A 126,688-nucleotide genomic window follows, 5' to 3' on the forward strand; every position below is an offset into this window, starting at 1 on the left:
CTTAGCTTTCATGGTAGCGAGTAGGTAATGAGATCCACTACATACTAAAATGGTCATGTATGTAATCAAACGAACCATCCATGGAATGGAAACGTCGGCCTTAATTAGTAGCTTTTTCAAGGGCTTCTTTTCCGAGGGCTTCTCATAGTCTGCTTCCTCAAGTTCACTCTGCTGCTTTTCCAAGGGCTTCTTGCGGTTTGCTTCATCGAGTTGACTTTGTTGTCCATCAGATTTCACCTACAAATCTCACCAAAACAAAAGTGTAAATACTTTCATGTTCGCCCACCCAATATAAAAAGAAATGTTCAAATGTGTTTTACCTCCTTGATGGAATCCATAGCGCCAATGTTTTCTTATAAATATCTGCTTGCAGTTTAAATACCGATTTTAATCTTTCTGACAGAATAAATTCTGAGGACCATCAAGGCCTTGAGCTACAACAAACTCAATGTCTTCCACTGGCACATAACTTCAATGTCATTCAACGAAAATCTCCACCTGCAAATTATTTCTCTCTCTCGTCGGACGCAACTATTTTGGCAAAATGATCATTGAGGAGGGCATTTCAAATTTCTAGACACGTTTACCAACTAAGGTGAGTGTTTCAAATTAATGCAGGTGTTTCAAATTGACACGGGCATTTTCAAATTAGTTGCGTTCATATCTTTTCCGTCAACCACAAAATGACAACATACCTCCACGTCAGCCAGATGGTGCGTCTGAGAACATGTCTCATGGCATCATGGAAGGGCATGCGATTTTGGAACTACATCATGGCATGGCATGCCATTTTGGAGCCAGAATAGCTATAGCCTAAATAGAGTGGGGTGGCATTAACCTCCCAAAACATTGTTCCAAGTTTTGTCTCTGGAATTCGGCCTCTGTGTCATCTGCAAATTTCGTGGGTTTGCCATATTTGGTGATTTTTCAACAAGTTCTCCAATTTTGGCTATAATCTAAATTTACATGATGGAATATATTGATGCTTGTGCCAAAAAATTAACAGTCATTGTTTTGGACTGCTATTGTTAGCCATGAATTTGGCAGTGGAAACAAATTTTAGTGTTCCATCTGATTTGGTGGATTTTCTAAAGGTGGTGGAGACTTATTTCACTTGGAAGTTTTCCATAATTTAGAACTAAATTTGATAGGATTCCACATTTAGCAGATCTTAGCTAAATTTGGTAGAGTTCATTTTTTTTTGTGCAATTTGATGACCCTTCTCCATTGAAGATTTCAATTTTGAACCTGAACTTCAGAAGGTCATATCTTGAGCATACGGTGGAGTTTTTCAGCGCAATTTTTTTTATTTGCGGCAAAATTTACTAGGCTGCAAAATTTACTAGGCTCTACAATGGTGGAATCATATTTTTCTCAAGTGATCCATATTTTCTAGAGAATCAAGTTTTTCATCAGATCTGAAGGACAATCCTTGTTTTTTCAACTTCAAACGGACATAACTTTCACATATGACCTCGGATCGAGGTGATTCTTTTTTTAAAAGTTGATATTTTTCCAAGAACTATCCATTTGTGTTGTTTTGATGTTGTAATTCTGACATTCTATTGTATCTTCAGTATTTGAGTCCACATTTGGACGTTGTAAAACACTGGAAAAACTCTTGCAATTCTTCCATTTGCCAAACTCGGTCCAAGAAAATGGATGCGATTAAAAATACCAAGGTTAAAGTTGGGAGACCACCAAAGAAGAAAAGAATGGCAAGAAAAACAAAAGAAGAGATACAAGCAGGAACCCAATCCACCCTAGACGACAAACTACGCCCTAGAAGAGCGTCTGGCTCTTCGAGCCAAACATGAACATTATTTCTTGGAATTTTAGGGGCTTGAATGCCCCAAACAAGAGATGCCTCATTAAGTCTCAAATTGATAACTATAGAGCAAACATTATCCTACTCCAAAAAAACAAATTCTCACAATTGTCTCAAGACCAACCTTTTAAGAATTGGAAAAATTGGAAATTCACTACATCTCAGTCAATAGGAGCATCGGGAGGCCTTGCAATCTTATGGAAAGATATAAGTGTTCACATTACACCATTGCTTACTCAAGCCAACTTTATTCAAGTTGAAGTCACAACTTCAAATTCTTCATTTCACTTGTTGTCAGAGTATGGACCGAATTCAACCATGGGGAAGAAATACTTATGGGACTCAATCTCATCAACACTAGTAAATTATCCCGACAAACCAGTTATAATTGTTGGTGGCTTTAATGAAATATTATCACTAAAAGATAAATCAGGTGTTATTGTTCCTTCTCTTCAAACTATGCAAGATTTCAACGATTTTGTTTCCAACAATACACTCAAAGATTGCATTCCTTCTAATGCAAATGTTACATGGTCTAATAAGAGAAAGGGTTTTTTTAATATAGTTGATAAACTGGTCAGGTTTTTGGTAAACACAAATTGGATTTCAATCTATGGACCCCCCCAGCTCAAATCTTGCCTCTCTCTAGATCAGACCACTTTGTAGTTCAGATTACTACTTCTCTTGCTCCCCAAGCCCAAAAAATAATTGGTTTGTTCAAAGTGGAGAAATTGTGATTTCGGGATGTCATATTCCTTCCACTGCTTAGAGAATGGTGGATTACAGCACCATTTTTTCATGGATTCAGAATGTATCAGTTTAACAGAAAATTGCAATGGCTAAAATCAAAGATCAAAGTCTAGAATCACACGGTTTTCAAGAACATTTTCTGACAAAAAGAAGTGGAAAAAAAAATTGCAGATCTAAATGAAGAGATCATTCAAAAGGGAATTTCCAATGACTCTTTCCAGGCCTAGAAGCAACTAAATGCCCAACTTGAAGAAAATATCTTAAAGGAAGAGTTTTATTGGAGGTAAAATTCTTGGGAATTGTGGCTACAAGAAGGGGATCAAAATACAAAAAAAACACCATGCTTTAGCCAAGATGAGGAGAGAAAACAATCTTATCTCACACATCAAAGATTCCTCCGGTAAGGTTATTATAGCAAGAGAATATATTCAAGAAGGTGTACACTTTTTCTCCACCTTATTTGCAGATGTTGCCATAAGAAATGATGAATGGACAAACAAATCTACCCAAGTCATCTAATACATTCCGGAGTTAGTAAGCAATCAAGACAATGAGGATCTTATGAAGCCTTTCACTAAAGAAGAAATTAGGCGTCTGTTTTTTTCATTTTAGTCGAACAAGGCTACAGGACCCGATGGATATATTGCCTTGTTTTTTTCAAAAGTGTTGGACTTTTATAGGGGAAGATGTTTGGAGAGTAGTGGAAGAGTCTAGGAAAAATAGCAACATGCTTAAACAGTTCAATACCATCAACATTATTTAGATCTATCGCTTTGTGCAACATTATTTACAAAATCATTGCCAAATCGATTTATATAAGACTAGCAAACCCGATCCCAAATATCATTTCTCAATAGCAAGGGGGGTTTGTCCCTAGTAAGGAAACCTCAGAAGGTGCATTGGTGGGACACAAAAAAAATCATTTTGTAATAGAACATAGTAAGGAAGCCATGGTGGTTAAGTTGGATATGATGAAAGCATATGATAAAGTCAATTGGGAATATCTATATCTAGTCCTCATCAAATTTGGCTTTGGTACAAATTGGTGCAAGTGGATTCTCTCTTGTATATCAGGAGCTAAGTTTTTAGTATTAATAAATGGCAGTCCTGCAGGTTTTTCCTCTTCATCACAAGGTGTCAATCAGGGCGACTCCTTATCCTCTTTTTTATTCATCATTATGGTTGAGTCACTAAGAAGAATGATTTCAAATCAATATTCAAATGGCTCTTGGATGGGTATAACCATTCCCCACACAAGTATTTTTACTACCCACATCTTGTTTGTGGATGACATGCTTTTGTTTGGAGAACCTTCTATAAGAGAAATAAAATTTATCAAGAAGGTATTAAATATATATTGTCATGTTTCTGGACAAAAGGTAAATGCTTTAAAGTCAAAAGTATTATCTATAAACTGCTCCCCAACTTTGTCTTCTTGACTTTCATTTGCACTTGGTTTCAAACAAGAGTCACTTCCTTGCAAATACCTTGGCATTCCCCTATTTACAGGATACAATAAAATAAGTTTCTAGTTGGGCATTATCTCTTTTATTCAAAGCATAATTACATCTTGGAAAAATTCATGGCTCTCACTAGCAGGGAGGATCCTTTTGATTCGAGTAGTCTTGGCAACAATCCCCAATTACATCATGGCAGTTCTTCCAATTCCAAAATCAGTCAAAATGGAAATTGAAACCATTCCAAAAAAAATTCTATAGAAAGGTAATAATAATCCACAAAATAAAATTCATCTTCTATCCTGGGAGAAAGTACATACTACAAAATGTTTGGGAGGAACAGGGATTCACGATATTGACATGAGAAACCAAGCTTTGGGGGCCAAACTAGTTCAAAAATTTCACAAGAACAATAATTCTTTATGTGCATCCATACTTAAGGAGAAATATCTAGATTTGGAGGAATAAGATAGAATATTCACAACATTGGATCCTCCAAAGGGATCTCAGATGTGGAATTTTATACTAAATTGCAGGCAGTTGTTCCTCCCCAGTCTATCGTGGCTAGTTTACAATGGTAACAAAACATGCTTTTGGGTAGACTCATGGAATGGTTTTTCCCCCCTCGATAGTATAGCTAGTCTCAAGGATATCAAATAATTTTTACAAAGGGAATGGGGAAACAAAGATAAAGATTATTTTGTAATTCTACAAGAAGGTAAGATACACAAAGCAATCTGGAAAGACTTCTTTATTTTTCCTGTGCCCCTAAATCAACAACTATTACTATTCTCGGAAGTTAATGGGAGACAGATCTATTTAAAGAATGAGGAAGACAAACTCATTTGGTTGTCATCCAAATCAGGTTCATACATAGTAAATCATGGATAAAAATTTGTTGATCACAAGGAGAATATTTCACCCCTGAGAAGATTCTCTTTTTGTTGGGTAGGTGAAGGACTTCAAAAAAGCAGGCTCCTTTACGCAGTTTTCCCTAAGGGGAAGAATATTGACTAGTGAGAGGCTCGTCTCTCTAGGCATAGCTCAACCTTTTAATTGTGTCTTCTAAAAAGATAAAACTAAGACCATAGATTGCCTTCTTGTGAACTGCCCTTTTGCAATTCAATGTTGGGAATGGCTTAAATCTAAGCTAAAATGGTCCGCACCTCTCCACTTTGATTTGAAGTCATTATTAGACTCTTGGCCGTTCCTTTTTGATGTCTCCTTCTTTGCATGCATATGGAACAACCCTACTCATCTTAGTGTGTAATTTATGGTGGGAGAGAAATAGGAGAATTTTTAGAAATGAAACTAGTGATCTCAAATAGGTTATTGCTAAAATGGAATCATCCATATCTGAAGCAGTAAGAGCACATGTCTCAAAACATAAAGATTTGACCTCCCCATTCTCTTCATGGGACAACAGCATTCTGAATGAATGGAACAATTTGACTCTTCCTTTCAAAGGAAGCCTGATGGTAAACACTATTAAGGCCATCAACAGAAAAGAAATTCAATGGAAAGTTCCTACTCGGGATGTTTTTAAACTCAACTTTGATGGAGCATCCAAAGGAAATCCAGGGATTTCCAAAATTGGATATGTAATAAGAGACCATAAGGGGATAGTTATCAGACGTGGTTTGGAGAGGATTCCTAATAACACCAACAATGTTGTAGAGGCTCAAGCCCTTATCCATGGTATCAGACTAGCTCATTCTCTTAAGATCAAGAAATTATTGGTAGAAGGGGATTCAATGAATACAATCCTAGCCTGTAGAAACTCAAAAGTTATGAATTGGAAAATTCATTATATACTACAAGAGGTTAAAATGCATCTTCTACAACTAGAAGACTACACACTTAGCCACTGCTACAGAGAAGAGAACAGTGTAGCAAATCATCTAGCAAACAAGGATGTAGATTACCTCATGGAGAAAAAAGTCTCTCCCACTCTGATTTGTTGTTGGGCAGGGAATTACTTTTACAAGTCAAATATGATTTAGATTCGCTTTTCCAGTAATTTATGTTTATGTTTATTTCTAGAGTGTAGTAATTTAAATTTGAAGACAACTTTAAGTATGATGACTTAAGACCTCCCTCATATGTTGGAATTTGTATGCAAATATGGTAGTCATCTAGGATGATAAAGTGTTGAAATCAATCATTTGAGCACAGAATATGTTGGCAAGAGACACTGTTTTGGAAGAGATAAGTACTTGAGGATTGTTTGGGTGTTGTCATTGATGGAAACTCAGATCATAAGCTTCATCCAGACTATGAAGAATCGTTCTATCAAAAATTTGAAGTCTACTTTGCTTAAGTCTGGAAGGTGGAACACAATGTTTGTTAGAGTATGAGTATATTGACTAGAACTCAATTTTGGGTTCACATTTTTATTTGCGGTGGAAGAGGTAGTCAAATGGATGATTGGGATAGCTTAGTCTGAAATCCTAGCCTTTGGTATTGATTCTCGTTCCTGATTGAAGATTCAGTGTCCGGCATTTCAAGAAGAATGACATTATTTGTGTAATTTGTGGTGAAGCATTTTATGTGGAATCTTCGGGATGATTTTTTTTATTGGTTCCTTGTTCGATGTTGTCAAGAAGACATATGTGAAGCATATATTCAATTTTTTTTGGTCTACATGTGCATTTGTAATCGGATTGATCCAACTTCTTGTTACATGTTTCATGTTTTGTAAATGTTTTGGAGTTGACATGTTGGTGACCTAAATAAAGTGATGCGGATATATAAGACCGATCTATTTGATCATTTTGGTGATTGATGTTGATGTGAGAAGATTGTATGAGAATTTGTGCATAGTTTCACATGCGCTATCTTTGGATTTATGCTCCAATATATGACTGAACAATAGAGCAGAGTAGTGTGCCAAAATAGTGGAAGTGCGATACATTGTGCTTAACCAGAATTGTACTTTGGCATTTGTAGATGCTATACACCAATTCAGACATTCATGTTATTATTTGTAATCATTTTTAGGACAGTGAGTCCTCCAAGGGTTGTATCCCTCTCTTGTAACTGAGTAGTGAGCTCTAAGCAATGTGTCTGAATGCATGTGCATTCCCCTTGTAATATTATTATACTCCTAATAATCATATTTTAATAGTGTGGTTCTCAATCCCACCGTGGTTTTTCCCTTTCCGAGTTTTCATGTAAAAAAAATTATGTTATGGTTGTGTGCTTGTTTGTATTGAGTTTTTGCACTTTACTTTTATTCATTTGCATCAAGTGGTTTAAGAATCAGTTTAAGAAAGTCAAAAAATTGCAGAACACTGATTCACCCCCCTCTCAGTGTTCATTGATTCCAACAATTGGTATCAGAGCCTAGTTCCTCCGAGGAAGCCTAATAGCTTGAGGAAGATCTGGCATAGTGAATCAATAGACTTTGGTTTACAGAAACAACTTACTATGGAACTTGAAGATCTAGATACTGGAAGAAAAGAAGTAAATAGCTAGAGAAGAAAGATAAGTGATGTTGAAGACTTCATTGAGTCGTTGAAGGAAAAAGTGAACACATTGAGAGAAAACATAAAGGAGCTTATGAAAAAACTCAAGGAGAAAGAAGAGCAAAGCATTGATAACCAAGCCTTAAAAGATAAGAAAGATGAATGTGAAAAACTTGCTAGAGATAATGCAATCTTGACAAATGAAATGCAATCCATTGTGATGAAGCAGATTAAGGAGATTGAAGACATAAAAAATGAAAAAAGTTTGACTCAATTATTAAAGGATAGATCTGATGAATGTTCTAGAATAAATTGTGAAAATGACCAGCTAAAGCTTGAATTGATACATTCCAAGAATAATGAGAAAGAGCTTGAAAGGTAGATCATAATTCTAAGAGATGAACTCACCACTACTAATGAGTACAAAGAAAAATTCAATATTATCTCAGCTAAGCTAGATGAGATGTTACAAAGTCAGAAGAGTAAAGGTGATATGGGAGGACTTGGATATGAGAAAGGAGAAAGCTTTGGATCTGGTCAAAGCAATGCTAAACCTTGTCATCAAAAGACCAAGAGATCTCTGGTAGGACAACCTAATGTTTATAAATTCAATGGTAAATGTTTTGTGTGCAATAAATTTGGTCATACGGCAAGTCAATGCAAAAATAGGGCAAATCAAAATAGTTCATCATTCTTTAGACAATGTTTCAATTGCAATAAATATGGTCATAATTCAAATGAATGCATAAGTATGGTAAATAGGAGAAATATGGCATGCTATGCTTGTGGAATATTTGGACACACTGCAAATCAATGCAAGTTGAGAGGAAATCAAGGTAATTCTAGGCCTAATCAGAGAAATAATATTGTTTTCTATGCTTGCAACAAATCCGATCACATTGCAAAATTCTACAGAAGCGAGAATATGAACAAGAATACTTTGGTAGACAAGAACAAGTCAGCTAATAAGGGCAAAGCGAAGGTTGAAGAGATCAGAGATCGGTACAAGAAGAAATGGGTCAAGAAGGGTGATTAAGATGCAGTGAATGAGTTCGCACCTGATTCTAGTGCTAAAACCTCATCTGATAACTAAGGTACTTAGCCTTAGGGGGAATATTTTCATGTAGATCCTAAAAAAACCCTATCTGAGATCTGTAACTAGTTGTGGTAAGTTGTAGATGATTGTGAATGATTGTGCAGTCGATCCTGAAGGATCTCCAAAAGACTCCATGCTGATTTGAGACTCTAAAATAATATTCATGAGACATAGAGCATCTAGAAGAGTTAGGGTTGAGCATTTATTACAACTAAAAGTTAGGTATGTGGTGGATAATAAGGTGATATAACTCTCATTTATCACATTGTGTCCGAAGCAAAAGAGTAGGAGAGATTGGTGAAGAAGATTGTGCAGTAAACCCTGAGCTTTGAAGAGATTCGGTGAAGATTTCTTGCATTTGATTGGAGACTAAAAGGTATTTTTAGAGATCAAAAACTTTCTCTGATTATAACCTAAAATTTGTCAATGGCATCTTCTCGTATAGCGACTCCGTTGGTTGTTGACATAACTGATAGGGCAAGACCAAAGTTTAAGAAACACCCATATAAATTGATGGAAGATGATCCGAAAGGAGCATTTTCATCTATTTTGTATGGTGTTTTGCATGTTGAAGATATTAGGGCTTACATCCATTACAACTTTGAAGATCTTGAGAACACTGAAATGATGAAACTCTATGCCAGGCACATGATAGATTGCATGGGTAACCTAAAACCCAAATTCAAATCTCTACAGGACAAGGGTTTCATTTAGTTCGTAAACTTTCCATTTTTTTATGAACCTGAGTGGGCTAGATACATTTTGAGCAGAGTTCATGACGAATTCATATAGCTTGACAAGTCGCACAAGATCACAAAGCAATAAATCAAATCCATAACATGCTTGAATGCAACCAGTGAAGTTATTGGCCTAAGGAATGTAAAGAGCCAAATCGTGATGGAGGAAACCAATTCCAAACATGATGGGAGATCAATGACAATTAGTGACATTATTGAATATGATGTTAGATTTGCATCCATGGTGACGGGCTAAAAAGTCTACCAATCTAGCAGAAACAACTCTATATCCGATATGGTCATTTACGTTGCCTATCAAATTCTCAAATAAGACAAGTTGTATGATATGTGTGGGGTGTTCCAGAGTGAGCTCTTGAACAATCCGAAGAAGATAAAGAAGGACAAAAAAACATGTATTTAAATTTAGTACCCTAATTATTTGCTTACACTTCTATTTCACGAATGAGGTCCCCGGTGTAGGAAAAGTTCAGTGGGCCTATGACAGGTCGGTGGCAGTGCAAATAAAGGAAACTCTAGAAGGTTTAGGAGATGCATAAGCTCAGAAAGCTATTCTATGGGGATACTTCAAAACCTTCCAAAGCATGATGCAGAGCAGGGAAAGGATCCCTAAGGAAATTATTGAAAAGTATGAAGACTTGATATGCTTCATGATGGACACAAATAAATGCATAATGGAGGTTGTTGAACGCAGGACAGCATGGATCATGCCCATGGGGTATGAGGTTGATGGTGATACTCTTAATGTGTGTGCTCAACACCTCTTGAGCAAGTCAGTGGATAAAATAGAGGAAATATTTGGGACATATAAGGAGAAAAGATTGAGCTTGAACTCCCAATTCACCAAGCCTGGGATGCAGAGAAGAGTGAGGAAGGAAGTGGAGCAGCTAACAGAGGATATGGGAATTACAGAGGAGGTGGTCTAAAGACCCCAAGAGAGGAACATCCTAAAAGAAGAAGATATGGTTAAACCCAAGAGGACCAAACCGGAAACTCCTTCGCCAAATCCAAGGCAAACAAGGATTTCAACACCTTCCTCCGGTGCACAAAATAATGTCCCCCCACCTAAGCCTCAATCCAAACCATCTAGTGGAGCTGAGAAGAGGAAGAAAGGGAAACCAAGAAGAGTTTATGTGGCAGCCACTGTGGAAGAGGAGATTGAATCAAATGAAGCATTGAGAGAAGTCAAGAAGAGTGCTACTGTTGCCAGGGTTGTTAACATGCAACCTTTCGAAGAAGCTCAACGTAGCAAGAAGCCAAGAGTGGAAGCTGAACAATCTGGCGAACTCTTAAGCAAGTGAAGTAAGCAATAGCAGAACAAGGTAATCTTAAATTATTTTCCCAATTTTATGATAGATTGGATAAGAAAGGGAAGAGATCATTAGAAGAGGCTACAATTGTATATTTGAATAATTATAGAAGAGCACATATAGAGATTGCATCTGAAGTTCCTAAAATGTTGTATGATATTTTGGATTTGAAAAAAGAAATTGCTAGAATAGAAGAGGAGAGAATAAGGTAATATGAGCTAGCACAACTATGTCTAGTAATTTCCAAGACTGAAGTTGATAGAATTCTTAAAGAAAATAAAGAAAGATTTAGAAGAAAAACTAGAGTAAATAAAACAATGATTGGTAAGAATGAGGATGTACACAAGGAGACATGGGAAATCTTGAGGGAAATTCATTAAAAGTATGAGTATGATGTAGTTCCTGAGAGATCTTAGGAAAGTGTTCAAAATTTTGTTCCAAAAGTCGTTGGGATGCCATCCATAGGAGATGAACTGGAGATTGTAAAACTAGATGAACAGATAATTGATCAAGTTTTTTGTTGCAAATGATATTGATGACAATCAGAAGATTGCAGAATCAAGTGAAGTAGATAAAGATCCTCTGGTGATGATTATTGAATCAGAGAAGAAAGCTGAGGAGGTTGGTAATGTGAAGGGAGATGATACAAAGAAGGAGAAGGATGAAGGCAAGGTTGAACAGGTTCTGTTGGCAAGAGACAATGTGGAATCTGAGATGGGCAAGAAAATAATAAGCGACACAAGTCTCATCCAAGGACTTATCAATCTTAATTCCTTATCTCCTATGCAAGCACTCAAGTTTGCGACAATCGCCCAAGCTAAAGCTAGAGAAGACTTATTGAAGTCCCACACTGAGGACAAAGAGCTTATATCCTTAGCTACAAGTGTTCTTGAGAAAATTTAGCCTTCCATCAAGAAAGACACACTTGACTCACCCTCTGGCAAGCTCAGAAGTATTCTTAAGTCGGTGGACTCCCATTTTGAATCCCTAGAGAAAGATGCAGATGTAAAAGTACTGAAGCATTTCAATGCCATCAGGTTAAGGATGGTTTTGAGGATGGTTGAAGGTGATAGGATTAGTCTGATTACCAGTGTGAAGGGAATTCAGGAGGCATTAGATGAAGGTGGAAAAATCTACAAGTCATGTCTTCTATTGTCGAAGTTCACTATAGAGCTTGATAAGAAGATCGAGGAGTGTGAAGGACAACTAGCCGGTATATCTCAATCCTATGCCCCTCGGGTCGTCTTTGGTAGTCATTACGAAGCTTAGGTGATGGTTCTACAACATAAAATCAAGAGCCTAAATTAAGATAAAAATAGTTGGTAGAGTGGGAGAACTAAGGAACCTAATCACTCCATGGTTGGATACTCTACTTAGCATTCAACAGGATGCCTTGAATGCACCGAACAAGAGTGTTCCTTTAGATCTCAAAGGAGAAAAAATGCATGCATATCTCTTTAGTGCTCTCATCAACACCTTGGAGAACCTGAAGAAAGGTTGGGATGATCACTTGAAGTCCTTGAAGACTATTTTTGTAGAAATCTTCAAATTTTTGTAAGTTATTGTGTATACCCTTGTACATACAATTTTGAGCGGATACCTACCTTTGTCATTGATGTCAAAAGGGGAGAGAGAAGTGAAAAATGTTGTATATTCTCGAGGGAAGCCTATTGGTATCTTGAAATTTTGAAATTTGGCAGTGTATGACATTTTTGGCTTAATAGTGTTGAAATTTTATGGTGTATGACATTTTTTACTTAACAGTATCATTTTTCACCAAGTTTTGCCATCAATGCCAAAGGGGGAAATTGTTGGCAAGAGACATTGTTCTAGAAGAGATAAGTGCTTGAGGATTGTTTGGGTGTTGTCACTGATGGCAACTCATATCATAAGCTTCATCCGGAATATGCCAAATCATTCTACTGGAATTTTGAAGTCTACTTTGCTTAAGTTTGGAAGGTGGAACACATCATTTGTCAGAGTATGAGTATATTGAGTAGAACTCAATTTTGGGTGCACATTTTTGTTTACGGTGGAAGAGGTAGTTGAATGGATGATTGGGATAGCTTATATCAAAATCCTAGCCTTCGATATTGATTCTTCATCCTGATTGAAGATCCGGTATCCAACATTTCAAGAAGAACAGGGTTATTTGTGTAATTTGAGGTGTAGCGTGTTATGCGAAATCTTTGGGATGATTTTGTTGATTAGTTTCAAGTTCGAGGTTGTCGAGCCAACATATGTGAAGCATATATTCAATTTTTTTGGTCTGCATGTGCATTTGCATTCAGATTGAGATGACTTCTTGTTACATGTTTCATGTTTTGTAAATGTTCTGGAGCCGACATGTTGGTAACCTAAATCAAGTGATGCGGATATATAAGACCAATCTATTTGATCATTTTGGTGATCGATGTTGATGTGTGAAGATTGTATGAGCATTTGTGTGCTATCTTTGAATTTATGTTCTAGTATATGATACAATAGCATAGCAAAGCAATGTACTAGAACAGTGGAAGTGTGATACTTTGTGCTTAACTGGAAATTAACTTTGGCATTTGTAGATGCTATACACCAGTTCAGACATTCATATTATTATTTGTAATCATTTGTAGGACAATGAGTCCTCTGGGGGTTGTAGCCCTCTCTTGTAACTGAGAAGTGAGCTCTTGGCAGTGTGCCTGAATGCATGTGCATTCCCCTTGTCATATTATTATACTCCTAATCACAGTATTTTAATATTGTGGGTCTCAATCCCACCGTGGTTTTTTCCTTTCCGGGTTTCCACATAAAAATTCCGGTGTTATGGTTGTGTGCTTGTTTGTATTGAATTTTTTCACTTTACTTTTATTTATTTGCATCAATCGGTTTAAGAATCAATTCAAGAAAGTTAAAAATTGTAGAACATTGAATCACCCCACTCCCCTCTCAATGTTCATTGATTCCAACAAAATATAGGTTAATAGATTTCCTTTCGAGGAACTAACTTAATCCTTGTTTGTCATATCGAACTCATTTGCATTCGGGTAATATTTTTTAATTTGATACTCGATTTTCTGGGGTACATTCAATTTTCCTCCTTGCAAGCGAATGTGACCATAGTTGCGGAATTGAATTCTATTTAATTATTAAAAGGTTATTGATAGTTGATGGTATTTGATACATATTGTAGCATCTTAAAATTGTGACACTTGCAATTTTCACCGCATTTGGGTCTTCACGATGGCGACACAACACTGAACCTGAATGGAGACCCCGAAACTTGTTCATGACATCAAAAACTGCATTTTTCAGCACCCTGGCCTGATCCTCCTTGCACCCTGTTGTCCCTGGAGGTGGTACCATGGCGCCCAACGCCCTGGTCCTTCAGGAATAGGGCACCCAGCACCCTGGTCCCCCAGGACCATGGCGCTCAGTGCCCTGGTCCCCTAGCCCTATTTTGGGCCCGGTCTCTTATGGGGCATCGGGTCTTTATGTTTGCAAATTGGAAAATAATCTTTCCTAGTCGGCCTAAGGCCGGAAAAATCAGTCTATCAACCCTAATTGACAAGTATATAAACTACATTTCCTCTCCCATTTTGGTAAGATGGGAAAAAGGCAGAAGCGATACTCAAACATTCAAGCATTCAAGCATTCCTTCAAGCAATTGAGCGTTCTAAGTCTCCATTCAAGGCTAAGTGTTGCATTCAAGACAAGGATTCAACCATTGAAGAGGAGATCACATACCACATACAACATACAACATACAACAACATCTACACCTTCGCATGTAAGAATACAAACATTCTTACAACAAGGTACTAGTACTTGTTTTACATTACAATCATTTACATTTACAACATTCTCATTTCTTGGTTAATTCCAAAATCGGGGTTTGACCTAAGGGCAAACCCCTAATCCCTAACCCCCCAATCGTTCTCGCTTTTCTGTGTGTAGGTTGCAGGTACGCGGCTGTAATTGAAGATCTGGAATCCTTGTGCAGAGACGAACAGATCCCCCTTCGTTTCGTGGATTTTTCGGAGAACCTTGTGCACCCCGGGCGCCATCGTCCCGTCAACTTTCACTCAAATTTGCAGGACAGCGCCGTCTTAACATTTTACTGCTAATTCCAGGTCCACAGCTTCATCCTATATTCCTATCTCTGTTTATAAGTGAATCTTTCTTACTTTCTATGCATTCCTAGCTTAATCCTTCTATCTACATTCTTTACAAAAGAGGGTAGCCTTGCTGTCTTAACCTTTGAAACTCATTTAGAATCCAATCTTGCATTGTGTGGGATTGGATCTTGTGGGTTTCAACCCCTCTTTTGAATGTAAAGTCTCCCCTAAGTGAAAACGGTCAACCCTAGTGACCTCCTTCCCCTCTCTTCGGAGTGGTGGGGGAAACACTTAGGGTTCGCTCGCGATTTTCCGCTTTACATTTTGGTGAACCCGACGTGAACATCCTTTCTAATTATTCATGGTTAGATCTGAAAATTGGATGCCTTGATTATATTTCCATGTTTGATCTTTTGCAAATTTTAGAGGTTAATTGCATAAAAACCCTAAATTTTCTTTTTAGTAATTGAGCTTGCGAAATGTTTAATGATTAATGCTTGTTTCAGATCTACCCTTCTATTACAAATTATCAAATCATATATGTGCTTTAATTCTGAAAATTAAGTGGTTAAGTGTCAAAACCCTAACTTTTAAAACCTCCTTGATTCAACCTTTGGGTGATAATTTCACTGATCAAAACATTTCCAAATCGACTGTAACTTTGGATTCTGCAACAAAAATCATAATATCTTTCATCCCTAAAAATTTGGAAAAAAGTTGCGAGGACCGTGTGCACCCCGAGTGCCATTGTCCCCGACATTTTTTCCAAAATTTTGGGAGCTAGATCTTACTGTATTTTTCTACTAAAATCCAGAATTTTGGCTGATTTTATCAATTACAACACTGTCAAAATTAAAGTCAAAGTTGGTCTAGTGATTGCTTGGATTAAGGCTTCTAATCATTCAAAAATTGTTGAAATTGAAATTTGTGTCAAAATTGTGTTTCTTACTGTCCTAAATCTGAAAAGTGTGTTGGCATTCATTCAAAATTTCAGTGCTTTATTCAAATTTTTGCAGTTTGTGACTTTTGAAATTAAGTGTTTGATTGCAACAACTTTGATTTCCACTTTCAAAATTGAATTTTGCATGAAATTGAGTCAATTTTTAAATTTCAAAGCTTGCATTACTTTTAGTATTCCCTCTAAAATCATAAAATTCAAAATTTCAGTTTCCCTCTCTTTTTCAAAATTCAAATTTTGCATTTTTCAACAATCTTGGTAGGGTTCAATTCTAAGATTGCAACTTTAATTTGGCATATCTACAGATCGTAAAATCACTCAATTTTTTCAGATTAGCTCTAAAATCATCATAACTTTCATCCCTGAAAATTTCGAAAAAAGTTGCGAGGACCGTGTGCACCCCGTTCGCCACGGTCCCTGACATTTTTTCTGAAATTTCGGGAGATTGTCGTGATTGCATTTAACAGCTTAAATTTAGGAGATTGGCTGAGTTTATTAAAATTTGCTACCTCTAAATTCAAAATATTCTCTCTCTAGTGCATGAGTTTCACAACAATAAGCCCTACTTACACTATTCCCGTTAGACGAAGCCTCAGAATTAAGTCTTTCTGAGGTTTAATTACCGAGGAGATGGAACCTAATTTGAATGGCCTCTTTAACGAGGACACGGGTAATTCCTCTAATCCTCCTAATGATGAAGAAGCTCTCCATGAGGTTTTTGTAGAACAACTTTCGAAATTGGATAACCAATTTGATGATTTTCAACAATGGATGTCTCAAGAGTATCCCGATAGTCAAGCTCTTTCATTAATTGAGGGTCTAAAACGTATGGTTCAAAGTGATAAGAATGGAATTGATATTTTGCGTGGTATTGCACACATTGTGGATTCGAATGTGATGCCTATGAAGAGTTGTGCTGAAACTTTAGGTTATACACAACCTCCTACTCAAGTCAATCATTCTATTCCTTTGACAACTTCTATTGCTAGTATGCCTACCTTTACATCAAACATAATGACTACTTCTATACAAGGCATTCCCCCTATGATCACCAATCATGGGGGCAATCCTTCCTCTTCAATCAACCCTCTGCCTTCATTCAATCCGACTTCTTCATTCATTCCTTCAATGAGTGTTCCTATTACATCTCCACAAATGAACCTGGCGCAAGGGGGCAATTCGTTTAATCATTCCATTCCTCCTTGTAGTGTTCCTCCTTTCCAATCATCTCCTATGATTAACTATCATAGTGTCCCACCACCTTACTCTCAATCAATACCTTCTTTCAATAACATAATACCTCCATCACAATCCAACACGTCTAATATGAACTCTTCGACTGAAGCGACCATTAACAATCTTGCACAAACTGTCTCTTCTTTACATCAACAAATTGCCTCTATGAATCAATCTAAGTTTAGTGTGCCCACATTTGATGTTGCGAGCCCACTTTCTCTTGACATTGTTTGAGCTATCCCTCCTAAACATGTTGAAATCCCGCATTTGGAGCTTTATAATGGTAAAGGTGATCCTCTAACACATGTTAAGACTTTTCAAACAATATGTACCGATTTTGCTTATGACCAAAGTTTGCTTGCAAAACTGTTTACTAGGACATTAAGAGATAAAGCCCTACAATGGTATTGCTCGTTGCCTTCTTATTCTATTACTTCTTTCGAACAACTTGCAAATGCTTTCATTCAACAATTTCAAAACAATATAAGTCCTAAAGTTACATTGATTGATTTAATGCATTGTAAACAAGGTGTTAAAGAAAAAGTGACTGATTTCATTGGTAGATATAAGCATTTGTGTGCTCAAATATCTTTTCCAGTGCCTGACAATGATATTCAAAGAATCTTTATTTCTAATTTACAAAAAGATATTAGAGAAAAACTTCTATTTTCTGAGTTTACTTCTTTCCAACAGTTGTGTGCAACTCTTCACAATTATCAACTGACTGTGAGTCAAATGGAACAAGCAAATCCTATGGCTCCGAGTGATAAGGGTGATAGTAGTCAACAACCATTTGGGAAGTTTAAACCGAACAGAGAGTCCATTAAATTCAATGAAAACATCATCAACAACAATGTGAATGCAGCATCAGGTGTGCCTCCTATTTCTAAATTTTTCAAGAAAGAAAGAAAGTTTACTCCTTTGAATGAATCATTGCATAGTATTATGAATAAGTTATTGGAACAAAATGTGCTTACTCTCCCTCCTATAAAGCAAATCGATCCTACAAAGATTAATTCACCCTATTTTGATAACAAATCTTTTTGTCAATTTCATCGTCAACCTGGGCATGATACTGAAAAATGTTTTGCTTTAAAGGGTGAAATTCAAGATTTGATTGATAATAATACTATCTCTATTTCAGGAGTGAATGATAAAGGCAATACATCTGTAGCTCCTCCTAACCAAAATCTTAAGATTTTTACTGATCCATTACCTTCTCATACCTCTAATGCAATTGAGGCTAATGATTTCTCTTTCTCATCTGATGGTCTTGTGTCTATGACTCCGAATGTGATTAACTTTGTAGAGCAGCAAGAAAACCCTAAAGAACCTTCCATCACATTTGATTCTAGTGAAACTATCAGGGCACCTGATGGTCCTTTATACATAGTTGCAAAAGTCAAGAATACACCTTGTTGTGGAGTGCTTATTGATCCTTCTTGCATGGTTAATGTTATTACTGAGGAATTTCTTTTTACTTTGCAATTGAATCAAGTGACCTATGACAAAACATATGTGATTGTGAAATTATTTGATGCATTTTCTTCTCCTGCAATTGGTTCTATTACATTACCTATTGAGGTCCATAACAAATCCCTTGATGTGAACTTTGCTATTATTCCTTCATCTGAACAATTTCATGTGAAGCTAGGCTATCCTTGGCTATCTTCCATGAAAGCTATTGCTTCTCCTATTCATAAGTGTTTGAAATTTCCTCATAATGGTGAAGTTGTTACTGTCAATCATAGTCTCTTTAAACCAACCGAAAGAACTTCTAGCGTTCCTATTGATTATTTTTGGCCTAAACAATTCCAATCTCTTCCTCCGCGAAGTGATCATCTTTTCAAATATTATCAATAGTGGAAAACAGATATGATCCTATCTTTAAGTGAACCGAGAACACCCAAACTTGATATTCCTATCGTTCTTGAGAAGGAAGTTCTTCCTTTGAAAGATAAAACTAATGTCTTTCCTCAAGAAGATTCCCAACCCATTCCTATGGATGTGACTATGTCTATGTCTAATAAAATTTCTAAAAGTAGACCTATACCTCCTCGTCATGATGGACTTGGTCTCCTTCCTAAACCAAACATTCCTCCTTTATATGGAGTAGTTCCTCCTCCTTCCTCTTATAGAGAGAAGAGACCTTCCTCTTCTCCTATTATCCAGCCTAAGAAACCACAACCTAAACACCCAAGTGATAAGGATGAGAACATTCCTCCTCCTCAATCTTCTCCACTTCCTACTAAGACTAGACAAAATTGTTCTGCGCGTGAACGTTGATGAAAGCATCGTCTTAGAGCTCAGGCAGCTGCTTCTCAAACTTTGCAATCCTCAAAAACACCTTCAACAAGCATTATTCTATCTTCTCCAAAATCTCCTAAACATAAGATGCATGATGGTTTTGATCCTGTGCGAGTTAAAGATCCTATTTTTATAAATCTTGATGATGATATAGATGAAAATGTTATTCATGATGAAAATGTTACTTCTCTTGCTTCTGATAGTGAATATGAATTTGTTGATGTTGATAACCATCTATCTAACGAATTTTCTAATGCACTTATCCTAGCTCCTAGACAAGAACAACGTGGCTTGGAACATGAACATAGCCCTTGTTTGGATCTTAGGATAGCTCCATCTGCTGTGTTGGATGTTTCTCCTCTAGCGTGTTCCCTGCCTTCATGAAATATTGATCAGCAAGATCGAGGGGTAGATGACATGCTAGACTAGTTTCATTAGCATAGCAGACTCTCTCCTCCTCTCTTTTGTTACTTCTTCTATGTGTTATTCTCATTCTTCTATTTGTTGTCCTTAGTGTTGTCTACTTGAGGACGATGCAAAGCATTGAGATCTCTTTTGGTCTCTCTCATGTTGACTCAAAAGACACATGTGTTCCCTTCTTCTAGGTGACCTTCCTTGATTGGGGAATGAAGAACAATTATGCATACATACATATGATATACATGAATTATCATACAGCATACTGACCAAAGCGAAGTCACCTCGTGATTCATGTTTTGTGCCTATTATCCTTGGGTTTATCTCACACTTGGGGGCTAAATCTTTGTGATAACGTGCTCCTTTCCCTTCTCATTTCTTATGTGTATCACTACCTTAAAGCAATCACCCCCGTTGAGGCATGTGCGATCGCTTTAACGTAGGGGGGCATACACCCCGTCTATCCCTTCAGGATACTTGAAAATTTCTTGGTGAACTTAGCTTTGCCTTGAAAATTTTTGGTATTTTTCTTACATGAATCATAGTGAGGGAACCTTACTACTGACAGTCATGGTTCTCCCTCGTGATCTTCCCTTTTACTTTGTCAATCGAAGTCGTAAGATCCTTAGTCCACTGGGGGCTTGGTGTGTCTTGCCTCCTTGACGTGGTGAAAGTCTTTCAATGTTGTTTCCTTGTACTTTACTAGAAGTATGAGCGTACGCTTATACTCCCGCTAAAGTAGGGGCTAAATGTAGCGTCTTAAAATTGTGACACTTGCAATTTCAACCGCATTTGGGTCTTCACGATGGCGACGCAACACTGAACCTGAATGGAGACCCCGAAACTTGTTCATGACATCAAAAACTGCATTTTTCAGCACCCTGGCCTGATCCTCCTTGCACCCTGTTGTCCCTGGAGGTGGGACCATGGCGCCCAGCACCCTGGTCCTTCAGGACTAGGGCGCCCAGTGCCCTGGTCCCTGGCCCTATTTTGGGCCTGGTCTCTTATGGGGCATTGGGTCTTTATGTTTGCAAATTGGAAAATAATCTTTCCTGGTCGGCCTAAGGTCGAAAAAATCAGTCTATCAACCCTAATTGACAAGTATATAAACTACATTTCCTCTCCCATTTTGGTAAGATGGGAAAAAGGCGGAAGCGATACTCAAACATTCAAGCATTCAAGCATTCCTTCAAGCAATTGAGCATTCTAAGTCTCCATTCAAGGCTAAGTGTTGCATTCAAGACAAGGATTCAACCATTGAAGAGGAGATCACATACCACATACAACGTACAACATACAACAACATCCACACCTTCATATGTAAGAATACAAACATTCTTACAACAAGGTACTAGTACTTGTTTTACATTACAATCATTTACATTTACAACATTCTCATTTCTTGGTTAATTCCAAAACCGGGGTTTGACCTAAGGGAAAACCCCTAATCCCTAACCCCCCAATCGTTCTTGATTTTTTGTGTGTAGGTTGCAAGTACGCGGCTGTAATTGAAGATCTGGAATCGTTGTGCAAAGATGAATAAATCCCCCTTCGTTTCGCGGATTTTTCGGAGGACCGTGTGCACGCCGGGCGCCATCGTCCTGTCAACTTTCGCTCAAATTTGCAGGACAGCACCATCTCGACATTTTACTGCTAATTCCAGGTTTGCAGCTTCATCCTATATTCCTATCTCTGTTTATAAGTGAATCTTTCTTACTTTCTATGCATTCCTAGCTTAATCCTTCTATCTACATTCTTTACAAAAGAGGGTAGCCTTGCTATCTTAACCTTTGAAACTTATTTAGAATCCAATCTTGCATTGTGTGGGATTGGATCTTGTGGGTTTCAACCCCTCTTTTGAATGTAAAGTCTCCCCTAAGTGAAAACAGTCAACCCTAGTGACCTCCTTCCCCTCTCTTCGGAGTGGTGGGGGAAACACTTAGGGTTCGCTCGTGATTTTCCGCTTTACACATGTCATGTGACATAAAACTCAACATACTTCCATTTCCCCTTAGCGCAGATTCAAAGAATTCACTGACATATGACTGATGTCCAAGTGTGCAACCACCGCAGCTCTCGTACGAGTGATTTAATTCACCATTTGTGAATCCTTATTTCTTCTGCATGAAATCATGTTTATGATTTCCTTTAGCTTCATTGTGAGGACACTTGGAGGCTTAAGTATTGCTCTAACTCATCTTCCAGAATACTCTTTGCCCATCCCATGTGTGATCAAGTCCTTTTCTCCTAGAGGCTTCTTTCTCTTTTTCCTTATGTCTAAGTTTTGCTTCTTCACTAAGCCACTCATTCCCTTCTATGTTTTTCTTCATGGCTTTCAAATTTTTATTGTAGGCAAACCTTGTTGTTTTATGGTCTCAAGGGAAGTTAATTTTGTTCTCCTTGCATTCAGCCTTTGTGGTGTCATGTGCAAACATGGAGAATGCCTTGAAGGTGGTAATTGGGAATGATTGTCTTTTTCAGAACCAGTTCTCTCCACCATCTGTCGTGGTCTCAAGATTTGTTACAATGATTATGAACCTATCAAGCTCAATGGATTTCACAAAAAAATTCATTGGCTCATCTGTGCATCTAGCTCTATACTCTTGGTAGGAGGTGAACGCTCAACTGCTCAACTTCAATTTCCTTGCAGGGGACCCATAGCTAGTGGGTTTTCTAAACAAAATGGACGTGCTTCAAGATTTGCTTCGCAAGTCTATTCTATATTCATTCATAAATGGTCTACAGTATAACTCCCCAGAATCGTTCTACTCATGGATATATGCATATAGAGCTCATATTCATCAGCCCTTGTTCACATGGGCACTGCTTAAATTTGGAGCAGTGTGGGAACTTTTTGCCCATGCTCTAGTAGACCCACATGGATACCCTTCATCATTTCCAAACCTGGCAGATATCACTTTTCTACAAGAATCTACTACTGGTCTCTAGAAATTAGAAGTGATTATAGACTTGTGGCGGCTCAATTTTGATTATCAAAGCTTTGCTCGACTATTAACCTCAGATGCGAAAATTATATGTGTTTTTTGCAGACATATCCGATTTTTTGCGCTTCCGTATGTTAAGGTTGAATCTACCTTGAGTCTTTATCTTTGAAGGTGGGAAATACATGTGGGCTCTCCCTTCTAAATTATCAAGCAGCTGCATAGAAGTTCTCTCCTTCGTCCAATCGTTACAGCTCAAAATGGAGAGAAAAGGGTTTCAGTCACTTCTAACTCTAGCTCTGCTTTTGGGCTCTTTTTTTGTCCTATGCATCCCAAGAACAAAAATGGTTGGTATCTTGGTCTCTACTATCACAATTTCATATAAACTATTCTTTTTTGTAATAGCACCTTCTACAACATGTAATTTTTGTTTGATGTTATGGAGTTGTAATTTAATAAGTGTTTACATCAGTCATGTTTAGGTTTGTATCTGGAAGAATACAATTCCCTATGTGGAATTTATCTTGAGACTTTTTTATTTTGAGGGTGACATCTCCCTTCAAAATGGGAATATTATACTTTTATTTACTATTTCCTCTATATTTTAATATATATATATATATATATATTATAGGCCTTGGTCTTTTGTCTGAAAAAAAAAATTGCATTTGTGGGCATAAATAGAACTATTGAAGAACTATATTATTTGATTATGATGAACTTATAAGGCACTAAGAGGGGGGGTGAATCAATGATAGTAAAAACAATACAAATCTGAATATCAATTTCACCAACTTAAAACTCAATAGACATCTAATAAATAACACCAAGTATGCAATCACCACATAAAGCATAAACCACATGACACAAGAGTTTATACATGGAAAACCCAAATGGGAAAAACAATGGTTGGAGTTAATACCCACAAGATCCACTAACTGCAGTATAGAAATCTGACCAGTCAAGGTCTACAACACCCGGTTAGGGGCACACCCTATTAGAAGTGTCTTAGTCTGGTTAAGACCCTTACAAAAAGGCATGTGAGGACTAGCCCTATTAGGAGCTACCCAAGTAACTAGGATTTGCAAGCACAAGCTAATGAGTCATCTGGTTAGAGGAATTAATGATCGGAACTGTTAGGATCTGACTGCACCCTGTTAGGAGTGACCTTGTAAGAGGATTTTCTTGCTACAACTGTTAGGAAGACAACAAGTACAAATGATCTTAGTATAACATCTTCTGTGTCTGATAAGGTCCGCTTTATAACATTACAACATCACAGAGACTTTATCTCTCAACTCCTCTGACCTTTGCACTATCAGAAATATAAAATTCGCTCATCACATATCACACTATCAAGATCATGTATATATATCCTTTCATACCTCATCACACAATAAAAAATATCATAAGGTCGGCTAGAACCTTATTACAATTCCCTAGGTTCAATGCATCTAGACAATCTTGCATTATACGCTTTAGTTATGTTAGCCACCGACATAACAAATCCAATTTTCTGTTGATTTACCGATTTGAGTGATTTTCATCACTACTGGTTAATTGTGTTTCTTGGTCTCTTCCTTGTTGATCAAATCCCATTCATCTAATCAAATATTCTCGTGTGGTCATGAATTTACCTTCATCTGATAGTCATCAACATTTTTGCAAAACCGCATTCCTTCATCCTTCATGGATTTCATGTACCAGTTGTTGGTGTGAGACTCTGTCAGTCATTTTACTGGTTGAAGCCCTAATTACCGGCTCTGATAAAATTGTCTCTGCATTACCGGTTAAGTCTAGTCGGTTGATCTGTATGACTTAGATGACTTAAGAAACATAGTTTTCATCAATGACAATATACAAATAAGTCATCATACATAAATCTAATCTCTATGCACAACAGACATATATCAGTTGCATCAAGCAAACACACATTACATTATCGGTTGACCAAATGATCAAATGCCAACAATCTCCCCCTTTGGCATTGATGGCAACACTTAGGAAAATTTTGTCAACTAAGTGTGCAAAACAAAAATGACTTCATGACATACACTCCCCCTTAGCAATTGCATGCCATTACAAAAATGAAATCATTACTCCCCCTTAACAGGACATACAAAATTTTGACTCTTAAACTAATTCTACTCCCCCTTTGACAACAATGCCAAATAGAAAAGTAAATTACATACATTACATCAAAATTTGTCAACAAAAACTGCATATATAGATAGATATAAGAATTTTGAAGTCTTTACAATGCAATTCGCAAGAAAATATCACTGAAATGAACCTTTAACTGCTTAAGGTCATTGTCCCATCTTTCTAACAGTGTCTCAGTGATTTCAACATGTGTCAAAATCTGTGTAGCGAATTCTTCCATAGCATCAACAGTGCTCATCTTCGGGGTAGCCAAAATTGCTTCAAACTCCTTGTATTCTCTCTGTAACATTTCAACCTTCATAATTAATTGATTCTTCAGCTCCTTCAAGGATCTTATCCGCTTCACCTGTTCAAAATCATAAATTTCTAATATGTGTTGTAAGGCATCAACTGATTCACCAAAAGTTATTGTGGATTCTTGTACCGGTATGTAAGCATCACTTATCCTTTGTAGTTCCTTCTATGTATCTTCTCTCTTCTTCATTAAGTCAAAACAAAATAATGATACTTTAGATAATAGTGGCCAAAATTTTACCTCCGGTTTCTATTCCGGTTTTCAAAAGATCTTTGTTCACCGTTAGAGCCACTTTGCCTTTATCTATCTCAACCATTAACTGTTCTCCCCTTTTCTTCTTGTAATCTCTTTCTGGTAAATCATGAGCTGCCTCTTCAAGTGATTGTAGTTGTTCATCGGCATCTACAACTAACTTTCCAAGCTTTGCAATAGGGATGGATAGATTGTATGTATCAATCTGCAGTAGGACACTTGATAAAATTTTAACAGTAGTTTGAATGGTCTCTGCTTCTCATGTATGCTCTTTCAACCTCTTCTTTTGTGCTCAGGATTTTGTAGCAGTAGCAATCTCCATTAATTCAAAGGAAATCGGATTGTCCATATCTATAGGACCTTTAATACTCACGGAGTCATCATCATCATCATCATCAATCAAGGTTTTCTTCTTCTCCTTTGTTTTATTTTCTTCATCTTGTTTCTCTTCTGACTTCTTCTCAGGTTTATTTTTCCTTGTCTCTGGTTGTTCCTTCTGTGTTGTTGTAGTGACCAGTGGCAGTTGACTTTCAACATGATGTTCCTTTATCGGTGGTGGTTGCATTTTCACACTTTGTTCAGTAGTCGGTGCCTCCTCTACCTTATCAACTGAATCCTTCTGATTATCCTCAGTAGCAACATTTACATTTGCATTTTCACTTACATTGACTCATGCAATCTGAGTCTCTGTAGACTATGCATTCACTAGTTGTTCACTTGAGCTCTTATCAGTTTCCTTCTCACCTTCATTATTTACATCTTGTTGTTTCTCTAGGGGATCATCGTACATCAATATCTACTACATTTACATTATCTCTAGTATTGTCAACACTATTTGTGTCATCATTAACTGCATTATTGGTGTCATCATCATCTAGTATATCTATATGCCCAGTATCAATAGGGTTCAGCTCAAAATCTGTAGGCTTAACACCCTCATGAAAATATTCTCCCTTTAACTTAACAGGTGTATCATCCTCATCTTCTTCATCTTTGTCTTCTTCTTCAGGGATGAGACCTAAAGATTTCTTTATCAAAATTCCAGCCTCCTTTTGGACTGGTTCAGTATCACCTATCAAAATTCTAGTTAATATCTTCTTTGATCTGAACAAGGATCTTGAATTTACCTTTATTTGTTCAATTTCCTCTTTAGTTGCTTCTGGTTGCAATTGTTTAAGTGTATAATCAATAAACTATTTATCAAGGCTAATTGCCCCTTGCCACCTAGCATCAATCAAATTATATAAAAAATCTGGAATTTGCCCTTTTATTTCAATGAGGGCTCTACTAAACTTGTTCATACTGAAGATGACTGCATCTTCAATCTCCCTTCATTGACTTTCAAACAAATGAGTAAGCAATATGTTTAAACCTTTGTAAATACCATACTCCTTAATAATTCTAATCATTCTAGTGAAAGAATCTTCTAATGTCAATATTTTTGTAGTTGCTTTACCTTTTCAAGTAGTCTTCTGCTTCTTAGCACTTGCCCTTAGTGCTCTCTTATCTTCTTCTGATTTTGTTTCCTCAATATCTGTCACCAGTTTGTGACCTTTCTCCTTCTTTCTTTTTCCAGTTTTGGCAAGCACAACAGGAAGTTCAACAGTTTTACATTTCCTTCAGAATTGTATTTTAGAGGGTTTCCCTCTTTGAGATTTAGTAGGCTTCACCTTAGTTTATTTTGATTTCTTCTTCTCAGCTGTTTTGGCTTCTCTAGTCTTACCGATGGGGGTACCGGTTGGTACACTCGAAGTTCCACCTTGTCGAGCCTCATATTTGGCTCTTGTTGCAGCTATCTATTCTTTTGTAAATCTGGCCTGCTCAACAAAGGTATGTACCTCTTTTCTAACTTTCTTTGCAATCACCATTTTTTGTACTTCAGAATGCACTTTCAGTAGTTTCTCCTTGTAGGTTCCAAACCTCTTAGCAGTAGCATCTATCGATTGGCCTAACAAATGATCAGCATAAGCAAAAATTATATCTTTCTCTACTTCATATCCCATGGCCATTACCCATGTGGTTCTTGGAATCACATCTTCCATTAGGCATGTATCTGTATCAACCATGAAACAGGTGGAATCCCCATACCGATTGACTACCTTTGTCAGTATGCGTTCCCTAGCATGTATTTCCTTTTGAAATTTCTTAAAATATCGCCATGAAATATCATCGAACTTATTTTTTATCATCCTAATGCTATTATTCATCTGCAATAGGGCAGGTGTCCCGGTTATCCATTGTACATCACCAATATCGAGGAAAACATTTTGGAAATAAAAGAATAAGCCCGTGATAAGATGACCAAATTTAAATCTCATTCTTTTGTCCTTCTTCGTAGCGTCAAGATTCGCCATTAATTTACTTCTCATTGCTTCACAGAGATCATAATCAACATCCTCCTTAATCATCCAGTAGGCAGTGTGAATAGCTGTTGTCGGTATACTGTTCATTCTGCTTGAATATAAAATTCTATAGCCAATCACCATAGATGCAAATTTAACAACAAGATCATTAATATCATTCATGATCATGGCTCTTTTATCTCATCTAGATCCAGTTAACTTCACAACATCATCCTTGGGTATAGACCTAAGCAATGGCACTTCACCGGTTGAGCAGAAGTCAGTTACAGCATGGATTGCCTACTTAATGATTTTGTGAGGTTTGTCCAACCACATGAACTGATCATGAATATGGCTCAAAACAAATCTCACCAACTCGTCATCAAAATTGTCAATGAAATTGATCACATAATGAAAACCTTTATCGGCTACACTTCTGAACTGTTCTTTCAATCTTCCCTGTTCATTACACAGAAATCTTTATTGCTCATAAATAACTACAACTCCCAAGTCTTCAAGTTAGCAGTGATAAAAGGATCTTACATCCTCTACATGCAAAACACCATTTGGTACACCGGATAGGGCACCGACAGGGTCAGTTTCCTCCGACTTGTATGGATGTTGTTTGTATTCAGGTCTTTCCCTCTCGATCACATCAACTAGATACAAAGTATACATACTACAATATGCAAATCACCAAGCAAAAAGTAGAATTTCTCAGATAAATACCTATTATGCTTCGGTACTAGGGTTTTCGACCATCAAAAACTTTCAATACTCGATCACCGAATCAAACTTCACTTTGATCGTCTCAGATTGTTGTTAAATGATCTGAATGCTACTTGCACAAACTTATCTCTACTCTGCTCGCTTCGCCAAGAGTTTTCAACATGCAAAGTGACAAATGAAATTCAAAAAGTTCTATTTATTTGCACTTTAACTACTACAATAAATGCATTTACCAACAAAACCCTAAAACACCTTAGCAAACTCTAAAGCATATTACCAGTAGCAAAAACTCAATGATATTTACCGGTTATGATCCACAAACACATCAAAACATCAAACTGCATCAGAATATGCAGATTTAACTTACAATACATCATCCAAGGGTTCAACTCAAGATTTGACAATAAGCCCACCCCAAGTTGTAGAAACAACTTAGTTTGTCGGAGATCGATTCTCCATATTAGGTGAAGAATCGGATTCCTCATATGGTTTGTCATCACTCTTCTTCTTCCAGGTTTTATTCATCTCAGCTCTGGTTTTTTCAATATCAACCTTCTGCTTTCCTTTCCGGTCTGCAGGATGATTAACCGATTGGTTCTTCTTTGTTCTGCAAAACTCGGCAATGTGTCCCTATTTGTTGTAATGATAGCATGACATTCCAGATGCTCTCCAAGGTCCGGCATTACCTCTCCCTATTCTTCTTTTGCAGTTCATTGCCACATGTCTAAAATTGTTGCAGATTGAACAAGTCACATTGACTCTATTTTCCATCTCATAAGGACTAGACCGGTTAACATAGGGTCTTTGCTAATTTGTGTTCCTCCGGTTAGTGAAATTCCTTCTCCAGTCACAAATAGGTCTTGGGTTCATGTGAGGTGCAGGATTGTTTGCTTTATATATGCATTCAACTGGTCTATGCCCATACATGTTGCATGTATAACAATATCCTTCAAATCTCCTAGGTCTATAACCAATATTAGTATCACTTCTGCTTCTACAAACATTAGCAGTATGTCCTGGTTTATGACAATTAAAGCAAACAGGTTTGTAAGATTTCTTACCAGTAGGCTTCTGAGCCTTAGGAGCAGTTTTACCTACATGCATGTCGCTCTTGGTACCGGAAGGTTCTCCCTTCTAAGATGTATTGTATCCTAACCCACATGTATCACCTTTCATCCTCTGAGATTGGATCTATTCATCCAACATAGTACAAATCTTGTTGAATTTTGCAAGCTTCTCATTAGCTTTTGTAAGCTCTTCAGTAAGATATTCATTTTGCTTCATAAGAGTCTCTCTAAGAGACATTGCCATATCAAGATTTGCTTTGATTTCTTATTTCTCTTCTTTCTCCTCTTGCCAGTGTTCATACAAATTTTCATTCTCTTGCTTGATCTTAAAGATCTCATGGTCTTTCTCTTTGATCTAGTCTTCAGTTTCCCTCCTAGCTTCAAGTTCTTGACTCATACGGATTGTAAGCGCTTCAAGTTCTCTCCTTAGGTTAAGTTTCTCACCATTCAGTTTCTCCACTTCCTCAACCAGTGCATCAATGTTCGCATCTGAAGAGATGTTGTCAGAGATCTCCAATAATTGCTCGGTCAGTTCTTTCCTTTTTGCTTGTGAAGCCTTGTATTTGCCTCTTAGGGTTTCTACCTCATCCTTCGTTTCAGCAAGTTCTCTAGCCATCTCTCTATAGCTCATTCCTTCACCCATTTTTGTCTTAGGATTAGAGATCCCTTCCAAGCGGTTAAGCCTTAAGGAAGTTAGGCTCTGATACCAATTGATGAAATTATAAAGCACTGAGAGTGGGGGGTGAATCGGTGATAGTTAAAACAATACAATTCTAAAGATCAATTTCACCAACTTAAAACTCAATAGACGTGTAAGAAATAACACCAAGTATGCAATCACCACATAAAGCATATACCACATGACAGAAGAGTTTATATGTGGAAAACCCAAATGGGAAAAACCACGGTGGGAGTTAGTACCCACAAGATCCACTAACTGCATTATAGAGATCTAACCAGTTAAGGTCTACAACACCCGGTTAGGGACACACCCTGTTAGAAGTGTTACAAAAAGTCATGGGAGGACTAGCCCTGTTAGGAGCTACCCAAGTAACTGGGATTTAAAAACACAAGCTAATGTGTCACCTGGTTAGAGGATTTAATGATCAAAACTGTTAGGATCTGACTACACCCTGTTATGAGTGACCTTGTAAGAGAATTTTCTTGCGGCAACTGTTAGGAAGACAACAAGTACAAATGATCTCAGTATAACACCTTTTGTGTCTGATAAGATCCACTTTAGAACATTACAACATCACAGAGACTTCATCTCTCAACTCCTCTGATCTTCGCACTATCAGAAATACAAAATTCGCTCATCACATATCACACTATCAAGCTCATGTATATATCCTTTCATACCTCATCACACAATAAAAATTATCATAAGGTCTGCTAGAACCTTATTACAATTCCCTAGGTTCAATGCATCTAGACAATCTTGCATTGTACACTTTAGTTATGTCGGCCACCGACATAACAAATCCAATTTTGTGTCGTATTACCGATCTGAGTGATTTTCATCACTACTGGTTAACTGTGTTTCTTGGTCTCTGCCTTGTTGATCAAATCTCATTCATCTGATCAAATATGCTCGTGTGGTCATGAATTTACCTTCATCTGATATTCAATGTTGTTGCAAAATCGCATTCCTTCATCCTTCATGGATTTCATGTATCGCTTGTCAGTGTGAGACTCTATCAATCATTTTACCGGTTGAAGTCCTAATTAGAGGTTTTGATAAAATTGTCTTTGCTTTACCGGTTAAGTCTAGCCGGTTGATCTATAGGACTTAGATGACTTAAGAAACATAGTTGACATCAATGACAACATACAAAATAGTCATCATACATAAATCTAATCTCTGTGCACAACAGACATATATTGGTTGCATCAAGCAAACACACATTACATTACCGGTTGACCAAACGATCAAATGCCAACATATTGGATATTTAATTAGTCGATGAGAATTGAGGTGGAAATCAAATAATCCTAAACATTCAATGTGGCACTAAAAATAAGTGATTTATTAATTCTTCTATTTAAAATGAAAACATTCATTTTTAAAAAAATTACAATATAGAGAATTTAACTTAATATATCCCCTTAAGTACCCTTAGTCTTCTTAATCCATCCCCTTATTTTTTCTTAAAATGTTCAAATGACTTTAAAATAGATTTGTGTACCACTTTTTTTCCTTGTATTTTTTTAAATATAAAAGCAGACACCTATACGAGTTTCAAAATAAGTAATCCTAGTTTTGTGATCTTTATATTTACCATTCATGTATATTTTTTTAAAATTTTGGTTTAATTCTTTTGTTTTACATTTTATCTTACACTTTCCTTCACTTGGGAGAATGTTTGATCCCTAACATCTCTTGTTTGTTGTCTTATCTTAATTGTAATCTCTATGTTTCTATTACATTTGATCTTATCTTTTTTCATCACTTTTCATTTTGGTTCTCATCCCCTTTGATCCTTTTTATCATTTATCATTTGATTTATGTCCTTAACTTTTTTTAATTTTGTGATCCCTTGTATGTTATCCTTTGATTCTTTGTCTCTTGAATCTTGGGTCCCTGTTCTATTTTTTTTATTATCCTATATTACTTTATCTTATGCACTTATATTGATTATCTTGAGCACTATATTGTGTAATGTATTTATATTATTTCTATGTGACTATCTTGATAATAAAGTTTTTACGATCCATGATAAATTTTACTAGTTTAGAGCATGCCCATGATTTAATATTTATCTAAATTATTACATTATCATTTTTTATATAAGTTTAACATGACAACCTTAATATTGTTATATATTTTGTCTACATGGTCCTATCTTACCATATCTACATCAAAGAGGATACAAGTTTTGTTCCTGGATTTTTTTAATTGGTGAATAGAGGGGTGGGTGGTCCCTAACCCTTTTTATTGAATAAAACAAAACAAAAAACATATGAAATATATAGAACTCGTATAAAAGTTATCAATAGAAATCTCCAATTTAAGATTCATAATAAACATCTCCCTTAGAAAAATAGATCTTTTGTAGCATGACTAAGATTTTCCACAACAAAAATAAAATTTGCACCATCCTTCACTCATCTAATAACCATAAAAAAATCCAAATAAAATATATAAACTTATCTTCCAAAACAAAATCTTGTTCTTTCCTAATCTTTAAAATCTCAATATCTCAAAATTCAACCCACTGACTTCAAATATTGCTAAAGATAGAGGACAAATGGTTTTGATCCAATCTTTTACTAGAAAGAATATCTTCAACTCTATTGCATTCCCTACGTGAAATAAGAGAAAATTATGGAACTAAATAACTAATTCTTATAAGAATGCAAGTCAATTTCTAATCTACATTTACCCTTAAACTATTGCATTCATTATTACCATTGAAATTCCTTCAACAATTACATTCTTAAATCTATTTTAAAATACTAGTTTCACCTCTTCAACAAGCGTAATAGCTTATATTTCATTATTTGTTGCATTTAGTAGGAAAATAGATCCCCATAGAAATTTGGTGACACAAAATGCTTAGGTTATTTGTAAGTTAAAGTTAATCTTTACCAGCCTAAGCCTTGGCACTACCCATCTAGAATTTTGTTGAATCTTCTTATATCTTTCTTTTGACTATGACTTTAAGATAATCTTAGACTAATTCTTAAGTATTGTCATTTTATTTGGACTTAAAATTTTACTTATTCTTTCTTGATCCTACATTGTTGTATGTTACTGTGAGATGTTGTTTGTCTTCCACATATGCACATAAAATATGAATTTTAAACATTGATATAAATTTTAAAACTTAATTAAACATTAATGTAAATTTCTATATTTAAATTTATGGATTTCAATATAAAAGAAAAATGAAATAAAATAAATTCATATGTAAATCAATATTTAAATTTCTAAATTAATAAAATGTTGATGTATTTATTTGAAATAAAGTTGATACAATTCATCAAAGGATAAAATTTAATTAAAATGATACATGACTCATTAAAATATAAATATCATTAATTAGTTAACTAATCTAATCTAATAATTTTTTTCTTTAATGCAAAATCTAATATCAAATCACTTAAATTCATAACTAAAATATAAGCTCCATATAATTATGAAAAACAAATAAGACTCGTGAACATATCAAATAGATCAAATATGATTGCATTCATTATAATTATGCTTAGTCCAAGACTTTGTGGCTTTAGTGCATGTATTTTGCAAGAACATAGGCACAAGCCTATGCCTTCGATTCAAATAGATAATAGTTTAACCATGTTTTGTTTGGATAGGGCATACTAATTGGATCAAGTTAAGACTAGTTCTAAGGGAAAGTCAAGCAACACCTAGTATCACCATGGTATACTCTTAGTTCATGACATTTAGGTATAGATCATTTAGACGCATGAATTATAAGATACACAATAAGAACATATTTTTTTTAAAAAATCAATGTACATGTCAAATCATGAATTAATCTACAACTCCATAAAAATTCTCCAAAAAACACATAAGAATACTATATTGTATAAAAAAAATTACAAGATTTGAAACAAACAAATCCAATATTATATAATATAATTACATAAATAAGGAAATTCAAATGCAATCTCAGAGGGCCTTTCCATTATGTTGGTCTAATACTTTATTGCCTAAAACAGGGAGCTTTGCATGGCTTTTACTTCATAAAAGAGTTCTAACAAGTGACGGATTAGCTAAACTTCAAATTGCAGAGCCTTTCAAATGTGTCTTATGTGATGAAGATTTTGAAACAATTGATCATCTTTTCATTCAATGTGAATTTGCTCAACATTGTTGGAAACACATGACGTCCAAATTAGGTTATTTTTCACCTCTCCCTAATAATGTTTGGGACTTGTTCCAATCTTGGCTAGTATTATACAAATCCTCTTTCTTTGCAAGCATTTGGCACATCATTCCTGCTACGGTTCTTTGGTCTATTTGGTGGGACCGTAAGAAGAGAATTTTTAGGAAAGTCACTAACTCCATCCAGCATACTCAAAAGATTATTGAGAGCTCCATGTCAAAAACAGTAAATGCTTATGTTCAGAGGCATAAGAATTGCAGCTCTTTATTTACAGGATGGGATGACTCTATTTTGAAAGCATGGAAAAACATAGTTATGTCATTCAAAGGCAACATCCATCATTATGGTAAGGTAAAAATAGACAAAAATAATGTTAAATTGTTACCCCCGTCTCATGGCTTCAATAAATTAAACTTTGACGGTGCTTCAAGAGGTAATCCGGGCGACTTTGGTGCGGGTATTTGCATTAGGGATCATGCAGGGAAGCTAAAAATAGTGAAGTCCATCTCTTTACCCCCAGACACAAATAACATGGCAGAATCATTAGCTCTCTTCCATAGCCTTCTTCAAGTCACACGTTTGGGTATAAATAATATTCATGTAGAAGGGGACTCACTTCTAATCATTAATGCCTACAAGGAATGAAAGTGTCACAATTGGCATATAAAACATATACTGCAAAAAGTTTGGAATATATTGGATAAATTTGAATTATTCCAACTATCCTATACTTATAGAGAGGGTAATTGCATAGCAGATAAGCTAGCGAATTTGGGATGTCAAAAAGTGGAAATTGAAATATTAAAAGGTGATCCCGCCATAAACAGCTACCTCGATATTGCCAATTTAGCAACCTGTGAAAGCAAGTGTGACAAAAAACCTCATTCAAGCTAAAAGTCGTTGGTTTTTAATTATGTTGCCTTATGTGTTGAATTTCATTCAAAATGGTTGGTTTAAATGGGGATATCGGTCATGTTGCTTAATAAAGCCTAAAATGTCATACTTTTCTAACTATTATCTGATCCTCCATGCTTTGCTTGGCCCACAATGTTTGGCACATGCGATGAATCCAAAAACTCCATCAAGGGTTGTGGAAAATTAATATATATTTCAAGTCATCTTTGTGGGATGTGCAAAGTTGATTTTCATTCCTTATAACCTCAGTTTGCTCACTGGGACGTGTGAAGTTCCTTATTTCCTTAATAGATATTGTTGACTCTACTCCTGCAAACCAAGTGCATAATGCTCCTTAGGTGCCCGCACTAAATTATCAAATGCCCCAATCAGTTCAAATTAGAATCAATGTTAGTTTATCCTCCCAACAAGAGTTTGCACATGACAATCTCCAAGAGCAACAAGGAGAGAATGAAGTTCAGGTGGATGTCATGGAAGAATAGTATGCTAGTAGTTAGATTTTGCCCCCATTTTATATTTATGGGTTCTATGTCTGTTGTTTTATAATAGACAAGCTTAATTTCAAGGCATGCAATGCCTTCTATGATGTGACAAATATTTCATCTGGTTGTCAAAAGCCTTCTTTGTATTCTGTAAAATCCTTTTATATTAATATATATACCAAGCTTATGGCTTTTTGTATGTGTGTGTGTGTGTGTGCGCGCACCCATGTGTGTTTGTTACGGATATCTCATTCTTGACAACCTAACATTGAATTTTGAATTTCCAAAAAAATCAAATCCATTTTTGTTTACAAAACATATAAACAATAAATATTCTAATCAAACTCTTGAGGTAATTTGGATCATCTCATTGCTTTGGATCATCTCATTGCCAAACTAGATGAGAAGGTATTTTAAATAATCTCACTAGATCAAAAAGTCACAAAAAAGGGAGGTTTTTTCTACATTCTATATGTGAAATTAAAAAAAGTGTACTTGTTCACATCATGTTTGGACCATAATTTATCATCATGTAGAAGTCCTTGGTTATTGTCTAATCAATGTTGACTAGTATAAATACAAACTCAAACAATTGTACACTATACACCCCTTAGGCAAGTACTTCTTGGACAAACGTGGTTAAAATTTTGGACTTGTTTCCTCCAAAACATCTTAGGATAATTGGGTATATTCATTTCTAAGAAAACTTTTTAGATATCCTATGTTAAGAATACATGCATCAAAACTCCAATGTAATAACTTAGAATACAAAGTACATGCTTCAAGAAAATTGTGCAATAGTGCATTTGGAACATTAAGGAACAAGTATGTTTGAAACAAATCTTCATGTTTTGATGTCAGGACACACCATTTCACATGCATATCAATGGCCCAAGGACAGCATTGACCAATAACTATAGAGCTAATATTCATTTTGACTTAGTATATTCCTCCAAAAATAATTTACAATTGAAAAGAAGCTTTGTCCAACTTCTAAAAGAAACTTTTTGCTTTAATTTCCCAACTTTTTATATATAGAAAAGAAAGGGTTTGAAATATTGTATCATATGAAAAAAGAAGTTAAGAATTTGGTATTTAAATATAATTGTCAAGATTTGTATATAAATAAAAATATTACTCTACTTAATTTTTATTGGCAATCAATGTATAGCTTACGGTAGCGAAGTTTTAAATTAGTCATTGGTGATAGTGTTTTAACATATAAATGTTTAGCAACCCTCCACAAAACCAAATATGATTTTTTTTTGTTTTTTATTAGGTAAGCAAGAATTTTGAAAGACTTACTCAAGAGGAAATGGGAAACTAGGGTCCCAACCCTTTACAAAGTAATTGTAAGACAAGGTAAAACAAGCCTACGATGGCCAAATACAACAAAGAAACAACACAACCAAAGGAGAAGAATAGCTACAAAAACATATATAAGCAAAAGAAGAGTTGAGACCACTAGGGTCCCATTTAAACAATACTAAGCCTAGAATGAGTAGGCCTATCACCCATCACAACTCGTGTTTGGGGTAGTGATTTAGGCAAACCTTTCTTCCTCTCCCTTACAATAATCCAAGAGACATTAGCACCCACATGCATAGTACACTGTGAACCATGGGGATATTTCCCGACGAGAAGCTCGTCAACACAAGAAGAATGAGGAGAAAGGTGACCATGCACCTCATTAGTTTGTTGTTGGTCCAAAGCCAAAGTCAAGTTAGTCTGCAAGGAGAAGGTAGGAGAGTCCACTATAGAATTTGAGGGCGTCAAGAGTCGCTCCGGAAGCAATTGACACGTCATCAACCTAGGAGTCATTTGATGAAGAAAGGGGAGCATGGATAGTTAAGTGGTCTTTACTAACATCCTTCCATCATGTAGCAAAGCCCTTGTGATACAAGAGAGGATAATCTATACATAAGTGACCGATGGATAAGCACTAATGACATATGAAGGGGAGGCCTTCATAATCAACAAGTTAAGTCCAAAACTTGTCCCTCTATTAAAACCAAGCCTCGAGATGTCAATATCCACCAGAATGCAAGCAAATGTGGAGTTTCCTATGTATGAAGTGGAATCATAATCTTTCAAGAAGTGACTAACAAAGTTACAAATGGTCTCATAACATGAAACCTCCCAAAACTGTAGAGGGAAATTCAAAAGTCTAACTCACATTGGATGCACATTTAGTGGCTCCATAAGAGGGTTAAAGGAGGTTGACCAAGGCTCCAAAAGGAAAGTGTTCTCCCCAAGCCTACAACAAACCCAACACCAAATTTCTTTCCTAAGAAGAGGCAAAGGAGGCAATGTAAACACATTTAGCACAAGGAAAGAGCTCAATCTCACCCACCACAAGAGGCATCCAAGAATCCAACACTAATTCATGAAGATTCAGAAGAAGTGGCCAAAGAATAACGAATTTGCATACCAAACCCCTATATTAGTAGAAGTCCTCATTTTTCGCATTTGGGCCACAAACCACCAAGGAGAATTTGGCACAAAAAAGAGGATGAGATTCCACCTTGAGAGGATGAGCAACAATAATACCAACCATATGAGCAAAGCCCCAACCACCAACAACAATAGCAAGCCTCCAAGGGGCAACCCTCACCCACAACCACAAGGGCATGAAGCCCAATAGTAGTTAGAGTAGGAGTGATGCCAAAAAGCCTAAGTGATATGAAAGTCCCAAAATCAGCAACTTGCGTTGGAGGGGAAAAACCTCCCAACAACGTGCCAAGGGAAACAAGGAAAACAAACGAGAGAAAACAATTTGAATCGCCTACAACGACGGTCAAGGAAGCAGATGGCAAACCAGAGAGGAGTTCCATGTCCACTATAACTAATTTTTATATTTTGGTGTGTTAACATCAAGGTAACAAATCTCATTATTAACATGGTAAAAAGCAACCTTGCAAATTTGAACCTTGGTTCTTAGCACTACAAACAAGAAGCCCCACCATTTCACCAAAGGGTCTCCCTTGGAGTTTCAATGTCATCTTTATTCTAAAGACAAATTGAAAAGCACTAAATCAAGGCTACATTTATCATGTTTTTATATATTTTTAACATACATATGTATAATAAATAACACCCCATCATGTTTTTATATATTTTTAACATACATATTTATATTGAATAATACCTTATAGAAATCATTGACAAGATATTGACCGGTCCAATTACATAACTATAGCCCTCCTATCAAATTATCTTCCAATCAGGGTTTCTTCATTTCTATCTGCAATCGAGTATTAATTATAACCACCTTCTAAATATATGCTTAAATATGTTTAAAAGTCTGTTAATACCTACAAAAATAGAATGGAACACAACGTATAGACTAAGCACAGAGGAAGAGAACGACTCATACTTAGCAAAAACTCAAAAACAAAAAACTGATTTCACATTCACAGAAGAATATATTTATTACACTGCAAATCCATTCAATATGCATCAAAATAAATGTAAAACGAGTAGGAAAGCATCATTGTAATAGCATGCACATCATTATCATCATTAAAATCTCTCTTTACATATTTTTACTTTATACTATAAAAATAACTAGTCACCTAAAAACTTGACAAAGTGAATGAGTACAACTCAGAGTCAATACCCTGAAAAGAAGCAGGGAAATAAAACATGCAAAAGATCTTCAATCCAGAGAAAAAATGTAGCTAACATGCCATTACAAATTCAAAATATATAACATGCATTACACAGGAAAACATCAATGCAAAAGAATGCAAATCATCTAGATTCTACATAATTATATTTCTCTGTCATGCATGCTATTTTATTAATTTACTTTACAAATTCAAAATATATAACATGCATTACACAGGAAAACATCAATGCAAAAGAATGCACATCATCTAGATTCTACATAATTATATTTCTGTCATGCATGCTATTTTATTAATTTACTTTGATATATATGAAGCATAGTTCAGATATGTCGACAAACTCATGATTAAGGATAGAAAAACTCGGTACTAGAAAAAGAAGTGACTGCTTTTCTTTTAGAGTAGAGTCAAACTCAGAAATACTTGGCTATTTATTTGTATTTTGGCTGATAAAGACAGACAATCTGCAGTTTCAATAAGCTAAAAAATTAGAGAAGATCGAGTACTTCAAAGATGGTACCAATATAAAGTGATAAGCTCTCATCACATCATTAGATGTATTCCAGCCTCTGCTTAACCACAGTTGCCTTTTGACACATGCACATTTGGGATATTACTTTCCATAAGGCAGGGCATTCAGCATCATTATATCCAACTTTTGGAGTAACAGCCCAAGAATTTCCTGCTCACAACAATCATTGCAACAAAATATATTTCTAATATAAATACAAAATATAATCGTTGGCAGCAACTTGACAAGCATCTGCACTATAAACCTTAGAAGGATTGAAAAAAAAAATATGTAACATGTTTACCAATTCAGCTCCGCCTAATTTTTTATAGATTCACTGTGTTGTCCTTTTTCATATCGTTCATTGCTGGAATCTGTAACTTCTGCCTTTACACTGCCATTTGCTTCCGGAAACCCAAGCTCTGATATATCTTGCTTGGCCATCAAATTTCTGAAAAAAGCAGACAAAGAAGCAAAATGTTATACTTGGAAATAATGTAACTTCAGAAACAAAACATAAAGCTTTTCAGGAGCCTCCCATATAATTATTTACTCTATCCAATCAATTTCGCTATGTCACAAGAACAAAATGAACACCGTATTGAAAAAGTACGCACAATCCAAAATTTAAAAATGCATATTGGTCTTGATTTGACTGGATGCAACACAGTTATACTCAAGGTGTGGTGTGCATGATGTAACTGAGAGAACGCATACTGACTTATTCCCTTCAGTGTGTCATTTCCTATATGATGTGTCACTTGGTGGGACAATGCAGAAAGGGGTTGACAATGATCAAACCCCAAGATCCCCTTTAGGTCGCCTCCACAAACCATATCCCCTCACACATATCCCTTCTTCCACTTCCCTCCTATTCTACAATCGTATAAAAAATCTTTCTAGACAATCAATGGGCAAACCAAAAGAAAAAACATTTTTTAAAACTAATCGGAATTTTTGGGAATATTAGGCACCCCAAAAATGCAGAAATATTCAAAAGAGAACAGAAAGTTCTATTAATTTTTTTTCATGCCAAATAAGGACCTTAGACATAAAATAGAACAAAATGAGAGTGTACACCATGAACTATGGATTTTGTTCATTAACTGAGGTAGTTGTCTTGCTGACTATACTGCATAGCATAGATGAACTACTCACCACTCAGCAAAACTCGCCAAGGCCTGAAAAAAAAAACTTGGGAAAAACTCGGTGAAAAACTTGGCAACTTAAAAACACACTTAAATTTAATTAAAAATGCAGTTTTTTTGCAAAATTTAATGAGAAGATGCATCTAATGAGTCAATAAATGAGAACACAAAAGAAACAAGCTGATTCTAGATATATTTAAATGCAAAGTGTCTACAAAATCGCATCCTCGTGAGGAAAATGCTGATGGCTGGAAGCCTGGAAGCAAAATAGTAAATAGTTTTTGTAAAACCAAAAGTAAATACATCATTACAATTACAACTTCCTCTTCCCAGCTCTAGCAAAAACTAGGGGAGAGGTAGAACTAGAGGGTCTAGTCCTAGAAGTCTGCAGTGGACGTGACTGTGCCTCCTCGCTCGGTATGGCTGGCTCGTCCTCCATCCTGGATGAAGCTATGTCTCCACCTGCTTCTGGCACTGGCAATGACTCCTCATCCTCATCCTCTTCCTCCTCAATGTCATCCAGTGTGAAACCAAATCCACCCCCCTCCTCCTCCATAGTCTGCCTCTCCAAATCAGTGATGTCATCCTCGGAAAACAATGGAGGCTGCTCATGTGATGTCCAATCACTGTAAGGATCTATATCATCCAACTCAATTGGACCACCTTCTACTTCCTCTACCTTCCTTACGCGCAATCGAAGATTATATTGCACGAAAACAAATTCATTGAGGCGTTTCTGCGCTAACTTGCTCCTCTTCTTCGTGTGGATTGCTTCAAACAAGTTCCAATTGCATTCACAATTGGATGAACTACAAGGCTGACATAAGATTTTGAGGGCAAATTTTTTGAGATGTGGTGTGTTTCCACCCCAATTTTGCCACCAAGCATCTGCATAATAAAAAAATTTGAAAAGTTAGAAAGCAAAGAGAAAAGAGAAAACATAATTTATCAATTTATCAATCACTTTAGATCTCAAAATCCAAATGGCAAATGTTATACCTAGAGATTTGTTGATGTGTCTTTTATACATGATCAAACACAGAATAAAATACCCAAAGGTACCTTATCCTCTCTTGAACAAAGCTTCCCCGAATGCTGAAGATTTTGCCTAAGGATCAATCGAGGCAACTCCAAGGTTCTAATATGTAGGTTCTCTACATGTGGATAAGCACCAGTGTTTGTTGTTTCGTCAAGGGGCCTTACATACTTTCTATGAAAGCTGGTTCTCGCAACTACTTAACCAATGAGGAACTGGGTTTTACTAATACTAACCAAGGTTTCAAAAAAGGACAAAAGATAAGGGATTAGTGGGGGCTATGCTAAACTAAACCTATGAATGACTAAATGGAGGGTGATCTTAGTGAAACTCTACCAATCTCAGTATCGCCATAGAACAACAACTCTACTGGAATCGATGCGATCTTCTTAGGGAATTCAAAGATTTTCAAATCATTAATGAGCATAGATACTATCAATAGGATACATATCAGTATTCAAGTAATGATTGAACCCTAAACAATTTCAATATCTCTAATTGACCACACAGGGCACACTTACAATCAGTAAGAGGCTAGTGGTTTGGATTATGAGCTTCACTAAAAGATCAGGCACAGCATTTATCATTCAATCTAACTCTAACATCTAAATACTATCTTCAATAAGAGTGATTCAAGAAGATAAACAACCATGTAAGAAGCCACAAAGATTGCAATAAAACACCACAACTTCAATATTTCATTGATCTCATAGCAAAATATAACAACAATTGTTTAACTTTCTCTCTTCACCAAATTTGTATAACTACTCTTCTTCTCTGCAGCTAATAAACTTATTCCTCTTAACCCTACAAAATGAAATGAGTGAGAGCTTATATAGCACTCTCAAATACAATGAATGGCCCAGATTTAAAGAAGATCAAAGGCTGAGATTTTGACACCTAAACCCTAATTAGGGTTTGTTACAAGAATAACCCTATTTGGATAAGCATTATCATAACATAGCCAATAGAAATTGGCACAAATAACAAGAAAGCATTGAACCGCCACATCATTTCATAACTTTTCATCTAGAATTTTGTTCCTTTTTGGCAAATTCAATGAACCTGGACGTAATCCCCTCAATCTCTACATTGGGAATCTAAGGCATGTTCTTCATTTGCTCTTCCAAGTGAAGGACCTCATCAAAGGCCGCAAGAAGAGTCATCTCCCATCCGTGCTCCAACTCTTCTGTTTTCTAAATCAGGAACATAGTAGTATACATCTGATCTTGCTGCTCTTCTGTGATTATGCAAGCTTCTCTACAAAAGATGACCTTGATCCTGTCCTCCAATTCTTGGACGTCCACATCTGTTTCAATCTCTATCCTTCTATCAAGGATTGTACGCAGTACATCAAACACCTTATCCTGAATAGGATGGATAGTGTCCTCAACTCGGCTGCACCTACTACTGATGTCCTTGAATAGAACTTCCTTCATTTGGAGCAAAGTTGACCATTGTAGGAGATTATGGGTTCCTCCATCAATTATCTTTTCATGTGCTAAAACCTGTCTTGATGTCCTCCTTACCACTTGCAATACTGGGATGATAATGTCTCTAGTGTGAGTGAATGCATCGACAATTACCACTAGATTATGAATGATCTCAAGGCCCTGGATAGCCCTGTGGACTGTTTTCATCATTCTTATAAAATTCTTGGCTACCATGTAGGATCTATCAATCCATGTATCCATGAGTCGGGCTGAGTTCTTCATCTTTTCTGCATGATTTATTAACTCAAGAGGGAGTGCCTACAAGGGTGAGACTACTGGATCCTGTCGCTTTAATGGCTGATTAAGGTGGCTAAAATAATTCCTCCAAGCATTAATCTCCTTTTCCAACCTTTTATTCTTTTCTATTTCTTCTTTTAGTTTATCATTGACTACCTTCATTGAATCAGTCGCATCTTCCATGGCTTGCTCGAAGGTAAGTGGGCCAAGATCAAATGTCTCTAAATCATATTCTTCTACCATGATCTCATCATCGTACTTGTCCACTGCTGGTGTAGCTATCTATATCTTTCTGGACCTTGTATCATCTTCGATTACCTTAGACATCTTTGTAGCTTTCTTCTTTTCAATTTCCTCTTGAGAATTGCCTAGAAGGCTCTCCAAATCAAATACTTGCTCCTCATCTTCAACCACAACTACCCTCGTAAGTCTTTCTCTAAGCCAATTTGGAATGGAAGACTTTCCTTCTCTTACTTGCACTTCCTCAAGCAATGGCCTCTCGCCTCTAAAAGGAGATGTCACTTCATCATCATTTCTTTCTCCTTGTTGCTCATTAACATCAACTTGGAGAGGAAGAGACTGACTTGATGAGTGCTGAGGTGTCCTTCCTTTGTCTTGTTTGTCATCTTGTATCGTGGACTCCATGGACTCATCTATCTCATAAACCTTCTCTCTTTGATCCTCTCTTTGACTTACCTCTTTTTCATGTCTAGAAGAAGCACTCAAGGGATGATCAAGATTTACTCTTTGTTTCTTCTTGGATGATTCTCTCTTTTCAGGTCCTTCCTTTCTCTTCAACCCCTTAGAATGAGAAGTGTTCTCGCTTGCACTCCCCTCTCCTTCTTCCGTTCTTGTTTCTAAGTTGAATGTCATAGTTATGTTTTGTTCCTTCAACTTTTGATGTTGAACATCCACCCATCTACGAGTACAAATCAAGACTGGATCCATCAATGCTCTCAAGTTGGCGGCCTCTTACTCATCCCAATCAATCTTCACTTCTTTGTCTTCTTTCTCATAGGAAGATTGAAGATATCGGCCATTGTCTTGTGCTTGATCTGCTACTCTATAAACTTTGCATTTCCTGATAAGATCTAAGGGCAATCGAGAGTGCGTCTTCCTTTTTACCTCTACATCATCCTGAACATTCATCCAAAAGTCTTCTACTTGAAATACATGCTTGTACTTCTTCCCAACTGTTTCTTCCATATGACCATTAGGATCAAAATTTTCTCTCGAGGCAAAAGATGCGAATGAGTAGAGAGATAGCTCCTTTTCAGCATCTTCAATTGCTTGAGAATTAGGACACACTTCAATTGAAATTCCAAGTGAAATAGGTATAGGGATACGATTCCCATGCTTATGTCTTGATGCCCTAGCACAAGCTGCCAACTGCCTAGTCACTTCAAGTAGTACTATTCTATCCGTAGGATACCTTGGCAACATATAAGGAGGTGAAGGACATCCATGAATTCTGATGTAGGTAAATTTAGGAAATTGAATGAACCATGCACCATGTTTCTTCACGAGCTCTTGTGTTTTTGGAGACAATTTTTGGTGAATTCCTCCTTGTAGTGTCCTGATGATATGCATTGTGAAAGTATCGTTGACTAGCTTGTAGTAATTCTTAGGCGGATGATGCCATTGAGCATAAGAATCACATACTTTGATCTCTCTGGGCCCTCTCCCAACAACTCCTCTGTGTGGTAGTCTTGCATACTCTAAACATTTGGCTAAAGAATATATAACATAAGAACTCATGTGGAATGACTTAGTAGGGACTAGCCTCCTCAACTGCACATCTAGGTTGTTACTGATAATCCTGGACCAATTGAACATTCCTTTCCCTTGAGCGATCACTTGTATAAAGAAGAACATCCACCTGTCGAAAAAGAAGGCTTGAGAGGCACCTACAATTCAATTAAGCATGGTTATCAAGTCTCTGAATTCTTCTTGGAAATCAATTCTGTGGGGTGTATTGGGTATCTTATTCAGGCAGGGCCTAATCTTGAGCAATCAATTCTTATTGATGAAATTTAGACAAGTATCAGGATCATCTTCGTAGATAGACTTGGCACCTTCTAGGCTCTTGTAAATCATATCCCTCTATTTTGGAAGATGAAAAGCTTCACTTATAGCTCCTTATGAGAGATATGAGAGGATAGTCCCATCTTTGGCTACAATTGTCCTTGAACGCGAATCATAGTGCCTGGCACATTCGATCATTAGCTCATGACATCTGACTGCGGGAGGGAAGCTTGCGGCCTTGATGATCCCACTCTCAATTATCTTCTTGGCTATGGGTGATGGCTTGCCGATGTAGGGTGCTTCTCGAAACTTCTTCACATTGAAGTTTCCTAAGTTGGTGTCTCCAATATTGCTCCATTTGGATACAATCCTCGTCTCCAAGTCATCACTCTTTTGATCTTCTTTAATGAGGGCTTGCCGAGTAGAGGATCCACTTGCCTTGGGGGCTGCCATTTGTTACCTATAAAAAGGGTTTAAGTTAGGTTTTAGGTATAGTCACAAAGATAGGCGATTGAAGACCTTAAAAAGAACAATTGAACTTCAATTTGAACTTAAATGAATATGCATTGAAATTTAAAAATTGAAATTACAAATGAATCAATCTAAATCATGAAGACTTAACTTCTCAAAAATAATTGATATTGAACTGAATCAGATCTTCATTAAAACTCCTTCAACTAAATCAGATCTTCATTAAAACTCCTTCAACTAAATTAGATTGAACATACCTTAATCTTGATTTTAGTTATCAACCTGAAAAAGATGGGTAAAAGGGTAAATTGCTGTTGGATTCGCCTTCTTTCTAGGTGATGCTTTCAAAAGATAGCCTCCTTAATGATTTAGACCTGCAATCTAAATATGTGAGAATCTCCTTAGAAGGATCGGTATTCCCTTAATTCACCTTCTTAAATCTAAATTTCATTCATTGCTCCTTGAATTCACACTTTGGAGAATTAAATCCAGGTTTGGAGATTGATAGATTCACCTTGACCAGCCTTCTTAAGTCATGAAATTCGCCTACTATCTGCTGGAATTTGCTTCTCCAAGTCTGCTCTTTAAATTCGCTAAGGAAGAATGTTTGATTAAGATTAATGATTTTAAAATCCACTTTCCTTTATAGGCGCTTTCACCCTTCCTCTAAAAGGCCGACTTTGCTATACAAAAACTTACTTTTTACACCTTCTTGAGCTGGCCGACTTTGCATTAAAATTTTTTTTAAATGATTTGGCACCAAAGGGTTGAATATTTAAAATTTTGAATCTTAGCAGGTCTTTAAATTAGGCGAATTTTCCCTAGTTGCTCAAAATAAGGCTTGATGAGCGATTTGGGTGAGGAATAAAGTGTTTTGAAGAAATTTGCTCTTGTACCTTTGAAAGGGACGAGCAAACTAGGGGTATTAGGCTTGGACAAGCATTAAAACACTTTATATCACCTTTATCCATGTTGTTCCACCCTTGAAGCTAGCTAGGAAGACATCTTGGAGATCTCTATGCACAAATCTTAATGTTCAAAGGTAACTATGAGCAAACTTGTTTGTGTATCCCTGGAAGAACAGGCCCTATTGGGAAATTTCGCTTTGGACCCTTTGGAAGGGTTAGGAGCGAAAAAAGTTTTTTGCACGCAAACCTTCACCATTTCTTTCAACTCTACTTCTAGGCTTGGTTTTTGGGTCCTCTCCCCATCTCAATCTAGCTCATCTACCCTCAAAGTGATGTCTATTTCAAAGGGTTATGGCAAGAAATTAGGCTATCTCAAAGATTTCACTCTAGACCCTTTGGAAGGGTCAGGAGCGATTTTTGCTCTGTAGACTCAAATCTTCCACTTTCTCATCCTTCAATTGCTTCCAAGGCATGATAACGTCTTAACTAAGGCTCCAAGGCACAAAATTGGTCCAAATTTGAAGCAAGAGGGAGGATTCTATGAAAATTCGCTCTGGACCCTTTGGAAGGGTCGGGAGTGAATTTGCCATTTTGGTCAATTTACCTCACATTTCCATCACTTCCTAGCCTTGAACTTAACCTTTCAAACGTCCTCCCATCATGATTATGCAACTAGTCTCCATCCTAGCTCGAAACAAGGTGAAAATAAGGAGTCTTGAGGATTTTGCTCTAGACCCTTTGGAAGGTCAGGAGCGAAAAAGTTATCGAGTCCCAATTTTATCATTTCCTTTGCTCTAAATCACTTCTCAAGGCAAGAACACATCAATTTTCTCTCAACCACGTCATAGGAACAAAGATCTTGGTCTTCAAACAAGGAGTAAAGAGAGGTTTAAGAAATTTCGCTCTGGACCCTTTGGAAGGGTCAGGAGCGAAATTCTTCCTTAGGCTCATTTTAAACTTCCTTTTCTCTTAAATCACCTCAAACTTGTCTTATCAAACCTCCTCTTACCAAGATCAAGTCAATTTGCCATCAAAACAAGGTTGTCTTAGTGCACTAGGTGAAATTGAGAGTCTAGCTAAGGATTTGGCTCTGGACCCTTTGGAAGGGTCAGGAGTGAAATTTGCATTTTTAGGCTTAATTCTCATTCAACTTGCCTAGGACTTGTCTATTTCCCCCTTATCTTATCATATTCAAGCCAACTTGCTATCAAAGTGATGAGGAAAAAAGGTTTTCTAAGAATTTCGCTCTGGACCCTTTGGAAGGGTCAGGAGCAAGATTGATGTTTTAGGCTCAAATTGACTTCACTGACTTCATTTCCAACCTTTCCCTATAAAAACAAGTGTTTTGGCTTTCAAAAATGCATGGGTAAAGGATTAGTTCATAGGTTTGAGCAAGGTAGAATGCTTTATGAAGAAATTCGCTTTGGACCCTTTGGAAGGGTCAGGAGCGAATTTGCTCTTTTTGGCTCAATTTTTATCCCTTTTAACTCATCTTGCTTTAGACTTGTCTTCTTGAATCCTCTCCTTGCCATATATGTCCACTATTTGATGTCCTTAGTGAAGAAATAGGTCCTTTGGGAAATTTCGCTTTGGACCCTTTGGAAGGGTCAAGAGCGAATTTGAGGAATTAGTCATAGATATCACCCAAACACTCAAACTTCACCCTCATTCATGTTGTTCTCACCTCAAGACATGCTAACAAACCATCTTAAAGGAATACCTAGCTCAGAATGTTGGATTACAAGTACATCTTAACAATTTCACTCAGGTACCTTTGGAGGGGCAGGACCTATCTAGGAATTTCGCTCTGGACCCTTTGGAAGGGTCAAGAGCGAAATTTCTCTTTTTGCACAAATTCCTTATCCAAAATGGTTGCAACTAATTCTAATGGCATGGATTAATCCTTCTTCATTCAATTGAAGCCTAGGAGCAAAAATTATAGCCCAAGTTAGGACCAAGGGAGGTTCTTAGGAGAATTCGCCTTGGACCCTTTGGAAGGGTCAGGAGTGAAATTCTTCTTTGAGCTCACATCCTTACTCTCTCTCAAACTTTCAAGCCAATTCCTTATAATTACATCCTTCCAAGCTTTCCCATGCTAGCATTCGTCTTTCATGCCTCCACTTCGATCACTTGCTTCATCATATCAACTCAGACTCTACAGAAGACAAGACTTTGGCCCAACAAACTCACAACCTTGACTCATCTTGACTCAAACTCCTCAAGACTTCCTTGCAAAATATACATTCTCCAACTTTCTAAGGCAAGATCCTGCTAAAATTACATCAGGGCTTAAGGCAGATAAAAAATGACTTCCCCAAGCTTAGGTCAAACTTGGCCCTAAAAGGAACCCTAGGCAAGCTCTACGAAGGAAACCCTAACATACCAAACCTAGGCCACCACTAACTCACTCAAAACATCTAACAAGCAGAGAAAAGCTAAGCAAAAAGAAAGCAAGACCCAAAAAAGAGAGGGGGTCCCCATTTTGATGGAGCGATGTGTGAAATGGTCACAACAAGATTGAGTGGTTCTTCCTCTCCTAGCCAGCTTTGAAGAGAATAGCTTCCCTTGCTTCCTCATAATTTTAGAGTTCACTCACAATGAGGTCTCTCTCCTCAACATCGGGTACCATCCTCTGAATGCATGTAGTGAGGCCCTCCATGACCTCTCCATTAGGATCTAAGTAAGAACCCCCGAACTTAAAACGAGGGTTAAGGAAGTACCCTACTGCATGAATGGTTTGGTGGAGCTGATTGTTCCACCTCTTATCAATAATTTCCCAAATGGGATCAAATTTGAGTCTATCCCCCTTGTAGTAATTTTTGATAGACTCGTTGGCCCTATCCATGGCCTCATAAATATACCCCATTGGGGTTTTATCCCCATCCACCAAGCAGAGAACTCTAACCAAGGGCTCTGACACCTACAATTGAAAAATACAAATTACAAAAAGATAAATTAATGAAGCTACAAATTAGTAATGAGAGACTTGAATCGAGAATAATTAAAAAATTAAAGTTTTGAAGTTACCTTCACAATCTCTGCAGCCCTTTGTGCAAATTGGTTGTCGAAGACTATGCATGCGACAGCCTCTCCTTCATCCTTCTTTGATTAAGGTGAGTTTAGCCATGCTTCACTCACAAACATTTGTTTCAAAGAATTCAATGCAGCAAGAATGCTTTGCAACATCAAAAAAATCGTTGCAAACCTTGTGACACCAGCTCTCACCAAATCTTTCCCTTGGGTGTTCTCTCTCATCAAATGTAGAACCCAAGGGTGATTGTAAATATATTTCATGATCCTCCTTGCATCTTCCACAACTGGAGTCACCCACTCAAGTTTCCCTATGTCCTCCAAAAGAAGGTCAAGGACATGTCCTACACAAGGTGTCCAAAAAAGAGTGGGGTGCCTGTCTTGGAGGATTCTACCTGCAAAGGAAGAAGTTATTCTTAAGAAAGATGCAACCAAGAAAAAGAAAGCCACAACAAATAAAAATATTGCTAAAGGTGATAATTCAAAAGGATTCTACCTGTTGCCACTGTTGGTGTTGAAAATAAGCCACACCCGGACCGACGATGGATTGATCCAAGAGGGGCCAGTAGCTCAGTGGTAGAGCACTCCAGCAGCGCATGGAAGGTCCTGGGTTCGAGTCCTAGCTGGTCCATGTCTCAACATGGTATCAGAGCCAAGTCCAGGCTAGGAGCCCCAAGCACACGAGAGGTGTGGCTTAAGGGGGGGTGTTGGTGTTGGTGTTGGAAATAAGCCACACTCGGACCGACGATGGATTGGTCCAAGAGGGGCTAGTAGCTCAGTGGTAGAGCACTCCAGCAGCGCATGGAAGGTCCTAGGTTCGAGTCCTAGCTGGTCCATGTCTCAACAGCAACATATGTTGCTGCATTATCTGTGATGATTTGCACCACATTCTCTACTCCCACCTCCATGACAATGTGCTCCAACATTCCAGCCAATGTCTCTGCATTTTTCACCTTACTAGAGGCATCAACTGATTTCAAGAACACTACATTGTCCTTGCAAGCAACCAAAAAATTAATGATGGTGCGGTTCTTGCCATTTGTCCACCCATCAGAAAGAATGGTGCAGCCATATTTCGTCCATTCATTTTTTTGGTTCTCCACCACTTCTTTTGCCCTAGCAATTGCATTTGTGAGCAACCTACATGAACAAAGTGAAATTACGTCTTAGTACACAATTTTGATTTAATAAACAAGAAATCTAAAAAACAATTAAAAATGAAATCAAGTGGACTATTTAGTAATTTACTAAACTCCCACTTGTGAGAAGGGGCCTTGTACCCCTTTCCTGCAACTGTCATTGTGGTCACCAAATTCAGCCAATAAGGATTGCCTGCCACATTGAATGGAATGTTGTTGAAGTACCAAAAACCAGCTGCTGCAATGTCGGTTTTCTCATGTGCCTCCCTATTCCATCCAGTGGCCTCTAATGATGGTTGTGCTCCAGGTGTGTTCCTGGGCACAAAATAATCACCTATGGACCCTGATTGTGATGCACCAATGCCACTGCCAACCCCAGGCACTCTACTAGAGGAAGCAAAAGTAATGGGCAAGGTGGTGGTGGGTTTGCGGATACGTGGGCCACACAGAGAGCCCGCTATGTCCTCAAGTGCTTCTTGTTCTTCTTCAATGTCAATAGAAGCACCTTGAGATTCAGCTATGGCTGATCTCATGGCTAGCTTTGCCCTCTCCCTTTGCAATTTTTTTCTTCGCCAACTGCAAGTAGGACATTTATTTATCTTTTTATTTCAGGATTCGTCCCTTGGCATTCTCTAGCATCATGTCTGTCTATGCCTGCAAAGTAGTATTTGAGGCAGTCGATGCCTCCATGAAGTATTTTTTCACACTTTATGCAAATAACTGTCCCAGGATCCGGTCCCTCATAGGCATACCTCCAAGCCCTATCTCTAGCACCTTTAGGACGGGTGCCTATATATCCAGATGGCCATGGTTCTAGTGGCCAATCAGAACTTGCCAAACCTACACATACAAAGTGAAAAAAGAAAGTTAGTTAAACAATTTAGCAAACTATCTAAATTAGTTGAAAAAAATATAGACATCATTCAAAGTTTTTAAAAAATAAAACTATTAGGGTTTGAAGTTTTTTTTAAAACAAGAGATTCTTCAAAAAAATAGTGCAAAAATCAAAAAAAATTGTCAAAACTAGTGTTAAATCTTGTTCAAATAAATTAAAAAGATTTTAGACTACTTAGGAATGATTTCTAATTCATCTAGATGCAACAAAAAATAAACAAAATGTTTTAAAAAAGCATAGAAAAATTTAAAAAACCAACCTGGGAATCTGATTTTTCTTGAAAAACCACCTCAAATCCCTTTCAAATCCACTTGGAATTGGCAAGAATAGCTGGAAATCACCTTGCAAGAGTGTTGGAGTCACTCTTCCCCCTTCTCAGCAAAAAAACCCAAGCTAAAATGACGAAATAAAATGTGTTTTTGTCGTTTTTGTCTATTATGTTGTTGCAGCCGAGTTTTTGACAAAAACTCGGCAAGTTAAAGTCCTTTTTACTCGCAGAACCTGAAAACTCGCCGAGTACTCAGCGAGTGGGCCATCTATGCTGCATAGTATATTACTACATAATTTGACTTTTAAGTTTGAACCTAGAAGTAGAAATCAATTATAAAGTCTACTAAATACCTAATACATACTACATAGTTAACCTACAAGTACAAACCATCAAAATAGAGAGGGAACCAACGAGGAAATGCTAGGATCCACGGGCTGCAAAATGTGAACTGGATGCTACAGTGTTCATGCTTTGTAAGTTAATTTAACTGTTATTGAGTTCTTGTTAATCATATATATACTTCAAGGTCATTAGGTCCTCTTCATCAAAAAGTGGCATCGTCATTATTGTGGATCAATGTTGTCAAGGTGAATCGGCTGATCTTCCTCAATTAGAATTTAGAATTAGAATTGCAAGGTTTTCTAACCCCAAATTTTCTTGACCTTAAGGAGGAAGTTGTGGTGAACAAACACAAAGTCATTTATTTGTTGCTGAGTCAGACAGTTTCATTTCTTAGAATGTATGTGTTCAAACACACTTCAAGTATGCTCACAAATAGATGAATTGTGTTGCTGGCTCAAAATGCACATATCCATCCGTCTAATGTTTTTGGCTTGCCAAAAAATCCCACCATTGCACTAAAAGAAACAAATTTTATCAAGATCCTATCAAGTATGATTTAGTCAACTGTTAATATCCATTGTGTATGTATGTACAATATAGATAGAATATAAATTGTTCAAAAAAATTGCAATTACCTAGTTTGAAGGTGGTCTGTCCTACAACAATAACACTAGAGAAAAAAGCCCTTGCTTGCTTGTATATGGGCAACTCTACCATAGCTAATCGCAGATCCTCTATACTAGGGAACAATCTCTCCATGTATTTAACGAGGCCCTTTGTGACCTTTGCATTTACTTGGAATGAATCACTATAGAAAAACCTAGGATTCAGATAGCATTCAAGAGCATTGAGACAGGAATGCATCTATTGATCCCATCTTGCAATCATGGCTTTCATAGCAATGATCTATCATGTGATTCACCCATACATTGTTAATGCATAGTAGCTTCGGTAAGATAAATGATTGAATGAGAGATAAATGAAGTCTCTCATTCAATCATTTATCATATCGATAATTATGATGAATAACTTCAAGCCCTCATTTGATAAACCATTCATCATTTGTATATGATCAATCAAATTAGTTCAATCAAAATGCTTAACTGTCAATTATCATTCTATAGCATAGAATCCCGATTTAATATCGGTTACACTATTTGTGTTCACCAATTATTAAATCGGGTTAACCATTGCAATCCAAGTTAATTTGGTTAACTCATTTAATGATAAAACAAACAATTATTGGGTAGACCAAAAATCGATTAGTATCGATGTTAACTTATGTTTGCACCGATTGATATCGGGTGGTAGAATAAATATACACCGATTGTTATCGGGTGTTAATATAAGCATACACCGTTTGGTAAATAAACGCCATGTATTATTATTATAGCGAAGGGGCACGATCAAGTAATGTCTTGATCAGCCATGTCTAAAAGACATGGCCGGTCAAGGCATTTCTTGACCATACCCAGTCTGCTATATATATATCAAATGGCATTTGTGAGAAAGGACATCGAAATTCATAAATGCTCCTCTCACCTGCCATACGAAAGAAGATAGTCAGATTTATATTTTAAATCAGTAATACATAGAACAAGATAATATCAAATAGAATATAACTTGCATATTGAATGTAAATTGAACATCATTTACATACATGACACTAGTGTAGCTTTTGATGGCACATCCTGTCCATGAAATTTTGGCCATAAGTCCATAGATTTATGTACTTTGCATGAATTACCTTCTTTTATACATGATGATCAATATAGTGATGATCATTCATTTTCATCTCATGTTGCATCTATCAATACTTATCTCTCACTACATGATGATAGTCTATGCTTTGATGATTAGTTATTAGTTTCTCATGTGGGTTTCACTGATACTTCCTTGCCTTCGTCTACAATGCATGACATATAAGCCTTAGTGAGGAGCTTTACATGATGGTTCTACTGACCAGTCCTTAAATGTGAATTCATTATTGTTAATTATATGCACATAGATGATGGCATTCTATTGATGAGTGAGTTTAGTTGTACCTAAGTGGTAGCACTTAACAATGATTTGATTCATCTTGCTTGCTTTACACTTCTTTTTCTAGCTCAGCTACTGCTTTATCACATACTTTTCTAGCCCAAATTCAAAATATAGACTAAAATTAAAATCTCAAAATCTATCTTTTGACCCCAGTTCAGTTATTAATATGGCTTATGTGTCTACAACACCTACCTTTCACGTGACCCTTGATTCACATGATTCTAATCTTATAGATTGCACTCATCAAAACTTAGTAAGAGGATAAGATGTCAACTTACCACTACTTATCTTGCCTACAAATGCACTTAATTTACCTCCTACACCTCAAGCTACATCTAAAACAAATAAGTATAACATCATCCAACAGATGCAAAGTACTCAAGCTAAAATATCTATTTGGAATTTACTGTGTACAACACTTTTATAAAGAGAGAAAAGACAAATTGCATCCACCACTAATCCACGAATAGTGATATCTTTGATAACATGTATTGACCATATGGATAATCATGATATATCATTTGATAATAAAGAAATTCAAACGAACAAAGTATTACCTTCACATATCATGGTGGAATGTGGTCAAGAAACCACTAAATGATCCTTTGTCGTACAACAAATGTGCTCAAATAGAACATATAATAATTGCATTACACAAAATGAACCCTTAGCAAATGCTCCTAGCATCTCACACCATAATAATTATGGTTTATTAGATTTTATGCCTAGTGGTGTTTGTGAGTGTCATGTGGATCCTAAAGCTTATGGGTACTTCATCTTTATATACAGATCCCTATATCTATGGTGAAAACCTGAAAACCTAAGGCATATTGCAATGAATTTGCTATAGTGACAGAGAAATAGAACGCAACATGATGGAGAATATTGTAGAATATTGAGGATATAACCAAGCAACTTTGAGGGGGCAACCTCCGTGATCTTTTAATAAGAATATGATTTGTATTATGATGATATGGGAGAGCCTTCAACCCTCTATAATTACAGACATAATCAGGGAGGGGCACAACCCTTCATCCTAATTAATTCAACCTAAAGAAACAACTACTAATAAATGAAAATATAATTTTAAGTGTGCCAGAAGTGGGCGCGCACATATCCCAATACAAGCAATGGGCTTAGGATGTAGCATGCTCCTCCCCTTCAAACTAGTGTTGTCCTTAATGTTAACTTCCTAGGGTGCTGCTACAAGAATGCTTTAGCCTCCCATGTGGCATCCTCATTGGGTAAATTCTTCCACTTGATCAAATACTCTATAATCACCCTCATTTGTAGTTGCTATGTGTGTTTAAGACTCAAAAGGATTGCTGCAGGTTCCAAAATTATTCTTCCCTCCTCCTCAAGCTTGTGTAACTTTGTCTAGGAGGAACTTTGTTGTCCAATGACTTTCTTTGAGCCAGAAACATGGAAGACCGAATGTATTTTCATAAATGGACGTAACTCCAATTTGTAAGCCACACTTCAATCTTTTGCAAGATTTGATGAGGCCATAATACTCAAGAGAAAACTTGTTAAACTTATTTTATTATTTCAAGGGCAATTGCTTATATGATTGTGATTGCATAAAAAACCCAATCTCCAATGTCAAAAGGTCTTCCACTTCAATGTTGGTCTACTTACTACTTCATGTGGTTTTGTTCTAATGCTAAGTTCTATAAGAGACAATAGAGAACCTTTGCTAGTGTTGAATGTGTTCTTCAAATGCTTTAACCTTAAGATTTACCTTGAAGGATAAGGTGATGCATGGTGGATGTTACCCATATAATGCCAAGAATGGAGATATTTTCAATAAGGTAAGGACAGCAATGCTATACCACCATTCAACGGCAACTAGTGAACCCATATTAGAAGATTAATTGATGTAAATAACCCTCCAAGCATTTGTTGACCACCTTAGTTTTCCCATTAGATGATGATGACAAGATGAACTATTTGCCAATTGAGTACCCAAACATGAGAAGAACTCAACCAAAAAAGTACTAGTAAATATCAAATCATAATGACATAATATGATTTTTGGGAACTCACATAGCTTTTGACTCTTCTCCATAAAAGCTACAATCACATTTTTTACCACAAAAGGATGTGAAAAGGCATAAAAAGGGGCAAATGGGTGTACTTAGTATGTGGATCAAGAACAACCATGACGATATTTTTCCCAATAGAATTAGGCAATCCAATAATAAATACATGGAGACCTCCTTCAACCATTGACTAGGAATAGATGGAGGCTCCAAAAGACTTGATATCTTAAATATCTCACCCATGTTTTGTTGGCAAACCATTCATTTTGCCACAAATTTTCTATATCTCCTTTGAGACCTTTAAAAAGAATCCATCTTGATTTCATGAAGTTTTTAAGAAGGTTGAATGTGCAGCTACTAGTGAAGCATGTAATTCTATGATGCTTGAGGATTGAGTTCTTGTAAAGGTATAAATGTTCCTTATACCATATAGATAGTCCACTTTCCATACAGAATTTTCTAATATGATCAGATCCCGTTGGAGCTTCTAAATGAAAATCTATGTATCTGTATCATTTCTTCATTATGATTGTACCTCATCCATCCAATCAACCTACAAAATGGACATGACACATAATTATGCCTTTGTGGACTCATCCCTCCTCAATAGTGCATCAACCACAACATTCTCCTTCCCTTTCTTGTAGATGACCTCAAAGTCATAGCCCAACATCTTCATTACCCTATTTTGTTGTTCCTCCAATGACAATGGTGTTGAGCAAAAGTTGTCATTGATGTCAAAGGTGCTGGTCAGTTTTGTCATCGATGTCAAGGTATCCAGAAGAGTGCAAAAGTGCAATTACTGTCATGCCTATGTTTGATCATTTGAGTTCTAGAAGGGCAGTGACAGGTTATGTCAATGTGATCTGTTGCAGTATGTTTGTGATATCATCTTTTCATCTATACAGTTGTTTAAGGTGATCCAGAAAGGTTTGTGGAATGCTACTGAGGTCAGTCTCTCAGACTTGGTATTTACACTGGCAATTTGTTATGCTCTGCATTCTACGCAGTTAAGACTTGTGGTATGCAGTTTGGAAGGGAATCAAAGCTGAATATGAAGTTTCATATTCTAGAGTTTCAATGGTTGAGCTTCAGCAGACAGAAAGTTAGAAATGACAAAATGGTCATTGCTAGTTGGCCGACTAGGTTGATGTTCCGAATTGATGCGGCAGAGGATTGTAACATGCACCAATCAAAGACAGCGTGTAGATGTACATTGGGGCCAGTGGAACATGTATTGGGTAACGCATAGTGTGTCCCTTCCTGTAGAGTAATGTGTGGGCTTTTGGACCTAGCCTATTACACATTTGATTAAGGAATTTGTTTGTGGCTGACTTGCGGATCTAGTAATTATGTTCTAGGTAGACATTCTGTAATGTCCCCATTTTGATATAGGATTTGATAATAAATTAAACCATAAAATAATAAAAATATAATATAATATAATTAAAATATAATTAAGTTAATGAATGGTCAAAATGCATGGAATGAAGAGTTGTGACACTCCCAAAAATGGGATATAAGAGAAAGAAGAGATCATTTGAAATGGGATAAGGAGGGAAGAAATGAAGGAAGCATGCAAATCAAGGAAGGATTAATGGAAGAAGAAAGGAATGGGAAGTAGATAAGGAAATGACTCTTCCAAAGGGCAAGAATTATTAAGGGCTGTACTATTTCAAAAGGAGGAAATTGTGATAGGTTGTGTCTCTTGCCAAAGGGTAGGCATGATGAAGAGATGTGACCTCTCCCTCACATAGGAAGATATAAAGGGAACAAGGTTCATTTGAGGAAGAGAGTGAAGGGATTGAGACTGATAATATATGAGATATTAATACTCCGCAAGATTGACTGATTAAGACAGTATGGTATTGTTGTGACATATTCACACATCGCCCCATTGCAAATGGGGACCCTTGCTTTTTGCTCTCTAGGGTTTGTTTTCTGGGTCTTTTAGGGTTTAGTCTGTTAGCTTTTCAATGGTGAGTGCTGTCAGGAGGATCGCTGGATAGCAGGCTCTGCTTGAGCTTGGATGAGTCAGTTGATGCTCCAAGTTAAGGGCGTTTTTCAAGGTCTTCCTTAGGCTTGGTTTTGCTGGTGGTGTCCCGTTTGAGTTCGAGGAAGTCAGTGAGTGGTTGAGCAAATTTGGCTAAGGAATGGAAGGAATAAATCAAAGATATAGCCTAGGACAAAGTCAAGCCAGTTTGAAGGTGAATTGAGCCTAGAAAGGTGAATTTCGCTCCTGACCCTTCCAAAGGGTCCAGAGTGAAATTCATGTAAAACCCTATTTTCCACAAAAACTGGAGCTATATGTCAACCTAAAGGAGAAATTTGCATGATCATGAGGAAAGGAGGCCTAATAAAGTTTGTCCAAGGTCTGAGGAGGAGAAAATATGTGAGAAACTGGCTCAAAAGGTGAATTTCACTCCTAACCCTTCCAAAGGGTCCAGAGCGAAATTCATATTTCCTCTATTGTGCTTCTTAGCTTGACCAAGTTAGGAGCTTCTAAAGCATGGTTTGGTAGGTTTTGGTGCATATTTGCCTTGAAGAGGAATTTTTGGACCTCAAGATGATGAAAGCTAGCCTCAAATAAGGAGTTTGCTCCTGACCCTTCCAAAGGGTCCAGAGCGAAATCTTCCCCTTTTGCCTTCCTTTGACCTTAAAACCTAGTCTGACCTTGCCTGGACCCAGTTGGGTGATGGAATATTTTGATAATGAAACAAGGAAGTTGATTTGATCTAATTTGGAGGAGAATGAGACAAACCAAGGTGAGAAACTAGCCAAGAATAGGGATTTCGCTCCTGACCCTTCCAAAGGGTCCAGAGCGAAAATCCCCTTAAGCATCAAATTCTCACTTGTCGAGGCCAGGATTATAGCTTCCTTAGGCATAGTAAGGGCAAATTGATATGTTCTAGCCCTAGGGAGTGATTGATGATGGATGAAATGAAGGATTTTAGTCAAGAGGATGAATTTCGCTCCTGACCCTTCCAAAGGGTCCAGAGCGAAAATCTTCTTAAAGCTCATTTCCTCCTAAGTTTGACTAATTTTGATTTGTAGGAAATCTTGAAAGGAAGGTTGGACATCTTGTTGCCTTTGAAATGTTTGAAAGCATTGAAATGTGAAGGATTTTGGACCAAAAAGGAAATTTCGCTCCTGACCCTTCCAAAGGGTCCAGAGCGAAATTGCTAAAAACCCTTATTTTTGCATTGAAGGAGGTCAAGTCCTTGTTTTTTTATGGCGTGGATGGAAGTGAAGTAGCTTGTCTTTGTCTCTTGAAGTTGTTTTGAATGGGAGAAATGAAGAATCTAGCCTAAGTCAAGATTTTCGCTCCTGACCCTTCCAAAGGGTCCAGAGCGAAAATCTTCCTAAGATGCATTTCTTTCCTTGTTTGGCTAAAATTTGATGTCCAAGGCATGATGAGAAGGAGAATGAACATGATCTAGCCTTTGAGAGTGTTTGGTAGCTATGAAAATGAAAGATTTTAGCCAGGAAAGGAAATTTCACTCCTGACCCTTCCAAAGGGTCCAGAGCGAAATTCCTTACAAGCCTACCTTTTTGACCTTTCTTGGGCTTAAAACCTTGTTCCTAAGGTGATGAAGGATGAGATTCTACCTTGCAAAGAAGTTTCAAGTTGAAAGAATGATGATTTTTGGTCAAGAATGAGATTTTCGCTCCTGACCCTTCCAAAGGGTCCAGAGCGAATTTTCTCAAAACCTCTCTTTGTTATAAATTTTGTGCTAGATCAAGCGTGGGCTAAGGTAAAATCAAGGAGAAGTTGCCCCTAAGAGTGACTTTAAGTTGCTAGAAACCATTTAAGATGAAGGAATTGAGCCTAAAAAGTGATTTTCGCTCCTGACCCTTCCAAAGGGTCCAGAGTGAAAAACACTAAAACCATCTTTTCTTCCAAAATTTGAGCAAAGTCAAACTTGGACAAGGGTGAGAGAAGTCATTTGGATTGCCTTAGAGTGGATTTGGGTCGCCAAGAATGCAAATTTTGAAGCCAAAATATGAATTTCGCTCCTGACCCTTCCAAAGGGTCCAGAGCGAAATTCCTAAGATCACCCTTTTTTCCTTGCAAATCAAGTCAAGATTTTGATTTTATGACCTAGAGAGGAGTGAGGCAAGGTGTTCTAAGTCTTGGAGGTAATTTGAAGTTGAAAGGATAGAGAAATAGCCCTAAAACAAGATTTTCGCTCCTAACCCTTCCAAAGGGTCCAGAGCGAAAATCCCAAAATCTACCTATTCTTTTCAAATTTATGCTAAACCATGCCTAGACCAAGGTGAAAGATGCCCTTAAGATTGCCCTTGAGTTGATTGTTGTCTCCAGAAATGATGATTTTAGGCCAGAGGAGGAAATTCTCTCCTGACCCTTCCAAAGGGTCCAGGGCAAAAATCCTTCAATCACCTATTTTGCCTTGCAAAATCAAGTTTAACTTAGGTTGGATGAAAGAAGATAAGTGTTTCCTTGCCTTGTGAGGTGGATTGAAGTTGAAATGATGAAGAAGTGAACTACAAGCAAGAAATTCGCTCCTGACCCTTCCAAAGGGTCCAGAGCGAAAAACACTAAAACCATCCTTTTCTCCAAATTTTGTGCTAAGTCAGGCCTATACTAGGGTGAGAGAAGCTATTTAGAATGCCTTGGAAAGATGTTTCACCTTCAAAAATGTGAATTTTGAGCTAAAATTGGAATTTCGCTCCTAACCCTTCCAAAGGGTCCAGAGCAAAATTCATCAAAATCCCTATTTTTTCCTTGTGTCAAGTCAAGACTTTGAGTCCTAAGGCGTAGTTGAGGTTGAAATGATGTTTCTTTGCCCTATAGGATGAATTGAAGTGAAGGAGATGAGGAATTACGACCTAAAACTTGAATTTCGCTCCTGACCCTCCCAAAGGGTCTAGAGCGAAATTCTTAAAACCTCCATTTTTGCCCCAAATTTACATCAAGCTTGGTGTTGGTTGAGAATGAGGATGTCCTTGGGCATGTATTTAAGCAAGTATGATCACAAGGTGAGAAGAATTTGAGCCAGGAATGCAAAATTCACTCCTGACCCTTCCAAAGGGTCCAGGGTGAAATTCTTATGGAGCCTGTCCTTGGAAAGAATCTTAAGCAGACTTCATTTTGATATCTTCTTGTTGATGATTTAAGGTAGGAAATGCTATGTTGAAATAAATTCATTATGTGTCTTTAATCATCTCTTGATTTGTTTTGCAGATGAAAGAAGAGCAGACATCATCAAGGACGACCTCCTCCAGTCCAACATCATCAAGGACGACCTCCTCCAGCCCAGCATCGACAGGGATGACCTTTTCCAGCCTAGCATTTTAAGGGAAGGTACACCATCCATCCTGCACATCAAAGACAAAAGAGGATCAAAGCAAGGGTCCGTTGGAGAAGCAGATAGTTTCAGAAAAGTTAATTAAAGTTAGCTTCTCAGCATCACCAAATTGAAGGTGAATAGTTAGAAATAGTGAATAGTCAGTTGATAGAATAGCAATTAAAGTAGAATAGAAAGAGAAGGCAAAGATTGTTGTCAAGATGTTGTTGTAAAAGGCTTGTAAACTTCATTGAAGAAATGGTGAAATCTATGGGTCGATTCAACAATTTGCATGGTCTTTATACTTCTCAGATTTGATTTCATGTTATTAGATGAGTGGAAGAAATGTGTTTGATTGATGGTGAAATTCGTATATCCATACTACTAGCAGTTTGTTGATTGCAAACTTGCCTTGTGTAGTCAACTAGAATCATTCAGCTTAAGCCTAACTTCAATTGTCGCTTCTTCTCTAATATGCATCAGCCTGATGGTGTCTATGCCTGTAGCGATGATCTGAACATCATAAAGCTTTCCTCTGAAGATCGCACTAACCTTGTGGAGATGGTCCTGGGATGTCAAAACAAGACTTAGTTAGAATTTCATCAAAGGTCATTCATTGCTCCTACATTCTTAGTGTCAGAATTAGATCCTTCCCTCGCCCTCATCCTTTTCCTTTTTTTTCAAAATCTAGACTAGTGAAATCCTGTGTTCCAGTAATATTCAAGGCGAATCAGACGTTTAGTCATTGAGTGTAAGTCCCCTTGTGATTCCAGCAAAATCACATCATACCACAGAGAGCTTATCCACAAGTAGAGAACCTACATACAAGAACCTTGGAGTTGCCTCAACTGATCCTTCGGCGAAATTTTAGCAGTTGGGAAACTTTGCTCAAGAGAGGATAAGGTACCTTTAGGTATTTTATTCTGTGTTCGCATGTGCATAAAAAACACATCAACAGGTATGAGGCTCTGTGTGTAACATAATAAGTGTTGTGCCACTATATTTATATTTCTGCATATTTATCATTATTAATGTACTGCTGTTTATGATTATATTACAGTAACCACTCACAGTAACCACTCACTGCATCTGATTTATTAAGTTTTGTAATTCATTTATTAAATGTAAAATATATGTATGATGCTAGAATCTGTCATATTTTCTGAGCACTTCCAGCCATGGTAGGAGTGTAGGCCTGCAAGAGGGGTACGGTGATAGGGCGCTCCTCTAGGTATGCCACCTCTATGAGGGGACTAGATGGTTTTGAGGCCAAGGGGGTGCAGAAGGTACTGCTTGTTGATGGTGTTTTTATGAACTATGCAGCACAGAATAAAATACTAAGTATTCTATCCTCTTTTGAACAAAATCTCCCAAGTGCTAAACTTGCATGATCAAATGGGACGACTCCAAGGTTCCAATGTCAAGTCTTGACGTGCTCTTGGATAGACTCAGTTGTTTGATGTGATATTGTTGGAATCACAAGGGGACTTACATTGAATCTTGAATGCTTGAGTGTCACTAGAACGTGGAAATTTACTTCTAAAAAAAAAAAGGAAAAGGGATGAGGGTTGAGTTAGCTACTCTTATCCTAGGAATGTAAGAGCAATGGACAATCTTTGGTGGAACTCAACTAAGCTTTGCTTTGACATGCAGCAAACATCTCCACAAGGCTAGTGTGATCTTCTAGGGATAGCTTTATGATTTTCAAATCACCACTACAAACGTAGATACCTTCAAGTTGATGCATATCAATGAAGGAGTGATAATTGAAGTTAAGCTTGGCTAAGATGGATCGAATTGACTACGCAAGACACTTTACAATCAACAAAATGCTAGTAGCATGGATGTACGAATTTCACCATTGATCATGCACAAAGTTCTTCCATTCATCTAAACAACATGAAAATTAAACGAGAAGTAGAGACACTGCAAATTGTTGAATCAACATATGAATTTCACCATATCTTCAATGAAGTTTGCATGCTTCTTACAACAAAGTTTTGGCAACAATCTTTGCCTTCTCTTCCTAGTCTACTCTAACTATCTACTATTATCTATTGATCAATTACTATTAACCCTCACAAATGAAGAAATAGAGCCTTATATAGTGCTCTCATTACAATGAAGGGCCAAGACCAAATCCTCATCAATGGCCAAGATTCAAAGATAGAAACCCTAATTAGGGCTTGTTACGCCCATTACAAAACATTTAATGGTTGAGCAATGACAAAATTACATTTGATGGGACACATGTCCTTCCTTGAATAATTGACCAATAGATGATGACAATAGGTGCATCGGACTTTGTGCCCACATGTGGCAGTTATCTCTTTGATGGATGAGTTGGGTACATTGAATCTAGTTGCCTTATCTTGGGATAATGTGATTGGATAAGTGAAGACTAGATGTCACCTTAGCTTACTCTTTGCAAATGCTCATCCTTTGCCTTCATGTTGCTTGCAGCCTGCCACTTCACTCTCTTTATCAGCCACTTGCAACACAAACAAAGATACAATCAAACACACTAGATATATTTGACATATACTGATTTCACCCATTTTCGACTTTCTAATCTAATTTATATGCTAAAATGGTGTGAAATGATGTTCTAATTACTGCTCTTATGTCTGACTTTTATCACTTCATGTCTGATTTTCCATCGCTTAAGACCTGATTTGGGATTTTAAGTCCAAGATTTCACATCATGAGGTCTGATTGTGGATAGTGGAAAAATTGTTGCACTTCCAAGTCATGGATGATCTCTTGCTTCTTCATGATGGTATTCTTTAGCAATCCACCGTTCCATGCATTCATTACCATGTTGCTGCTTTAACTAAGGCAGAGACAAAGTTGAGTTCCAGCCTCACGGCCATTGACCCAACAAGGCGATTCGCCCACTTTATGGACAAATATTGATCTTTACCTCTAGCCATGAATTAAGTTGATCAATTCAGCCCCTTCCTTGCCTTGATCATTTCATGTATTCACCTTGCTCAGGCACTCAGAAATTTGGTGAAGGTCGCTGTCCTCTTAGTGCAACAAATTCGCTATTTATTTGATGAAGAGGTGAATTGCTGATGTTTGGGAATTTTTTCTGCTTGAAATAGTGAAGATCACTCTCTTGAAGGTAAATTTGCTGATCTTGAATGATGAATTCTCTTTGTGCTTGAATAAGATCACTGCCTTTAAAAGACAAATTTGCTGATAATTATTGTTGATCAAATGAAATGATCAACCTATTTCTTATAGGCATCAAAAGGATACATCGTTTAATCTAACTAGGCCGACTTGTCTTACTATTCAAATTTAGCATGTAACATCTCTTCCTTCTATGTGGGCGATAGCCAACACAATAAGTTTGCACTTTTTCATAGGCAAAGGAAATGCTTAATTTGCTGATTTGGCTAGGCATCGGAAGTAACAAGGCTTACATCGTGCCTTGGGATACAGTTTGCGAATGAAATCTTGACAAGTGGTTAAGGTCTGATTCCAAATAATTTTGCCTTCGATGCTGCTACAGGTCTGATCATGCACAAATATTTACTCAGCTCTGCCCAGGCTGCCTTCAAAAGGTTGGTTGGAAATGCTTCCAACTTAAGCTCAAACTCTTCTTAATCAAAATCGCATATTCTTGAGTTAAATTTTGATCAATGAAGTTATCAAAATCGCTGCCTTTGATATCTTTTACTCAGTCTTAGGATAAACTTCGCTCTGCTTGAAGTCTAAATTAGAATCACTTTGTTGTTGAATTGATGTTTGAAATGAGGTAAAACACTCCTCTATATAGGCATTGATGTATAGAAGGAGATATGTCTTTAAGTCCTAGGCCGACTTGCTTGGAAAATAAAACTTTAATCTTCTCCTTAAGCGCTTTACCCTTGCTCATGATAGCCGACTTAGAGGTCAGCTTTTTGTGCCTCGTTTGCACAAAAGTTTCGGTATTTTATTGCTCATATGCACTATGATTTCAGTAAATTAACCTTCATTTGCACAATAATTTCGGTGTTTTGACATCCAATTACACAATGATTTCAGCATTTTGACATCCAATTGCACAAGGGAGGTGGCAAATTCTTGTTCATTTGCACAAACTTGATTTTGGTTGATCAATATTTTAAGGCTTGTTTTTGTAAACCTGGCAGCATTTTGGCATGCATTTGCACAAGTTGAGCGGCTTTTGACCTTCCATTTGCACATATATTATCTTGCCTTAGGCGATATTTGATGGTTCATTTGCACCAACTTGGCGGCTTTCACCCCTCAGTTTGCACAACTTGATCGGCTTCTAAGTGCTTGTTTGCACAAAGATGGCGGCAATTAGGGGGGTCATTTGCACAACTCCTCACCTAGGCGGGATTTTGTGCTTGGTTTGCACAACTTGGGTGAAATTTAGACCTTCATTTGTACAATTTTGCTTGGTGGGATGCATTTTCTACCTTTGTTTGAACCAAAATCTCTCCTTGCTAGGTCGGCATTTATGCTTCCATTTGCACAAGTTGGGTGTGTAACTAGGAAATCGAGTAAAGGCATCAAAGCGTACAATTAGGTAACCACAAAACGTAAAATGCAATGAAAAGAACTCCTAATTCAATCAGTAGAGATATGAAGACAAGACAATCAAAGTAAACGCAAACCAATGCAAATGTCTCCTCTATGATTCTCCGTTGTCCTTTCTCCTTCAAATTGGATATGTGGATCTCACCTACAAGTGCAAATGCAAGTGAAATTCGCAGCATAAGGTTACTTGAAGCGTGGTTAGCAATGATTGAAGAAAAGCGCTCAATTTATAGGACAAAAGTCTGTAAAATTGAAAAGGGCAATTAGACCAACAATTAGCATGATTATTACAAATTTCATGACAACCTTCTATGTCAAAATAATGGCAAATTGAGAGCAAATTGCGCTCATCACTTATGACATAATTGAGAGGGAAAATACCCACTTGATTATGACAAATTAGGCCTCAAAAATAGCTTCGTGATTTAATGACAAAAATTTAAGCATAAAAAGAGGAGCAAATTAAAAGGAGAAATTAAAATTAATAAATTGCATTTATTAATTTCTCTCACAAAAAGGGACCAATTAGCCAATTAAACAATTAATTTAATTGTGACTCAAAAAGATATTTAGGATAAATGAATAAATTCATTTAACCTAAAGGGAAGTGTTAATAAAGGATCAAATGAATTAATCATTAACCCCTAGAAGATGAACTAGAAATGAACAAGGTCTTGACATGATTAAAGCCAATAAATGATGATGATCGCAATCGAAAGGACAAATGACAAAAACTTGATATCGATATGACATTGGTTGACAAAGACCAATGACGAATTGGTCAAAGATGACAAAAGGACTGCACTGATAAAAGATAATTGATATAGGATAATTGATATAGGATCAATGACTGACTGATCCAAAATTGATGAAGATTGATGACTGATTGAGATCGATGACAAATCGATCGAAGATTGACAACAAGTTGATTTGATGAATGAAGGTTGAACAACAAAAAGATTGACAAAGACTAATGACGAATCAATCAAAATTGATAAAGAAACCAATGATTGAAAATTGAAAGGGATCCAAAATGCTCCAAATCAATTGATAAATGATTGAAAATGACTAAAGATGATCGAAGATGATTGATATTGCAAATGACAAGATTTAGGACAAAACCCTAATTAACATCAATTAGGATTAAAACGTCGTCCAATTGATATGACAGATTGATCACGACCACTGATTGAAAATCAAAATTTGAATGTGAGATTAGAATCGAATAAGAAAAGAATGCAGAAGAACGACACGATGTTGACAAATGATGAAGATCAAATGCGCGACATAGAAGGAATGTCAATAAGACACGAAAAACCCTAAAATAAGGTCACACGAACATGTTAGAGTATGACACCGCAAGCATTGACCATTTTTAGATGCCTATTGTTGAGACATGGACCAGCTAGGACTCTAACCAAGGACCTTCCATACGCTGGTGGAGTGCTCTATCACTGAGCTACTGGCCCCTCTTGGACCAGTCCATCGTCGGTCCGGGTATGGCTTATTTCCAACACCAACACCCCCCCTTAAGCCACACCTCTCGTGTGCTTGGGGCTCCTAGCCTGGATCTGGCTCTGATACCATGTTAAGACATGGACCAGCTAGGACTCGAACCTAGGACCTTCCATACGCTGCTGGAGTGCTCTACCACTGAGCTACCGGCCCCTCTTGGACCAGTCCATCGTCGGTCCGAGTGTGGCTTATTTCCAACACCAACACCTACATGGCGGATTTTGCCCTTTCATTTGCACAAATTCTTGATGTGTATCTTGCCTAAGTCGAGCTAGGGGAAGGCGCAAATTAGATATTAGACCCTCATTCGAGCAAGTTTGGCGGAAATTTGGGGTTTTATTGCATAATCTTGAACTTGAATTTCTCTTTGGTGTGGCAGCATTTGATGGCTCATTTGCACATATACCTCCCTGTGAGTAAGCTTATTCCAAGACCACACATCGAACAAAATCTTAACTTAGCCAAATTTTCACCTCAAGATCATAATGATCCCCATGCTTTCATACTTCCTCATCTTGGGATATTTGTTCACCATTGAAAGCAAATTTGATGACCAATCCTTCAATCTGAACTATGCCACTCTAAAAGCCTAATTTTCACAATCTCAAAACCCTAAGACCTTTCTTGTTTGCAAATGATATCTAGGAGGCTTGATTACTTCCTCAAGCAAAAACAACTTCCTATCTGGAGCTTAACTTAGATTGCTAACCATCTTAATCTTTGAGACCAACGCAGCTGGAAAGCAAAAGAGGGGGGTCCCCATTTGCAATGAGATGATGTGTGAAAAGGTCGCAACACTACCTTTTAGATCCCATTTTATTTTTAATACTTCTAAAACAATTACTCCACATAGGCCTTAATTAATGAAGTCAGCCTGTTCACTTAATTCAGTGCTGCATTTATTCTTTTGTCTTCTAGTGTCTTTTGTTTGCTAGTGCTTTTTGTCTCCTAGTGCGGCTGAGCGGTTTGTCTTACTTGGCAAAAACATTTAATCCTTTTTTGTTTACTTTAGGATTTTGGAGATGTATGAGGAGTGTTGGCTAAGGGATGTTGATTAATTTCTTTCAAAATTCAGGGACCAGCCTGTTGTGACCATTTCACACATCGCCCCATTAGAATGGGGACCCCCTCTTTTTCGCTTAGTTTTGCCTGTTCTTCTCTCTGCTTTTTAGGGTTTTGAGTGAGTGAGGTCTGTCTAGATTAGGGCTAAACCCTGGGGGGTTTCTTTTGAGTGTTATGCTTTTAAGGCCAAGTCCAGTCAAATTTTGAAGTTTGTTAAGTATCTTCCCGAGGGTTGGGATTGAGACAGTGGAGTAAGCCTGTCAGGAAGGGCAGATAGATCTCAGGTTAGGTCTAATCAGGGTTTTTTGAGGTAAATTCAAATTTTGTCGAAGTGTCAACATTTTTGTGTATTCTTGTCTAGGTAAATTTTGACTAAATTTTTGGAAGCAAGATAACTGATCCTGGCCTTGAATATGACCTAACCCTGCCTGGTGAAGTGATTGAAGATTGAAATTATGGATATTTTAGCTAGAGAAGGTGGAATCGCCCCTGTCCCTCTCCCAAGGACCAAGGCGAAAATGTTATTTAATGCATATTTGTCTCTAACTTCCTTTAATTGTTTTGTGCAGGGTCGCCAGGGGAGATAATTGGACGTGAATTGAAGATTTTAAGGATTTTGAAGGTTTGAAGATGATGAAATTGAAGGATTAAGACAAATTTGCTCCTGTCCTCCACTGAAGGACCAGGGCGAAATGATTTATTTTTTGTCATTTTTGGCCTTGGTTGATCAAATTGAAGCGTTAAGGACACAATGAAGGATGAAATGAGCATAATGGAGCATCCAGACTCAGTCAAGAGCAAAGAAAGGTTGGACCTTTTGTCTAGCAAGATAAAATCGCTCCTGTCCCTCACCAAGGGACCAGAGCGATTTTCTTCACACACACCTTTTAGGACCTTTCCTAGACTTGGGCTCTCGTTCATGGCTTGTAAAAGGATGATATCTTCCCCAGCAAAGGGATTTCGATTTAAAAAATGAAAAGATTTGGCCTTGAGGACAAAAAGCGCTCCTATCCCTCACTGAAGGACCGGAGCTTGAATTCCAAGTTTGCATTATCCTCACAAGATTTAAGTGATTTCGCAATTTGGAGAAGTCAAGGGAAGTATGTTTTATTCGTTGAGAAGAACTTGAGTAGGCCACCATGAAGAAAATCAACCCAAGTTGCAATAGGCGCTCCTATCCCTCTCCAAGGGACCAGAGCGATTTTCTCACAAGGCAAATATCTTGCAAAGTTAAGGCAAGTTTCACGTTCGAAATAAATGAAGGAGGACGTAATCGGTCCATTGGAGATAATTTCGAAGACTAACAAAGCACAAGTGAGCCTATAATTGCAAAATCGCTCCTGTCCCTCACCAAGGGACCAGGGCGAAAAACACATTATTTAGCTTCCCCTTCCAAATTTGGACGAATCCAGGCCAAGGCGCGAGATTGCAATGATATTTAAAGTGCTTCAAGAAGAAAAGAAGTTGCAAAGACCACAAAATTCGATGAAAATTGGCTAGGGCGCTCCTGTCCCTCTCCAAGGGACCAGAGCGAAATGTTCAATATGCCTAATAGCTTAACATTTTGGAATGCTACTATCGTTTCCAAAGACTCAAGAGGGAATGGGGAGTGATATTCTACGTCTAGAAAGTAATTCAAGGTTGATACGATCAAGAATTTGTGCAATCAACTAAAAGGCACTCTTGTCCTTCACTCAAGGACCAAGGCGATTTTCATAAAATCAATCTTTTCCCTTCAAAACCACGTCAAGGCAAGATTATGCAAAGTGAGAAATGTCTTTAGAAAGATGGTGAACAAGGAATTGCCCCCAATAATCAGCGATCCTAGACTCAATTGTAAAATTCACTCCTGTCCTTCACTAGAGGACCAGAGCGAAAATCTTTGGAAAGCACATTTTTGTCTTGAAAAAGCGAGTTGAACATGCACGTTTGAGACGAATGGAGATCATTGCTTACCCCTAAACTTGAATTGGCGATTTAAAAGACTAAGACCAAGGACAAAAGATGAAATCGCTCCTGTCCTTCACCAAGGGACCAAGGCGAAAATGCTTTAAGGCAAGCTCCTTCCAAAGATCATATGAATTGAACTTTAAGTTCCAGATAAAATGCCATTTTGGACGCCAAAGGTGAAGCTTTGAACGTGAAAATAAGAAATGCAAGGTCTAAAAATGCATGGACGCTCCTGTCCCTCTTCAAGGGACCAGAGCGATGTTATTGATATCCATTATTTTCCCCATGCTTGAGCGCTTGTTTCAAACAAATCGCATTAAATGCTAAATTCGCTAAAACCTTGAAATATTTTAATTAAATTGGCATTTAATAAGGTTGCGTTGATATTTAATAATTGATTTAAGCCTTAGAAAATCGTTTTTTTTATTATTATTAAGGCCTTTTGAAATTAATTATTATTAATTTAAAATGAAAGATAGAGCGCTTGGGATATCATTTTAATATTTTTTGCAAAGTCGGCCTCTTCTTTTATTAATTTTTATTTATTTTGAGGCCTATTTCACCAAGTCGGCCTATGGGAAATGAAGTTGTAAGCGCCTATATAGTAGGGGTATTTTGAGCGATGTTAATCATCATTCATCCATTCATTCAAAGTCCGATTTTGAAGAACTAGAAGGAGTGCAAAATCTGGTTCAAGTGGAGCGAATTTTGTTGAAGGTTAAGGGTGGTGGAATTGATGCTTGAGAAGTCTAGAGGAAAAGCATTTTGCTAAAGGGAGAGCCTTGACCCACATTTTGCCTAGCGAACTTGCTTAATTTTGCATCATTTCTTAGAATTAGTTCTCAAGTAGAGGTATGGCGTAAATCTTCCTAACCCAATGTTGAAATTTTGAATTTTGAATTTCAAATTGTGTAGTTATATTTAGGAAATGATAATTCAAAGATTTATCATGAAGTTTCCTAAATTTAAAACTTAAATCTAGTCTATATTTCTACGTTGCGAAGTATATTGCTCATTATGAAATGTTGTGTAGGTATCAAGATGGCGACCCCAAAGGCAGGAGCATCCACTAGTCGTCCAGCTCTCATGAAGGAAGATCAAAAGAATGAAGAATTGGAGACCAAGATCATGTCAAAGTGGAGCAACATTGGAGATACCAACTTGGGAAACTTCAATGTGAAGAAGTTTCGAGAGGTCCCTTACATTGGAAAGCCATCACCTGTTGCAAAGAGAATAATTGAAAGTGGTATCATCAAGGCGGCCGGTTTCCCTCCAGTAGTCCAGTGTCATGAGCTGATGATCGAGTGTGCTCGCCATTATGACCCACAATCAAGATCGATCGTGTCTAAAGAAGGAAACGCTTTGGCTTACCTTTCAGAGGAGGCTATAAGTGAGGCTCTCCATCTTCCAGAGCATAGGGATATGATTTACAAAAACTTAGAAGGAGCCAGGTCCATGTACGAAGATGATCCAGACACTTGCTTGAGCATCATTAATAAGAATTGGTTACTCAAAAGTCGTCCTCGCCTGAGCAAGATTCCCAACACACCACATAGGATCGACTTCCAGGAGGAGTACAGAGATTTGATAACTTTGCTCAACCGAGTTACAGGGGCTCCTCAAGCCTTCTATTTTGAGAAGTGGATGTTCTACTTCATCCAAGTGATAGTTCAAGGAAAAGGAACAATTCATTGGGCTAGAATGATTAGCCATTGCTTGGACGTGCAGTTAAGAAGACTAAAGGCTACCAAGTCATTCCACATGAGCTCGTACATCATATATGCCTTGATCAGGAGTTTTGAATATGCAGGACTACCTCACAGAGGAGTGATCGGAAGAGGGCCCGGGGAAGTCAGAGTTTGTGACTCTTACGTCCATTTGCATCATCTGCCTGGAAGTGACTACAAGTTAGTCAATGACACCTTCACGATGAACATCACCAGGACATTGCAAGGCGGGATTCACAACCGGCTATCTCAAGATGCACAAGAACTTGTAAAAAGGTATGGTGCTTGGTTTATCCAATCCCAGAAGTTTACATATATTAGAGTTCATGGGTGTCCTTCACCTCCATATATGTTGCCGAGATATCCGACAGACAGGATAGTGCTACTTGAGGTGACTAGGCAGTTGGCAGCTTATGCGAAGGCATTCAGACACAGGCATGGAAATGGAATTCCTGTGCCTATCATACTAGGAAATTCAGTTGAGGTATGTCCTAATGCTCTAGCCATGGATGACGCAGAAAGGGAGTTGGCCTTATATTCATTTTCATTCTTTGCCTTGAGAGAGAGTTTTGATCCTTATGGGTATATAGAAGAGACAGTTGGTAGAAAGTACAAGCATGAATTTCAGCTAGAGGACTTTTGGATGAATCTCTCAGATGATTTTGAAGTAAAAAGAAAGATGCATTCCAGATTGCCTTTAGATTTCATCAGGAGATGCAAAGTCTACAGAGTGGCCGATCAAGCTCAGGAAAGTGGCAGACATCTCCAATCATCTTATGACTGAGAAAACAAAGCAATGAGGATAGATTGGAATGAGCCTGAGGTTTTGGATCTAGATGCTTTGATGGCTCCAGTTTTGTCTTGTACTCGCAGATGGGTTGATGTGCAACATCAAAAGTTGAGAGAACAGAACATATCTATGACTTTTACTTTGGAGGAAAGACCAGGGGAAGGAGGAGCAAGTGTAAGTGAAGGCAATCCTCATCCCAGAGGCACAAGCGAAGCCAACCTTCGAAGCGCAAGTGAAGGCAATCCTCATCCTAGAGGCTCGAAGAGGAAAGAGAGACCTGAGAAAAAGGAATCCTCCAAGAAGCAGCAAGAGGCCAATCGAGATCGCTCATCCGGCACATCTTCTCGACATGAAAAAGGGACAAGTCAAGTTGTAAGACAAGAGAAAAGGACACTTGAAGTGGAGGAATCTATGGAATCAATGGTACAGAATGATAAGCACGAAGAAGGACAGGCACCTCAACGTTCATCAAGTCAATCTCCCCAAGTCAATGAGCTACATGAAGACAAGAATGATGATGAAGTGACATCTCCTCTCCGAGAAGAAGAAACATTGCCTAAAGAGATACAAGTTAGAGAGACGAGATCTACTATTCCAGATTGGCTGAAGGAGAGACTCACAAGGGTGATTGTGATCGAGGACGAAGATAATGTGATTGACTTGGAGAGTCTTGTAGGGAATTCTCAGGAAGTAACAGAGAAAAGGAAGGCCACTAAGATGTCCAAGATGATCAGAGATGAGACAGGATCCAGGAAATTGCAGATAGCTACACCAGCAGTGGACAAGTATGAAGGTGAAATCCTCGCAGAAGAATATGATGTAGAAACATTTGAGCTTGGTCCACTCACTGCTGAGCAAACATTGGATGAGGCAACTGATTCATTTGAGGCACTAAAAGACAAGCTTAAGGAAGAAATGGAGAAAAATAGAAAGCTTGAAAGAGAGGTCGGTGCATGGAGAGGCTACTTTAGCCATCTCAATCAGCCTTTGGGACGTTAGGATCCAGCAGTGTCTCCTGTGCAAGCACTTCCTCTTGAATCAGTTAGTGAGGCAGAGAGAGTCAAGAGCTTGGTCCAGCTTATGAGCTCTTGGATTGACAAATCCCATACAGTTGCCATTGAATTTGCAACAAGAATGATGCAGACAATTCACAGAGCTATCCAGGTTCTTGAGATCATCCACAACCTAATGATAACAGTAGCCGCCTTTGACCATACTAGAGATGTTATCATTCCTGTTCTACAAGTAATCAGGCAAACACCAAGGAAGATCCTAGCACAAGAAAGGGTAATGGATGGAGGAGTTCATAATTTACTCCAATGGTCAACCCTACTTCAGATGAAGGAAGTTCTTTTTGAAGACATCAGCACCAAATGCAATCAAGTTGAAGAGGTCATCCATTCGATTCAGGACAAGGTGTTTGAGGTATTATGTACTATTCTTGGCAGAAGGATCGAAGTTGAGACAGATGTGGATCTTCAAGAGTTGGAAGAAAGAGTCAAGGTCATCTTTTGCAAAGATGAGAGTGTTATCACAGATGAGCAACGAGATCAAATGTTTGCCACTATGCTCCTGATTGAGAAAATCAAAGAACTTGAACCTGGATGGGATGCGGCTCTTCTCAAGGCTTTCGATCAGGTCATCCACTTGGAGGAACGAATGAGGAATCTTCCTGAGATTCCTATTGCCGAAATTGAAGGAATTGTGTCTAGATTCATTGCATATGCTAAGAAAGAGCATTGGAAAGGGAATAAGGTTCTAGAAGAAAGGTTGTTATAGATGATGTGGCACCTTAATTATCATTGGTCTATGTTTCCTAGATTTTTGTGCCAAGTAAATATTTGGCTATGCATTTAATATTGTTCAATAAAAAGGAGACTTTTTGTAATAAACCCTAATTAGGGTTTAGGTGTCAAAATCTCAGCCATTGATCTTCTTTTGATCTGGGTCGTTCATTGTAATTGAGGATGCTATATATACCCTCACTCATTTTCATTTTGTCATGAGAGATTAGATGATTTGCAATTAGAAGTTAGAAGATTAGAGCTTTTTGAGAGAGGAAAGTTATTTTGTAGCAAGATTGAGCATTGAAGAAAGAATTTCAAACAATTGTTGTCTATGTTGGCTTTGGGATCAATAAAATATTGAAGTTATGGTGTTTTATTGCAATTCTTGTGGCTATCTTCATGGTTGTTTACTTTCTTGAATCATTCTCAGTCAAAGTAGTATTTAAGCTTGAAGGACTAAGTGTTGGGCTTGATCTTTGGTGAGATTCACATTCCAAACCACTAGCTTCTTACTGATGGTAAGGACGCCTTGTGTGGTAAACTGGAAATATTTGGATTGCTTAAACCTTCAATCATTATTGAACTATTGATATGTACCTTCATGGTAGTGTCTATGATTCTTGATGATTTGAAAATCAATAATCACCTTAGAAGATCGCATCAATCTCAGTAGAGTTGTAATTCCTTGGCAATACTGAGATTGGTCGAATCCTACCAAGTCTAGCCTACATTGAAGTCATTCTTAAGATTAGATTAGAATCTATCTCTTGCAAACCCTACCTTTTGATCTTTTTGGAATTCATTAGTATTAGGAAATTTTGTTCTTGCAAATTCGGTAACGTAAGGCCCCTTGATGAAACAGCATTCACAACGACCACTGGTGCTTATCCACACGTAGAGACCCTACATCAAAGAACCTTGGAGTCATCCTGATTGATCCTTTTTCGCGACATCTTCAGCAATCAGAGGCTTTATTCAAGAGAGGATAAGGTACCCTTGGGTATTTTATTCTGTGTTAGGCAGTGTACAAAATACACGTCAACACAGACCTAGGAAGAAAAGGACATGACAATCCTCCCTCCCCAAGCAATTTCAAACTCATGTGCTCAAATATCTCCACCCCTTCTCAAGTGGCATCCTCAAGTGGAAGATTCTTCCATTTCACCAAATATTCTGGAATGACCTTGTTCTTTAACCTCCTCTCCCTCATATCCACGAGGGCTTTGAGCTCCAAAACCAATTTCCCTTCATCATCAAGGGTTGGCAGCTCTAATGAACATATCAAATGTTGTCCAAGGGCCTTCTAAGGCATGAAACATGAAATTTTTTATTAATCTTGCTGTTTTCTAGGATTTTCAGCTCGTATGCAACCTCTCCTATCTTTCTTATGATCTTGTAAGTCCCATAAAACTTCACCAAATATTCTGGAATGACCTTGTTCTTTAACCTCCTCTCCCTCATATCCACGAGGGCTTTGAGCTCCAAAACCAATTTCCCTTCATCATCAAGGGTTGGCAGCTCTAATGAACATATCAAATGTTGTCCAAGGGCCTTCTAAGGCATGAAACATGAAATTTTTTATTAATCTTGCTGTTTTCTAGGATTTTCAGCTCGTATGCAACCTCTCCTATCTTTCTTATGATCTTGTAAGTCCCATAAAACAAAGTCTTTAGCTTCTCTGCATCATTTTCCTTGAGGAAAGATTGTCTATAGGACTATAATCTCAAGAAAACCATTCCTCCTACCTCAAAAACTCTCTCTAATCAGTGGTGATCAGCATACACCTTTTTTCTGGTTTTGTGACTACTGTAGGTTCTCTGCATTTACAATATCTAGGCTTTGTTCAATCAAATCTCTAGCCCCAAGAACTCTACTATCCACACAAATCAAATCCATGAATGTGTAATGTCCCCTTTTAAGAAAAATTAATTAGTGAACAATTAGCCTAGTTTCCAAGTTCTCCTAAAGGCTAATTGGTGAGCAAGAGGGAACTCCAAAGTTATTGGAGAGCATAGGATCAGTCTTTGCTAAGTTGTGGTTCATGGCAGTGAGTTCAGTTGTTCTTGGTGACTCTCATGTTGCTTTTAATTTCCAACCTTTTGGGATCTCTCCAAACTTCTTGGGGGAGCATGCTATATTTAGTCACTCAATTACTTCAATTTAGTGTCTTATAACTATAGTATCACTTTGGTATGGTCAGAATTGTATATTTGTCTCATTTATATACTTTCACAACTTGGCTTAACTATCGAGTTATTAAATAATTATTCACTTAAGTTGTCTTTAATTTCAGTTATTGCATAGCACTCCGCTAAAAAGTGAAATTGGTCGGCTTGTCGCCTAATGCATTACCTTCAAGTTGTTGCATTATAATTAATGGTCCTAAACACCGTATGCTCTCACCTTGCCCATCTCGGGAACTCAGTGATTAGAAAGTGGAAAGGACATTGCATTTTTTGAATTTTCTCGTTTTCAGTTGGTAAATTTTCAAAAAAAAAAATAGCGGTGTATATTACAAAATGAAGGAGTATCATATTCATAACTATAAAGTGCCTTGAAAGGAGTCATACTTATAGACATGTGATGAGTAGAATTAAAGCAATACTCCCCAAGGTGGAGCCATGTCATGCCTCGATCTAATATCAAATGAACAGCAGATAATAATATGAAATTGTCTTACACAAGTAAGTCTTCACAATTTCATTGATCGTAGAACATGCTACAATCGTTTGTATTCAGCAGTCAGGATATTGCAAGATAGAGATGATGAGACTTGCTATGTAATAAACAGCACTTGATCGATCTTCCCCCACTTAGCAATAGTGATCTCCTCTAGGACGGGATGGAGAATTAGTTAGGATAAACAATAAAGAATTAGAGGAGTGGGTTAAGCATGAAGAGGCATGAGGTTGGTAGGAAGGGACACTTCCCACTTCAACTGTCACAACTTTAAAGGAAAAGATCATAACCCTCCACCCCCAATGGAGGAATACAAAAGAAAACACCCAGCATTTAAGGGAGGCATCGAAGAGGAGCAGATTAGATACAGATCACCAAATTTTAGGCATGCAAGAGCTAATAGTATATCTCTAATTCAGTATGAAGTGCTAAGGCAGCATAATGAAACTTATTTATAATTATTCTCTTATATATATTAGCCATACAAGAGCTAATATTATATCTCTAATTCAGTATGAAGTACTAAGGCAGCATAACGGATCTTATTTATAATTATTCTCTTATGAACGATATGTATGCAACTCGCAATATAGGAAGATGAAATTACTATATGATCTCTTATATATATATATATATATATATGGGGAATAATGTATAAATGTTTATATGTTTGTTGAAGTGTTGAAATCACCCATCGGAAGGATAATAAGGGAATACAAGGAGGGGAACAGTTATGAGGTCCTCTCCTAAGCACGCCACCTCATGCTGGTGACTGATAGTCCCATGAGGCTAAGGGGGCACAAGGAGTTCTTGCTCTAGAACTTTAGGAGGGAAGGATTTTTGGGACACACTATTGTAGTTCCCCAAACCCCTACCATGGCTGGCCCTTGGATTTAGGAATCCCAATCATAGGGAGAAGGATATCCCAATCATAGCAAGATAGGGGGAATGGCTATAGGACTATTCACTAGGTACACCCCCTCGTATGGATGGCAAGGGCCACGAGGCCAATGAGGATGGCATATCTGTTCTTGGGCCTAGGGTAGAGGATCATTCAAGCACCCTAATATGCCTCCTTATCCTAACTCTCCTATGGTTGAATTCCATTAATGAATTAGATATATCATAAGACTAAGATAATGTTCCTAACCCTAGTACGAAAGATCTATTTTATGGATTATGCTTTCAATGAGCTTGGAATTGTGATTTTAGAGCAATTACAAAAAGGGGACATTACAAGCCACTTAGCCTAAGTTGTTTGTTTCCTTGTAACATAGTTCCTCAAGTACCCTTCTATACATTTGTTCACAATATTCTTTGCACAATGATTTGAGGATGGTAGCTAGTGCTTCAAATCAATTCCATGTCTATCAATCGAAAAAGCTCTTGCAAAACAAGCTGATAAATATGTTACGCTGTCACTCACAATGTTTCTTGTCAGCCTGTTGACGTGTATTTTGTACACCATCATACACAGAATAAAATACCCAAGGGTACCTTATCCTCTCTTGAATAAAGTTTCCGAATGCTGAAGATATCGCGAAAAGGATCAATCGGAGAAACTTCAAGGTTCTTTGATGTAGGGTCTCTACGTGTGGACAAGCTCCAGTGGTATGATGTGATTTGCTGGGATCACAAGGGGGACTTACATGTGATGATTGAACTTCCGATCTGCTTTGCTGGACACAGGCTCTTACTAACTTAGATTTGAAAAAAAAATGAAAAAAGGATAAGGGCGAAGAGAGGATCTAATCCTAATACTAAGAATGTAGGAGCAATGACTTGATTTTTGATGAAACTCTAACTAGGTCTTGTTTTGACATCAATGGAACATCTACACAAGGCTAGTGCGATCTTCTAAGGGAAGCTTTATGATGTTCAAATCATCACCGCAGGCATAGACACCATCCAAGTTGATGCATATCAATGAAGAAGCGACAAATTGAAATTGAGCTTAAGCTAAATGATTCCAGTTGACTACACAAGGCAAGTCTGCAATCAACAAACTGCTAGTAGTATGGATGTACGAATTCCACCATTAATCAATCACATTTCCTCCATTCATCTAATCATCTACCATCTAAGATTGAAGACTCAACAAGAAACCATGCAAATTGCAAGAAAACGACATATTTCACCATTACTTCAATGAAAATGGAGTTTGTTTACAATCAATGGCAACAATTTCTTGCCTTGTCCTCCTATTCTACTCTAATTGCTATTCTATCAATTTCTAACTACTCTCTATCTACTAACTGCCTTCAACTATTTACAACTCTCTCTAATTCCCCCTTTTACAAAATGAAATGTCAGGGCTTATATAGTGCCCACAATACAATTTGATGGCTTAGATCAATTCAAGATCAATGGCCAAGATTTTACAATGAAAACCCTAATTAGGGTTTGTTACAACCATTACATAACATTTAATGCTTGACCAATGATAAAATTGTATTGCTTGGACACATGTCCTCTCTAGAAAAATCGACCAATGGATAGCCAGGGTAGGTACATCGGAGTTTGTGCCACCTTCCATGAGTTAAGTACATTGAATCTGGACATGCTGAGATGGACCTCACTGATTGGAGACGTGATGACTAGGATGCCACCTCATCTGACACTTGTAACTTTGGTAAATATTCAACTTGATGTTGTTGAGAAGCTTGCTTTAATTAATTCATCTAGAATTATTTGCTTCTTCAACGAGCCCTTGTTCTAACTCCTTGTGTCCTTGATGTGCAGGATGATGATGTACCTCGCCTTGGAACGCTGGATTGAAAGAGGTTGCCCATGTCCTTACTTGATCGTCCTGGCGAAGACCGTCCTGGATCCGGCTTGATTTTCCTTGAAGAGATCTCCATTTGATGCCTACACAACATTTCAAAATTAGTACCATGATTTTGCAATACATAACATAAATTAGAGAGCAAATTTTAGGAAACTTAATGATAAGTCCTTTATTAATCATTTCCTAAAAACGACTATTGAGCTATGAATTCAAAATTCAAAATTTAAGGCTATGAGGATCAAAATTCAAAATCAAAACAATAAATCCATATCGCCATACCTCACTTGAGAGCCTAACTCTAAAAAATAAAGGAATTCGCCTAGGCAAAATTTGAAATAAGATGGTCTTCAACATGATCTCCCTTCAAAATAGCAATTTCGCCACCTTTCAAGTTTTTGACGAGTTCGCACCAATAGAATTTTCAAGTTCGCACCCCTTTTGAATATAATTTGCACCTCTTTGTCTTCCTTAAATCGCACTTGAGATGATAAAATAACAATGTGAAAATAATGATCTTCACCACCCTCCTTTATAAGTGCTTACCTCTCATCATTATTTAGGCCGACTTTTGTAAAAATAAAGCAATTATAAACGATTTTTTAATAAATAAGAAAGGCCGACCTTCATAAAACAATAAAATACCAAGCGCTCTATAATAATTAATTAATTTGCCATCGTTTTTAATTAATAAACTTCGATTTTTTTTACAAGGCAAAAATTAATTAATATTTAAATGCTATTTTTAATTAAATTTTCAATCTTATCGAATTTTCTAGCATTTAAATAAATTCAAAAATGTGTTTGAGCGCCAAAATATTTTGAAGATGGAAAGATACGTACCTCATCGCCCTGGTCCCTTGGAGAGGGACAGGAGCGATCCATCAACTGGGTCTTGATTCTTGCAATTTCGACGTCCAAAGTATTTATTTCCACGTTGAATTAGACATTTTTGCTAGGATCTTTGAGCTTAATTGACTTGTTTGTGCAAATGAATGCATCTCATGACTATTATCGCCCTAGTCCCTTGGAGAGGGACAGGAGCGATCCATCAATTTTTACTTGAAATTCTCCGTCCTTGATATCAACTTCTCCTTTATTACCTTTCAAACAACGCTTTGAACCCTTTGCAAGTTTGTTTTGTCATGATCTCCGAAGGAAAATGAGTGCTTTGGCAAATATCGCCCTGGTCCCTTCCTGAGGAACAGGAGCGATCTTAGTGTCCTGGCTCAAATTTGCAAACTTTTGATCTTTGTTCTTCGTTCATTGTCTTCCAAAGGACGTCCTTTACTTCGCCAATCCTTGCATTGTCTTGATTTTGAAGGAGCATGAGTGTTTTTGTAAAAATCGCCTTGGTCCTTGTCCAGAGGACAGGAGCGATATAGGCTCTATAGCTCATTTGATAACATTTTGACGTTAAAAACCTTTGAATATCATCTTCAAAAGACACCTTGGACCTTGTGTGATCTCGAAAAACTTTGACTTGGCATGAATTTGGAGAAAAAAATGAAGGATCCTAAGCAAATCGCCCTGGTCCCTTGGAGAGGGACAGGAGCGATATAGCTTCTGTATTCAATTTGATGATTGTTTAACGTTTAACCCTTTTGCATATCACCTTCTAATCATGCCTTGGACCTCTTATGACTTTGCAAAACCTTGACCTTACGTGATTTTTGCATGAATTAGTCAATACATTCAATATCGCTCTGGTCCCTTCCCAAGGGACAGGAGCGAACTTCAATACTTTGAGCTTATGCTTGCGTTCTCCAACTTGTAATTGCCATCATCGTGTAAAACGTAGTCTTTTGATCCCCCTTGATCGCTTGATGCTTATTTATCTTTTGAAATCCATGCCTTTATGCAAATTTCGCTCTGGTCCCTTCCTGAGGGACAGGAGCGAACTGGGGATTTGAGTGCCAATTCCTTCAACGTGACGACCTTTGTAACCTTGTGCTTGATGGAGATGCCTTGAAATACCTTTACCACCTTGTTCTTCATCTTGGAATGCCTTGAATTTGGAGGAACAACAATATAACCATTATATCGCCCTGGTCCCTTGGAGAGGGACAGGAGCGATCCTAGCTCTGTAGGCTTCATTTCACTTCGTCATGTTCAAAACTTATATTCGACGGATTCGTAATGTTCCATTCCATTCATCTATACCTTGAGATTGGTTGTAACTTGGCAAGAAAATCATCTACAACAAAAATCGCTCTGGTCCCTTCCTGAGGGACAGGAGCGAACTTAAGCATTTAGGGTCCTTGCTGACGTTTCAAAATCTTCAATTTGTCTTCAATGAGTTCATTTCACCCTGTTTCTTGCCTTCAAACTTATAACTTGCTTGATTTTCGTCCAGAACATGCCCTATGAAGAATATCGCTCTGGTCCCTGGGAGAGGGACGGGAGCTACAATGTACTTCGCCCTGGTCCCTTCCTGAGGGACAGGAGCAATTTTGGCATTCTGGACCACTCTCCTTCGTGTCGGCACTTGTTGTGACCATTTCACACATCGCCCCATCGCAAATGGGGACCCCCTCTTTTTGCTTGTTTTTCGCTCGTTTTCGCCTTCGTTTTTAGGGTTTTGTTAGTTAGTTAGTTGTCTGGATTTAGGGCCAAGCCTTAGGGTTTTAAATTTTGCCTTTTCAAGCCAAAATCCAGTTGTTTTTTGAGAGCTTTTGAGCTTCTTTTCTAGAATGCAAATTTTGAATGCAATGATTTCGCCAAAATGGTCTAATTTTCAATTGGAATGTTCATGCAGAGCTTAAATTTGTCTAAGTGTTGAAGATGAAATGTGAATTTTTGTCTGATTGAATATTTTGACCAAATTTTGACTTTTTTGAATTTTGATCCCGGGCATTGGAATTGATTTGTTTTCGCCTCGTGAAGTGTTAAAATGTGAAAAATCTTGTTATTTTGGCCTGTAGGAGCAAAATCGCTCCTGTCCCTCAGTGAAGGACGGGAGCTCATTTTCAAATATCTCATCATCCTTGCAGAGTCCAGACAAATTTTACGTTTGAAGTGATGGAGAACGGCGAGATCTTTCCATTGAATATAAATTGAAGATTTTCATGAGCACAGAAATGCCTCCAGGAGGAAAATCGCTCCTGTCCCTCAGTGAAGGACCGGAGCTACAATTTAAATTTCGTCTTGTCCTTGCAAGATTTTGAAAACTTAACAATTTGAAAGGGTCCGAAGGAAGATACTTTGCCAAATGAATATAATTTGAGATGCAAAAACGAAGGAGAATGACCTATATTGACCAAATCGCTCCTGTCCCTCTCCAAGGGACCAGGGCGAAGTACCTTGTAGCTCTCGTCCCTCTCCCAGGGACCAGAGCGATTTCCTTCATTTTGCAAAATCCAGACAAGGGTCAAGGCAAGTTTACGTTCAAAAACAAAGGAGAACATGAGATGAACGCATTGAATATAAATTGAAGATTTTTGGGACGTCCATACCAGTGTTAAATGCCTAGTTCGCTCCTGTCCCTCAGGAAGGGACCAGAGCGATTTTTGATATAATTGCTTTTCTTGCAAAGTTACAAATGATGTCGAGGCATGGACGAATAGAGTGAAGAAGGACGAGTCCGTTGAATATAAACTTGGAACATGGCAAAGTGAGATGAAGGCCACAAGGGAAGGATCGCTCCTGTCCCTCTCCAAGGGACCAGGGCGATACAATAATGATAATACTCCCTACGCAAGTTCAAGGTCGTTCCTCCAAAGTTCAAGGTCGACACAAGTCAAGACAAGGTGGCGAGGGACATTTCAAGGCATCTTCATCATGCGCAAACACTCAAGGGACGTTAAAATGAAGAAATTGACACCATATAACATAGATCGCTCCTGTCCCTCAGGAAGGGACCAGGGCGATGTTAGATGTATTGGCCATTTCAGGCAAAATTTACGTAAGGACAATATGTTGCAATGTTCTGGAGGGTCCATGGTATGACAACAAGATGATAAACAAGAATTTTGAACGTGAAATGATCATCATTTTGAGCATGGAGACTATATCGCTCCTGTCCCTCTCCAAGGGACCAGGGCGATTTGCTTTGGATTCCTTGTTTTGCTTCAAGTTCAAGCTAAGTCAAGACGTCCTAAGATTGCATATGGTCCAAGGCATCGTTTGAAGATAATTCGCAAGGGTTTTGAACGTCCAAACATCGCCAAGTAATGTAAAAGCCCCATATCGCTCCTGTCCTTTGGACAAGGACCAAGGCGATACTATCAAAAACGCTCACGTTCCTTCAAGGTCAAAGCGAAGCGAGGTTAGGAAGTGCGAAGGACGACGTTTGGAGGACATCGCAAAGGAGATCAAAGTGTAAGGTTGCCAAGGTCAAGGAGAAAACGTAGGATCGCTCCTGTCCCTCTCCAAGGGACAAGGGCGATGGTCCCTTTAATACGTCAAACACATAATGAAGACAAATGGAATAAGCGCGAAAGGAATGAGCATAGATGTTATTCGCCTTACAATAGAAGTTCGAAGGTCAAAAGATACAAGATGAACGTGAAGACATGGAGATCGCTCCTGTCCCTCTCCAAGGGACAAGGGCGATGTTAGGCAAAACACATGATATTCTTTGAAAATCACGTTAAGACAAGGACGCACAAGGTTCTAAATGACATTTGGAAGATGATACAAGGAAAGGATCGTACCAAAATGGAGAATTCCAAGCAAAAACCTTAGGATCGCTCCTGTCCCTCTCCAAGGGACCAGGGCGATAATGGTCATAAGATGCACTTGCTCGCACAAGAAAGAAATTCAAATTCGAAGGACCACCAGATGATCGATTTGGAACGTGGGAATGAAGGAGTTGAACGTTGAAAACACAAGAATCAAGACCAAGATCATGGATCGCTCCTGTCCCTCTCCAAGGGACCAGAGCGATGAGGTACGTCCCTTTATTTTCATATTTTTGGCGCCAAATTAAACAATTCAAATTTCCTTAAATGCTAAATCGATTTAAAAATTGAAAATCCATTTTTATTTGGCATTTAATATGGCGTTATCTCTTATTAATTATTTTTTGCCTTTATTAAAAATCGAAATTCTCATTTAAAAAACGCAAGGCATTAATAGTTAATTATTTAATTAATAAAAAATCGATTTCAAGCGCTCATTTAAGGAGGTCGGCCTTGTCATTTCATTGCAAATCATTTAAAAAATGGTTTTATTTTATCAAGTCGGCCTAAGGGATAAATCGATTGCAAGCGCTATATAAGGGGAGTGGAATTATCATTTTCTACATCATTATTTTACCTTCCTTCATGCGAATTGAGAAGAAGTGAGGATAGTGCGAATATTATCCAAGGTGGCATAGACACTTCAAAGGTGGTGCGAGTTTCATTCATCCAAGGGTGGCGCGCTTAGTTATCAAAAGGTGGTGCGATTTCAAACCAAAGGTGGCGCTAATATCATCAAATATAGAGTGCGAATTACGTTGAAGACCAAGGGTGGTGCGAATTTGAAGACCACACCAAGCGCGAACTTGAGGATACATTGAGGCGAATTTGCTAAGGACTTGGAGACCACACCAAGGCGAATTTGAAGATCCATTTGAGACCACGTCCAAGGCGATAATTGAAGATCACATTCTCTCCAGAGGTGGCGAAGTCAATTTTGAGGAGATCATATTGAAGATTATCTTATACCTCAAATTTTGCCTAGGCGAATTTTGTTTTTGCATTCTAGAGTTAGCTCTCTATCGAGGTATGGCGATTTATTATTATTGCTTTATTCATTCATCGTCATATTTCAAATTTTGAATTTTGAATTTTAAATCTCTTGGCTCAATCGTTGTATTTTAGGAAATGATAACTCTAGAGACTTATCATGAGGTTTCCTAAAATTTATCTCTCTTATTTACGTTATTTATTGCAAAATCTATTTCTTATAATGGAATGTTGTGTAGGTATGGCGACCCCAAAGGCGGGAGCATCCACCAGTCGCTCGGCTCTCATGAAAGAAGATCAGAAGACCGAAGAAGTGGAGACCAAGATCGTGTCCAAGTGGAGCAACATTGGAGATACCAACTTGGGGAACTTTAGCACGAAGAAGTTCCGGGAGGTCCCTTACATCGGCAAGCCATCACCTGTCGCCCGGAGAATAATAGAGAGTGGCATCATTAAGGCGGCCGGTTTTCCTCCAGCTATTCAGTGCCACGAGTTGATGATCGAGTGTGCCCGTCATTACAATCCACAGTCCAGGACAATTGTGTCCAATGAGGGAAACACTTTGGCGTACCTTTCGGAGGAAGCCATAAGTGAAGCCTTCCATCTTCCAGAGCACAGGGACATGATATACAAGAGCATTGAAGGAGCCAGATCAGTGTACGATGATGATCCAGATGCTTGCCTAAGCATAATCAACAAGAACTGGCTACTCAAGAGTCGTCCCCGTCTGAGCAAAGTACCGAACACACCACACAGGATTGATTTCCAAGAGGAGTACAGAGATTTGATTACCATGCTCAACAGAGTCACAGGAGCACCTCATGCCTTCTATTTTGAGAAATGGATGTTTTACTTCATCCAGGTGATTGTTCAAGGAAAGGGTACAATACATTGGGCTAGGATAATTAGCCATTGCTTCGACGTACAGTTGAGAAGACTCAGGGCTACTAAGTCCTTCCACATGAGTTCATACGTCATCTATGCCTTAATCAGGAGCGTTGAGTACGCAGGACTACCTCACAGAGGAGTGATTGGAAGAGGACCCGGCGAGGTCAGAGTTTGTGAATCCTATACCTACTTGCATCATCCACCAGGGAAGAACTACAAGTTAATCAATGATACTTTCACGATGAACATCACAAGGACGTTGCAAGGAGGGATTCACAACAGATTATCTCAGGATGCCCAGGAATTCATCAAGAGGTACGGTGCTTGGTTCATTCAGTTTCCCAAGTTCACTTACATTAGAGTGTATGGATGTCCTTTACCTCCATACATGTTGCCGAGGTACCCGACAGACAGAATTGTGTTACTTGAAGTAACAAGGCAGTTGGCAGCATATGTGAAGGCATTCAGACACAGACATCAGAATGGAGTTCAGGTACCTATTATTTTGGGTAATTCAGTTGAGGTATGTCCTAATGTCTTAGCCATGGATGACGCAGAGAAGGAGTTAGCCTTGTATCCTTTTTCATCTTTTGCTTGGAGGAATAGTTTTGATCCACATGGACATTTAGAGGAGACGGTCGGTAGAAGATTTAGACATGAGTACCAAATTGAAGATTTTATGATGAATCTCCTAGATGATCTCGAAGTGAAACGAAAGATACATTCTAGATTGCCTTTGGATTTCATCAGGAAATGTAAGATTTACAGAGTAGCCGACCAAGCTCAGGACAACGGCAGGCACATCCAATCTTCATATGATAGAGAAAGCAAAACAATAAGTTTGAATTGGAATGAGCCCGAGGCCGTGGATTTAGATGATTTGATGGCACCAGTCTTGTCTTGTACTCGCAGATGGGTAGACGTTCAACATCAGAAGTTGAGAGAACAGGGCATAGCTATGTCTTTTACTTTGGAAGAAAAGCCAGCCGAAGGTGGAGCCAGTGTTAGTGAAGGCAATCCTAATCCTAGGAATTCAGGTGAAGGTAACCTTCGATGTGCCAGTGAGGGCAATCTCCATTCGAGAGGTTCGAAGAGAAAGGAAAGATCAGAAAAGAAAGAGTCTTCCAAGAAAAAGCAAGGTGCCAACAAAGATCAAACACCAGGTACTTCTTCCAGACCAGAGGATAGAACAGTTCGAGTGGAAGAGTCCATGGAATCGACGGTACAGAATGATAGACAGGAGGAAGGACAGGCACAGCATGTTTCATCCGATGGATCTCTCCAAGACTATGATTTAGAAGATGATAATGAAGTAACATCTCCTCCTAGACAAGAAGAAATGGTACATAAAGAAATTCAAGTTCAAGAGACAAGATCAAATATCCCAGATTGGTTGAAGGAAAGATTGACTAAGGTGATCGTAATTGAGGACGAGGACAGTGCAATTGATTTAGAGAGCCTCGTTGGACGTTCACATATGACAACAGAGAAGAAGAAGGCTACAAAGATGTCCAAGATGATTCGAGATGAGACTGGATCTAGAAAACTGCAGATAGCTACGCCGGCAGCAGACAAATATGAGGGTGAAATCTTAGCAGAAGACTATCATATACAGACTATTGAGTTAGGACCATCCACAGCAGAGCAGACTTTAGATGATGCCACCGACACATTTGAGGCATTGAAGGACAAGCTTAGAGAAGAAGTGGAAAAGAATAGAAAGCTTGAGAGAGAGAGAGGTGCATGGAGGACGTATTTCAGTCACATTAATGAACCTTTGGGACGTCAGGATCCAGTTAGATCGCCATTGCAGGCATTGCCCCTTCAATCAATCAATGAAGCAGAAAGATTCAGGAACCTGGTCCAGCGTACATGTGGTTGGATGGATAGATCTCACACGGTGGCCATAGAGTTTATTACAAGGATGTCGAAGATCACCCACCAGGCTATCCAAGTTCTTGAGATTATTCACAGATTGATGGCAACAGTAGCTGCGTTTGCCCATACCAAGGACGTTGTCATCCCTGTCTTGAAAGTTATAAGACACACATCCAGAAGAATTTTAGCACAAGAGAGGATCTTAGAAGGTGATTCTCACAGTTTGTTTCAGTGGTCAACCTTACTCCATATAAAGAGTGTTCTCTTTGAGGACATCAGTGTTAGATGTGGTCAAGTTGAGGAGGTGATCAATCCGATCCAGGACAGAGTATTTGAGGTACTTCGTACCATTCTTGGCAGAAGGATCGAGGTCGAGACAGATGTGGATTTACATGAATTTGAGGATAGAATCAAGATCATCTTTTGCAAGGACGCAGATGTTACAGATGAGCAGTATGATCAGATGTATGCCACCATGCTCCTGATTGATAGAACAAAGGAACTTGAACCTACTTGGGACACAGCTCTTCTAGATGCATTTGATCAGGTTATCCACTTAGAAGAGAGTATCAAGAATCTTCCCGAGATTCCAAGCACAGAAATCGAAGGAATCGTGACAAAATTCATTGCATATGCTAAGAAAGAGAATTGGAAAGGGAATAAGATTCTAGATGAAAGGTTGTTACAGATGACATGACATCTTATTTCTCATTGGTTGATACCTCCTAGATTTTTGTGCCAAATTTAATATTTGGCTATGTATTTAATGTTGTTCAGTAAAAAGGAGGTCATTTGTAACAAACCCTAATTAGGATTTAGGTGTCATGATCTTGTCCATTGATTTACTTTCAATCTGGACCTTTCATTGTAATTGGGGATGCTATTTATACCCCCATTTTTCATTTCATTGAAATATAGAAAAAAAAATAGTGAATAGTGTGAGAGATAATAGTTGATGTAATAGAGAGAGTAGAGTTAGAGGCAATTTTTATTTTGTAGCAAGATTGAGTCTTGAAGAGAGAAATTCAAGCAATTGTTGTATATGATGACTTGGAAATCAATAAAATATTGAAGTTATGGTGTTTTGTTGCAAATTTCTTAAGTTATCTTCATGGTTGTTGGATGTACTTGAATCACGCTCAATCAAAATAGTTTGTTAATTTGAAAGACTAAGTGTGAGATTTGATATTTGGTAGGATTCGCTATCCAAACCACTAGCTTCTTGCTGATTGTAGGAACGCCTTGCGTGGTCGACTGGAAAACATTTTGAGTCCTTAACCTTCAAGCATTTTCGTATCTAGGATATGTACTTTCATAGTAGTGTCCTTGGTCTTTGATGCATTGAACACCATTATTACCTTAGAAGATCGCACTAATTTCAATTGAGTTGTTATCTTATGGCAAAATTGAAGTTGGTTGAGTCTTGCCAAATCTCATTCATGCTAAGTCGTTCATAGGGTTAGGCTAGATTAGACTTCCTTAAACCCTGTCCTTTTTCCATTTTTTGAAAGTTCCTTTTAGTTTAGTAAAATCTTCGAGCCTTTGAATCCGTAAGACGCCTTGAAGGAAACAGCAAATCACATCATACCACTAAAAAGCTTGTCCACACGTGGAGACCCCACTAAAAGAACCTTGGAGTCCATCTAACTGATCCTTTTTGCAGATCTTCAGCAGTTAGAGACTATTTTCTCAAGAGAGGATAAGATGCCTGTCGGTATTTTATTCTGTGTATGATTGTGTACAAAATACACGTCAACAGCACTTCAAGTTATATTCATTTGATAAAACATATCTCCTTGGACATCCTCAAATTGTTAAGTCGTCAAAATCCTGCAAGGACAAAGCAATATTTGATTTGTAGCTCCGGTCCTTCACTGAGGGACAGGAGCGATTTTGCTTCCTGGAGGTACTTCCGTGTTCGTGAAATTCTTCAGTTTATATTCAACGGAAAGATCACGCCATTCTTTATCACTTGCAATTCGAAATTCATCTTGACTCTGCAGGGACGGTAAGATATTTGAAAACGAGCTCCGGTCCTTCACTGAGGGGCAGGAGCGATTTTGCTCCTACAGGCCAAAATATCATGATTTTGCACATTTAATCTCTTCGCAAGGCGAAAACAAATCATTCCCCATGCCCGGGATCAAAATCAAAAAACTCAAAATTTGGTCAAAAAAAAACTCAATTGGACAAAAATCACATTTCATCTTCAACACTTAGACAAATTTAAGCTCTGCATTCAAAAATTCCAATCAAAAATAGACCACTCTGGCGAATTCATTTCATTCAAAATTGCATCCTACAAAAGGAAGCTCAAAAAGCTCTCAAAATTGACTGGATTCTGGCCTGAAAGACGGCAATTAAAACCCTAAGGCTTGACCCTAAATCCAGACAACTGACTGACTAACAAAAACCTAAAAACGAAACGAAAAAACGAGCGAAAAAACGAGCAAAAAGAGGGGGTCCCCATTTGCAATGGGGCGATGTGTGAAAACGTCACAACACAGCCCATGTAATCTAAATATATCTCTAAAGAACAAATCAGCCACTTGTGTGGCCTTGTATTATGATGATTTGGCATGAAAAATGAGCATACATAGTGAGTCTATCTGCAATCACGTAGATGCAATCTTTATTTTGTAATTTTGGGAATCTTGTGATGAAGTCCATGAAGATGCTTTCCCACTTCTGATTAGAAATAGGTAAGGGCTGCAAGAAACCAGCTAGAAACACATGCTCATTTTGTTTTGCTGACAAACCAGACACCTCACATGCCTAAAAGCATCACTCTTGAGCCCCTTCCCTAAAAAATTCTCTCTTACTTGCTTGTATGTCTTTTAGTACCTTGGCTGACTTGTTCAAGATACACAACGTTCTTATGAAGGATGAGCTCATTAATTACCTTATACATGTTATCTTGTAGCTTGCCCTCAATAATGTCAATAGAAAATGTGTTCTTGGCATATTCTGCTATTATAGAAACCTTCCAATCAGCAAATATATTAATCATAGTTCAAAAATAAGGCTTCCTAGACAGTGCATCAAAAACCAAATTCTTCTTTCCCTTAACATACTCAATATCAAAATCATAGACTTGCGGGTTACCCTATTTTGATTGAGAAAGAACTTCAAGCTATTATGATCTGTTTTAACCATAAACTTCCCAAAAACCAAAAACTGTCTGAATTTGGTTACTCCATGCAAGTTGTGAAAATCCCTTGACAAACCTCCTATATTAGTTGCGAAGTCCCACAAATACCCTCAAATATCACAAAGTCTTGGGCCTAGGCCAATCACTCATTGCCTTGATATCCTCCTCATCCATGCTAACCCCATGGGTACTAAACTTATGCCCCAACTACAATATCTTAGTCAAACCAAGTTCACCTTTGGATGTTTTGACATCAAATGAACGCTGATTTATTATGACAAGCACCTCATTTAAGTGCTTTATGTGATCCTCCTATGTCTTACTGTAGATCACACAAATTTCCTCAGTTGTAGAATAAATACTTGACTCGTACATGACTAAAAGGTGGTAGGTGCATTAGTCAACCCAAATGGCAAGACCAAGAGCTCATAATGCTTATAGTAACACCTAAAAGCTATTTTGTGCACATCCTTATCTCTAACCTTTTTTTGATGATACCATAATCGTAAATCAATCTTAGAGAAGTACACACCATGAAGCTCATCTGTCAACTCATCAATCATGGGTATGGGGTAGCAATTCTTGATTGTCTTTTTGTTGAGGGCCCTGTAATCAATGCACATCCTCATATTACCATCTTTTTTATTGACCAGCACCACGAAAGAAGCAAATGGGCTCGAGCTGGGACATATGTGTCCCAAGTCTAACAACTCCTTAATCATCTTCTCAATCTCCTCCTTGTACCTTCTAGGATGACAACAAGGTGTAGTGATGACAATTTTTTCTCCTTCCTCTAGCTCAATTACATACTGAAAGCCCCTATTTGATGGTAAACTTAGAGGAATGTTGTTTAACACCATTCTATGTTTATCCAAAAATGGATTGGATGCCAACATGATAAGACCTCCCATCCATGTATGAGATCAAATCTGTAATCAAACACTCGGACTCCCAAGAAACTTGATCTCTACAAAAAGCCCTCTCCATTCCCTTAATTGGAAGCATCATGGGACCCCCATAAGAAAGGCCATGAAGAAGTACCTCCTTCCCATCAACTTTGAATTTTAACTCCAAGGTTTGATAATTCTATAACCAAGTGAGTTCTACCATTGCACTCCCAATATCAAATGCATCTCACCAATGCCAACCACAAAGAAATCATCTCAGATCTTATGCTCTCCTAGAGTAAACTCCATTTGTTGGATCATTTGATTGCATGGAATAGTAAACCCATTGGCCATTGTAGCATTAAATCCCTCAAAAATCTTTTGCCCTCAAACCTATCTTGGCCACCAATCCCTCATCAATAAAGTTGTGGGTTGCCCCACTATCTGTAATGTCCCCTACCTGATCTATTTCAACATATTAAAATTGATTGATATTCTTCAATTAGTTATTAACAAGTGCTTATCTATTTTCCTCATTAGATGATTAATATCATTATTAATATAGATATCAAACCCTGTTACTACTTCAGTTTTAAGGGAGAAGGGTTTACGTATGTTACCAAAACGCTTAGAGACCAACTACAATAGGTTCCATCAAAGTTTACAGATCCAAACCCTTACCTATCTTGGGTCTATACCCTCAAGGCTTATGGGTCGCTGATCCCCACCCTATCTTGGGACTTAACCTATTGCTTGGATTTAGACTGCCCCTCTTTGGAACATCTCATCCCCATCTTCTTAAATACTGACAGTAATAACATGATTTGGACTATAAGTACACTCTCATGTATTATAAATATATATGAAATTAAGTATGACTGTCATACATATTGCAGTTTATAACAATATTATTACTAGATTCTGCATAACAACTTTATCAGACTTCATATACCAAGCATACATATTAAGCACATCCCCATGCATACCACCAAGAACACAAATGTTACTGCCTATAACTTGATAACAATTCTGATCTGATCTGATCAATGGTGATGTCACTAGATGCTTTTGATTCCTTCCCTTTATATCTCTCAATTTGAGGGAGAGGTCACACCTCTTCATCATGTATGCCCTTTGGCAAGAGACGTACCCTTTCACCATTAGCACCCTTTGAAAGAGTGCAACTCTTCATTATTTCTACCCTTTGAAAGGGACACAGCCTTTCATAATCAGATCTGCACTTCTCATTTCCAAATTATCCCCCCCTCTCAAATGAGGTTTTCTTCTCCCTTTTATATCTCATTGTTGAGGGAGTCACAACTTTTCCTTTCATGTCTTTTGACTTTTCATTAACTTAATTAATTTTTAATTAATCATATTTAATTATATTATTTTATATTTTAATTTAATTTTTTATGTTTTAATTTTATTATTATCATTTATTATTAAATTCTATTTCAAAGTGGGGACATTACACTATCAATCAAAACCTTCATATCTGGTACCATTATTGAAACCCGCTGAAATTCTATTACATAATCCTCCACTAAACCATGCTACCTCAAACATGTCAACTCTTGATCTCTCCTATCAATTTTATCTATGAGCTTCTACCTAATCAGCATAAGTTAAAATATGATTGTGCCCTTGTGTGATCAATCCATGATGCCACCACTCACGAGCTATGCCCTTCAAATGAAAATTGGCAAACTTGGTAGCTTCATCTTCTGTCATAGAGCTTAGCAAAAGACATGTATCCAATTTTTGAACCCAAGATTGTGCAACGACCTTTACAGATCCATCAAAAGTAGGAAGTATCAATTTCCTTACCCCTCTATCGTAGGTCTCTACTAAACTGCTGCAAAGGTTGTTTTCTTTAACCCCTTGATCTACTTCTTGCCCTGGCAAAACTTTGTTGTTCCAATGGGATCTGGTTTCTAACATATGGACCAAGTCTCGTGGACTCATCTAGGATGGTATTGAAGTCATTTGCAGAATCATTTGACTCCTCTCCATGTGGTGACCTCAACCTGGTCAAAAAGGTAGGCGGGAAGGGTTTATGAGCCAATCTAGCTAGGGTTCTGTTGTTATCGATGTGATTTTTGGCCCCATTTTGTGGTAACATTGTAGCTCTATTTTGATTTGCATTACTCCCTTCTACTCATTTATTTTATCCAAATCTGGTGGAATTATTACAATTATTCATGTTTTGCTACATTTGGAGTATTTGTGTTGGTTGTTCCTGTTCTTTTTCCATTTGTTTCTTCCTTTGTGCTATTTGTTGTTGTATATTTGCATGAAAGCTCTCTATTCCTCATCCTGATCTTGAAACCTCTGTCTCTCATTCCAGACCTCAACTATTGTGACTGGTTCTAATTTCTTTCATTCTCTCTCTGAAACCCATTGATCCCTTTGGCTGAACTACATAAGCTAACACACCCTCAGGCTGGTAGGTCAATTATGCTTTGTTACCAATGTTATATCCCTAGGGTTTTAACTTTTTGTTCTAATCAAACTTAATAGAATAAATTCAAATTTTGGATTTGCACCACACATTCACAATGATATAACGGCAAATTGACAATTAACTTCAACTTCCACAATCAACACAATAGAGATGGCAGCTCAACAATATGATACTCTTGGCAATTAACCATTAAATAACAGTTTCAAATATACATTAGAGTCTAAACATGAAACAAAGAAATTTATTGGTGTTGATAACTTACAACGATAAGATGTAACCCTTGACCACATGTGAAATGATCCCCTTAGATTCGGAACTCACTCACCCATGGGAGGATGTCTGGATAACCTATGTTGCTGACATTTGAGTTCACATTCACAGAAACACCCTACAGTGAGTGGTTGACACATGAAACCCACAATTGTCATCGTCAGATCACAAATTCCCTTATATAAGGGATAAAGTTTGTACTTCCACGTCTCTAGGGTAGTCTGAACAGTGATTCACCCTCCAACTTGTACTCAGCCTTGAAACTCGTGTGCAAACCCCCAATATGTCCCTACAAATGCCACACCCTCAGCTAGCTGGTTCAATTTGTTGTATCAAGAATTTGATCACCCAAGGTTTAAACAACCCAATGAAAGGGAGCAAATCTGGTTCAAACTAGCCCCTGGAGTCACACATCATGTGGAGAACGTGCACTGCTATCTAGTATTTATACTTCTCTAAACATCTGTAATAGTAACATTACAAGATTATGCTGATCTCATGAGACAGATTACTATCCTTTTATATTGTCTACAGGTCAACCTACAGTATAGTTCTAGTGCCAAGTAACTAACAGATAAAGATGAATGGGTTCACATGTTTAACTCAAACATAGGAATATCATATAACATTGGAAAGTTCTCCAAACATTCTCACAAATGCTGTAATCAATGTAACATTATGATAATTGTTATAATAGACATCCTTAAAACTGTTAATCTCCCTTCATGGCTTTATCGAGTGTAATCTTCATGTCACCTTGATATCTATATATTTCTAAAATCACACGTCTCCTTATTGGTCTTCTGGTCATGTTCTGGTTTTATCAGTGGCTTCCTGACGTCCATAGAGTGATTCATTTTAAATAAGATCGCTATATTTTGTTCAAAGTCTCTTTGAAAACACGTTGCAATTATATATGGTTCATCTAAGCTTCTTAAGGTCTTTTGAGCTATAACAATTGTATCAGTGTTTTTTTCCTAGTTGTATCCAATTAAATTGGTTTTTTATGTCAAGCCAAATTTAAGTTTGATGTCCATGAAAAACAAGCAAGGGTGAAGAACTATATGCTTTATTGTACACATTTGCACTTGAAGAAGTCAAATTTGTACCTACATACTTCAAACTTCAAATTTTTTGCCACATATCCTAAATGAATGAATCAACATATACAAATATATTCTACTGTTCCATTTCTCTTTGGGAGAAGACCAAAAGCATTTCTAACCAAGAAATCACTAATTTTTGTGCCAAAGCTTATATAAATGCATATAGAAAAATCAGTTGCATACCTTTCCATTCGGCATTCCAAATACTTCTTTGAAAAGTCTCGACATTTCTCAGATTTATTGTTGTTAGATTTTAGGCATACCATGTAAGTCTTCTTCTCCTGATGATAAAGGAAAGAGAAGCCAAACAGTGGTCAGTTACGAATAATTGGTTCTAGTCTCTTGTTGGTTTCTTTCAAAATAAAGAGATAAATAGTTACCATGCAAGATTTTCTCAAGGAAATCCCATATTAATGGAATACAATTATTGCTTAATTCTAAGACAAAAAATAAAAAATAAGATGAAAGGGATGTTTTCTGACACGAGACTTACCAAGTCACATTCATGAAGATGGTCTAAAGGAAAAACACCTTTTTCTGGCGGTACAGGTTTCAAACCCCTATTCCCACCAAAAGCACCCCCTATCACAATGCTCAAATACATGAATGACGATTCCATGTTTGCATATAGAGATCCAAAAGTCCAATGTTTTCAAGGTAATAAAAGATATGAAACCAAGGGCCACAACATATACTCAACACTTAAATGACAATTGCATGTTTGCATGTACAGATAAATAGTTTAATGCTTTCCAGACATTAAAAGATAGGAATCTTAGGGCCATTTACATAAAGAATCTTTCAATAAAAAAGGCTCAATTCCTTAAAACTTTAAATTTGTATTGGTAATACAAACAATCCCTACAGTGAAGGAAATAAATAAGAACAGATTCAACCAAAATTATATAAATTCGAGATAGCATACTAGCAATGACACGTCCATTAAAAAACATAATTATGTAACTAAACTTATATCAAGTTAAAACAAAAATTAATAAACTAGACCTAACATACTAACAATGACAGATACATAAAAAATGATTAGCATGAATCTACATCACTTTACATGCAGTGGGAAGTAAACATAAAAGAAGCAACAAAAAAATTATCTTCAACTAGACCCATGCCAGAAGAAACATCAGATACAGGGGGATCAGGGCATTTCAAGTAGCCCAATAGAGTTTGATTCTACCAGCTTGAGGCCTTCACAGGAAAAAAGGATGAAATGGGCTGCATATTACAAGCATTTTGGCAGAATAAACCCCTTAGAGTTAGCAGCTTAGCCAAAGAGAATAAATGGAATTTCACATATGCAATGTAGCCCATGCATTTCAATAGAAGATTCTTTAAAACAGTACCCTAGTTCAATGAATTTCAAAGTAATCTTGTTCAGCAAATAATCTATAATACATTTCAGACGTGCCGTGGCCTTACTATGTTATGAAATTAATAAGCTGAGTAGATAACTCGGTAGTTTCTCACCAAACTCAGAAGTTATTTAGCAGGTCTGATAACTTGTACACCAAATCCTGCAAAAAACCTGTGAGTTACTTGGCGGGTTTGCACCTATAACTCCCTCAGACTTTATGAGTTTTGTCTACAAACTTGGCCAATGAAAAAAAACATGTCATAAATTGATATTCATCATTTCCGTCTTCGGCAATTGTAATCTTAGTGTATTGAATTGATTGTTGACAGTTTAGAAGTGCAATTTGAAGGATTTATTGGCAATTGGAATGCATTTGGACAGCTATTTGATTTATTTTCTATTATCTTTTGCGTTATTTTTCCAAACTTCAAATTTAAAAGAATGAAAAACCTGTTATGCTGCTGAAATTTTCTTCTTCTTTCTTCCGAACTCTAGAATCTACAACATCTCAAGCAAGGCGCTCTGCATAGAAACATGGCACATCGGATGTGATAAACAGCACAGAGATGTGTAAATATTGAGAGTTTGCTATGAATGGAGGTATCAGTCGATTGGTATACCATCTTGTGTAAATAGTTGGCCAAGGTGTCCAATTTTGTAGCCAAATGGAAGAAGAAAAGAGAATAGAAATGAATGTCCTACTTTTTAGATTTGAGAAGAAAATTGAAAGAAAGAGAGCAAGGGAATAAGTTGTGGCAATGATAAATTTGTTGAGTTTTTTAGCTCAGTTCAGAACTTCCACACAGGTTCAGTGTGGACATGCAAGTAGTTCGAGTTATTTCTATTTTGTAATTCACTTTAGTGATTAAAGTAAAAATCTTTTATTTAGTTAAATAAGTCTTATAAAGTGTAGATAATCATTAATGAATTATAGTTATCTTCCAAGTCATCTCCCATGCGACATAAGATTTCTATTTTGCAAGATTAGATATTTTAGCTGAATAGTATAAAGATAGATGCAAGATAAAGTTTAATAACTCAGAGCAATGTAATATTTGTATGCAATTGAAAGAATAGTTCTAGAGGTTGCTTGTAAGCTTTTGAAAGAAAGCAAAGCAGATTACAGGTACAACATATTTGTGTCTCGTGTTTATCGTTTCCGCTGTTTTAATTCCAATGCTTTGTGTGTGTAATTCAATGTCAATTCAGCATTAAGAAACTATACATTGTAATCGGAATTTTAACATGATATTAGAGCTAGCTAATGCAAGAAGAATTCATGTAGCCTGAGAAAGAAATTTTGGAGAATTTCTTTGTTGAAAATCACGGCACTGCTTGGGCAAAAGTCATGTGGTTCTTTTTATGATAAAATTGCAAGAATTTCATATTGACATCATGGCCAAGGGTTTTGTTGAAAAATTGTAGATGTCCAAGAGGGGAAAAAAAATACTGCAACAATCAGTAGTTTCCATGCCCCTGAGGTTTTGCAGCCAAAAAGGAAAATTTGCAACCAGAAAAAAGGGCAAATTTAAACAAAAATTGCAGTGTTGTTTTTGCTGGAGTCATAAACCTACTGCTAGGGTTTTTTTGGAAGAATTCAGGTGATAGCTAGGGTTTGCAACAAAGAACCAAGAATTTTATGCAACACCTAGGGTTTGCTAGGACACTAAATAGTAAATAGTGGCTAAGGCAAAAGCAGCTAGGGTTTTCTAGCAACAAGCTAGGTTACCAAAAGTAACGGTTTCTTAAAAGGTACTTTTAAAAACTTTTTCAGCAGTTCATTTATTTCCAGCTTTGAAAGTGTTTGTTTTTTTGGGAAAAAATATTTTAATGGCATCATCAAGTCTCCAGTTTGAAGATAGGTTGGATGGCAAAATAAATTTCTTGAGCTTTTGTGCCAGGGAATGAAATATAGAGTCGAACACACACAATAGCAATTCAACTTAAATCTGAATCCACAAAAATTCATGAGAAGTTGAATGATATACAAAAGCACTCTAGGTAGAGGAAGCCATCTCAAAATGATTACGGCAAGGTTGCGAAAGTCTGTAAAGGATTCAAATCAGAGTATTTCTTTGCAGATCGCGGAACTCGGGATGGCTAACAGTTTGCATCCAAGACAAATTCAAGAGATTATGCAAGGAAAAGTGGAAGGCGCAGTATGAAGTAGGTAAAAGATTAACAAGAAAAAACCAAAGCCCCATTGAGCTCCTCTCTAGCAAGTCGGACAATTAAGGAAACAATAACTATGTAATACAATATACTTCTTTGTGTTATTAGTTATTAACTGTGGTTTTTCCTAACAAATTCTTGAAAATAGAAAATAAAATGTTTTGAGTTCACTGTAGAGAGTTAATGATATCTATTTTTTTCATTTTTTGTTTTTTTGTTTTTTTGTTTTTTAGTGTAAAAAAATTGTACTATGTGGAGAAAGCACAAAACAAAAGGCCAGACCTAGGTAGCTAAAGAACAATCATGATGTTTTTTTTTAGGGATTCTTTCCATAGTCTGTTGGTTAAGTGGTGGTATTATTTTTGTGACCACCCAGATTCAAACATGTGCTGGACTATTGTGATCACGGGATTGTACCTTCGCTGATTCAATTTGCTCGCTCATGGGCTTGAGCCTCAGCTCAATTAAATGGGATGAGGTCCCCCGTTTGTGACCTCACTAGTTCATAGTTCCAGATCAAAAGCTTTTCCACAGGGTACTGATTGGGTGTGAACCAGCCTCACCAGTCACGTTAAAAAATTCTTTAAAGAAAAAAAATTAAATGGTTTCCTATTTTTTTTACATTTTAATCGTGATACCCTAGCTGTATATCTCCAGTTGCCACCACCCATTTGTCAAGCTTCCAGTCTTCTAATGTATATGACATTATTATGGAACAGAGTAAAGTTTCTACTGTTGACCATAGAAATAATTAAAAATTTGTAAGAGATATGCACCTGCATTCATTGTTGCTTGGTTTTTATCATTGAGGATGGCAAAGCTCCGATGTTATAACTGCCTTTCACAACTAATCAAGATTTCCACAAAATGAAACCCTAAAAAATTTCTGTCGCTGAAATTGATCAATAAATACCTTTAAGTTTGAAAAAAAAAATTAAATACGTAGTAATTACAAAATAATAACAAGAGCTCTGCGAAAGCTAGAGCCCTTGCCAATTGCAAGAAATATTAGTGAATATATTGGAGTAAATCTGTTTTGTATAGAATAGCTTGCGCATGTGTTTTATAAATATTAATGGAACTAAACTCAGCATTATTTTGTAATATAATGCTAAATGGATAGCAAAAGCATCAATCAAAACTAAGAAACCAGTCATTATACCTGTGGCCAGATAGAATCAGAACTATTGGTGGAGCAACAGTGTTGTATATTGCTATGCACTTGCTGCACACATTAGGCAAAATATGTTAGTAGAAACAAGGCAAATGATTCTATCTAGTGAATACATCACAAAGAGATTCTCTTCATTTTTTGGAAGGATTTCTCTTGTAACTTTTAACAATAAAATTTTAAAAACACTTATGGCTTGTTCTTGAAAGAGGCAAGTTCTTGAAAATGGGAAAATAATTTGTATGAACATTGTGCTGTCAAGCTAGGCATTATGACAAATATCATACTTTTAACAGAATATACTATAACCTATATATAAAGTTGCAGTACATAAAAAAAGTCTAGAATAAAAAACTCTCTAAAAATAATCTATGTTTGAAAATGAAAAATTCTTTAATTTAATTATGAAAAGTAGGAGAAAAAAAAAGTTCACATTTGTTTGTCATGTCCCCTCCTTAAATCGTTATATATAACCTAAACAAAACAATTATTATTATTAATTAATATATTATTTATTAATGTATGAGGATTTGAAGCTATTAAATACTTATTTATTTATTAAATATTATTATTAATTAATATTTTCTTGAAATATTCAAATAGAATAAACTAATATTATTGTATAAACAATGATATTACATACTTTTGTAATGTAGCGGTAGACTAGTATTTATTAATTATAAGTTACAGGCAGCACATCTGTGTATTCGATGGGATGCAACAGCAACTTGTATACATCAATTCGATAATAATCAAGCATTTAACCTGAGCACTTTTATTCAATATCAATTCGATAGTCAACTACAAACTAAGGGATATCTTCATTAAGAGGTACAAATGAAGGGTTACAACTCTAAACAAAAAAGCAGAATGCAAGTATATAATAAAGGGAGAATTCATTCCATCAAAGGGGAATGGAATATATATATTATGGGTAATCATCAGATGGAATATAGATATTGGCAACCTGGGATTGTAAATATATCCAATTTGGATCATTTGAGCATTTGGCCACAAAGGCCCAACCAAGCAGTAAACATCTTTGTTCTTGGTGGTATGCACGGGGATGTGCTTAATATATATACAACCTATAATATTTTTATAAAGGATTTGATAGTACTATTTAATAGTAATGTTAATATACCCTATAATACGTAAGGCAGTCATACTTACCCCATATACAGTGGCAGACCAGATCTGACACACGTCAGATCTGTCTACCCTTGCAGCTACCAGATAGACTAATGATTAGAAAATGGCATTGTTAATAAATAATAATTGATATTGTAGGGAATATATATATATATTGATTAGATCAATAACAATATTAAATCGTATGATCAGAAAGAACTAAATAGTAATATAATTATAGAAAATAATATAATCATTATAATATTTTATAAGAACAGCTCTATAGTAAAATATATATTATAATACTATCTGAAAATAAATATAAATATATATAGAAATATATGGAAATGGTAATTTGAATTACTGATTGAACTGTGGAATGACACTGATTTCATTAATGTTAAGATAGATTTGTCTCCTACTTAAGTTAGTTTAAGTCATAAGTGTATAGATATAGATTAATTATGGTTAAACAGGTCTAAACCTAATAGGGGACATTACATTGTTGTCTTCATAATACTTGTATAGCTGCAGGTAAATGCCAGTTTATCATTCTGATGTAACATTTAAGCCTCACACAGTATTCATACCAGAGTTTATTATATCGGGATTTTTTTAAACTCTTATTGTTCTTTTGTTTGAATAACGATAAAGCAAACTATTCATAAGAAGTTTCATATGAAGTTAGAGTATGGCATTGATCTCTTCATCTTTAAGCATTGGCTATTTTCAGAGATAGTTTTTGATGCCATACCATTTTTAGGTTTTTAAAGTTTTTGCTTTACCTGTAGCATCACTTATTCTTGAAACTGTTCATTGTTTGCCCCACTCTTAAAACAGCTTACAAATTCTTTAGTATATGGAATTATAAAGCTAGGCATTCTAATAGGTACCATGCATTTAGGTTTAAAAAGGTTAGTCTAGAGCCAACTAAAGAACAAATTTTAAGCTATTTTCTTTACGTGTGTATTCGCAATGAAGCAAGACATGGACTCTGTCATACAAACAATCCCCAACTATGTAATTGAATAAGTTAATTTAGAAACATTGTGCATAATCCAAAGCTTGATAGATTGATATTATCATGTTTTTGGTTCAGCTCTTCCCTATTAGTTTGTGCAAATTGAAGGTAAACTTTTTGCCTTTTCTATTATTTCTAACATCTAGATTTGATAAATAACATTTTTGGTGATTTTTTGCTTTTTTTTTATTGGCTTGTTATATTTTTCATGGTGCTCATGAAAAATAAATCCCAAAACTTAAAATGTGTAGCTATTTAAGGTATGCTCACACATACACATTCATAATTGTAAACTTTATTCATTTAAGCTGAGAGTAGCTTCTGAGGTCAATTTATATAGTAATCGTTGCATTATATTATTAAAAGTTGTAAACAAAAGTTCTTGACTAACAATTAAAAATCTGTCATTTACTCTTCTTCTTTTCTTGGGTTGCAGTATTAGATTTTATAAGTGAGGAGGCAATAGATGATGCTTGGATGCCATTTTCTTATTTGAGTGAATTAAATTGCCTTCTTGGTGCTAGTAATTGTCGTATTCGAAGAAGAGCCAAAGCACTAGTAGAATGGGATGAAGTTGATTGAACAGTTGTTGTTGAATCAATATCTAGATCTGTAATGACTTGTGGAGTTGTGTTTGGAGATTCTCATGCTGCACCTCCCAGGTAAATCTTTCAACAAGAGAAGGAAGGTGGTTGCACATAATTCCTATAAAATTATTTGAGTCATCTATATGGCAAAGAAATGAAATATAAATTTATGTTTCCACGCCTTAACTAAATTGATTGACTGTCAGAGGTGCATGGTATTAGCTCCAAGTTTCTAAGAGTCGAGATCTTGTTTTTAACTTTATGGCTTCGGCTTGCCAGTCTTGCACTGTGTACTATATCATTTACTGATATAGGAAAACTCAGTGGTTGAGTAATTAAAAGTTTTGGACTTGAGTAAATCATAGTGAAATCAAGCCCATGTTAATTTATGATAAGATCCATTGCAAAAGCTCTTCAATTATATTGAGTTAGAAACTTGGGTGAGTAATACAACATGGCTATGTATGGCAATTTTCAATGTGTATTTGCCGTTTTCAAATTAAAAATATATCAGAAACTGGAAAGAGACTGCTTTGGAAAATTGGAATGATTTCAACCTTGAACATAGAAAATACATTTGCTAAGGTTGATTTTTTGTATATAGATTGAAATGTTCTCAGAGAGATTGGTTTCCAGTGGCCTTCTTAAGACTACTTGTTTATCTGTTTTGGCTACTAAATACAAACTAGTTATGCAGATGTTGGGACAACCAGCTTTCCATGTGCAGCTAGAATCTTAAAGAGTCTATAATGAAGAATGGTATACTATAACCAACATTTGGATTATGTAGAAATAAAAGCACCAACTGTTTATAGCTTTGACATCTCTCTAGTTAGTGAAAATTGGAGATAAGAATAGAAAGTACACCTCAATGAGTGCTTAAAATTGTTTTTTGCATTGTACTGGAGGTTAATGAAGGAATAGGAAAAAGAAAACCAGTGACCATACCTATAGCCAAAGATATGTGTTCAAAAAGTATTTCCTCAAGCATGAATCCTACTAATATTGTATATTGGTTGTACTTGTTGTGTACCTACACACATTATACAAACTGTGTTAGTAGAGACAAGGCACACCATTTGTTTGTTCAATGTCGTGTAATGAATAAAACACAAAGAAATTCTTTTAATTTTTTGGAAGGATTTGTCATCTAATTTTTAACAATAAATTTATAGAATGCCAGCAAAAATATTATGAATAAACAGTAAATGCTAGTTATTTTTTTATTTTTTATTGTTAAAAATTGATGAGAAAATCTTATGGCATTCAAACAATTAGTTCATGTGCCTTGTCTCTACTAACACATTTTGTATGACATTGGTAGGTATGGTGACTGATTTTCTAGCTCTATTAGATCAGTCCTTTGATTTCATAAGTTTGGCTCTATGACTATTTTTAGTTTTATGAATTTCTTCATTTGGCTCTTCCATGATCTATAGTTCAAACTCTACATTGTCACTGTTCTACTATCCAAACAACTTGTGATTTGTTTACAATATGAAATAATGCTAAAATGTAGACATTAGCTTGCTTCTACAAACAATATTGTTGATAAGCACAATTCAAAATCAGTTGCATTACATGTGTTGTACTTCACAACTACATTAGCTTGCTTTGTCAAACAACACTGCTGATAAGCACAGTTCAAAATCAGCTGCATTACATGTGCTATAATTCACAGCTAGATTTTCAAAATAAATGGTCATATTGAAATAGCCATGGCTAAATCGATAACAAATTGGAAGTCATTTGAAAAATAAAACAATGACAATCGACGGTTTAAGCAGAAAGTCATGAAAGAACTAAACCAAGAAATTTCTTAAAACATAAACAGCCACCATAAGTCAAAGTTATTGCTAAGCCCTTGCTTAGCCCTTGATCAAACACAGTCCAAATAATGCGAGTTAAACAAATCCTACGAGTTTAAAAAAATCTCATGAAAATAAACTCTGACACAAATACTGTGTGAATCTTAACTATTACATCAAAATGGATGAACTAGCATGTATCTGCAGTTGTACAAGTATTATGAAGACAACACATGTGAACACTTTTATTTTCCCTATTTTTAAAATTAAAACGAGAAAAACCACTGGTAAAAATATAACGATCCAATCAGGAAAAAGAAAAAAATCAGTAGAAATGCTATTTATGAAATCTAGATGTTAGAAACTATAGAAAAAGGCAAAAAAATTACCTTTAATTTGCACAAATTAATAGGGAAGGGCTCAAACAACAACATTAGTTCCAAAATAGAGAATCCCCAACTCTGTAATTGAATAAGTTAATTTGGAAACATTATGCATTATCCAAAGCTTGATAAATTGATATTATTGGTGAATGGCTTTGTGGTTTGTGTGTTTCTACTATGATCAAGTTTTGTGACATATTTTGCTTCTTTGTAGCAACATTTGTAAGCATATTGATGGATTTATTAATCATTGCAAAAAAAGTTGTCTTAGAGATGTTTTGATTATGCTGTTAGTGAGAAATCAACTACCATGTTCCACAACCTAACAAGTCACAGCTAACTTTTTATAGCTTTGATGAGTGCAAAAAATTGTTTTTGCATTGCACTAGAGGTTAACCAAGGAATAGGAAAAAGAAAAGTAGTGACCATACCTACAGCCAAAGATATGTGTTCAAAATTATTTCTTCAAGCACGAATGCTACTAATATTGTATATTGCTTGCAGTTGCTGTGTACCTGCACACATTATGCAAAATGTGTTAGCAGAGACAAGTCACATGGTCTATTTGTTGAATGTCATGCAATGAATGAAACAAAAAGAAATTCTATGGACAATAAATGCTAGTCATTTTTTTATTTTTTATTATTAAAAATTTAATGGGAAAATCTGATGGCATTCAACAAATAGTCCATGTGCCTTGTTTGTGCTAACACATTTGCAGGTCTGCTTTAAACCTGCTATAATGTTCCTCATAGATCTACCATAATTTTGGTTATATATCTACTCATAGAATCTACATAAAATGTGTTCTATTTGTTCTTTTCTTTCACATATTTGCTGGTATATTCATGATTTATCTTCTACATCTTCACACACAAGTCTGGTATAATATGCTTGAACAATTTGCTCATAAACTCCCTTTATATCTGGTACAAAACCTCTTTTAGATCTGCTCTTAATGTCTGATATATATATGTTCTTAATTCTGAAATAAATGGAAAGGATATATATCATTGGTTTCTCCCCCCATTCATGGGATTTAAGAGTAGATATATATTATTAAATGATCATTTATTGAAGAGTTGGAGTAATTAATAGATCATTGGTTTATTGGAGCCCTCATCCTAAGGGAGTATGAAAACTTAATTTCCACGGTGCCTCAAAAAGGCACCCTAGCCCTTTGGGTGTGGGTTATGCTCCACTAGATATTTATATTAATGAAAGAAATCCAAAATTTGGTAAGTTTCCACATTGTAATCAAAATAAGTTCATAATAGTGCAGAGAATTTAAAATATTTATTTTCAAAATCTAGAATCTTGAATCTGTAAGAACATCTGAAAGAACATTTGCTTTGAAACGTTTTGACAATGGCCTGAAAAATTCAAAAGGGCTTGCCTCACATAAACACGAATTTGTTTTTTGTTTCCTATCTCAAACATCAGCAGTACTTTCAAGCCCAGAAAAGGGAAGGCTTTACCTCTTGTTCCAATCTTTCTATTTGTTCCAATCTTTCTAATCATCTCTAGTCTTCTAAGACATCTTGGATTTTATCTAGAATCACTTTAGGTAGATTATGCAACCTTTTCAATTCAACTCACGGCTTTTCAGGTATGTTCAGAATCACACTTAGGTCCTTGACATCCTCATTATGACATATTCAATATACAACGCATTCAAAGTTGGTAGGTATCTTTACTGAAGGAAATTTCATGGATAGATATTTGGACTAGGTAACTTCATCACTTTTAACATTTCTGAATATATATGTAACTTTGGTTGTTTTTATCTAGAATTCTTTATCTATTTCAGAGAAAAGAAATGATGGTATCTTTTAAAATAATGCAATGGAAGCCCATTTATAGAAGTATTACTTTTCTCTCTCAAACGTTCTTATCAACTGCAGCTTGAAAAGTAGTGGTAGTTATACCCGAGGAAGGGATTCTGCATCAATATATGCTTTAGGCCTCAACTAGCATCAAGGAACGTTGTAGTAATGTCGATGATCAAGTTAATTATGACCATGGGGGTTGCCTATAAAAGAATACAGATGCAAGAATTTTAATAATAATATCCCCTCACTAAATAGGCGAGGCAGTCCTCTTCATTCTCAAAGAAAAAAAAAGAAAAAATTATAGCAATGCTTCTCATGTCAATATTGTTGCACCAGGTGTTGACCATGTGTTCCTATCAATGCACTTCATAGCCATACTACTTCATCTATTCCAACCAATAATTATTTCCATGTTGATGTCTTTGAGCATAATGCTATCAATGAAGCTATTTTATAAAAATTAAATTTAGTGCATAGATTCCCGGTACCTATAACAAGTCTTTTGCTTTTGAAACTCATGATGTCAACTATGTTGAAGCCATTACCTTGCATGCTGCAACATGTGTGAGAGTCTTGCACGTCTTGAATGAAAATGATGTGGACACTGGAAATTATTTTCATCTATTCATCTTACTTCAACGATTCTGGTTTGTTAATAAAGATTTTAGAGTTATTTTGACAACACTTTACAATTCTAGAAGATGTCAAAATGTTGATTAAAGAGATTGTCATCAAGGAACATAAATTTCTATTACTAACCATTTTCTCATCAAGGAACATAAATTTATGTTATAAACATTTGCATATTTCATAGGTCATCATAATATTATGTGTCTGCATACAACATTGTAAAGTTTATTCTTTTATAGTACAGAAAACTAGTTAAACAGATAGTTAAATAGTTGAGTACAGGATGGGCAAAGACTCAGTCCTCAGTAGCTGAGGAGCATGATCAACCACTATAACCTTCAAACCTCTAAAATATTCATCAGATTGGTGTACTACTTTAATAGTGGGCACATTGTGACTTATTAAGTAGCCAAAGACCACTTGTAAAGAGCTTGGTTTGATATGAAATAAAATTCAAGTGGAGCTGTTTGTTCCAGGCTATCAAAGAAACCTAATATGGCAAGTATTGCATTGATGAATTAAAATAGAATCTTTATATATAGAAGAAATATAGTATTCTTGGTTAAATTCTTCTATTGTTATGCATATGAGATCCTTGGTGGGAGATCACTTGTCGCTTATGTTGAAAGTCTATCGATACTGGTTATAGAAAACCTAGTTGAATGGAATTAACTTAAATGAAAAATTATAGAGAACCCCAAAATTCAAATCTGTGGAAGACATGTCAGATATTGTAAAGCTCAATTGACTGGAATGAAGTTGAATGCAAAAGTATAGCAAATCCCAAAATTCAAATCCATAAAGGCATGTTGGATATTGATACTTGAGCTGATGAAAACTAAATGCAAAATTGTAGCAAAGCCCCAAATTCAAATTATCATAACAGATGTTTAGCATTGAAAGCCTACTTGATGATATAATATAAAAAAATAAAACATAAAGTTACGGTAAAACCCAAAATTCAAATCCAAAGAAAACTTGTCTGGTATAAAAAGCTAATTGAATGGAATAAACATAAACCTAAAACTATGCCAAAACCCCATATTCAGATCTCCATAAGACATGTTATCTACTGGAAGAGCCACAGAATCTGTTGTAAATCATAGAACTATTGCAACTTTATGTGGCGAGGAAAGAATTCTCCGGCTCTTTGAATCCACTCAAACCTCAATTAAAAATAAGTCGCCCTCTAAAGATTTCATGCTTTAAACAAATTTTCAAACAAAGGATCCAAATGCCGAAATTGTAGAAGACAAGGATCACAATACATTAACTCTGTTTCTTAATCTTGGACTAGAAAGATTTCTGCACAACAAAGTCTAACGTGAACAAATTGGGCGGATTATAGATTCAACATAACTCAGAATTCGGACTCAAAATTGAATGTAAATGCACACATATTATAATCAAACTTGTAGATTTGCAGGAAATTAAGCTCTAGCAATGATATCAGACAAACAATGAACCTAACCTGTAGTCAAAGCAGGGTATCTAGCGAGCTCCTGTCGGTAGTTGTGGATGAAGCTGGTGACGTATAGAGTCTGGTAACGGCCTTGAGCTACTGACGCCAGCAAACACAAACAGAAGAAGAACGTTAAGACAATACAACAATATCTAATGTGCTCAATGTTTCATCCTGATTCTAGTTGCAGGGTTTCGCAGACAAAATGCATAAAAAAACAAATTCTAGTTACCTGGGTATGAGGGGAAAACATTACAATTTATTTTCCTAATTGTTATAAATCTACAAAATGAATTCTGAGACAGCACTGCGCCTTTAATCATGGAAAGCAAAAACCCTAACTACAGGGTTTAGTTGATGAAATGCAGGAAGACAAACAAAAGCTTACTTGCGACTGAAGGGAACATTAACACTTGAATCCCAAGCAAAACAAGAGCTCTGATGGAGCTATAGTCCCTGCCTTTTGCAAGTGATGGGGGAATGAAGTATTGGATTTGAGAATGGAAATAGAGAATGGAGAGAAGACTTTGCAGGAGAGAGTGGGAAATAAAGGCAATAATGTGCATTTTGTGGTTCAATTAAGTCTTTGATATAGGGATATTGGAGTTAAATGAAACTTCCAATACAGAATCACTGATTTATAAAATGTAATATTAATTACTTAGTGTAGCGTACAGGTATTTTGTGCATGTTCTGAATGTGTTCAGTTTATTATTTATTAGAATTTTATTGCTGACAGCATCCAGAGGTGCTAGAGATGGTCAAAACTAAGATTTGCATGTCAAATTCAAATATAGTGAACATTTCATCAAATCTTAACTCATTCAGTGAATATTATACAGTGAAGAAAAGTGAAACAATAAATTGCATAGTAAACTTTTGAAATATTAAAAGAATAAAGTATACATGCATAATTTGTAACATAAAATATATACTATTAAAACATGCTATGGATTTGACATCATAGAGGTTTTTGTATTTATATGTTATAATTTGGAAAATAGTTGAAAGTTGATACTGGGTACAAAAATGATAACTAGTTGTAGTTTGCTATGAACGAGTCTTGAAAAGTACTATTAAATGGCAATTTGAAAAGTATCATAGGCAATGTTGTATCTGTTCTAGATACAGGTAAAGATTGGACAAGATTTATATTTACAAAAAGCAAGCATGGCATCAAATGTTTGTAGTAATCATTTGGGACCCTGTAAAACTAAAAAAATAAAGATATTAATTATTAAAGTTGGAGAGCAAGTGAAATGTGCAAATGTACATGAACAATGCTGATATCACATATGCATTGTAGATATTTTTTTATTTTATTTTTAATATGCATTGTAGACATTATTCCTATGTCAAGTTACATTACATTATTTTATCAAACCCTTCTGATTGAAAATACCATAAAGAAAAACAATAAGAATCATTAAGCATATACAGAAATAATCCTTTAAAAATATAAAATTTATAGTATTCCTTCCAACAGAACTTCAATCTGATGTGTACATTGTCGAAAAGGGATTCAGGAAGCTTATTGAAGATTAATCCTCTTGCTTTCCCTTCTGATTATCATGACAATAAAGAGTTGGATGGAGTTGTTCAAACTAAATTGAAGTAACAAAAATGACGTTGCAGTTATGTTCTTCAGCATGAAATGTCTATTTTATGGTTAGCAAGATGAACAAAATAACAGTATTAATCTATGTAAGTATTTTCTGCCATGTCAACACAAGTCATATGCTATTGAAATCAGCATCGTATTAATAGTTGAAGCATCAAAAAGAAAGTTAATAAACTGTTTTATAAGTCCATAAAGTAAAAATTTTGAGTTTTGTTATGCACCTATCTCTTTGATTGGAGTCATCGTGGACAATCATGTTGTAAATGCTATGAGCTGTAGTACAAGAGAGAATTTCAGAAAATCACATTTTAAGGCACATAAAACAATAGCTTGCAGAAATATATGTACATTTGCATACGTCATGGCGGTGTAAAAAGTATCAAGTAGTAGTTTCTGTATTGCTATACCCATGGTAGAACTAAATTTTTTGAGACATGGCAATGAGAAATATGAAATATAGTAATAACATTGTAATAAGATGAGTAAAAAAAAAAACGATTCAATTGAGCAATTCATTAGAAATTGATAAAATAATTCAGTTTGGTATATAAAGAAATTAGGATGATAGGAGTACAAGATATATGGATGTGTTTGGAAAAGTTAGCATTACCTTGAGGAGTAGTGCGTAGTGAATGAAGATCTTGTTGGAAATGGCAAACTTATTTTATACACTCTGCAATTTGCAATTGTATGTGCTTATCCTTGAAAAGATAGGCTCATAATGTCCAGCAGCTGAATTTGTGTCATGGAAAAGAATTGATATTGGAGCATGACATGCATCTTTATTGAAATGCAAATATCTTTTTTTGCGTTTCAAGGACCAAATGCATATGGGTATATTTAACCAATGTGCTAACCAGTGGACACAAAATGTGTCACCCCAAAGTCCAATTTCACCATTAGCATCGATTTATGTTGCTGAAAGTCTCATTCTACATAGATATGTATTTTTGTCATGTATATTATGCAAATCATATAGTATTGTTGGATGTAATTCATGTTTAAAAGACTTCAAAGTTCAAAGCTACAGGACAACCTTCGTGAAGACAATGTAAGAAATGGTCCACAAGACCATTACGTAGTTCATTAGGTGTATATCAACAACGAAGCAAGACATGTATTGTGTCAAATAAGCAGTCACCAACTTTGTAGTTGAATGAATCAATTCAAAAACAATGTACCTTGTCTAAAGCCTCGTCAATTGATATCATATTTTGTTGGTCATGTGATTTGTATGTTTCTACTATAATTGGGTTATCTGACGCATTTTGTTTGTTTGGACTAGTGTTTGCAAGCATTTTACTAAACTAGTTAACCAATCTAAGAAACTTTGTATTTGTAGTAGTGCCAACTTAGAGATATGGAATGTAGACAAAGAGGAAAGCAATTATGTTTGAAGAAATAAACAAGGAACAACTTTAAGAATTCATTACTCACCTTGAGCAATAAGTGTGTGGAAACTAGAACGTTGCCCTGCGCAAAAGATAGCCTGCAAAACAAAAGCACAATTATATTGTCAATCCATCTGGAAATATTTGTTTTTACTTAAAAACTAAGTTACCGGTTCGGGTTCGGATTCGAGTACGGATTCGCGGATTCGGCAAAAAAAAAAAATCTTCGGTACAGGTACGGGTTCGTCCGTACACATATATATTTTTTAATTATATATATACCCATATATTATATATGTGTTCAATATATACAATCCATACAAAAATAAAATATACAATGTGACTTTCCATACATAAATGATAAATCATAAATCCATAATTATTAATTGCCAATGCCAATAAATATTCATATATCGCAAATGTAATCAGTAAACTAATAACTAAAGTCTAATATCATATTCATAATTTGCAAAAAAGATAATATTCAAGTTTCAAGTCTTTTTTAAAAAGTCATAAAGGGGCGAATTAGAGTTTTATTATAAAAAAACTATTTTAAAAAGACTTTTTTTATTGTTTTTTTGACCCGTGGCCCTGTTTTTTGGAAACCACGGGCCTGGGTTCACGCGGGTCCTCCTGGGTTCACCCAGGTCCTCCTGGGTTCTTCCCGAGTCCTTCCCAAGTGGTCGGGTTCACACTTGGGAAGGACTCGGGAGGAACCCAAGTCGAACCCAGGAGGACCCGCGTGAACCCAGGCCCGTGGTTTCCAAAAAACAGGGCCACGCATCAAAAAAACAATAAAAAAAGACTTTTTAAAATAGTTTTTTTATAATAAAACTCTAATTCGCCCCTTTATGACTTTTTAAAAAAGACTTGAAACTTGAATATTATCTTTTTTGCAAATTATGAATATGATATTAGACTTCCACCTGGGAAGGACCCGGGAGGAACCCAAGGAGAGCCCGGGGAGAACCAGGACCGGGCAAGAACCAGAACCCGAACCCAGGCCAAAAGGGAAAGAACCGGTAACTTAGCTTAAAAATCAGAATTTCAAATCTTCCCCAAAATGATCCATATATAGTAGCAGAAATATAGCTCTTTTGAATAGGTTGAATGTGACAATCGCAATCGATGCACAAAGCAAGAAAGCCCACAGATGGATGCACAAAGAACATCGCAATTATGTTTGAAGAACTAAACAAGGAACAACTTTAAGAATTCATTACTCACCTTGAGCAATAAGTGTGTGGAAACTAGAACATTGCCCTGTGCAAAAGATAGCCTACAAAACAGAAGCACAATTACATTGTCAATTCATCTTAAAATATTTGTTTTTGCTTAAAAATCAGAATTTCAAATCTAATTTCTAAAATTCTTTTCAACAGCACCCTCGAAAATTAAGTAAAATAAAAAACAAACCTATAAAATTCAAAACAACTTAAATTCTATATAAGATGTTTTTTTATTCATTTTCATGTGAACATGAAATGCTAATAAAACTTATAAAACAGTAAACACTAAATAGATAGAAGTATATGCATAAATTTAGTTATTTAAAACACCCATTCAAGATATAAAATATAAAAGATTAAATTAAAGAACTAGCTCTCATATTTGATTATTTTCTTGAAAAAAAAAATATTTTTATTTTTTATTAATTATCTTATATTTCTATTATACGATTACAACTCAAATCAACATTATAATTTTTTTAACTAAATAAATGCTTAAAAACACAACCATAATTCAATAATATTGAAGTAAAACTATTGAAAGTTAAATCAAAATAATGTGACTTATTTATCATCCCAAATGTGTTTGTTAAAATTATTTAAGTATTCTGTTACTTGAAATTTATAAAATTATCTAGCATGTCCCTTTTTTTGCCTTTGTCAAATGATTTAGATGCAAGGTTAGAATTTTATTCTACCACCAAAGAATCAAGATGGGAAGAAAGGAAGACACTTATGGTATTGAGATCTTATTTGGAAGGAAATTCAAAAAGTTATAACTTGAATGTTCTTTTTTTATAAGAAATGCAACTAACAGGAATACAGAGGAACTAGGATATGATAACCTAGGGAGATTGCAGACATGCAAGCATATATAAAACATCATATTATTCAAAATGATCCATATATAGCAACAAAAGATGGATGAAGTCCAAGGGGTTGAGCTTAACTAGTTAAAACACTGGGTTCTCACTGTGGAGACCCAAGTTCAATTCCCAATAGGGACATCTAAAGTGGAATTCTAAGTTGTGACTCTTGGCCTTCCATAGGATGAGGAAGGTCTCGGGGTCAATCTAATCAACCATAATAATAATAATAATAATTCAAAAATATGTAATGGGGATGGGGCCCCCTACTGTGTCCCCACTGGTTCATAGCTCCAGTCAAAAGCTATTCAGGCTTCGGCCAATTACCAATCAAAAAAAAACAAAAGATGGATGAAGAGTACGAGAGGATACCCCACCAATTTGGCAGCTAGGGAAAAGTGGTTCTTATCAAAATTACCTGTTTGAGTTTGATTAGGGATTAAGAATGCTTTTGAAGCATAAATTTTCTGTTCTACAAGCAAACAAATGCATGGTTAGTGCATTTCATAAACTCAAATGTTTGCTTCTATAATCCTTCTTTTGGAAGTTTTTTTTTCATAATGGTACTATTTAAGCTTAGTATTAGAGCATTCACTCTTGTCTAAAAATATAGTCCATAATGAGTGAAATTCTGAACTTGACGATGGTTTGAATGATTGTTGCTTCTGTGATGTTATGTCACCATTAAATTATGAAAAAATATAATGAATTACTGTTATAATAGACCTGAATCATCCAAATTTATCAAACATTTATCTCAAATGATTTCAAAAACTTGTTTCCATGATGAATGAAAATTTCCTAATTGACAAATATTGATCTAGTATTCATATCACACATATAATTTGACTCAAAAACAAAAAAAAACGTTGCAGTCAAATTTCCACCAAAGCTTTGAATGCATAGAAATCCATCTCTGTCATGTGCGCAACTACTAAGATGAAGGCCCTGTAAGCTGATACCAATGTACATGAAGAAAGTGTTGAATAGGAGTGATAAATTAATCGATGTGGTAATCAGCATGGACAAATGGGTAATCTATGATCATGGATTAAGAGACTTAAGTTTTGCATCTATGGAAATTGTAATGATTAAGTCATCCTTTTCTCTCTGTTGTCTCAGTTATTGTTAAAATACTTATAACCTCAAATGCAAGCTAGGATCTCAACAAAAGAAAAATAATCATTACAAGCACAATACCGGAATTTCAATACAATACAAAAATCTAATCATGATAACTTTTCCAAAAAAATAAGTGTTAAGATTTTTTTGAATTCTTTTCAAAAGTTTGTAATTTTGATAAATACATAATTGAAAACATCAAAACAATTGTATTCATACCACTTTCTTTATCAGGTTCTTACCCGATATAGGCTTCTCTAAAATAATTAATAAGTGTTACTCCCAAATTTTTCAATGAAGGATAACATAAGTGATATTTATAAAAAAGATTTAAAGTTTTACAATGTAATACTTTTTCTGGAATATGAAATTATTAGAAAGGGAAAATATTGATAAATTATTCTGAACTCATCCGTCAGAAAAAATGTTTTGCTAAGAAGACAAAAAAAACTATATTTAAAATGAAAACACAGATTCCCCTAACCATTCTATAAACTTCAGTAAATGTGTCATTCAGAGATGCCATATCCATCAATATGGACCCCTAATTGAACTATAAATGATGCGTGAGTGCAGAAGCAAGATATTGGAAATAATATTCGCAGCTTCTGACATTGTGAGCAAACCGCGACAAGGCCAATCAGGCCCCAGAAGAGATTCTGGAGAGCAATTGAGTGTAGCCTTCTGAATGCTAACTGTTTGACAAAATGCCTAAAAGAAATGTGGGCTTATGGAATGCCATGATCGCACGATATGCACATAATGCATTCCTTGAAAACGCTTTAGAAAATTTCAAGAAAATGCAATCGGCAGGTGTAAAGCCAAATTGCACAACCTTTGCCAACATCCTCCCTGCCTCAGGGCACAGTGAACTGTTTGATAGAATGCTGCTAAGAAATGTTACTCATAAACTGCGATGATTGTAGTATTTACACAGAATAGATTTATTTTAAAAAATCTGGAGATTTATTTTAAAAAATCTGGAAAGGCATTCAGAAAATGACAAATGAATCATGTAAACTCAAAGACTCTGTAAAAGGATAAAAATGAACATCTGGACCTGTGAAGTTCCTGTCAATAAAAGAGTCTTATTTTCTTATAGTAATCTGCTTAGCCAATGTATAGAATACAATAAAGAGTAATTAAAATCCTAAATTCCTTACAGGCATTCTCCTTGGGCATTTTATAAATTGAAAAACATAGCCAGCTAATGAAAATAAACCACCATTGCATATTGAATTTAATACACCTTCACCCTAAAAATTCAAATACTGTAATGTACTCGATGACTAATTTGGCCAGGAGTTTGCTGCGTAACCAGAGAAAGAGCCACCTGATTTCTGTTCTGGCCAAGGGTTTTCATAGTATTGAAGAAGAGATCTTTCTTATCCTACCTACGCAACTGGGAAGAGGACGTGTGCTCGGTGTTGTTAATATCCACTTGACAGAGGAGGAGAACCTTAGTCTCATGAAGTCCACCCGGTCCATTCTGGATGTTCAACAACGGCTTTCTATTTCACAGTTTCTATGTTCCTACGCCTTTTTGCTTTGTTATTACATGGTTTTTTAAGACCCTGCATACATACAGGGTTTTGCAATGCTATTATATAGTTAGCCCTTAAAGTTTATTCTTGGTAGAATAGCTGCGGAAGATTCGACAGTAGCCCTTTTTGTCGGATAATTTCGCTGTGACCCCTCTTTAGCTGCGAAACTATTGCAAACTAGGATTAGTCTTCCCTCACAGGTTTGTTTGTCAGCAAATGGATGCAAGGTACAATAGACAAAATTATGGTCAAAACAAACAAACTCAAGCAAGACCGCGAATTTGGGTCATCAGAAAATGGAGAGAAAAATTGCAGATAACATTTCATCTTGAAGCATGAAATTTTCTACAAACTCACCTAGATAAATCAATCTGTTTCCCTCTCTACAATGTTGTCTCCAGAGTGCCTGATTACGGGAATGCTTTCAACCAAATCTTCTTTATAGCAACAAATACTAGCAATTGCACCTTGGTGTGCAATAGGTACGTCAATAGATGTAGAATGATAATTAACAAGAGCTGTGATACAGTTAGAGTCCCTGCCTTCTGCCAAAAAAATGAGATTTGTTCTATGTTTGTGTTGAAAAATGTCAAGTTGAGCATTGTTTATCTAAGATATTGTATGTATAAACTATAAGGTTATTTGGAATAAAGAATCAAATATAGAAAAAGAAATTTGAATTTCACATGTGCATTAACATTAAAATGTTATATTAGCACAACATCCAGGTGAACTAAAACTTAAAAAAAAAGATTATATATATTTTCTACATAGATATTATATTGACTAAACAAATAATAAAATTAGAATGCACAAATTACACACAAGTAAAAATTAAAATTCAAACTTGTATAATATTGGCTGTTGGTTTAATTTTATGTATTATTATATTCAATAGTATTAAAGGGTAGAATGTAATGATAGGAAGAGGTGACATACGAAACAATACAAATACAAAACAAATAAAATAGATATTTTTTATTAATTATCAAATTAAAAATATAATATTAATATAATCAAAATTATACATCATTAAAAGTTGAATTCAAACTATAATTTTTTTTGCTCAAATTTACTAAACAAATATTACAAATAGAATGCATCATTTACACATAAATAACAAATCAAAATTAAACTATACAAATTTAGTAAACAAATTATAAAAATAAAATGAATATCATAAAACTAATAATAAAACTTATGACTTCTTTTTACTTTCAAAATGTCTTCTATGATAGTATAAACTGATTTAGTAGTTAATGTGCTCTTTTTTTTTTTGATAAACTAAATATAAATAATAAATATAATCAAGCAAATATTTATGCGTCTCTTAATGTATGAAAGACAGAGACATAGAAATGTCTGCAGATTTTTAATTTACGCTTTTCTTCATTTAATGTGCTCACTTATTAGCAAGAATTGCTAGCATTAATGGGCTCGACAACTATACAAGAAGAAAAAATAATAAAGAGTGTAGGACAATATTTAGCAAAGTTTAGAGCTAATTGTTCATTGGTTGGAAGATTTTTTTTTTCAAAATTTTAATTGAAAAGAACCCTAGCAAAATTAAGAGTGACCAATCAAAAAAAAGGAAATTTTAGAAAACAAAAACAAAAGTGTTTCTAGGAACATATAGCTATCACAAGTTGTTGTGCTGATTCATCTGGCTAACTATATTTCAATAATCTGATAAATCAATACCACAAGATTTCATTTCAAAACCAATAGATATATCACAATAACTAGACTATATACAGACATGAACATCAATAATGCTTATTGCTTAGATTCCATTTGTTCCGCTAAATGTTAAGGATTTTTTTACAGTAACTTCCAAAACACAGTTGCTAAGATTAAAAACATGAGCAATAGGTTATACACATGAACATTGCATTTATCTTTAAAATCAAAATCAATGATATAGCTTTTAAACAGTACCATAATATTTGAATAATCTCATAAATCAATATCACACACATGGTTTCATTTCAAAAACAATAGAAAAATCACAATAGCTTTTTTTCTATTAAAAATTTAGTTAGATTTAATCACCGCTGAGAAATTACTATTGCAATCAATCAAAATACAATTTGAAACTGGTTAATCTAGCAGAGAATTACCATTAATTCTCTACATGTTTTTTATATCGGTGAGCAATCGATATTAATAGGAATGAAAATATTTGACATAAAGACTTATTAATGATTTGTTTGGTCTACAAGTTGTTTGCTTTAGTGATCTACTAGATGATGATAACGATGCACTTAGATAAATAGCTTCTTAGAGTGTATCATGCATTGGAATATTCATCAGAAAACAAAAGATTAATTCATCTCAATACAGATCTTTGTAATTAGCATTGTGCTAGTTGAAATGAAGTCAATGCAAATAAATAGGTATTAGGAAATGAGAATTGTAAATTCAATTAAATGCCAATTCCTTGAAGTTGTCAAAAGCGTTCAGCTGGACAAAGATGTCAGTGCTCATGCTGTGAAATTACCAACTAGAGTAATATCAATGCATGCTTAACTCTAATATTCTACATCCTATCATTGTAACTTTTGAAATTCAAGAAAGCAATGAAACAACTTGAAATAGCAACTTTTGTTTTCAAAAACTGGGTATTTTGAAATTTGTTTTTGGAAACTGTGAGATAATGGGAAAGGTGGTAATGATTTTAAAGGATGTAGAAAGCATAGCACACCTATTTCTGAGATCCTTGTTGCAAGCCACCACTGTCCACTGAATAGTACAAACGTTCAAACCCACCATGTGGGTTTATCTTATCTGCACAAGCCATCAAGGATACAAACTCAAATTAGCGTATACAACATTAGACTTTGAACTTTATCTGCTTTGTAATTAAATTCTTATGTGGTTGATTAAAAACCTGAACAATGCCTCTGTTGTTCTTGAATTACTGTCAGAGAGTATCAAATCAAAAACAGTCCATACTTTGACTAAATATGAATTATGATCGGCAATCTGTACAAGAAATCTCATGTAGATTATTTCAAACGTATTATAGATAATTCTGTTCAAAATCAAAATAGGGATTTTGTGTTGTTTGTGGGTTGATTCTCAACATTCAAAATTCTGATTCAATCTTTATTCTAGCTGGTGCGACAATTCTTTTTCAACATACTCTGCTAGTTCATACAAAAAACATGTTAAAAGTAGACTCATTAATCATTCTGCACTTCACTAAATAACCTAAACTTTGCCACATTAAATTATAATCTGCTCTATGGATAATAATAGCCTAATCCCTTTACAATATTACTTCAGTGGATTTGAAGTTTGGTAGATGGTGTGATAAAAGAACATGCCATCACCCTCACTAACTGTGCTCTATCAATCAAACTATGCATTCTTTGATTTGTGTGCATCATTTTAGATATAAGTGGAATTCAAATGTTTGAGAATGATAACCACATATGTTGCATGATTTCTTAAGTTTTAAAGCAAGATTTTATGCTTTAAATTGTGTAAGACAATTATGATTGTAGGGTGTAGAGCAACCATTCAAAAAAATAAAGTAATTAGCAAAACTATTTTTTTATCAGCATCATCATGATATGCTCAACAAATAGCCAAGGTTGACAAAGACTAAAATGCAGAGATTGCTGCCTTGCAATGATGAAGGATATAGCTAAAATAACTAGATAATTGAAATAGGGATTCTATAATCTTTTCATATAATTCTACATTTTCTTTTGCTAATACTTAATGCAGTAGCTAAACAATTACCATATGTATTGCTCTTTTGTTCTGTTGAAACAGATACATGAGTTCATTGTATACATGAGCATTACTTTAAAAATATTTTGTCTTGTATTCAGTTTGTGTCAAGGGGTATAAGCTATAATCCAATCATTAAACATAAAAAATGATTATTTCTCTTCAAAAAGGCCTTGGAGCTTGATTAAAGGTACCATTCAAGTTTGGGCATGTTTTAATTGTCTGTGAATATGAAACAGTAACCAGACAAAAAAAGTGATTATACAAATGCTCGGTGATAGCCATGCAAATAGATGATTTTGTTTGTCTTTGTGCTAATCGCATAGTGGAAAGCATTTGAAACTAAATTCATATGAGGAAATGGAAAAGCTCTACAAACACTTTACTATGAAATCCAATATATTAATATAGGCATAAATTAAAACAAGTAGATCAGTCCCCACAGTCTTGCTCAAGCCACAGTCTTGTATATTGTTGTGCACTTGCCATGTACCTAAACACATTTTAGCAGAGACAAGGGATAGAATGGTAAATTTGAGCTAAAAGATCAAACACAGGGCTAAACTTGAGAACAAAGATATAAGCGATTATGATTTGCGTATACTCGTAATTAGGAATGATCTTGAGATGAATGTTGAATGCGGTAACACTTCACACAGAATCGTTAATATCTGTGGTGATATTGATATTATTAAAATTCGAGAAATTTAATGAACTATGAAAATGTCGAATGCAATTAACTATATTCCAGTGAAACTTATGGAGATAATAATGTTACAGCGGATTTGCTCAGAAGGATTGACGCTCTAAGAATTTATAAAGAGATGTCAAAATGCAGGGGAAATATATCCAAATTGTAATATGATTCAAATACCTCCAAACTGTATAATTACAGTCAAATAGAGCAAAAAATATGATTCAAACGCTGAATGCTGTTAACCTTTTCCTTGAAATCGGCACAATGCAGGGGTAAAATTAAGCAAAAAGCTCAGTGCAAGCAAATCTTGTACAATGCAGCATTAGCCATGTACGAAATCCACCGCAGTCCAGATCTAGCAAAAAAAAACTATTTTACAAAGTGGCCGAAAAAATTGCAACTGCCATGAAATGCAATGGTTGTAACATACACACAAATTTGGTTTGAGTTTTTTTTGTTGCGGGTGCACAAACAGCGTCGAAGGTGAAACCCCTACTAGAGACGGGGAAATAAGAATGGAATATTGATGTTATGGAGATTCCTATCCACATTTGCAAAAATGAGTCCCGAGTTTTAACCCATTAAATGCACACCAATGGAAGGGCCAACTTGGATAAGAGTATACAATTTCCCCTACAATTATTGGATAAGTGAATGACTGACTTGGTGGGAGGATGGTTTGCCCCTCGAAATTGTTTGTTGGGATCAAAGAGTAGCTCGGGGGTAAACAAGATGCAGCCTGTAGTGGTGTGCTGACTTAAATAGGTCCTCTAAAATGTAGCTTTCAAAATTCGTGAAGAACCCTAATGCAAGAAGACAGCGAAATTGTCTGATCAAATGTTGATTTGTTGGATAAATAATTTCCTATGCATTACAGAAACCCCCAAATTCCTTCCATGGTTGCAGCAAATTTTGTGAGCAATGGAATATTATGCATTCACAAAAAGGTATTGGAAAGAGATTTGTAACCATTTCCTTTGTACATTATAAATTATTCATATAACTCTTTTATACACGCCATATCCAGAGTTTTAGAAATGCTACTACTTCTAGAAAAATAACAAATTTAAAAAATTATCAATAATCTATACTACACTTTTCTTAACCCACTACAATTCCTGAAAAATGATATCGATTCTCCGATAAGATAGGGTACGAAAACATAGTATTCCCAACTACATTTGGCGAAACAATGTTTCCAAAATATGGGTATTGCTTACCTTCAAACCAAAGTACAAAGACAATTACAGTCTAGACAAAACGTTGGAGGCTATTATTGGAGTCTGAAAATTTGGTGGTTTTTATATATCAACAAATAATATAGTTGGAGGATAAATAAAGCTTGCTTGACATTGCAATTTTATTCTACTACTTTGTGTGTGACAGAGGGTAACTACCCAAATTTTCCCGTCAAGTTGACAATAGGAAGAGGTTATTGTGTATCCTACAATGGCAGATGTAAGAGAAGGGCAGCCTTAAAATGTGGAATGATAAATTTCCTTGCCTTAACCTAGACATATATGTTCAGTGTAATAACTCTGCAAAGGAAGTTGCAGTTGATAATGCAGATGGATGGGGTTTGATGATTTTTAGATTCTGAACTCAGTTGTTAGCCCATGCTTAAGGGCAGGGCACCCCGACACAAGACAGAAATGAAATGGCCTGACCTGGCACACAACATTTTGGTAACCTTCCTGGCCTGGGCCTCGCTTAAACTTCTGGCATAAAGACTAGGACAACTCGTGTGATAGACAACATAGTATACTCCTACTCTGGGTTAACTGGAGAGAGTTGCAAACTACCTTTCGGAAGTGCATTGTGGCCAGTTGCGAAGAACAGGAAAACGAAAATAACAAAATCGAGATTATGCACTCGATGTTAAAAAGAAATTCATTTAAAAACCTGACACTATTTTGTCCAATGCAAAAAAAAAATAATCACCTTGGAAAAATAGGAGAGTTGTAGCAGAGCAATGTTAGATTTCTTGAAGGCAACACCCACTTCACTGTAAACAGAACACAAAAAAACAAATTCTCTTGCACACGACAACTGCAACAAAATGCAAAAACTCAGAATTAAAAGACACGTACATCAGTAAATAATAATAATAATAATAACAATTGCAACAAATTAAGTAAGACATGTACTTGTATTGCCCTCAACATAATATTTTCTCTAAAAAAAATTCTCAAAAATTTCGGTAAAACCCCAGGAAAAAGTCATTGACCAATCAGAAGTTTTCAAAAAATAATCTAAAATTCAATTTAAAAATCTTTTCAATAAAATATGAGTTCATATGCTAAGTTGTTGTTTAATATTTTGATAATAAATTAATTAATTGCAATTGTTAGTAGCAATGAAAACATTAGTCTCTTGCCTAATAAGGCATGGACTAAAAAAGATTTTTGGACAAATACAATCAAACAAAATCTTTAAATTAAGCTCTATTATCAATAGGCTTATATTTTGTTTGCAATAAGAAGAGAAGGAGGGAGGGAGATATAAGAATATATAAAGAGAGAGATAGAGGAGGAAGAGTGAGAGAAAGATAAAGGAATAAGGAGATAGAGTTAGAAGATAAACATAGAGAGGAAGAGATCAAGATGGATATGAATATGGAGAAGAATAGGGATATGGAGATGAAAGGAAGAGATAAAGAGAGAGGGGAGAGGAATAGATAGAGATAGAAGAGATAAATATATAGAGAGGCTGAGAGAGAGAGAATGAGCAATGGATTAAAAGATAAAGATAGAGGTAAGAGATGATATACAGAGGTAGAGAGAGGAAGAGACATAGAGGTAAGAAGAGATTGAGAGATAATAATATAAAAGTAGTGGGATAAATTGAAGAATAAATATGGAGAGAAATAGAGAGAGACAAAGAGATATAGATATCAAGGTTTAGGAAGAGGGAGATGGAGAGAGAGGGAGAGAGATAGAGAGGGAGACATGTGTTGAGATAAAGGAGGTGAGATGAAGGTAGAGGTAGAGATGAAGACAGAGGAAGAGAGCAAGAGGGAGAGGGGGGGAGAGAGGGGGAGGAAAAGAGAGAAGAGGGGGGGATACATATAGATAGGTAAATTTACAATGAGGGAGAGGGAGAGGGATGTATATTATTTTTTTTCGTTTATTTCTAAAATTTTGGTAAATGCAACTATCAATTTGTGTTCATTCAAAATGACATTTTTAAATGCTATATTATAGTAACTTCTCATTCAAAATGATATTTTTAAATGTTAGATATTATTAACTAAGCTCGTTATCTTATAAAATGATGATATTGAATCATATGCTTTCATATAATTAATTAAAAATAGTTTTATTTTTTGTATTCTAAAATTTAGTCGATAAATAATGCTTATTAAGTCAATAAATAATTATTTAACAATAGTATAGATTTTTATTTATTTATTTCTAAATTTTTGCCAAATACAACTATCAAGATTCAATTTGTGTTCATCCAAAATGACATTTTTAAATGTCAAATATTA

General features: G+C 36.3%; 2 protein-coding genes across 44 annotated transcripts; both read right to left on the reverse strand.

The window, feature by feature from the left end:
- Window positions 1–39,720: 39,720 nt before the first annotated feature.
- On the reverse strand, window positions 39,721–119,315 carry LOC131039696 (uncharacterized). 43 transcript variants are annotated; one of them, XM_059207173.1, is made up of 14 exons: window positions 119,118–119,314; window positions 115,227–115,278; window positions 114,046–114,097; window positions 112,830–112,881; window positions 110,997–111,083; window positions 108,992–109,095; window positions 107,495–107,578; window positions 105,821–105,905; window positions 102,125–102,187; window positions 101,739–101,809; window positions 97,915–98,003; window positions 97,605–97,702; window positions 40,166–40,312; window positions 39,721–40,032 (listed from the first exon to the last, which is right to left on the reverse strand). In XM_059207173.1, the coding sequence occupies exons 10-13, from the start codon at window positions 101,746–101,748 to the stop codon at window positions 40,180–40,182; spliced, it is 330 nt and encodes a 109-aa protein (XP_059063156.1). In that variant the 5' UTR covers window positions 101,749–101,809; window positions 102,125–102,187; window positions 105,821–105,905; window positions 107,495–107,578; window positions 108,992–109,095; window positions 110,997–111,083; window positions 112,830–112,881; window positions 114,046–114,097; window positions 115,227–115,278; window positions 119,118–119,314; the 3' UTR covers window positions 39,721–40,032; window positions 40,166–40,179. The 43 variants fall into 43 exon arrangements, 42 of the variants coding, with proteins under 42 accessions (XP_059063156.1, XP_059063157.1, XP_059063151.1 ...); XM_059207174.1 differs by having other exon boundaries at window positions 110,997–111,086; XM_059207168.1 differs by lacking the exon at window positions 108,992–109,095 and adding an exon at window positions 113,219–113,340.
- Window positions 50,714–52,092, reverse strand: LOC131856039 (uncharacterized). Its single transcript, XM_059207190.1, has 2 exons — window positions 51,463–52,092; window positions 50,714–51,349 (listed from the first exon to the last, which is right to left on the reverse strand). The coding sequence occupies exons 1-2, from the start codon at window positions 51,879–51,881 to the stop codon at window positions 51,034–51,036; spliced, it is 735 nt and encodes a 244-aa protein (XP_059063173.1). The 5' UTR covers window positions 51,882–52,092; the 3' UTR covers window positions 50,714–51,033.
- Window positions 119,316–126,688: the final 7,373 nt, after the last annotated feature.

Source organism: Cryptomeria japonica, chromosome 6 (assembly GCF_030272615.1).
Source record: "Cryptomeria japonica chromosome 6, Sugi_1.0, whole genome shotgun sequence".
NCBI classification, from domain to species: domain Eukaryota; kingdom Viridiplantae; phylum Streptophyta; class Pinopsida; order Cupressales; family Cupressaceae; genus Cryptomeria; species Cryptomeria japonica.

Bases quoted from the DNA above. Each gene is read 5' to 3' on its own strand.
- LOC131856039 (XM_059207190.1), bottom strand. From the start codon at position 51,881: ATGAGATCAGCCATAGCTGAATCTCAAGGTGCTTCTATTGACATTGAA. The intron at 51,350-51,462 runs GTTTAGTAAATT...TTGTTCATGTAG, and splicing joins GCCCCTTCTCACAAGTGGGA to GTTGCTCACAAATGCAATTG.
- LOC131039696 (XM_057972529.2), bottom strand. The intron at 97,703-97,914 runs GTAAGTCTCGTG...CTTTATCATCAG, and splicing joins ATCTTCATGAATGTGACTTG to GAGAAGAAGACTTACATGGT. The intron at 40,313-97,604 runs GTATGCAACTGA...TGCTTTTTTCAG, and splicing joins TTGGAATGCCGAATGGAAAG to AAATTTGATGGCCAAGCAAG.